Consider the following 119,823-nt stretch of genomic DNA (forward strand, 5'->3'; position numbering starts at 1 on the left):
ATGACCTAACCATCCCCAAAGGCCCCATCTCTCAATATCATTGCCTTTTGGGGTTAAGATTCAACTTATGTACTTTGGGGACAGAAACAAGTGGCACCCCAGATTTTCTGAGGCATGGTTTGCTGGCACTAGCTATAGACTTTGATCATGGCAATAGGGGATATTTAGTTGGAAAACCTAACTGTTGCATATGATGTCAACCTCAAACATTAAGCAAGACTTCCTGAATCCAAGTTCAAATTAATAATTCATTATCAGAATGAATGTACTCATAACTTAGCTGTTATATACTTATTGTACTACGTAAAGATAAAATTTAGAATTTTGCCATTTAATACACAAACTGTTAATTCTCCCATTTGTTAATCAAACCATTTTTTCTTCAACTCAAAACTTTGTTTGATTTTAGTATCCTTACTAATTACAACTAATACCTGCTTGACATTATCTTTCTAAATGACAACCTTTTAAAAATATAAAATGTGATAGGTGCCTTGTGAATATTCAAAGACCTTTCCAAGATCAATACACACATTTTACCTCCTTTTTTAAAAAAATTTTTTTAGAAATATTCACCACCCTTTTAAAAATATTTTTTAGAAATAACAGGGATATGGTAATGCTCAAGAATATTAAATCTCAATTAATTTATATGCATGCATCTTTATAACCATTCCTCAGAACAAAATTTAGAATATTTCCAGCTCTCCAAAAGACTTCCTTGTGCCCCTCTGAATCACTATGACCTGAAGGGTAACACCATTCTTCTACATGTTTTTAAAACTCCACGGAATTTCTTTCTTTCTCTTTCATTTTCTAAAAGGACTAGATAAATTGATCAGACTTAGTTTTCTCTCATTTGTCTCACTTCCAAATGTTCTGTGCAATGAAACATTTCATGAACTAACCTCTTCTGCAGAAACCCACCAGCTTACCAGGTGTGCAAACAAGGATCACTCTCTATGGTTGCCAGGGTCATTTTCCTTGGAAAGACCTCATGGTTGGAAGATATGTTGGCAGGATGCCAGTTCACAATCCAGCACATATCATCATCCCAGTGATTTCATGTTTTCTGCCAAGAGCTTCCCAATTTTGCCCTTGAACTACTGTAGCTTTTTAACAGATATGTTACTAAGAAATTTGTGCAAATTAAATTTTATATCTTCTTAAAATGAAGTATTTATAACAAAACCTGAATGTAAATTTTTTTAAAAGCAAGGAAACTGCAGTTAGAAGGCAGGAATTTAATGGCCAATCTTTACGAAAAATGAGGAAATTTTAAAGTAACTCTTTAACTACCAATATCTTCATATATCTAATTTATTTTTCAGCAAGCTGCACCTATAGTGTGGACGGTAAGAAATCATGTTCAGAATCCCCACACATCACTTTAAAAGGGCAGTAGTTTGTGTTGGGAGAAACACTTGTAATTTCACTCAATGTGGTGAAAATTAATCACTATATTAAATATTTATAATTTAACCATAAAAGTTAGTGTGGCTAATTAACTGGACAGACAAAAACTGGCCTGTCTTGGACTCCATTTCTGGCCAAGATGGAGTAATGGGGACCAGATTTGTGCTACCACCTGAAACAATCAGAAAACAGATAAGATATATAAAACATATTTCAAGAAATTGAGTATCAATCAATAAAGGATGATGATCCTCAAGAGACAAGAGACAAACAAGGTTAGCCCTATGATTGTCTCAGCTAACTACCTACATAGTTTCCAGTCCATAGTGTATTCAAGAGAGAACACAGGATGAGTCCAGTAGACTGTTTGAGTTGAAAAGACAGAGATTAGAGTCTTGGGAGACCAATGTAAATGAAGTTCACTAAACACAGGACCAGAGAAGGGAAAACTGAATATGGAGAGAACCCAAGAAATAAGAGAAGGTTCAACTTGCATTTTAGCTGAGCACTGATCGGTACAAATGCATGAAGAAACATCCAGAGATGAAAGCTACAATGCCTGAGAAGAAAATTACACTGGATGAAATTAACAACAGATTAGACATGCAGGAAAAAATAGTAAACTCGGACGTATAGCAATAGAAGTGATGCAAAGTGAAACAGAAACAAAAAGAAAACAAGGACAATAAAGCAGAACATCAGTGAGCTGTACAACATCCTCAAAGAGCCTCATGTATGTGTTGTGAGGGAAGTACCCAGAGGGAGGAGAAAGGGGAAGACAGAAAAAAAAATATTCAAGTGGTAATAGCTGAAAATTTTCCACATTTAATGAAAACTGGAAGATCTGAGTAGTTCAAAGAACCCAATCCCAATAAATAAGAGGCAAATGACACAACTATATTATAATAAATTACTCCAAATCACTGATAAACAGAAAATGTTAAAGGCAGTCAGGAAAAAAAGAAAAGACAAATTACATACAAACAGACAAAGATAAGCATGACAGATATATACATAAAAGATAACACATCCTGACCAAGTAAGGTTTATCTCAGGAATGCAAGGTTGGTTTAATATTGGAAAATCAATGTACATTACTATATTAGAAAATTAAGGGGCACTCGGGTGGCTTAGTGGTTGAACATCTGCCTTTGGCTCAGGGCGTGATCCCGGGGTCCTAGGATAGAGTCCTATCTATCAGATAGGACTGATAGATAGACAGATAGACGGATATCTGTCTGCCTGTCTCTGCCTCTCTCTGTGTGTCTCTCATGAATAAATAAATAAAGTCTTAAAAAAAAAAAGAACATGAAAAAAAATAAAAATAAATAAATAAATAAATAAAAAGAACATGAAGTGAGAAAAATCATATGCTCATCTTAATAGATGTAGAAGAAAATACTTGACAAAATCCAACATCCACACTGATAAAAACTTCTGGTGTAGTAGGAATAGAAGGGAATGTCCTTAACCTAATGAAGGGCATTTATTCAAAACCTATAGCTAATGTCATACTTAATATTAAAAGGCTAAATGCTTTTCCCCTTAGATCTGAAAAAAATCAAGGATATATACTCTCATTATTTCTATTCAACATTCCATTTAGAGAATCTGATGAAATCTTTTTAAAAGCTATGAAAGCTAATAAGTAAGTTTACAAAGACTTCAGAATACCAAATCCATATCAAAAAGGAAGGATAGGAAGGAGGAATTACCAAGAGACATGGCAAAACTTTTGGAAGTGATGAATGTGTTCATTATCTTGATGCTGGTGCTGGCTTCATGGATTTATGCATATGTCAAAACTTAACCGAATTTCAAATTGTTTAATTTATTGTATGTCAATCATACCTCGATAAAGCTGCTTTTTTTAAAATAAATTATGTTCTCTTGAGATACTTTCTATTTTCTCTTTGGGAATTTTGCCTTCAAACACACTGCCAAACAACATCTATATGAAACAAGTGATTATACTTGGAATATAAAATAATATTAATTATTTTCATATTTCAGAGAAGTACCAAGGGTACTTTTCTATGAGGAAAGTAATTACTTATACATGGTAAATAATGAAGTCCTAACTTTTCATTGTGATTGCTCACAAAATGTGTTCGTCTAAGAGAATCCATAAGGATTCACCCAACTCCACCAGTGTAATACGTTCCCTGAAAAGTTCTTGTCACTACATTCAACTGCAGAGGATGAGGATTACATGGACTTCTATGTGTGTTGTTACATGACTTCTACTTTACATGTTACTTGAGTTTAGAGTAGGCCAATCCATGTCATGAGGCCCTAAATAGTAATATGAATAAACCACTACTCAAAGAAAATATAGATTCAAAGGGTCAAAGAATTGGAAGTGTCAACTTATTTCTCTAAACAACTCAGAGTTTTATAGAGATATTTCTGGGCTTCTAAATTTCCTACTTCAAATTTTCCTTCTTGAATATTTTGAACTCCTCTTAAAATGGTTTTTAAAAACCACATCTATTAAAATATACACTGATTATACTGAGGATTACCAATGTTTTAATTTATGCTTGTGGACAACTCATTTTTGTGCAATTCTCTAAATAAAAGCCCTCCTGCTGCCTCAATTTGATTAAAGTGTGTCCTGAGTTTGCAGAGGCTCCCCATGTCTTTGAACTTGGTATAAATGTGTTGTGGAAATGAAAGATTGCTGTTCTACACTGACCTTTTGTGACTTCAGGCCCATGCACATCCATCTACTTAAAAATGTACAAGTTCAAATCTACAGAACAAGGACACTGTGCTCTATTAAATACAAGTAAGACCCAGGCAAATCAGTTTTGCATACCTTCGTGTTATGAAATCCCAGTTGGCTGTGCAATAACAAGAGAATGTATAATATGCTCCATCGGGGTAGAAATACATTATGCAAAATTTTATATTCATTATATATTTAATGTGGTTCTTATCTATTATATTTTTAATAGTTTTTTCTGTTGAGGTCAAACAATGGTTATTTAAGTGAAAAACGGATTGCTGATTAAAACCAGACTATTTGAAAATGAAAATTTGTTGATGCAAATGGCAAGATCAAGAATACTCAAGATGAAGCTACAAATCATGTTCTATTAGCACCAGGTGGATTCTTGAGCTGATGCTAATTATGCTGAAACACTATATTGAAACAAACATGTGCAAAAAAAATGCTTACATAAGTCACTTGTAAATAAAAAATAATAAAACTATAATGTGAGCAGTATGAATTTACTCCTAAACATTGCAGGAAAGGAACCATCATATTTTTAATTTTTTTCTAAGTTGAATTTCATCAGACTCCAAGCCATGCCTAGTGAGATTTGCCATTTTTCCCTCCTGCTTCTTTGGCTGCATTCTATTCTCTTAGTGCTGATCTCCATTGCTGTCTGGATGCTGGTACTGAGAAGGAGAGATGTGTCCAAGCTCATCTGCACACAGCCTTGACCAAAGAGGATGCCTAAATTTTGCTCCTAGAACTTGAAGCTTCCTGATAATAATGCAGGCACATTTTTGGCAGTCCTAGAGGTCCTGGCACTTCACAGAGCATTGTATCGCAGTGGGATGCAAGCTTCCAGCATGATCCCAGCCCCAGCCTTCATCCTCCTTAGCCCTACAGTCTCTCATCCTTTAAGACAATCTAGCTCTAGAACCCACAAGAGTCAAACTTTCAAAGACAGCTGATAATTCTCCCCTGGAGCCAGAGAAAGTCACCAGCAGGACACAAAGTCTAGCTGCTACCAGAGCCCAAGTCTCCCATACTCAGTGTGATGCCTGCGTTTGGCAAAGGGTCCTGGAGGGGCTGTGGTGACCAGTACACAGGGACAGAATATGTCTCATTCTTTTTCAGGTGCCTATGGCAGAAAGCCAGACAATTGTTCCTCCGTGTCATTCTGTGATGATAGTTATCTGTCATCACAGCTCACCTTTAGAATTTTTGCAAAATAATCCTATAGCCATTCCTATTAAGTAACAATGTAATTTTTATGCAAAATAATCTCAGCCTAAAAATAATTATTTCAGCTTCATTTACCATAAATAAAACCATTAAACACAGTCAGAAATTCTATGAAAAAAGACACAAAATAAGCTTATAATCTCATTCAATGTAAACGACTGACTGCTTTTCCATTTTTACACATTCTCATGTATTCAAAAATTGTGTACATCTATTTTTTAAATATATGAAAATATATAAAAATTGAAAGGCAATAACTTACATAGGACAACATTACATATATACATGTATATGTATATGTGTGTAATTTTCTTTGTTGTTTTAGTAGATATAAGTGTAAAATCAGCACCTTCTTCATAAATCATACCTTTTACACTTGGCACCCTATCTCTTTCTGTCCTCTTTCACCACTTCATCTCTTTTCTTAATTTTCTGGTAAAGTTTCTGCCTCCATTTTTATAGACTGCCAATAATGTAAGACTCTCTTTTGTAAATGAATTTGATCCTCTCTGTTTTTCATAGGAAAATTCAACCTGTTCTCTTTTAAGTTAACAATTAAGAGTTCATTTTATCCTGTTCACTTTTCTTTACATTTTTTAAAAAATTTTGCTCTCTCAACGCTTAATTCTTGTTTCTTTGGACATTGCAGCATACTTCCTAATTCCTATAGTGGTTATCTTCAAAATACCAGCACATATTATCAGACACATATTTCTCTATTATAGGAAACCAAGTTACCACTCATTTCCCCTTACAAAGAAATTCTCTTCTTGACATTCTAATAAAATGAGATCTTTAGACATTTTATTCTTTAAAAATTTGTTTTAGCAAGGAATATTATAGCAATATTATAGCACATATAGCAAAATACACAGCTTCTCATGTACAGTTACAGGAATTTTACCTACATATGCAGTCTCATAACCACCACCAGGTCAAGATATTTCCATATTTTAGCATCCCTGAACATTTCCTCAGGTCCCTTCTTAATCAATACCCACCATATATCTACCAGTGCAGCCACGATCCTGATGACTCCTGAACTTTTAATAAAAGGAATCATAGTGGGATCCCTGGGTGGCACAGCAGTTTGGCGCCTGCCTTTGGCCCAGGGCGCGATCCTGGAGACCCAGGATTGAATCCCACGTTGGGCTCCCGGTGCATGGAGCCTGCTTCTCCCTCTGCCTGTGTCTCTGCCTCTCTCTCTCTCTCTCTGTGACTATCATAAATAAATAAATAAAAAATAAAAAAAAAATAAAAGGAATCATAGTGTGTTCCTTTGTGCCTGGCTTCCTTTATTCAGCACAATGTTTTTGAGATTCAGAAAAGTATCTGTCAGTAAATCATTCTTTCTATTATTGAGTATATTTCATTATATGAATAAACTACAATTTATTTATCCATCTCCCACTGATGGACATTTGAGTTGTTTCCAGTTTGAAGTTATTATTAATCACACTGTCACGAATATGTGCATATATGGCTTAGGTAGATACATGTTATCATTTTTCTTGGGCACATACCTAGGTGTGGGATTGCTGGGTCATAGAATAGGTGCATATTTAACCTTATTAAAAAACTGCCAGGCGCACTTGAGTGGCTCAGTGGTTGAGTATCTGCCTTCGGCTCAGGTCATGATCCTGGATCCCGGGATCAAGTCCCATATCAGGCTCCTCTCAGGGACCCTGCTTCTCCCTCTGCCTATGTCTCTGCCTCCCTGTGTCTCTCATGAATAAATAAATAAAATATTTTTTAAAAAAAAACTGCCAAATACCATAGTTAATAATACTGTATGCAAGTTTGGAAGTACCTAGGAGAGTGTATCTGAAAGTTCTCACCATGAGAAAAAAAAAAAAATTTGTAACTATGTCTGGTAATGGATGTTAACTGGATTTACTGTGCTCATTATTTTCCAGTATACATACCTGAAACTAACATATGCTGTCAATTATACCTCAATTTAAAACACTGTCAAATGATTGTTCCAACATAGTTTTACCAATTTACATTCTTGATTAGCAATCTATTAGAATTTCTGTGATTCTTAATCTGTTCCAACACTTGCTATTGGTGATCTTTTTAATTTTAGGGATCCCCATAGGTTTATAGTGATAGCTCACTGTGTTTTATTTTGAATTTTCCTGATAACAAGTGATGATGAATACCTTTTCATGTTCTTATTAGCCATTCATGTATGTTTTTTTTTATGACATATATTCTACCCTTTTGCCATTTTTAAAAATTACTGTTTCTTTCCTACTGGTATTTAGGAGGATAAAATATTCACATCTCTAAGAATGACTAAAGAGGATAAAAGAGAAACTCATTTAAAATCAGTAGTAAAATGATTACATGCAAAATAGAAAGAGGCAAAATATTTGAATATGCAATTTGTAGAAGTATAAATATGAATAACCAATAAACATGAAAAGATGTTCCACCTCATTGAAAGTTATGAAGTGCAAATTAAAACATTAATGAACCGTCAGTAACTTTAATCAATTGTGCAAAAGACAAAAGTATGACATAACTGAGGGTTAGTGAGGAGAGTGAAAATTGGGAACCTTTATAAACTAGAACTACGTGGAAGATTCACTGAACAGTATTTAGAAAATGTGAAAGCACATATCACTAATATTTAATTGTTTTTGCTTTATGGTATATTTACACTAGTAGACATGTAGAAAAGTGCTCAGTGTTGCCTTGTTTATATAGCAAAAATTGGGGAAAACAAGAATAACTAACAATAGAGAAAGGGACATAGAACTGTTCTAGAACAGTTGATAAAATACATATAGATATGTTTCACATGGACAGACCATGGGAACACGATATTGAATTAAAACAAGTAATACATGATCACTTATGGAGTGCTTTCTAAAAATAATATAAATTGAAAAATAATTTTTAAAAATAAAAAATAATATATATAAATTATCCTAAAAATCGAGTGTTTACACTAGCAGCATCAGCATTTCCTGGGAACATGTTAGAAATGTAAATTCTTAAGGCACCTCACTGGCTCAGTCAGTGGAGCATGTGACTCTTGATCTCAGGGTTGTGAGTTCAAGCCCCACATTGGATGTGAAGATTACTTAAAAATAGAAATGTAAATTCTTGGATCCAAACTCAGACCTACTGAATCAGTATCCCTTGTGGGTGGGGCCTAGCAATCTGTTTTAACAAGTCCTTAAGTAGATTCTGATACTTGCTAAAGCTTAAGAAATATATAGCGAAATCTATAGACTGATATTATATATAGATATGTACTTACTAAAAATACAGTATAGATGGCTGGAGGAAATGAAAATTCCCTGACAGTGGCTGCCTTTGGAATTGGCTCAAATATCTGAAATGTCACATCTATAAATATAAAAATAAATCTGAAGCAAGGAGAACAAAATACTAATATTTTTTTTTTCATTCTTAGTGGAGGGTATGAAGGTCTTTGTTAAATTATTCTGCATCCTTCTGAAATTTTTGAACTTCTCAAAATACAAAGGAGCTACAGAGAGCATGGTATAAATGGTTACTGAATATTGCAGGGATTTCATGCATTAACCAAAATATCTTAGTTTTTTCTCAAGTCTTCAAGTTGAATTAAGAATATCTCGAGATTGCGGGATGCCTGAGTGGCTCAGCAGTTGAGCATCTGCCTTTGACTCAGGGCGTGATCCCAGGGTCCTGGGATCGAGTCCCACATCGGGCTCCCTGTGTGGAGCCTGCTTCTCCCTCTGCCTGTGTCTCTGCCTCTCTCTCCGTGTCTCTCATGAATAAATAAATAAAACCTTTTTTAAAAAAAAAGAATATCTCGAGATTGCAAAGCAACCTCTTTAAAAACGAACTAACAGAACCCATAATTTTGTGATGATTTATAATTGTTAAATTTACTGAGTCAAATTTTTCATGATTTTCCAGCTTAAAACAATGTAGAGAAATCAGAGAGTGGATATGAAGTTGTAACTGGCATCTATAATCTCTATTTTAGCTCTTTATAAAGAGTAAACATTACTCTATTTTACTCATCATTTACTTTGATCAGAACATTAATATCATTGATGTTGGAAAAGTTAAAAGTTGAAATTTGAAAGTATATGAAACAAAATGTTACTTGTATTTGTTTATGTATTAGGATTATATAAAATAACATATAAACAAGCCATCTCATTGTTTTACAATGTTTTGCTTTGTAAGAGAAGATTTTACTTCACTTTCTTCCCTGGTAGGGCTGCCCTTCAACCCCCAGGTATAGATAGATACAGTGTTACTTAGTACCTCCAGATTTCCCAGCTACTCTTACTCAGGATTTTTCAAGTCTCACAATTCAGATCTGAAGATATCTCCCTTAATGTTATCTTCTGATACATGATGTTCTGGGAAAAAAAAAAAAAGTCTATTTCCTGTCATTTAGAAGATATTTGCCCAAATAACTAAGTTTAGGATGAACTCTACTTCACTTATCACTACTGAAGGCTAAGCCCATACAGCCAGGATACCCTTGACCCTCTTTTATTCAACAATGATTCTGTGCATAGCACAAAAGAAATATAAAAACAGCCCTTGACCACAAAGGCTTAAATTTCTGTTAAGAATACACGAAGTATCCATTTCCAGCACTGTGCAAAAAAACACAATCCCATAAAATAGCATTCTACATGACAACCATAAAGTGCTAAGTCGTTTAGGATGATACAGAACAGAGAAGGAATTTTAAGAAGAGTCAGGCCGTGGTGGGAGGTACTGGCAGGAAGGTTTTGTGAAAGAAATGAGGCTTAAAAGTTAGACAGGGAGGGGGGTGGGGTGGGGGTGGGTGGGTTGGGCAGCCCAGGTGGCTCAGCGGTTTAGCGCCGCCTTCAGCCCAGGGCCTGATCCTGGAGACCCGGAATCGAGTCCCTCGTCAGGCTTCCTGCAGGGAGCCTGCTTCTCCCTCTGCCTGTGTCTCTGCCTCTGTGTGTGTGTGTGTGTGTGTGTGTGTGTGTGTGTGTGTGATGAATAAATGGATAAAACCTTAAAAAAAATAAATAAAAGACAACATGGAAGAAAACGGGGCAATAGGGATTGAGTGGGGAGCCAGAGAACAGCGTGGCCAAGGGATGAAGGCTGTAAGGTCAGCAGGGGCCAGTGAACAATAAGAATCGTTAAGGTTATCGTTAAGAAATTTTAAGAGGTGCATAGACTAGATGAATAGAACATCCTGTGGTCCCTGATTAATAAAAGTTTAATTTATAGGGGCACTTAACCCACATCACAAACCATCTGGGAAATCATGCGGAAAAATAAGATCCTTCACCATTTAATATAATCAATAACCAGTATTAATATTTTATTGCCTGTCTTTTATTTCACAATATCCATTTCCTTCTCATTTTTTTTGAACATAGAAAAATAATGAATGCTTATTCTAGGACATTTTCAAAAATGACCCAAAAATGTGGGACATATCAGTTGATATTTATGGAGCACCAGCCTTTACATTTTTAGCTCTAGTGAGCCTTGCAACAACCTCATTATCTGTAATTTACAAAGGGATAAATGTAGCACAGAGATTTTAAGTAACTAATCCAAGATCACACAACCTGCAGGCAGAGCTGTTGCAACCTCATCCTTGAATTATAGCGTCAGAGCCCATGTGCTTAACCATGTGGGTTCTACTGCCTATCTCTCTTCCAGAAAGATGAGTTTGGTTTCTGCATTAGAGCCTATAGTATATACATAGCACAAATCTTTAAATATGCCTTAATTATAAGATATTGTGTCTGAAATATTTTCCTCTTGTAAATAATGCAACATTGAATATTTGTATACATAAATCTTTATAGGAGTGTTCAATTATCTCTCCAAAATGCATTCTTAAAGAAGAACTGCCAAGACGGGAAAAATTTGCGGCTTTTGTGTCACTAAAATATTTCCAGAAATACTCATCTATGATAATGGTACCACTCCTAATATTTAAGCAGTAAGAAACTTCTTTATATCTCTTTTAACTCTCAGAATCATATTTTTTCTTAAACTTTTAATTTTGAGATCGTTATAGATTCACAAGCAGTTACAAGAAATAATACAGAGAAATTCCATGTACATTTTGCCCAATTTACTTCCATGATAACATCTTGCAAAACTCTAGCACAATGTCACAAAGAGGACATTACATTGACATATAGGCAAGATACAGAATGTTTCCATTACCAGAAGGAGGATTCCTCATGATGCCCTTTTATAGACACACACACTTTCTTCTTGTCCCTGCCTCCTCCTTATTTCCAGGTACCACTAAACTGTTTTCCATTTTTATAACTTTGCCATTTCAAGAATGTTATATAAATGAAATCATACAGTGTGCAACCTTTTAGACTTGCCTCTTTTCAATGAACATAATTCTTTGGAGGCATCCAGTTTGTTGCATGTATCAGTAGTTTGTTCTTTTGTATTGCTCATAATAATTCATGGTAACAATGTACCATAGTTTGTTTAGCCATTCACTTGCTTAATGGAAGGAAATTCTGGTTGCTTCCAGTTTGGGGCTATCATGAATAAAACTACTAAAAAACATTTGTGGTTATGTTTTTGTGTAAACATGCATTTTCATTTGTCTGGCATAAATGCCCCCCAAGAGAGCAATTTCTGAGTTATAGAGTAGTTATACATTTATTTTTATGAGCACCTGCCAAACAGTTGTCCAGAATGGCTGTACCATTTTACATGCTCATCAACAATGTGAGTAATCCAGTTTCTCCTCATCCTTGCCAGCATTTTTTAAACTAAGTATTTTTAATTTTAGCCATTTTGCTAGGTGTTTTTCCTCACTGTGGTCTTAGCAAATCGTGTTGTTTTTTAAAAGATTTTATTTAGGGATGCTTGGTGGCTCAGTGGTTAAACACCTGCCTTAGGTTCAGGTCATGATCATAGGGTCCAGGGATCAATCCCATGTCAGAATCCCCGCATGCACATGGGGCGAAGGGGGCAAGCAGACTCCACAAGTGAGTGCAGAGCCCAATGCAAGGTTCTCAATCTCACCACCCTGAGATCATGACCAAAGTTGGAACCAAGAGTCAGAAGCTTCACTCAGCTGCCCTAAATCATGTTATCTTTTCATCTTTACTAATGTAATGCAAAAATGTGACTTCTCACTGTAATTTGGAGGTTTTTTTCCATCTTCTCCATTTTTTCAACCATTTTGTTTTTCTACAAATTATATAGTTCATGTGCTTTTTAAATTTATTTTGTATATTTGTAAACTAATGATATTAAAACCCTTCATCTTTAACTTCTTTTCTTTTTCTGATTTCACTGAAATTACTTGAGCAAGTAAATACTTTAGTTTTCTTATAAAATTTATTCCCAAGCCTTGAATGACCGCTATAGTCCATCAGATGCTTTCTAAGTTCATTTCAACTGTCTGTCAGGTCAGGTGGTTAAATTGACCTTAAAGGATCTTAAAAATTCTGAATAAAACCTTCCCTGCATATTATACGTAAATGTACTCTATTTCTATTAGTACTACATTTGGTGTATTATTCATCTAACACATTATTTCTATCAATGGGTTATTAGTTCTCTCTGAAGCCAGGTCTGTTTTTTTTTTTTTTTCCTTTCTTTCTGATTAGTATTTTACACTCAATCCATTTCATAGTCTTGGAATGAAGTGTCATACCCGGAAATGCAACCATTTAAATCCACAAAATATGCATAGATTTCTGAAGGGAATAGAGATTATGCATAGAGTCAAAGGATCAACAGAGTTTGAGGACTGTGTACATGTGCATGTCCATTCTGGTTCAGCCATGTACTTCTCTGTGCCTTTTCCATTGCTTCTTTTTTTTTAAGTATGTATGTATGTATGTATGTATATGTATGTATTTATTTATTTATTTATTGGGGGAAGCAGAGGGAGAGGGACAAGCAGACTCCACACTGAGTGCAGAGTCCAACACAGGGCCCTAATCTCACAACCTTGAGATCATGACCTGAGCTAAAATCAAGAATTGGATGCTCAACCGAGCTACCCAGCCACCTCTCCATTTCTTCTGTAATCAGGTACCAAACAATTTTCTGCCCCCTTAGACTGACCCAAGAAAATTCACTAATGAGATAAAGGCAATGGAAAGGTCAAGACAAGAGATGGCCTTCAGTCAGGAAGAGTCATTTCATTGTCCATCCAGGAAATATTGCAGTATCAGATGGGAAGGGGTAGATGATGTCTGAAGCAGAATGCACAGCAGGGTTGTTGTTGCAAGTTGCTCACCCAAAAACTGAGTTGCATATTAACCGCCAGTTGCAGTAACTCAAAACAGCCCAAACATCATCTTCAGAAAATCTTACCAAAACCCAAGATTATTCTTAAGCATTGCTGTCCATATATGCATCTTGCTCTCTAGATTAAACCAGATTAAAGAAAGAATCCTCACCAACTTATAATGGTGAAACCATCTGAGGTAGGGCTCTGGGCTGTGAACTAAATCTACCATTTGGAGTCAGAAAAAGGCAAAGTTTGTGAGAAAAGATCCCAATTCCCTCAAGAAGGAGCAAATATTTATAGCAGGGTGAAATTCAATCAAATATTCACCTCTCTGAAATACATTTACTTGTGGAGAGCAAGAATTTATATGGAAGACAAATCCTTTTTTCTCTGCTAGAGGATGCCACCTTTCAGAGTATTCTAAGCAAGGCCAGAATCCTCACATCCCTGATTCCTTACTTTTGAGGTTCATTTAGGCCAGAGGTTGGCAAATAAAGGCCATGAACCAAGAGTAGCCTACAACCACGTTTTTGTACAGCTTGTGAGCTGAGGCTGATTTTCACATTTTTAAATAAATGGTAGGGAAATAAAATAAAATAATGAACAATATTCCATGACACATGAAAACTGTATGAAATTCAAATTTCAGTGTCCATCAATAATGTTTTATTAGAACGAAGGGATGCTTATTCATTTACATATTATCTGTGGCTGCTTGGGGGTTACAACAGAGTTGAGTAGTTGAGACAGAGACCACTTGGCCCAAAAGCCTAAAATACTTATTACCTGGCCATTTACAGAAAAAAAAAAAAAAAAAATTGCCTGACCCCTGTTCTAGGCCATCCTCCCACACAGTCTTTTTATAGACCCAATAAACCATCATCTTGCTTTTTGCTTCACGCCTGTCATGGCAGGGAGTTCATCACTTCACAAGCCAGCCTATAACTTTGACAGCACAATCATCAAAATTATCATTATTTTGAACTCAAATCTCCAACCCACTGGGCCTAATTATGCTCTATTAAAATGACCTAGAATAAGTCTATTCCCTTCATGCATGAAGGTAAAATGAAATGAGAAGAAAATTCTTTGTTAATACTACATGCATGAGGTGTTGTCAGACACTCAACATGAGGAGAATAAGAGCATGTAAGAGCTGGTTACCTCAGGGACTCACTAAGTCCCATCAAGTGTGCTCTTGGCCTTGGCTGCTTTCAGGGCCAAAGCTGTGGTTCTAAAGGAGTTGTATGCACCTCCCTTTTGACAATATCAGGTGAGCCACTGTGGAACCAACTGGCTGGCATGCTGGCCCTAATTTTCTCAATGGCACATCTTACGTAACTGAATTCCAGCCATTTAGGCTTCATTCCCAGCATTTTCACTCCTCAACCTATAAATTTGTCTAAAGGAAGCAAGGAAAATATTTTAAGTTATAAGGGAGGGGTGCCTGGGTGACTCAGTAGACTCTTGGTTTTGGCTCAGGTCCTGATCTCATGGGTCAAGAGATTGAGCCCCGTGTCAGGCTGCACACTCAGCAGGCATCTAATTGGATATTCTCTCCCTCTGCCTCTTTCCCCATGCTCACTTGCGTGCTCTCTCTCTCTCTCTCTCAAATAAATAAATCTTTTTAAAAAATAAGTTATAAGTGAATCTCAGGTATTATCTTGTCCACTGCTGATCAAAGTGAGGTGCATGCACCAGCAATGTCAGTATCACCCAAGAGCTTACTAAATTTTAATAATTTAACAGTTGGATCTCAGGCTCACCCAGACCTTCTGAATTAGAATCTGCATTTCCATAGGATCTCTAGGTGATTCATATGCATGAAAAAGTTGGGAAAGTGTATAGCTAATCTATGGCCATTCTGCAAATTGGGGGCCTGAAGTTTAAATTTAGTGCCTCAAATCCCGAGTTCACTCTGTAAAAAAAAAAAAAAAAAAGTCTATTTGAGAGAGAGAAGCAAGCACACAGTAGGAGTGAGGGGCAGAGGGAAACGGAGAAGCAGACTCCCCGTTAAGCAGGGAGCCCAATGCAGGGGTTGATCCCAAGGCCCTGAGATCATGACCTGAGCTGAAGGCAGATGCTTAACTGACTGAGCCACTCAGGCAACCTTGATTTTGCTCTTCTAAGCAGCATCCACAACATCCACAAGAAGTCATGATCATATTTTTGAGCATGAAGTAACTCAGAAGACTGTCTTATCCTGATTCTCTCTATTCAAAACCAGGACTCCTGGAAATCAAACCGTAATCCATAATCAGCTAGATCTAAACTTAATCTCTTCATGCTTAATGCTAGTAAGCCACTCAGCTAACATACATACACATAATTTTTTTAATTTTTATTTATTTATTCATGAGAGACACAGAGAGAGGCAAAGACATAGACAGAGGGAGGAATAGGTTTCCTATGGGAAGCCCAATGAAGGATTCAATCCCAGGAACCCCGGGATCACAACCTTAGCCAAAGGTAGATGCTCAACTGCTGAGCCACCAAGGCATCCCCATACAAATCAATTCTTAAATAAATATGTCTTACAACATCCTTCAGTGGGTGGATGGGTAAACAAACTGTGTTACATTCATACTAACCATACCATTCAATAATAAAAAGGCAAAAATTATTGATACATGGAAAAGACTTGGATAAACCTCAAGTAAATTATGCTGAATGAAAATAGCCAATCTCAAAAGGATATATACTTCACGATTCGATTCATGTAACATTCCTGAAATACCATTATTAGAGCAATGGAGAGCAGGTTAGTGGTTGATAGGGATGGGGTATGGGGTGGGTATGGCTATAAAAGGATACATAAGGGGCACTTGGGTGGTACAGTTGATTGAATGTCTGACCTGGTTTTAGCTCAGGTTGTGATCTCAGGGTCCTGGGATCAAGCCCTGCATTAGATTCCATGTTTAGTGAGGATCCTGCTTAAACTCTCTCTCCCTGCCTCTCTCCCTATACTCCCTCCTTCTAAAATAAATAAATAAATAAATAAATAAATAAATAAATAAATAAATAAATAAATAAATTATTTTTTATTATTTAAAATATCCTCTTTTTTAAAGGATAAATAACATGAGGGAGTCATATGGAGATAAAAGTTTTTTCTGTATTTTCATTATGGTAGTGGTTACACAGAGCTATACTAGGGAGAAAACTGCATAGAGCTAAACACACATCTTCATGTGCACACACCCACATCCAAGCAGAAATGATGAAATCTGAATAAGTTTTGTGAATTGCACCAACATTAATCTTCAGATTTTGATACATCACATAGTTATGCAAGATACAAATGTTGGGCAAGGCTAGGTGAAGAGTGCACAGAAACTTGGTGTACTTTTCTTGGCAATTTCCTGTGAATCTGTTATTTCACAATAAAAGTTTTTTTTTTTAAAGAAAATTTCCAAGGTGCATTAACATATGGTTGAATAAATGAGCAAATCAACCAGCAGAACATTATCACAATAGAAGGGGAAGAGGCAAGTCCCTTTCAAGAGAATGTGTTTTCTCTATTTTTTATTACAAAATGTTACTAAGATTCCATCAGTTATAATTCTGTCATCTAATTTGGTTCTAACTAGATGTAGTCTTGGCATTTGGATAATGAGGAGACATCTTTAGGTTTCTGATAACTGTATGTAAGATATGACTATACAATAGATCAAACGTCAAAAATCTAGAAACATTTATTAAGAATAAATCTTGTCTTTCTGTAAAGGTGCAAAAATATATCATGTCTCACACATAATACCTTTATCTAAGACATTTATGTGGAGCAGAAAGAATTAAAAACACATTCACAGGGCAGTGAGGTCAAGATCTTCATATATAGGCCCTGCCCCCAACCTCCTGCATCTCAGATTTTTTTCTTAACAGCCATCTTAACTAAAATGAAAATGGACCATGCTTTTTAACATAATTGCCATTTTTGCCCTTGACATGTAATTGCTTGAATTTTAGCTTTAATTCTCCCTCTCTCTTGCTGTAATTATGAGAACAATTAAGTGTCAAAGTTCAGAGCTTCTTGATTTTAAGAAGAGAACAGTCAGAACGAACTCTTTTTCCTCCCTTGAAATACCAACTGCTAAAACAGCTGCAACTAATATTTTCATAGTGCTTTGCAACTGATAACAACCTTCACTTAGATCCATTTAGGGGTCAGTTCAGACAGTATGGAAAATGGTGTTAAAAGCTACTAAAGTAGGAGCAGACAATCGTGTGGACATTTTGTATCAGCGAAAGCCTGTCTAGGTACAACTAAGTCCACTGACTCCAAGGAAAACTAGGACACCCCACCCCTTGCCCAAATCTCTCTTGCTGATATTTTTGAAATCCTAATCATGGCCACCATGATTCTTGGAGAGTTCCAAGAGAACTTGTCTGTGTCCCGAGCCTGGAGGAAAAGAAAGTTAAAGGTATGAAATAGGACTTGAATCTACCAAATAATCGTAAGAGCTGATGGCTTGAATTTGGGTGAGCCAGAATCCACATAGCAAGGGAAGACCTCCCACTTATTGGTCATAAAACCTACCCATGGACCAGCTCCTTGGTACTTCATGACTCCTAGTTGATAAACTGAGAGCTTATGGAAAGCAAACAGGGTAGAGTAGGTCCATGAGGTCCAAAGTACACATATTTATTGAATCCTCAATAGGTATGTGCCTTGGGAAAAGTAACTCTTACCCAAGGCTACAAGGAATATTGAAATGGGTTGAATCCAGAGCCAAACTAAAACCCAAATACAAAAGTTCAAAAGGACAAGTGGTAATGCTATTAAATTAGAAGGGGCAAGAAACAGAAAAAAAGCAAGAGTGGGACACATAACCCTGAATTCAATCAGCAAGGTGTGATGTGTCCATGAAGAATGATTGGGGCATTAATTATCTAGAGCAGACAGTTTTCTGCAGCTGTCTTTTATGGATCATGCAGAATGGAGGCAAGCAGGATGAGCTAAAAAGATCAGAAGGAGGGCAGACTGAAGAGATGTGAGAAGAGGAAAAAGTAGTCATCTTCCTCAAGCACCTTGTAGTACAGTGGAGAAGTTAGATGCATTCACTGGTAATGAAGACAAGCATACAGGCATATGGGAAATGCCTTCCCAGAGAAACAAACCACGGCCTGAGGGAATATGAGATAAAGAAAAGCTGGTTTTGATTTAGGGAATCTTAGAAGGCTTTGGTGAGGAAGAAGGATTTAAACTGCATTTTTATAGATAGCATTTCAAGAAGCCCAGTTGTGGGGAGACAAATTCTGAGAGGAGGAAAAGCAAGTTCAAAAGCAAGAATGGTAAGAATATATGAAATATCCTTGCAATGATTATTTGAATATACAGAGAGCAACTGGCCAGACAGGTCAGTGGGCCTGCAAAGAAGATGGGTAGACCAATTTAGACTACTGTGGGCCTTGCCTGATAGGGAAAATGTCCTGCATGGAGAATATTGTGGGGAATAGAGAAGGGAAAGAATGGAAGCAAAAAGATCAGTGAGGAGAATGTGTCAGAGAGGGGTCATGAGGTTCTTGGCTGGAAGTGTTCAAGAACCTGCAAAAGCGGGTGTTTGGAGGCAAGTCAGGGGATATTTTTCAGATTTCCAATCAATGTCACTGGAAGATGGTGATACTGTTAAAAAAGTATTAGTACTAGGATATTATGAGATGGTTTTAAATATTTTTTTCTTTTTTGTCAAATGATTCATGTAAAAAATATGTATTTCTGTCTACTCTGAAAATCACATATGAGATTATTTATAACTTTAAGACATTTTCCATATTAATTTTGGTTGAGTTCTTTAGGGTTGAATTCAATAGAAGCAGAGACTGAGACAAGAATTTGGGTCCCAAGACACGTGATTTATTGGGAGTGCTCTTGGAAGAAATTTGTAAGGGAGGGAAGGAGGAAAGTGGGATAGGTAACTCGTTAAATAAGACTGTGGGCTCTTCTGGTGTCCAGCCTCAGCCTTGGTCCCATGAGAATCTCTTAAACATGAACTGCATCACAGAGTTGGTATCAATTTGAGGCAAAGGGATTAACTTTTTGTACTCCTGAATCCAGGCTTCAGGGTGTCCTGGGGCCAAAGAGATCAGCCTAACTACCTGGGCTTGAAGGCTCCCATGAATTTAGGGCAATTCTCTAGAGAACAGAGGTAGTGTGAGCTTTTAGTTGCCAACATTAACAGCCACTGGGCATGGATGTACCATCCTAATATAAGGAACCTAGCTGGGGTACCATCACTGCCCATTACCAACAAGTTTGGGTATTCACCTTGGATAACCATATATATTGTAGGGTATTACAAATAAAGGATATTTTGGTAATTCATTATTTTTTAATTGCCCTTCATCTTCCCCACTGAGCTGGAAGAGAATATGTTCCAACTCATATCTCTAATGGGGACATCTGGGATCAAAGTCTTTGAGATAGCAAGAATAATGCCAAGAGAATGTTGAGCTCTCTGAAACTTCTTCCATTTTTAACCCCAGCTTCTGTCTTCCTCACAGAGTGTCATGAATCAGAATATACTCGTCTGAATATACTTGCCTGAATTTGTGAGTCATGATCTTTGTTGCCTGGTAACATTTTAGCTTAACCATCCATTGATCTCAAGTTACAGGAAACATCTGAGCCGAAGTAGACTGAGCACTGAATAAGTGCCCAGGCTTTGGTGCTAAAATTCTGAATTAACCGGACCATCTGTAAGAAGAACTTTTAGATGAGCTCTGTGTGGTTGATAAGCAAGAATGAATGATTTTCAGGAAAAGTTGGGGGTCATTGCTTAGTTGCTTTGAACAAAGAATCAATGAAGGCATTAATTTGATTTAATTACTTCATGAGCTTGTGAGTTTCTGGAACATGACCACAGAAAATAGTCTGTTCAAGGGTTGCTGGTTAAATGAGAAAGTTTTAAAAAGTATTCAAAGGAAAAAAAAATGGGATTATGTCACAAGGACACAGGAACTAGTCTGAAGGAGCTCTTGATGGCCAAATCTAGAACAATTTGAGCACCAAAATATTTAAGGAAGGTAATCTTTGAGTACCAACAAACAGCTAGACAAACTAATAAATAAACAGGAGGAAAAGATGGCTCTTATTTAAAAAAGAATGCTAATTGCTGGCTGATAGATACAATAGTTGAACTATAGTTAGAAAATCATTATTTTTTAAAAGATTTATTTATTTATTTCAGAAAGAGAGAAAATGCATGTGCATGAGAGGGGGTAGAAGCAGAGGGAGAGAATTTTCAGGAGACTTCCCACTGAGCAGGGAGTTCAATGTGGGGTTCAATCTCATGACCCATGAGATGATGACCTGAGCCAAAATCAAGAGTCAGATGCTCAACCAACTGAGCCATGCAGGCACCCCTGAAAAATCATTGTTTTGCAACCATCATAGCAAAGATAAGATCTGGCAAGAATTATCAAAGGATGCTAAATTCATGGAGAAATTTTGATGATAAGCAAGATAGGTGCATGGTCTTAAGTATCTTTCACAAACTTTTTTTTAGTTGCAAAGGAAGTGTATTAACTATACTATAAGGGAATTGAACAAACCTCAATGGGGAAAAACTCAGACAATACTTTGGTTGATCAAAATCAACATGACTAATGAGGGGCAAATGGACATAGTATGCATCCAAATGTGATATCTTGACAAGGGTCCAATATCCTCCATGCAGTATTCCAGCTGAGAATGCACAACCTCAATCTAAGGATGAAGAACCTTCAGAAATCCCTAAAAGTGTACTATTACATTAAAAGGAGGTGGTTGTATTATTCAAAATTGTCAGTGTCATAACTGAAAAGAAAGGCTGAGGAACAGTTCCAGATGAAAGAAAATTAAAGAGACATGACAATTAAATGAAATGTGTGATCCTGAACTGGATCCTGCACTAGAAGGAAAAAAATGATATAAATGTCCTGGAATTCACAAGTGACTGTGGTTATTTAAAGAATGTCCTTATACCATTATCTTATTCAGTTGATTCCTTGCCAACTGAACAAAATAGAGTCCATCCCTTCTACCTTGACTCCAGCACACCATCGATGACCTAGTCCCCATACTACTACTGATGTTTCTAACATGACTTCCCAGATCTCAAATGCTCCCCCTGGGACCACTTGGCCCACCCCATATTAAATGATATGCCTGATATAAGCACAGAGTGGTGTCCCCTCCCCGTTTTAAGGTCCCTTGTTAACTACAAATTACAAATCAAATTCATCTTCTTGACCTTCAAGACCCTCCAAATAGGACCCCAAATTGGCATTCCTTTCTACTTTCTACTAATATCTGTGACAAAATGTGGTGTAATAGAATATGAAGCTTAGGGTCAGAAAGACCCTGGGTTCTCATCTAACTCCAAACTTCTCTCAGGTGCAATTTCTTCATCTGCCCCACAAACACACATGCATGTGCGCACACACACACACACACACACACACCAATTAGTACCCCAGTTCATCAGTTCCCTAAGTCTGTAGAGTCGCCATTTTTCAATTCTCTACAGAAGCGTCTTCTGACTGGCATTCCCTCATCCTTAACTGTTTTTCTCTGTGAGAGCATTCTTTGATCCAATCTGTCCCATATATTTTGTGGAGATCTTCCATCTTCCCCACACATGTGCAATTGTTCTCCCTCCCACATTCTCATAGCCCTTTGGTCATATCTCTATCATGAATTCATCTTTTATTCCCCATCTTCATCTCAGTATTGGACCAAACGAGCTCCCAATAAGTGTGGTCTCAAAACATGTGGCCCCGCCCTCCCGTGGAGCACTGGATGAATAGTAATTACTGTACAGAACAGTAGGCACCTATATAGTATCATCTCCCATTTGGAATTAAATGTTCACTTAGTGTGGTAGCCACGTCTTCATGCATTCATCTGATTTCCCCATAGGACACTCAGCAGAGTGCAATGGGGTTCTGTGCTCTCAATTTTGGTGGAATTATCATAACAATAATGATAATAGTAGCCAATACTTATTAAGTTCCTGATCCTCTTCTAAGTACTTTTTACATATTAAGACATTTCATCCTCACATGATTTCATGAGGTACATTCACTCTATTACTAGGCCCATCTTCCAGATAGGGAAACTGAGACACAAAGAAGCCAAATAACCTGCAAAGTCCGTAAAGCAGTAGAGCCAGGAATGAAGTCCAGGTAGCTGAGCTCCAAAACTCACTCTCTGAACCATTACTCTACACTATTTATCCTCAGACTATATTGGGATCTTGCAGCTCAAGGACAGCAGGTTGCCACTGTGACAGCAAGGAGAATGTCTGCAAATAAGGAAGACTATCACTAGGAGTGTCAATGCCATAGGGTAGCCACTCACCTGGTCATTCATGAGACATTATTCTGTTCTTTTATTCGGTGTCTTTCCAGCAAGAACATTCTGCTTTTTTCCAGTGTCTTATTCCTTCACCAAAGTCAGGAGCTACTCCTTTACTATCAGTTTATCTTTGGGGGCTCCATATCTTGGATACCTTACTACCCAGCCTCCTCCCCTGTTAGAATTTTAATGTGGTGATGCTGTATAATGACTCACCAAATCTCAGTGGCTTATAACAATAAATGCCTACTTTTCTTATTTTTCTCTAAAGATCAGCTGTGGTTTGGCTACTCTTGCTTGGGCTCACCTGTTCTGGTGGGCTGGGCTTATTCAGCTTCAGATCACGTTCACCTCTGCTCCATGTGTTTTCATAATTTTCAAACTAGATAAATGCCAAAGATGAATCCTTCGTAAAACAAACCATAGAGCACAAGAGGCTAAAGTAACTATAGAGCATATTTAAGTCCTCTACACATGATACATCTGCTAATCACCATTAGCCAGAGCAAGTTATATGAACTCATAGTGAACAAGGATAGGGATTCATACTCTGCCTTCTATTGAGAGGGAAAAATCACATGACAAAGGAGCATGAAAATATAACTATATTTTAGGAAGGAGTTAAAAAGTGAGAATGGTCAATCTAATCCCTAGAACTCTCCAATGTCCCAGCACAGCAAGGCAGGGGTTCCCAACACAAATAGGAGCAGGAATAGCACAAGGCATGGCTTACCCTTGGGCTCCAATGTGGACTCAGCCCCAGTAGTCATTTGGAAGTAGATGGATGAGACCATACCATGAAGGATGGCCAGAGAGCATATTCATGTATAATGCACCTGCTTCACGTGACCCCAATCTGAATAAGTAAGGTATGATTATTCAGTCAACCAACAAATAGCTTATTAGGCATGAAACTACAGCATCGACTTGGTGTTGATGAGTCTCAAAGAAAAATGGTATGTCAAGGACCAATTCACCTCTCTGGGAAGACAGGACTAACACATCTGCAACATCTACTGAATAAGCCAGTGTGTGATTAAGTTCTCAACCACATAGGAGCTCCTAGGGAAAAGGACATTTTTTTATAAGGTGATAATTGCACAGCATGAAGCACACGCCGAGAAAGCCTTGGGGAGTTGAGAGCTTTGAAAGAGGACCTTGAATGTCCTATAGATAGAAAGAATAGATAGAAAATGTTAGATACGCATTTCCAGAGAGGATAACCAGATGAGTCAGGAGAGACGGGTGACAATAATAGTGTGGGATATTATAGGATTGGCATTTAATAGAGTTTTAGAAAATCATATTCTAGGAGCAAGAGAGGGGATAAAGGAAATTGGTCTGAACTGACAAATACCTTGGCTGCCCTGGTCTGAGAGAAATTCCTGAACTGTCTTTTGGACTTAAAGTTCTATTTTCTGTGTTATTTTTTACAGCTTCAAACCCGTTCACTTTTTGACTGTGTGGAAAGAAACGAAATTTAAATGACTCAACATATGTCACCCAGAGCTACTGGGCCCTGCGGTTCTTTTTTAAAGACTACCCCCATGAGAGTTTCTATTTTCAGTTTGAGCAGATTTCCATTTCAACCAGAGTTAGCTGGGATGATACTTTTTCCCTTTGCTCCTATTCAGCATGGGAGCCGGTTGAGATTCTTTAAAAGATCTGCTGTGTTGCTGAGTGTCCTGGAAGACTGCAGCATTGCAGTAGATCCGGCTGAACCAATAAATCATGACCTGGAAACACTAGCCCTTGTGCCCTCCTGTTTATCACAAACAAAAGGAAATGCAGTGCCTTTTCTTTCTTCCTTCATGGCAATGTAGCACCCAAGGGGTTATAGTATGAGGAAGAAGACTTAAAAGCTGAAAGCTAGATATTTTTCTAGCTTGAGTTAAAATGTTACTTTGGAGTTATAAGTGTCATTACAGAGACGTCTAGTGCTAGCCCAGATCTGGTTCTAAGAACAGAGGAAGATTAAGTATCCCTACCCTGTTGCTGCGGGGCAGTGCTGTTTGGTTCTGGGCAATGGACTGAGCCATGTATGAAGCTGTGAAAGACCCACTCACATTTCTCCAGTGCCTCTTCCCCTGCCTGTTGAACAAGGAGGCTGTTTGCTCCTGATGCTGCAACTAATATGGACCTGGACCACCAAGTTATTGTATGAAGAACAGCTGTCCCAAAGGATTTCCTGGACACTCAGAGGGCACTGCCTAAGTAAGAAAGATACCTATGCTGTATTTCCTCACTAAAATTCCAGAGCTGTTTGTTATCACAGTTTAACCTACCTGTGCTGACTAATCAATGTTCACCCGTATCTACAAGGCTCTATAAGACAGTAGCATTGATTTAGGTTAGAATAGTTAAGACCGGACAAAATAGAGCCCAGCCCAGGAGTGCATGAGCAGCATAAAGTGACCCTCCGAGCTCCAGCATGAGTTTTACTCATAGGTAAATCCCTCACAATCTCATTTAGAACCTAAATGTTCTTACTTTAGACACAATTCTAATCTAGCTTCTCCTTTCTAGTTTAACAGAGAAAGTTAGAAGGAAGAGTGTTCAGAGTCACATCACAGCAACAGAGACAGCTGACAACTCACCAGCTTGGGTATTTCTGTTGCATTCTTGGTCCTGAACTAGGTGAATTTACAAGTTTCCATAAATTTTCCTGTGACTTTCTGAAATGTCATTTAGTCTGTATCTTGGCAATGATTGCTTAATGTCTTCTCTGTGACCCACCAGCCTGTGATGCCAAACATCACCTAAAGCAAATACAGTGGAAAGAATATCAGGATATGGTGTTGTTGACAAGAAGTCATTGCAAGCTCATTAGCTAGAACATATATTCTGCTTCTTACCACTGGCCCACGGTATTGGATATGAGTGTAGACACAAAACATGTAGGGGACTACAAGGCATCAGGTTCTTATTATCAAAGAATAGTGTGATTTACAGAAGCAAATTCATTATACAAATGTGGACATATGGCAGCCTGTCTAGTATTGCAAGCTTTACTTGTGTTGGCTACAATCTCTTAAGAACTCTTTTTTAAGGCTGGTTCTACCTGCAATTATTAATGCCAGGTGTATACAACTATAGATCTTCAATTGCCACTTTTTCCCGCATACTTGACCACTGTTGACAAGTGGTGCCTGAGGGAGATTTAATGGAAGATAACAGATCACATTGTGCTATAGCCATTAGATGCTTATAACCCACATCTAGATGTTCATAACCTGCCTCTACAGGCCATATATATCCTATGGTTTATTATGCATCATCTGTCATTTTCCCATATCTGAAGCCAACTAAGTAAGGAGTGACTTATAGAGAAACTATTGTGAATTTAGTTTTCTTATCAGTTATCACCCCGAATGGATATTTTTCTTATGAAAGTGCCTTGAATTTTAAGAAGACAGGTGCTTTGTTTTCCTGGCCAGCCCATCTTCCAGAATTGCATCCGAAAATCCCTTGCCTGTGGGCACTAGCTGGTGTTTATGTTTAGCAATCAGGAGTTTGGAGTGATGTTCAGAAGAGGATACATGAGATTGATCTATGCCAGGTAACTAAGTATGACCTGCTGGAGGTCCCTACCTCTCAGTAGCACATGATGAAGAATCCTCAGTAAAGAGTCCATATTGAATTGGGAAACATTTAGAGAAAGTGTTCAATGGTGACCAATTCTTTCACAAGTTGGGTGAAGTCAAAAGCCTCTCATTCTACCTATCACTGCCACAAGAATAATCAGAGCTCTGCAGTGGTCATTTACAAAGTGGGTTGTCACACACAATCCTCTGTGAGCACAGTTAAGAGTAATGAATTTGTGGACAGGATCCTTATCTCAGTTGTATCCTCTATCATTTAGAGCAAACAGTCAGGCTGAAATGGGACTTTAAAGTGGACCTGTGGATGCCACCAGCAACTATGCTCTGATTTTCTAGAATATGATTCATCTAGCTTTAGAACAAATATCCTAATAATTTAGTACTTGCCTTGATCTAGAATTAAATAATGACTTGCAGGGCAGCCCCGGTGGCGCAGCGGTTTAGCGCCGCCTGCAGCCCGGGGCATGATCCTGGAGACCCGGGATCGAGTCCCACATCGGGCTCCCTGCATGGAGCCTGCTTCTCCCTCTGCCTGTGTCTCTGCCTCTCTCTCCCTCTGTGTCTCTCTCCTGAGTGGATAACTAAAAAAACCTTTAAAAAATAAAAAAAAATAAAATAAAATAAATAATGACTTGCAAAATTTAAAAAAATAAACAGGTTAAGATGCTATTCTCTTTAATCTACCCACTTTACTAGGGAATTACTTTTTTTTTTTTTTTGGTTTTTGTTTTTTAAAGAAACATAGAGTTAAAATCAGACCAGTTCCTTTGGTAGTAACTGAGGTCACAGTCATCTTGCAAACTCAAGAATGCCTGTATTTGATAGAGGAATCAGCATTTGCTCACTTTTGAAGAAGTTCCACCTAACATGTAATAGTTAACAAACCATTAAAAATAACCATTTTATTCTCACATGGCAGAGATTTTTCTTATATCTGAGGGACCATGAAATGAAGGATCTAATCATTGTATATTTTCCCTTTCAAAGCTTTAAAAGTAGAGTCATCTCCTATTTCTGCTCCTAAAGGTACAATATTGAGGTCTGTCATTTGCTGGTAAAAAAATGTTGGAAGAAAGAATGATATGGGGGCAGTGGGTATTATTTCAACATGGTGCTTTTCTTTTAAGAGACCAGAGCAAGGGATCCCTGGGTGGCGCAGTGGTTTGGCGCCTGCTTTTGGCCCAGGGCGCGATCCTGGAGACCCGGGATCGAATCCCGCGTCAGGCTCCCGGTGCATGGAACCTGCTTCTCCCTCTACCTGTGTCTCTGCCTCTCTCTCTCTCTCTCTCTCTCTATCATAAAAAAAAAAGAAAAGAAAAGAAACCAGAGCAATTGAGAGGCAGGTAAGCATAGAGGAGTAGTTGGTATATCAATAAAAGAATGTTGTTAAAGACCTATTGATTCCTCCCTATTTAAGTGATTCTGATATAACAACTCATGGAAGATCACTTGAGTGAGTGTAATGTGAGGGTTTTTTAAAAAGATTGTATTTACTTTCATGAAAGATACAGAGAGAGGCAGAGACACAGGCAGAGAGAGAAGCAGGCTCCATGCAGAGAGCCTGATGTGGAACTCGAACCTAGGACTCCAGGACCATGCCCTGGGCCAAAGGGAGGCGCTAAACCACTGAGCCATCCAGGGATCCCTAATGTGAGTTTTTATTTAAGACAGGGGTAGAAAAGGTGTTGGGATACTTCCCAAAATGATTCTGTGTGACTCTTTAGGTTTGTTGACTTAAAACTCATCCTTATCCACACAGCTGGCAGCGCTGCAACTTGCATCAGAATATATGAGTATTTCTAGTAGTCTAGTCTCAGAAGGTCTGTTTACAGTCTCATTGTTACCAAAAAGTCACCTTCTACATGGGATTGTTAGAAATGAGAGAACCCAGACCACTATTGTTCACAATCTAATGTCCTCATCATACTAGAGTTCTGACCTTTAATTTTCTAGTTTGGCTTTTTCCCTGAACTTGGGGCCCAAGGATGGACGTCAGGGGATCTCTGAACACTCAAAATTCCATGAAAACATGTTGGCTTGGGTGTATGTATGTGTGTGTGTGTGTCACCCAATGTTGGGTGACAAGAGGGTCCATTGCTTCCATCTAGGTCTCAGAGTAGTTCTGTAACGCTTACTTGAGGAAGGGCAAGAAACAGCTACAGAAGAAATGTCTTCTATAATGTGCACCCAGCTCAACAACAAACACATTTACCCTTTCTGTCCTCTCAAAGTCTCTGTGAGGATGCAGCCTCATCCTCATCTCACTCCATGTTCCCCTCTGTTTCTTCTCTTTTCTTTGCTTTATCTTCTCCCTTGAAGCATTCTTAGCTCCCTATGAATCATGTCTGGGTGGTTTCTGATGAAATTATTCCCTTATGGGTATTAGCTGCAGAATATATTATCTCTTCCAGCAATCTTTTGCTCTACATTTTTTTTTAAAGTGAGAGTTTATAGAAGAATGAATGTGATAGAATTTCAGACACTGTGGTCTCTAGATTGAAATTACTTAAGTGCCTCTCCTAACACTTTTTCCCATTCCACCAGCAGGTGACAATACTGTGCTGCTTACATGTGTGGCTGATTCCAAACAAGCCATTTCCTTAAGTTACAGGAAGTTGCCAAAAGGACACTTGCTAGTTCACCAGGAAAAGCAGCAGCCAAACTTGCTGAGACAATGTCTATAATAGTCAAATTGTGGAAGGAGCTGAGATGTCCTTTGACAGATAAATGGATAAAGATGTGCTACATATATTCAATGGAATATAACTCAGCCATCAGAAAGGATGAATACCTACCATTTACATCAATGTGGATAGAACTGAAGGGTATTATGCTGAGGGGAGTCAAGGTGAGAAAATGATTATCATATGGCTTCATTCATATGTAGAATATAAGAAATAGTGCAGAGGACCATAAGAGAAGGAAGAGAAAAATGAAGGAGAAAAAAATCAGAAAGGGAGACTAACCATAGGAGACTCTTAACTCTGAGAAACAAACTGAGGGCTGCTGGAGAGGAGATGGGTAGAGGGATGGTGTAACTGGGTGAGGGGCATTAAGGAGAACTCTTGATGGAATGAGCACTGGGCATTATATGCAACTGATGAATCATTGAAAACTACAACTGAAACTAATGATGTACTATATGTTGGGTAATTGAATTTAAGTTAAAAAAAACTTACTGAGAGTAAATAAGTGTGGGCCAATTTTCATGTTAATTTGTAATCTGATCACGTACTCTTATCTCTAAGTTGTACAATTATACCTCTTTAGTAACCTCAGACTGTAGAAGAACCTGTGTCAGTGCCCTTTCTACAAAGAGAAAAAGGCAGAGTATGGCCAGAATTGCTTATCTTGCTTTTCCTAAAATACAGAAAAGCATATCCAAAAGAAAGTACAGGCAAGAAGTGATGGGCGCTTTCCTTGCTCACATTTCATTTCTCTAGCACAGAGCAGCCTTTAGCCTGAGAAAAGGAAGAAGCCCCCAGACTGCCTTCCTGCTTACCCACACTGACATTCTCATGGGAATATTCGAAGCTCTCCCAGCACCCTGTCCATTCCCTTTCTTCAAACATACACCCCACATCCCAAAGGGTATTTCCAAACTTGTTTAGGCATCAGCAACTTCCTCCTGGAGAGGAGACTGTAGCCAATTATCTGTTGACAGTTCTGAGAAAAGTGTCTATGTGTAATAAAACTGCTTAAAGATGCCTGCAAAGAAGAATCACTTTAGACCCTCTCCGCAGCTTCTTTGAGTCTCCTGTGACACTCCTGAAACCTAATCATCTTCCATATTTTGCCTACATTTCTGAGCAACAGTGGGGGAGGGTGTCTCTTTTCCATTATCATTAATGGGAATTGGGAGCACTTAAGAGGAGGCAAGCCTTTCCCTAGAGATGTAATTTCATGCATTAAGATATCAAAACATGAGAGAATACACATTGATATGTGGTGGATTCATAGGATTGGCTCTATTAACACTAATGGGAATGAGGCCCGTGTCTCCCCGCCACGCTGACTGGACAGTTATCTAAAGCCTGGCGCCTCAGGAGGCCCAGGCTTGATGACTGACCTCACCCTTGCATGTAGTTTCCTTTGTTTTCAAAACCAGCTGGATAAATATGGCAGAGGCCCTTGATTGAATATAGATACCAGGTCCTCACCCTGGCAGCAGGCAGTCTGTGGTATGGCTTTAGATGAATGCATGAGACTGACTCCATAAACCACATAAACATGAGTCTAACCCATTTATGGTAACACTTTTCAGAGAACAGACAAAGCAAATTAAGGATATCTGTTTTCCTAGTGTTAAAAAGGAGACAGAGACAGCAGGCCCAAAATGGAACCATTTATGCTAAACCCCAAGACTTAATACTTAACCTGACTGCAGCCTCAGCTTCTCCCAGAAATGCGATCTTTTACCAGCCAACCTGGAGTTGCTTTGTCAATACTAGGAGGTAATCCCCGATAGATCCCTTCCATTCCCTTGCCAAAAACAGAGCTTTCTTTACTAACTACCAGTTTCCTCTCTCTCTCTCTCTCTCTCTCTCTCTCTGCCTTTAAAAGCCTTTCCTCTTCTGTAGTTCTTTGGAACTCCTTTCTATTTGCTAGATGGGATGCTGCCTGATATGTGAATCATTCAATAAAGCCAATCAGATCTTTGTAATTGAATTTTTATTATTTAACTCTAGCAAGGAGATGCAAAATCCTGAACCTCAAAGATCTACACATGCTACAGACTCAAGTTACCTAGAGGACCAGCTATCCCATGATGGGATCACTGTCTACATCATCCTCTCTCTTAGGGTAAGATTTGTAACTTAACTTGCCTTTCCTTTGATGTCTTTCCTATGTCATACTTTCTGATATTCTCTCCCCACTTAAGATTTTGTATATCTAATATTCACTTGATTACAAAATCCCAGACCCCTCACAAAAAAATTATGAGGAGGTATATCATCTTAAGGAAGATGACAATATGGTCAAAGTATTCACAGTCATTAGTCAGGAGAAATAATGATCAAGGATCTAGAAAAAAAGAAACAAAGCAGTAAAGTATAGCAATTAAAACCATGGAGTTAGACATTCCTGAGTTCCAATCGAATGTTTAGCATATAATCTTGACCAAGTCGTTTAATGTCTCCTGTTTTCATATCTGTTAAAACAACAACAAAAAATCATGTCTACCTTGTAGGATTGTTGGTAAGCTTTGGACTGTAACCTATAGCCACAATAATGCTGCATAAAAAAATATGCACAAAACCTCAGTGACTTAACAATAACATGTATTTTTGCTTAAGAATCTATGGGTTGGCTAGGAGGCTCTGAAGATCTACCTTGGGTTTGCCTGATTTGGGCTGGCTTGCTTATGCACCTTTGATGAATTGGTTGGTCAGTCAAGTCTGGCTAGTCAAGGATGACCATAGGTGGGGTGGCTCATCTGTGCTCTATGTGATCTCTCATTATCCAACTGTACCCCACATTTGTTCTCCTGGTGGCAGAGATCAAAGAGAGAGGGCACCAGTGCACATGGCCTCCTAAGGCTTGGAGTTGTTATACAATCACTTCCACTGCATTTTATTGGCCCAAGCAATAGTCACATATTTAAACTCAAACTCAAACTCAAGGGGGAAGGAAATAGATTCCTTCCCTGGATTAGCATTGCTATGACATCATTTTGCAAAGGGTATGGTAAAGAGGAATAGGAGACAGTGGCCATTTTCCAGTCAATTGTCCATAAAGCCAAATGAACCTGCTCATGTGACAGTCTTAGCACAACACCACACACACAGAAAATTTCTCTATAAAATATATCTATTGTTAAACCATTATAAGCATAATATAATTCCTAGTTATTCATGACATAGTATTTTATCTTGCACATTTTATTTGTATCTTCACATTCCTTCATGCCAACCTCTTCTAGATTCATTGTAACTTTCTCTGGTCTTAGCACACAAATGACCAATTCTGCTTGGCCTTAGTAGCCTGACTGCAAGTTGCTTTCCATAAGAATGTCAGGCCCTCTTCACAGCTGAAATGTTGGTTTGTCTCATGACATCTGGACTAATGTAAAATGCTACACTGTGAGGCGTGGGACCTGTCATCCTGAGGAGCTGCTAAATCAGTTGGATGAACAAATTGCATGTGTAGAAAAGCCAGTGCTCTATGGGGCCACCTTTGACCAGCGGAAGATAGGACACAGGAAGGAGCAAATAAATAAATGTCCACACCTTAATCTGTTATGGACTGTTCTATGAGCAGAATCTTTATAACTCCTGTCCAGAGACATCATGTGGCTCTGAGCAAACACACCTGTCAGGCAACATACTGTATCTATTCACAGATTATCATGAAGCAGTGACTAGTAAAGTATCCCTATTATCTTGTTTTCCTCCTATCCCTGCACTTTCTTTTGTCTCCTCCACCCACAATGCCCTGGGTCTGAATCTCCCAAATAAAGCTTCGGCACTCAATCCTTGCCTCACGTTCTGTTTCCAGGTAATTCTGGCTAAGTACATTTATTATATATCTTGTGCATATATTATGTTTATTTTATAAATGACTTAAAGATAGGGATCCCTGGGTGGCGCAGCTGTTTAGTGCCTGCCTTTGGCCCAGGGCGCGATCTTGGAGACACGGGATCGAATCCCACTTCGGGCTCCCGGTGCATGGAGCCTGCTTCTCCCTCTGCCTATGTCTCTGCCTCTCTCTCTCTCTCTCTCTCTGTGTGTGTGACTATCATAAATAAATAAAAATTAAATAAATAAATAAATAAATAAATGACTTAAAGATAAATAATAATGTACTGATATTTGTCTAATGATTGAAGCTTATAGGAATAACTTCTGTACAACCACTTATGCTAAACCCCACCAAGACTTCATACTTAACCTGACTGCAGCCTCAGCTTCTCTCAGAAATGTGATCTTTAACGAGCCAACCTGTAATTTCTTTGTCAATACTAGGAGGTAATCCCTGATAGACCCCTTACATGTGTCTTCAGTCCACTAATGAGGAGAACTCAGATCCTTTTTGTGGTTAAGTAATAAGGTTGCTGTGTAACAGATTGGAAAGCAGGCATTAAAGTGGGGATTTGGAGGAAATAAAAACAGCTTTAGTGCCACAGTTAGTACTGGTTTTAAGTTGGGTGAGAGTTATTCATCTGGAAATATTTGGCAGAGCAGGTTGGATGGGTGGAATGACTAAAAGGACTAGCCAGAAAAGCTCTACACTGCCCACACACAAAGCCCAGAATCCAGAGAACCAAGGGCTTTATCATAAAAGATTCTGCATTTTCCAAATAGGACTCAATTATTCTCCTTCCATCCCTTCCTTAAATTCGTATTTCTCCCTTCCCTTCACTGTGACAGAATGTCTAAAGCATTTCCCTACATGGAGAAACAAAAAATGAGAAAAACAAATCTTCTCAGACTACAGAAATGAACTAATAGGGGAGGGAGGTTTGTTCCCTCCTGTCACTACCCCCAGATCCTACAGATTCTTATAAGAGATATTCAGAGAGTTTCAATATCTTGGATATCTGAGAAGAACTAGATCTTCTTACATTGAAGGGGGTGGGGGTGGGATGGACATTATCAGAGTCATGATACTGTAAAGTTATCTGTTAAGTTATACTTTAGTTGGCGTGATCTCCTTAGTTTACTGGGAGAAATTAAAAGATAGTGTTCAGAACATGAGTTTGAGAAGGAGCCAAATCTGAGTTCAAATGTGAGTTGTCATCCTCATCACACTTGTGGCAAGGTTAAGCAAGTAGTATCATTGACCTTTTTTAGTATTATAATTGGTTAAAAAAAACACACACACAATCCTTTAGACTAGTGTCTTAGGCAAGATACCCCTGAATAAGAATTGATTTGCAAGCAATTTTTTTAAAAAATATTTATTTATTTATTTATTTGAGAAATAGTGAGAGAGTGATCATGAGTGAGGGTGGGGAGAGGCAGAGGGAGAGAATATCAAGTGGACTCTGCACTCAGCATAGAGCCTGACACAGGGCTCAATCCCATGACCCTGAGATCATGACCTGAGCTGAAACCGAGAGTTAGATATCCAACTGACTGAGCCACCAAACTACTCCAATGCAATGATTTTTTAAGGAATTGCTATCAGAAAAGACTGATGAAGGAATGAGGGAAGCTGGTCAAAAAGGAAGAAGCCAAATGATGATGGAGAGTGTTCAGGTAAATTCCCAACTTCAGCTGATCCCAAAGGAAGCTCTGGAGTATAAATTGCACTCCAGAGTTTGTGTTACCTTCAGAGAAAATGAGCTGAGCTTCCCTATTTCAGTACCAATCAGTAAGGCTCACCTCCTCATTCATAAAATCATAATCATATCTATATCATTGCTTTACTTGAATCCTAAATTCTACATGTGTAAAGCACTTAGCAAAATGCCTAGTGCAAGGTAAGAACATGACATGTGGTAGGTTGTTTCCAATAATGATTGTCACTATTATTGAAGAAACTGAGCAAGTTGCTCAGGTATCACACACCTAGCCAGAGCAGAGCCTTGAAAGAGGACATATGCTTCATTCTTTCCCTGCAACTCCCCTGAGGAGTCACAGAAACTCTTGGCTACATGCTTATACTCTGGATCATTGGGTACCCAAGTGTCTTCTTCTGGGTGGTTCTATTCTAAAGTCAATTAGAATTAAAATGAAGAGTTAGAAATGAAAGTGATTCTGTCATGTGTTGGTTAGTACTGTTCTGAAAATCTGAACAGAAAAGGTCAGATAATTCAAAATGTATTCATCCATATGGGTGCATTCACATGGAAGCAAAGTTGAGTCGGAAATATTTCACATTGACCAGTGTAATATATTCATTTGAAAGTAGAGCCTTGTCATCTCTCATTAAGTTTTTAAAATACAACTAGTACATGGTAAAAAGGATATATACCATGTAAATAAATTCATCTTCTTTCCTGAGACTATTCAGCACTTTTCCATCATTCTTCACCCTCATTCTGTGTGTTTTGCTTCTAATAAAGAAGCACCCATGTGCCTCTTATTGGATAAACATTCTTAAACTACTCAAACCATTTTGCCTGCACACTATAGCCAGAAGAGCTAAGAGTCTATATTTGCCAGAGAGAACCTTTACTGACGACTGCTTGGTGCTGAACTGTGAAATCCCAATTCCCTCATCATAGGTAGGACAAATTATGAAGCTCCTCTTGGAGTCGGGCTGAGCTGGGAATTCATGTGAGATTTCCCCATCCTCATTTAGTTTCTTTGTGTTCCCTATTAAGCTTCCCTCACTCCTTTACTGGTCTTTTCTGGGAGCAATTTCATAACAAATCACTTCTAAATACAGCTTTGTCTAAAGTCAACTTCTGGAGTTCTGACCTAAGCTGCTAATGCAAAAGGATTTTCTTAACCAATGTAAGACCAAGTTAGCCACATTGCATAATAAAAATTAACATTTTTTGCATGACTCTTATTTATCATGAAAGTGTAAAGCAATCTATAGGTTATAGCATATATGGGCTAAGTTTACAGATAAAAAATAAATTATAAGATAAATACTAATAAAAGCTAAGTAACCTATTCATAATCACACAGCTAGTTATGACATCTTGATTTAGACTAGTTTGGCAATAAAGCTTTGACTCTTAGCCAGTCACCACCTTTGAACCCTTAAACTTGAAATGGAGAAAGTGTGAAAGAAGATCCTTTAGTTCTTATTCCAAGAGGCATCCATTTCAACCTCTGGATTAATTGTCCAAAGAAATTGTCTTTGTTTTCAGATTCTCTGCTAGGTCAGCCTTGAATGTTTCTAGATTTTGCCTTATATTCCATAGAGGAAAGTGTAGACTGACATTTCACTTGCATTTTTATGCTTGTGTTACTTAGATCTTCTTAGAGACCCCGTTGAGTCCCAGTACTAGCTGCCAGTGATTCTCCACTAGGGAGTGGGTTTTAAAATTATCACTGACCATAAAGGCTCATTCACCAGAAATGTAATATCCCTGAAATCTGACCTTCTTGAAGTTCAAAAGATAGTATCACTAAAGTGAAAAGAAATCCTTCTATGTAGGGTTGATCTTACTGACTATAATGAGGATCAGAGTTTCAATCTGCTCCCCAAGTATGCTGTAGTAAGGAAGAAAGAAAGAAAAATAAGAAAGTGGAGATGAGGCTAATTCAGTGGAATTCAGTACGACAAATGTATTGAAGGTCTTTTGCCCTTATTCACTTCATTATGCTGGGGCAGCACCCCTGCCATCTCCTTTTCAAACTCTACTATAACTCTTGCAACTACATTCAGCACAGCAACAATACTTCACACTGATTCTAATGATAATACTCCCTTGATATTTCTCCACCACTAATAAAATCATTTGGAATCTATAAAGCTAATGGTCATAAAAAGTAGTGAACACAGATGCATAGCCAAAAGGAAAATATCCAGGGACTAAGAATGTTTCATTGTTTCCTTGGCTCTTTCCCTCCTACCATGTATTAACTTAACCAACAGTAGATAGTAGATCATTGGGATACCTACGTTTTTGGGTAGAGCTTCACCCATATTGAATCATGTGAAAGATACAATACTAGGTGCCGGTATCATCTCTCCTGCAAGAAGCTTAGAGTCTAGACTAGAGGTTAAGACTTTCGAATTGATTGACTTAGAGTCTAGACTAGAGGTTAAGACTTTTGAATTGATTGACTAAGCATGAAATATGTAGAATCTATTCATGATTGTATAAGTTTAGTGTATGAAAAAATCAGACTGATCAGGGTAAACATTGTGAAGGAGGTTGATTTTGTTTTTTGTTTTTTAAAATCTTTTTTTTTAAGATTTTATTTATTTATTCATGAGAGACACACAGGGAGAGACAGAGAGAGAGAGAGAGGCAGAGACACAGGCAGAGGGAGAAGCAGGCTCCATGCAGGGAGCCTGATTTGGCGCTCAATCCCTGGACCCGGGGTCACACCCTGAGCCTAAGGCAGACACTCAACCTCTGAGCCACCCAGGCGTCCACAAGGAGGTTGATTTTGAACAGCTGCTTGCTATGGGCAGGCTAAGAAACAAGAAAAGGCATCCCCATGCTCAATGTCTGCATAAACAAAGGAGTGGCAGAAAAAATTCAGAATACATATCTGACAACAATGGACCTACATTGATAAAGGGTTCATAACAAAAACTTGAGAGATTTAAACTAGAGCTAAATTGCCTTTCAAATATTTTTGAGATGTCCAAGGCTTCCCATATTAAACACTCATTAATTTCTGTTTAACAAATTATATTACTAATCTATTTTTTGTATAACAAACCCAGTGATTCAAAACAACCATTTTGTTTACTCATAATTCCGTGGATAAGCAGTTTGAGGTAGGTTGAAGTGAATGGTCTTCTGTTGGTCTAGTCTGGGGTCATTCATGCAGCGTTTGTCATTCTGGCAGCTCAGATGAGATTAGGTGGTCTTGATGGATGTGAATATATGCTCCTATTTTGGAGACAGTCTAAAACTATGGATTCATTAATGTTGAGGGAACAAGCTCCATTCACCACACTTTCTCCATCCCCCAGACTTTGCACTAGGTTGCATCTGGCTCATGGACTCTGTGGTTCCATCAGTGTCATAGTGAAGATTCTAAAAAAGATATTGAGAGAGCTAAGGGTTATGGATCTAAAGGCAAAACATTTACCATTCTTTTACTATAAAGAAGAAATTTTGAGTAAGATTTCAAACTTGGAGATAAATCTATGCTATTTATCCAACTTAAAAAAAAATCATCCAGTGCCATGAACATTCTGGAATGGTTAGGCTGAGAGATGGTCAAACTATCTTGTTCTGTGCCCTACAAGAAGACATGGAAGGAGTTGATGGTTTTAGAAGAACATAGCTATGATGAACCTGAACACTAGTGGTAACATTTTTAACTCAGTGGAGAGAAAGTAAATCTGTGTGTTTCTAGTATATGTCTGCAGGATCTGGCATAGATATGGAAAGGACATCTTTCTCCCTTTGGGCTAAAACACAAGACACATAGCATACGAGCAACACCTTTTCTCCTTAACACCTACATAGGGATTTGTCATACCTGCAAGTAATATATTTTCATTTACTTTTAATATTGAAAATCTAGCTCCTTAACCTTCTGATATTTGAAGAAAAAATGTCATTTAGTGGCCTGAAACAAAAAATGTCATTTAGTGGCCTGAAACAGAATCTCACTAAATGGTGCTGAAACAAACTGAAAATTTTCATCTGCTGTCTAAAAATATCTAAGAGAGTCTTTTATTAATTTTTATTTAAATTCAATTAGCCAACATATAATACATCATTAATTTCAGATGTAGAGTTCAATAATTCATCAGTTGCATATAACACCCAATGCTCATCACCAAGAAAACCTTTTTATACAGGGAGAATACATTTGTTGCCATAGTCTGTCTGCCTACAGCAGCTTTCCTAAAGGGTGGGGACGGTCCTCAAAGTGCTTCAGAAATGTTAATTTATTTATTCCTCAAATACATTAATTAATATATAAAGAACAAGAATTTGTTGCTATTTTTTTAAAAGAGCCACATTAGCATCTGTCCATATCCCCATTGGTCCTAACCCTGTGGTGCACATTGACCTGACATCCAAATGTCACCATTTGCATCTATTTGCCCAAGGGCTTCTCTTGCCACTGCATTTCTCTCCCTCTACACACAGCAGGCTGAAATGACTAGAGAATTAATAGTCCCCAGGAGCAGCCATCAACCAAAGACTGACAAATATTAAAAATCAGTATGCAGCACCTCCCCTTACCTTAACCTCTACCTTCTGGTGTGATAACTCTGAGCCTCATGTTCTACACCATCTCCAGCGTTCCCAGTGGGATGGAGCTCCAGTTACCCACACTGACACTGAAATACAGAGAATAACCTGAATCATCTGCCTTGCTATCCTGGTGCTTCCTGGGGTTGCCTCCTAACTAAATCACTCATACTCCAATACTTGTCTCATATTCTGCTTCTGGGGAAAACAAACCAAGACAAACAGTGATGCATAGAATAAAACTGTTTGCCTTAAATTAAATCAGATCTAATCTTCAGCTTTGGGATTCAGAACACCTTCCATAAGATCTTGTTTTCCTTTCTATATTTAGAATTGTCAGGTTTATAAATTAGAAAAGACTTTAGAAATTTTATTCCAAACCCCCCATTCTACAGATAAGGAAGCTGAAAGTCAGAGAGGTAAAGAAGTTGCTTCTTGGGGAAAAGTAGTCCATTTTTTCATTCCTAGCACAGCACTGTCCACACCAAGCCACACCATATTGATTATTTTGAGAGCATCTCTATGTCTTTCCTTTTTTTTTTTTTTAAATTTTTATTTATTTATGATAGTCACAGAGAGAGAGAGAGAGGCAGAGACACAGGCAGAGGGAGAAGCAAGCTCCATGCACTGGGAGCCTGATGTGGGATTCGATCCCGGGTCTCCAGGATCGCGCCCTGGGCCAAAGGCAGGCGCCAAACCGCTGCGCCACCCAGGGATCCCCTCTATGTCTTTCCTTATTGAGTATGATACAATCAAAATAACATGGTCCAATAAGGGAGAGAGACAAATTTGCAGATAGCAAGAAAAGCAGACTAGACTAAGGAATAGGGAGCAAAAATGGGTAAAGGGGAGTGGGAGGTACAGGTTTCCCACTACAAAATGAGTAAGTCATGAGGATAAAAGATACAGCACAGGGAATATAATCAATAGTATTGTGACAGCCTTGTATGGTGACAGCCCACTAGCTACACTTGTGATGGGCCCAGCATAACATCTAGAATTGTCAAATCACTATGTTGTACACTCAATATTAATGTAATATTGTACATTAACTATACTTCAATAAGAAGAAAATAATAAATAAAAATAAATTTTAAAACAAGGAAAAAGTAAAGGAAGAAAACAAGTTAGCTTAGCAGTCAAGGCTAAATAGAGTGAAGTGATTCTCAGTTTTGGACACACATTAGAATTACACAGGGGTGCTTTTAAAAATACTGAAGCCTGGATACCTTCCCCCAGATATCCTGATTTAATTTCTTTAGTATGCAGCCTTGCATTGGGATTTTTTTAAAAAATGCTCAGTTTACTCTAATGTGAACCAAGATTGAGAACCACCAGTCTAGTGTACCAAACTGTGCAATGCTTCCTTTATTGAGATAAGAAATCACATTGCTTCAAGTAGAAACTCTCAGAAATCAGAAGAGGCTCCAGGGATATTAAAACATGAAAAAATAACAGAAGAAACTATAAAAATATTGGTATACTTTAAAGGATTACATTTAGCATTTGTAGAGAGCACTGGGCAATATCATTACACACTAACTACAGTACATGTTATAGGCCAAATAATGGTCCTAGAGTTGTCTGCATCAAAATCCCCAGAACCTGTGAATATGTTACCTTACTGATAACTGAGATTTTTGAAAATATGATTAAGGTTCCATAAATGGGGAGATTATCCTGGATTATCTGACTCTTGTAATCACAAGAGTCCTTATGAAAGGGAGGCAAGAGGGTAGGAATCACAGAAGTGAGGTGAGAAGCAGACGCTGGAGTAATGCCATTGCTGAAGGGGGCCAGGCACCAAGGAATGCAGGTGGCCCCTTGAAGCTGGAAAAAACAAGATGGATTCTCCCCTAGAGCTCCCAGAATGGATACAGCCCTGCCAACACCCTGATTTTAGCCTTCTATGACCCATTTTTCAGACTCTGACATCCAGAACTGTAAGCTAATAAATCTGCACTGTTGTAAGTCCCTAAGTATGTAGTAGATTATTGCAATGACAGTACCAAACTAATATGGGGCTTGCAGTGTGGTCTATTCAATGAAATACAATTTTAAAGTTGTTTGATAAACATTTTTTTTCCATTCCCATTTCCATGAATAATGCAATCTAAAGATATGACTGAAAGCCTAAAACGAGAGCCCTTTCTGATGACTGTGCAGTCCAAGCCATATGACTCTCCTGGCCCCAATGATAAGCCCTGCCTCCAAGGACATATGATGATGTTGAAGCTGATAGCAAATAGGATACAGGCTAATTTTTGTCTAAATATGCCCAAAATAGAAAATTAGAGGTTCTGAATGATCATTTGTTCATTTATTTTTCTACTCTTCTATTAATCAATTTATTTATCCACTCAACCAGTACTTTTTGGCTTCTGTTACTATGTTGGGCAGGGGTGTGATCTAGTGTAGTTAGGATTCCAGATAAAACACAGTAGGCCTAGTTAAACTTGAATTTCAGAAAAACAAACAATAGTATGTGTATACCAAATAATGCATCATATTAATATTATAATATTTGATGTTCACTTGAAATTCAAGCTCAAACTGGGCATTTTATATTTCTTTTTGCTAAATCTAACAACTCCGAGTATAGTGGTTCTCGGACAGAATTCCAAGACACACCATTGTGTTACTGGTAATTAGTTACTACACTTTGTGAATGACCTATGTTTACAAAAACTTAGACCTGGTTCTCTTTAGCTGAATTTATACTAATATGGAGTTTGTGTCAAAAGAGAAGACTTGACTTCTTGTCAGAATAAGAAGGAAAAAAGCAAGGCACACAATACTTGAGCAAACCCCTGGGAGATGAAAGAGCCATGCGTTTTGAACAGTAGAAGATAAAGGAAGAGCGTGACTGATGCCATGTATATTTCAGAGGCTCGTGGACCACCTTTTGAATTCTGCCCCATCATCCACTAGCTGTGTGATTTAAGGGAAGTTATATTTTTCTCTGAACTTTTGGGGCTCTTTTCCTATAAAATTAGAACACTATCTTTCACTTTTCACAAATGACATGATACTCTAGGTTGAAAGCCTTAAAAGACTCCACCCGAAAATTGCTAGAACTGATACAGGAATTAAGCAAAGTGGCAGGATATAAAACCAGTGCACAGAAGTCAGCTGCATTTCTATACACTAACAAGGAGGCAGAAGAAAGAGAAAGCATGAAAGTGATCCCATTTACTATTTATACCAAAAACTGTAAGATACCTAGGAATAAATCTAACCAAAGAGGTAAAGGATATATACTATGAAAACTATAGAATATTTATGAAAGAAATTGAGGAAGACATAAAGAAAGGGAAAAACATTCCATGCTCATGGATTGGAAAAAAAAATATTGTTAAAATGTCTATACTACCAAAAGCAATGTACACATTCAATGTAATCCTTGTCAAAATCCAACAACATTTTTCACAGAGCTGGAACAAAGAATCCTAAAATTTGTATGGAACCAGAGAAGACTCTGAAGAGCCAAAGGAATGTTGAAAAAGAAAACCAAAGCTGGAGGTATCACAATTGCAGACTTCAAGCTGTATTACAAATGGTGATCATCAAGGCAGTGTGGTAATGGCACAAAAACAGATACATAGATCAATGTAACAGAATAGAGAACCCAGAAATGGGCCCTCAACTCTATGGTCAACCAATCTTTGACAAAGCAGGAAAGAATATCCAATGGAAAAAAGTCTCTCAACAAGTGATGTTGGGGAAAATTGGACAGCCACATTCAAAAGAATGAAACTGAACAACTTTCTTACACCATATACAGAACTAAGCTCAAAATGGATGAAAGACATAAATGTGAAACAGGAATCCATCTCCAAAATCCTAGAGGAGGACACAAGCAGCAACCTCCTTGACAATGGCCACAGCAACTTCTCGCTAGATATGTCTTCAAAGGCAAGGGAAACAAAAGCAAAAATGAACTATTGGGACTTCATCAAGATAAAAAGCTTTTGTACAGCAAAGGAAATAGTCAACAAAACTAAAAGGCAACCTACAGAATGGGAGAAGATATTTGTAAATGTCTTACCAGATAAAGGGCTAGTATCCAAAATCTATAAAGAACTTATCTCACACACCAAAATACAAAACACACCAAACTCAACACACCAAAATACAAAAAATCCAGTCAAGAAATGGGTAGAGAACCTGAACAGACATTTCTCCAAAGAAGATATACAAATGGTCAACAGACATGAAAGAATGCTAAGCATCAGAGAAATACAAATCAAAACCACAATGAGATATTACCTCACACCTGCCAGAATGGCTAAAATTAAATACTCAGGAAACAACATATGTTGGTGAGGAATAAGAAAAAAAGGCAACTCTCTTACACTGTTGGTGGGAATACAAACTGGTGTAGCCACCCTAGAAAACAATATAGAAATTCCTCAAAAAGGTAAAAATACAGCTACCCTAGAAGCCAGCAATTGTGCTACTAGATGTTTACTGAAAGGATATAAACATAGTGATTCAACGGGACACATGCACCCTAATGTTTATAGCAGCAATGTTCATAATAGCCAAAATATGGAAAGGGCCCAGATGTCCATCAACAGATGAATGAATAAAGAAGATGTCACACACACATACACACACACATACACACGCACACACACTGCACTACTCAGCCATCAAAAAGAATGAAATCTTACCATTTGCAACAATGTGGATGGATATTATGCTAAGCAAAATAAGTCAGTCAGGGAAACACAAATATCAAATGATTTCATTCATATATGGAATTTAAGAAACAGAACATATGAACATAGGGGAAGAGAGGGAAAAATAGAAGCAGAGAGGGAGACAAACCATACAGACTCCTATAGGAAACAAACTGAGGGTTGCTGGATTGGAGGTTGGTGGGGGGATGGAATAACTGGGTGATGGGCATTAATGGAATGATAACTGAGCATTATATGTAACTGATGAATCACTAAAGTCTACCTCTGAAACTAATGATACACTATATGTTAATTAAATTTAATTTAAATTTAAAAATATTTAAAAGAACATTATCTAATTCATAGGTCATTTGATCAATCAACTAATGTTTACTGCATACCTGCTATGTATCAAGCGTCATTCCAGCTATTAGATGTACTATGTTAAACAGGCCAAAGTCCTTCTTCTCAAGAATTTTATGTTTCTTCAGGTATTGTGATGATTAAAGAAACCATGACAGTGCTGAAGCACATAGTAGATGTTCAATAAATGCTATGGAATGATTGCTTTGATAACTAATGGCTTAAGACCCTGTCCTCGAGAGGCTAACTCTCAAGTAAACAGGTTGGTCCTGCCTGCCTTGTTTGCTTATGGGCCTGGGAAATTCTATTTGGCAAAAACTATTTTAAATCTGGAGTAACATAGAGTGTCATTTTCTTCTAACCTAAGAGGAAATAGCGAAGGAGATAACAGACTTCATTAGGTTCTGTACTTCCTCTGTGAGAGAAGTTTCCATGAAGCAATTCATGGTGTGAAGAAGGACAGTGGATTCTATGCTGTGCTTGCCTGTAGGTCAAAAGGCCCATGATGAGATGCTCCAACTTTTTCAGCTATGGTTACCCGTACGGAGATGGAGATAAGCAAGAGGCTTAGGCATCTATGTGTTTACATTCAATCTCACTTATGCAAGTAACATTTATTGAAGTAATTTCCATGTATGAGGGAGGTAAACTTTCACAGCTGACTGCAGTTCATATTGCTTACGCGCAAAAATCTGGCAGCAGCATGTGCTCTGAGATTATACAGGAAAGAAATATCTGATGGAATCCACAATATTTTCCTCATGTTATGATGTGCTACAATTTCCCTAATCTTTATGTGTGCCTAGGAAAATATAAATAGGAAAGACATTTATCACAGCATAGAAAGTCATCTATTTATTCAACATCTATCCATTGGGTGGCCTTTATTAAGCACAGTACTGAGAAGAACAAAAAAGTCACGTTAAAATCTTGCTACTTGAAGGGTGATAACCTGTGGTCAATTAGCATTATCAGCAGTGAGTTCTTCAGAAAGGCAGAATCTCAAGTTCTACCCAAGACCTACCAAACAAGCATCTACATTTAACAAGGTCCCAGGTGATTCAAACGTACACTAGAGTTTGAGAAGCCCTAATGGATGATACAGTCATGACTCACTGGAGAGGCTACTGCTATGGAGACAGAATTTACACACACTATTAAGAAATAATGAGAATGACCATAGAAGTTTTCTCAAATTAAAATCCAAATTTCCTGCAAATTTCCTTTCTTCTTTCTTTTCTCTCACTGTTATTTCAAACTATTTCTTACCATAAGCAACAGTGCTGAACTCATTCAAAATGATATTATTCCTGTCTGTATGTATTTATTTCCCATGTTTCATTTCTTCCTCCCGAATTCTTAGCTTTGGGCATGCAAATTCTCTATTCATCTTGTTTTTGAAAAATGCAGCCTCACTACTGTATAAATGTTTTTCACCATCAGCTTCAAATATTTATGCCAATAGTTGGTATCAGAGTAACAGAATGGTAAGAAACGACTCCAAAATCAATTATATCAGGGTTTGCAATATTCTTTATATTCACAATAAGTTTCATGTATCTCCTTTTCTGTGAACTCACATTGATTCTTTAAAAATTGAAACATGACTCGCATACAAAAAATTATGACCCTTTTAAATACAACTCAGTGGTCTCAAGCACATTGATAAGATTGTACAACCATCACCTCACTTCCAGAACATTTTCATCTCCCCACAAAGAAACCCCATGCCCAGCAACAATCACCATCTTTTTTTCCTTCCCACAGCTCCTGGTCGCCACTGATTCATCTTCTGTCTTCTATGGATTTCCCCATTCCAGATATTTCTTATAAATGGAGTCATTCAGTATATAGCCTTTTGTGTCCGGTTCCTTTCACTTATCATGTTTTCAAGGTTCATCCATTTTATAGCATGTATCAGTTCCTTATTCCTTTATATAGTTTAATAACATTCCATTGTGTAGATATACTATAGTTGTTAATCTATTAATTTGTTGATGGATATTTAGGTTGCATCTGCTTTTTGGCTATTGTGAGTAAAACTGCTATGAACATTCATTTACTAGTATTTGTGTGAATTGATGTCATTAATTCTCTTCTGCATGTACCCAGGAATGGAATGGCTGGGCCATATGGTAACTCGACATGTACCATTTGAGGAACTGCCAAACTGTTTTCCGTAGCAGCTACACCACTTTAGATTCCCAGCAGCAATGAGTGATGACTCTAATTTCTCCACATCCTTGCCAACACTTGTTCTTGTCTGTGTTTTTTATTGTAGACATCTTTTTGCTGTGAAATGGTATTTCATTGTAGTCTTCATTTGCATATCCCTAAAAACTAGTGATGTTGAAAATCTTTCATATGCTTAGAGACCATCTATATATCTTCTTTGGAGAAGAAATCTTTTGCCCATACTGGGCTTCTTACTATTGTTCTTGATATATTCCAGACACCAGACCCTTAATAGATTATTTCTTAATACTTTCTCCCATCCTGTGGGATATCTTGTCACTTTATTGATCATATTCTATCAAGCACAGGTTTCTTGTTTGCTTGCTTGCTTGTTTTAATGTAGTCTAATTCACCCACCTTTTCTTTGGTTGCTTGTGGTTTTAAAGTGTCATATTTAAGAAACTATTGCCTAATCCAAGGTCATGAAGATTTGCACTTATATTGTCCTTTAAGGGTTTTAAAAATCTTAGTTCTTATTTAAGGTCTTTGACACATTTTGACTTAAGTTTGGCATATGGTGTAAAGGTCCAGTCATATGAGCACCATTTTTTGAAAACATCAGTTTTTTAATTGCTTTGGCACCTTTAACAAAAATCAGTTGACCATAAATATATGGGTTTATTTGTAAACTCTTAGTTCTATTCCATTTATCTCTATGTCTATCTTTATGCCACAACTCACATCTTAAGTATTGTATTTTGTATTAAATTTTTAATTGGAAAGTTCGAGTCCTCCAACTTCATTCTTTTTTCAGGAGAGTTTTGAGCATTCTTTGTCCCTTGAATTGCCATATGATTTTAGGATATATTACCGTCTTGACATTGAAATCTTCCTATCTGTGACCTTGAAACATCTTTCCATTTATGTAAGTATTCTTTAATTTCCTTCAATGATGTTTTTAAGTTTTCAGTGTATGAGTTTCTTTGGTTAAGCTTATTCCTAAGTATTTCTTTCTTAATGGTGCTATTATATATGGAATTGTTTTCATAATTTAATTTCCAGGTCATTCATTGTGGGTGTATACAAATACAATTGATCTTTGAATATTGATCTTGTATCCTGGAATTTTGCTAAATTGCTTATTAGCACTAATGGATTTTTGTAGATCTCAGTATTTTCTATAAAAAGATTATGTCATCTATGAATGTAGTTTTACTTAATCCTACACATTCTATATGCCTTGTATTTCTTTTTCTTGCCTAATTGGACAAGCTAGAAACTTCAGTATTATGTTAAGTAGAAATGACAAAAGCACATGCCCTTGTCGTGTTCCTGATGTTAGGGGGGAAAGAAAGTTTCAGACTTTTATCATTAATTATAATGTTATCTGTGGGGATTTTATAGATACCCTTTATCATAATATCTTATATTTTATGTTGAATATTATCATGAAAGTCTGTTGGATTGTGTCAAATTATTTTTCTGTCTTATTAATATGACCATGTGGTTTGTATCCTGTATTCTATTAATGTGGTGCATTATACTAATTGATTTTTACATAATGACGGTATCTTGCATTGCTGGAATAAATTTTGTTTAGTCGTGGTGTATAATTCTTTTTATATGCTGTTGCATTCAGTTTGCTAGTATTTTGGGGGGGATTTTTGAATCTGTATTCATAAGGGGTATTGGTCTATAGCTGTGTTTTTTTTTATATAATGTCTTTTCGAGCATTGGGAAGTAAGTGTTATCTCCTTTTCTATATTTTGCAGGAGTTTTTATATTATTTTTGCTAATTCTCTTTTAAACATCTGGTTGATTCACCAGTGAAGCTATTTGATACTGTTTTTCTCTTTGTGAGTAGTTTTTTTTATTACTAACTGCAACTCTACTTATTATAGGTCTATTCAGATTTTGTTATTTATTCTTGAGTCAGTTTCCTAACTTAGGTCCTTCTAGAAAGTTGTCAATTTCCTCTAGATTATTTTATTGGCATATAATTTTCATGGTGTTTTCTCAGGGTCTTTATTTTTCTAAAGTTAGTAATAATGTCATCGCTTTCATTTATGATTTTAGTAATTTGAGTCTTCTATTTTTTTCTCATGGCCAATCTATCTAAAGGTATGTCAATTGTATTGAACTTTTCAAAGATAAACTTGATTTCTTTGATTTTCTCTGTTTTTCTGTTCTCTGTTTCATTAGTGTTCTCTCTAATGTTTATTATTTCTTTTCTTCTGCTCATTTTGAGTTTTGCTCTTCTTTTTCTAGTTTTCTAAGATTGAAGATTAGGTCAATTTGAGATTTTTGTTTTTTTTAAACAAAGGTGTTTATAGATATAAATTTCCTTTAAGTTCTGCTTTCAGTGCATCATGTAAATTTTGGTATGTTGTGGTTCTGTTCTCATTCATTTCAAGGTATTTTCTCATTTTCCTGGAGATTTACTCTATGTCCCATTGGTTATTTAAAAATGTATTCTTTAATTTACATATAATTGTGAATTTTCCAAATTCCTTTTGTTTTTGATCTTTAATTTTATTAAAGGTAACAACCTTTAATTGTTGTCAGGTAACAACCTACATGTGATTTCAGTCCTTTTATTTTTATTGAGATTTGTTCTATTGCCTAGAACACATGTGTATCCTCAAGAATGTACCATATGCACTTGAGAAAATGTGTGTTAAACTCTTGTTGGGTGGAGTGTTCCACATATCTATGTTAGTGCACTTCTAATTAGTGCATAGTGTTGTTCAAGTCTTCTGTGTCTTTGCTGATCTTCTGTTTACTTGTTTTATCCATTATTGAAAGTGGAGTATTGATGTTTCCAATTATTACTGCTGAATTGTGTACTGTCCTCAATTCTATCACTTTTTTTGCTTCACATATTTTAGGACTTTGTTTTTCTGTGCATATATGCTTAGAATTTTTATATCTTTTATTTTTTTTAGAATTTTTATATCTTTTAGATGTATAGATCTTATCATTATAAAATATCCTTATTTGTCCCTAGTCTGTTTTGTCCAATATTATAGCCAATACACATATCTTTTACATGTAAAAGATGCTTACTCTTTGCATGGTATGTCTTTTTATATCATTTTATTTCCAATCTATTTGTGCCTTTGAATCTAAAGTGTATCTCTTTTAGACAGCATATAGTTGGATCATGTTTTCTTTTTTCAGGACATTATGCTTCTTAATTTGAGTGTTTATCCATTTTTGTTTGTTGTAATTACAGGGTAAGGTTTATATTTGCTGCATTTTGCTTTTTGTTTTCTATGTGTCATATATCTTTTTGTTCTATTCACCCATTAATGCTACCTTGTGTTAAATTGATATTTTCTACTTTATCATTTTAATTCCATTTTCCTTTCCTTTACTATATTTTTGGGTATTATTTTCTGAGTGGTTGCCCTGGGGATTATAATTAACAATTTATAACAATCTAGTTGCTTTCACACAAATTTAATTTCAATAGTATGCCAAAACTTTGCTCTTGTATTGCTTGGTTCTCCACTTGATCTTCTGTGTCATGACTATCATATAAACTACACCTTTAGGTATCATGTGTTCATCAACACAGACTTATGGTTGTTGATGGAAGCAGGTATCCTTTGAATCAGATAGGAGAAAAAAGAGCTGTAAACCAAAATACATTATATATACATAATTATATTACATTATATATACAATATTCTTATGAATAAATAAGTAAATAAATAAATCTTTTATTTTTTTTTTTACTTTTTTAAAAGATTTTATTTATTTTTTCATGGGAGACACAGAGAGAGAAGCAGAGACACAAGCAGAGGGAGAAGTAGGCTCCCTGCAGGGAGCCCAACATGGGACTCAATCCCAGGACCCTGCGATCATGCTCTGAGCCAAAGGCAGATGCTCAACCACTGATCCACCCAGACATCCCAATAAATAAATCTTTAAAAAAAATTTTAAATTTCAGTAATTATATTTTTCAGTTCTAGAATTTCTACTTGTTCCTCTTAGTTAATTTCTGCCTCTTAAATGTTTCTTTTTTTTTTTAACTTTTATTTATTTATGATAGTCACAGAGAGAGAGAGAGAGAGAGGCAGAGACTCAGGCAGAGGGAGAAGCAGGCTCCATGCACCGGGAGCCCGACGTGGGATTCGATCCCGGGTCTCCAGGATCGCGCCCTGGGCCAAAGGCAGGCGCCAAACCGCTGCGCCACCCAGGGATCCCAATTTCTGCCTCTTTATTGATATTCTCTACTAGGTGAGACATCATCCTTATGGACTCCAAAAGAGTATATGTTCTTTGACTATAATTAAAATAACTGATTTCAAGTCTTTGTCTAGTAAGTCCAACACATGAACTTCCTCACAGTCTCTACTGACAGCTCTTTTTCCTACTTATGCATCATACTTTCCCAGGTTTTTTTCTTGTAGGTCTCATAATTTATTTGAAATTGAACATTTAAAATAATATGGCAACTCTGAAAATTAGACTTTCATCTCTTCCTGTGTTTTGCTATTACTACCAGGTTTTGTTTTGTGTCAATGTGTGTGTGGTTGTAGTTGCCATAGTGGTGGTTGATGGTTGCAGTAATGGTTTGTTAGTCTAATGGCTTCCCTGAATTAACTCTGTTAAGTCTCTATTCTTTTTCATTTGTGACCACTGAAGTCTCTGCCTAGTTAGCATCATGGTCAGTTAATGATTGGACAGATTTCCTTAAACGTTTAAAACCAGTAAGTTGGGCAGCCCTGGTGGCCCAGTGGTTTAACGGCGCCTTCAGCCAGGGGTGTGATCCTGGAGACCCGGGTTCAAGGCCCACGTTGGGTTCCCTGCATGGAGCCTCCTTCTCCCTCTGCCTGTGTCTCTGCCTCTCTCTGTGTGTGTCTGTCATGAATAAATAAATAAAATCTTAAATTAATTAATTAATTAAAATAAAATAAAAAATAAAACCAGTAAGTCTACCAGACTTTGTTAAGGGGCTCAGTGTGTCTACTGGGGAATACCCTCAGTATTCAAACAGGGATTTGACAATTCTACCTTATGCTTCACTTTATGCTTACAGTGAGGCTCAAGGTAGGCCACAGGTAAGAACTAAAGGCTTTCTCTGGACTCTCCTGAACATACACATATCACCACACATATACCTAAACTTTTAAATCCTTGTGATCATGTGTATGAGCTTTTCAAAACCCCTGTGGATATCTCTTTTCCCAGCTTTTCAGTTAGCCCATGGTTTTCTCCAGCTGTTATCTACTGCGTCAGACAGACACCAAAGTAGGCACTTTACCTCTAATTGTTTTTGACAAACATTGCCAGGCAAAAAAGGTTTTTTTTTGCTTTTTTGGTTTTGGTTTTTGGTTTTTGTTTTGTTTTGTTTTTTGTTTGTTTTTTTTTTGTTGTTTTTTTGTTTTGTTTTTTTTTTTTGCATTATATGAGGTCTAAGTCAAGGCAAATAAAGACTGTCTTGCAAGTGGCATCTTCCAGGGAACCACTAGACAGATCATATAATGATAATCTATAGGAATTAAGTTTATAGGAGTTTCAACCCTGTTTCTCTTCTAGTTGCTGCAAGGCTGCTGTATTTAACTATGAACATGAGCTGTAAGTTTTCCAGGCAACGAGTTACCACAGAGCTTAAGGGTGGGAAGATGGCAACAGGGAAAGTTAAAATACCCAAAAATAAGGCTCACTATTTTACTGTGATCCAACCATTATTATTGGAAAAACACTTCCCATATAACTGCAAGCCTTCTGTTAATTTCTAAAGTTATGAACATGTTGATTCTAACTACTTATTACCAATATTTTTGTAGATTTTATGGAAGAGAGAATTTTAAAGATCCTTCCATTCTTGCTGACATCAACAATCTTCAATATTTTAGAGTAAAAATATAGAAAATATAAAATATTGGTCTTTGGGGAAATTAGAAAGTCTTAAAATTTCATCTAGTTTTATTGTTCAATACCTCCCATGAGGAAACAATATGTTATGTGTGCGATGTTCTAATTTTATGAACACTCTGCATATTCATTTTTCTGAGAATTTTGTAAAGGTATAAAAATGGTCTATATTATTTAAACACAAACAAGAGGATGTTTTCTGAGGATGCATATTTCTCAGAATGTCAGCTATGCCTTGGAAATATGGACTAGCTATTTAGGAGAAATAAACTGCTTCAGGCCTAGACTATATTCAGGAAATATATATTCAGGAAATATAGTAAAATAAGCTTTGACTTCGGTATTTCATGTTTAAGATAAAGCCTGGAATTCGGGGAACTATTATAGGAGCTAAGAGTAGAATTTCCACTGTGGAGTGGTAGCCCCAAAGAGCAAGCTAGGTAGGGTGCAATCAGTATTTTTTATTAACCAGACTGCTTATGATACCAGTATTGATTGTGTTTATTTTCCTTGTGTTAGCATTAAAGATGGCATCCCTTTCTGAAAGCTAGATAAGAATGTGTATTCAGGAGAAATCTAGCCTCAACCTGAACCCACCTAAAACAAAATTTACCAAAATCAACATTTCTCATTTCTGATCATGTACAACATCATTATATGTCTTTAGAGTCAGAGCTTATCACCAGAGGCCAGGGGGACAATTTTGCTTAGGCACATAGTCACGTAGGGCTTCGATGTCAGACTTTCAATCTTATCTCTAGATTATATTATCTATATGGTTACTAGGTGGTGTTGTGGGGGGCGGTGGAGCACTACAGGAGCAAAAAAAATATGTAAGACATTGTTGCTTAAAGTGCAGTCTGTGGACAATTAGTATCACCATCCTATGAAAGATTTTCACATACATAGAATTGAAGGCATCACACTAGACCTACTGAACCAGAATATACATTTAAACAAGATCTCCTGGTGATTCATGTGCACATTAAAGTCTGAGAAGTACTGCCATAGATAATCTAGCCATGGATTGTTGAAATTTGATTGTATACACTCCATTAAACAAGGCCTTGGGGAATTTAAAAGGTTGGTTTTGATCTTTCTAGCTACTCCGCTCCTTTCAATTGCAAAAGCAACAGGGCAGCTAAAATATTTTAACCTCAAAGTGGCCTCTTATAAGTTATAAGCTGAGCTATATTAAATATCATTCTATATAATGTTGAAGTAAAATTTCTATGGCAAGAAACAGAGAAAAGTCATGCTTTTTTCCCCAAGAAAGTGAATTTACGAATCCTAGAGAAATTCCACGGTCAAGTCATTCCATGTACTGAACAGGTCTATACCAAAGAAGGTTACTTCTTGAAAGAGTTGCCAAACACCATTCTTAAACATTTAATAGAGAGAGGTTAAAAACAATGATAATGGGCAGTCGTACCTTGTGGCAGAGCTGAAATTTCCAAAATTTATTGAATATATGAATTGTCACATTACATGAGAAATTCAGTATCAGGTTGTCCAGGGGTCTTGGGAGGAAAAGCCCTGGAAGATAAGGAAGATCAATGGAAAGCAGAAACAGAAATGGGAATTCAGATGCATGGGATGTATTGAGGCAGAGTTCTCTGGTGAAGGGGACTAAAGGAAGAAGATGGGCAGGGATAGCAGACGAACAATGTGGTATGAGCTGACATGGTATCTAGCTCCAGCCTGATCCCACAAGGAACTCTGGAGGGCGAATTTCACCACAGAGCCCCATCTAAGGCAAGGAAACTAGCCTGTGTTACCTCCACATCAGCCCGTCATTGACTGCCTCTGGAGGAGAGACATGATCTCCTTAACCAAGGGCAATTCTCTAGAGCAGTGGCCCCTGTGAAAGCCAACATAGTAGCTCCTTTATCAAGGAGATCTAGGAAGGGCACCAAAGGGCTACAAAGGAATCATACTGGGAATGACCAGTGACTCTGAAGCTTCTCTATTATTATTAAGCATGAATACAAAGCTCAGTATGATCTGACAGCCTCATAGGAGACAGAAAATAGATCTTGATATAGGGCATATTTTCCATTCATCCATATTTATTTAATCTGTATAATTTTAGCACATATGATGTGCATAGTTCTAACCTGGACACTGCATATTTTTGAAGTATTTCAATATGTGGTATCTTATTTTGGGTTCCTTTAAATGCAAACTGTGAAACAAGGACTTGGGTGCAGGTAGTATATCTGGAAAGTAACTCCAGGAAGCACAAAAGAGGGTTAGGAAGTGAGGGAGGGAAGAAGAAAAGGTTCACTCCAAGATAGATTATGAGCTGCTTGTAGTAGAAAGCCCTTGTATGACCACTTTGGGCAAATGGGGTTCAATTTCACTGGTGACTTTTTGCGGAATGCACCCAGAATTGTGCCACCAATTCCTATTCCTTGTCTCATGAGGATTGCTTCCGGAGTTGTGAACTCCACAGCACATCCTGACTACCATGACCACAGGCTCTATAGAATGAGACTTCAGACAAAAAAAGAGCTAAGTTTAGACTAACCAAAGCTTTCATACTAGAAGTAAGATTTGAATATTGGGCTTGAAATATTGCTCCAACCGAGATACATGAAAGGCTAAGGTATATGATATTATGCCAAGTAGAAGGAAGGGAGTTTGAACTTGACCCTGAAGAAAATGAGGTGTTATGAAGATTAATATGGGCATAGTAGGCAATAAAATTACTGATTTCTTATGATCATTATGACAGAAGCATGTAACAAGAACAGCAAGCATGCAGCCATCCAACAACCATGCATTTGATACCAATTGTATACCCAGCCCTTGCAGCATCAGGGTCAGAGAGCGAGCTCTCCAGAATGCATCCAGGGTGGTCCTCCAGCCTGAGTTAACTCAAGAGGAAGCAGCATTTCCTCCCCAGCAAATATCAGCCCTCACATTCAGGAAGGCTGCTCTAGACTCAAGTTGAATCTGTGGGGTCCTGAGCATATCTGAGAGAATTTCTCCTCTATCTAGTGGGCAGGAGGGCCACTAAGCCAAAGTCAGGAGACCAAGGTTCTTTCATGCTCTGCCGATGAGCTTTACAAACTTTATCATCCCTGGGACTTCATTTCTTTTTCTCTAAAAATAAGGAGACCCAAACTAGGGATGTCTGAAGCCTTCTCCAATCCACATTCTGTTCTGGTGAAACCCCAACCCTTGTTTTATGAAACTGGTACCTGGCTAAATCCTGCCGTTCATCCTCCTCAAAATCCTGCCTTTCATCCAACATGTTCTTCCAGAAAGGTCCAGCAGTGCTTTTGATCCTGCCTTTCAACTAGCATAGCAAAGTCATTCCACATATTAAAGGTCATTTGCCCATTTGCAAGGTTCATAAAGCAACACATTCTTTTTTATTTGTTTGAAATTAGCCACCTTGTATTTCTCTTAAATAAAAATCTAGTGGAAATTCTTCACCTCATCAATTTTCATAACTCAGAGCAAACTCGGGCACTCCTTCCTTTTGTGCAGAAAGCTCCTTTGTGGCATGCCTTGGCTTTCTTTCTATGTGAACAAATATCCCTAAATAAAGTTATACAACATTTATTATTTCTGACTATATATTTTTAAGGAAAAGGAAAACATACTTGTGAGAAAATGTGCTGATTGATAATAGAATAGACCATGCCAATGCAGAAAGCCTTTCTATTCATAACATAGTGCTACTACAAAGCCAGGGAGGTGGTGGCTTACACACACCTTAGCCATAGAATCCAGGAAGAAATAAGATACCATCCCATATCTATAAAATAACAATAAATGCCAGTGCTTATAAGCATTCCCAAATCTGCATGGTCAATAGCAGAACATGCCAGGTGCTCAACCGCCCAGTCCAGACAGAGATCTAAGCTGTGCTTCTCTGAATAAACCTATCTCAGAGGATCAAGAATACCTGTTGTCCTTGAATTCTGGAATAAGTAGGCAAATGCAAGTTCAATTAAAGGCAGTAATGTAACAAGTGTTGCAAATGTAATAATAATAAATTTCCATAGTCAAATTAATAGGACATGCAAGACCTAAAACCTAAGTTGGAATTAAAGTTGCTCCTTTAAAAAAATAAATAAATAAATAAATAAATAAATAAATAAATAAATAAATAAAGTTGCTCCTTTAAATGGGGAAAAATCAAACTGTGTAGAAAGAGGCATAACATTGTTCACACATGCTGGACAGGTCTAGATTCCCAAGGACAAGGGGCATTTTTTTTTAATTTCACTAAGAAAATGAGTGTTTATGCCTAATATTGCAGTAATAATTGAAAAATTTCATTTGGTTGCTATTTTTGATAAAGAAACTATTTGTGACTGTTCAGTGAGGGCTGGACTCCAGAGGGATCAGATCAGAAATGTCATGTGTTTCGAAGAATTTGAGAGAAAGAAACAGTATATCTGTCAGCCTTGGACATGGAACTGTGAATCCTTAAATATTATGCATATAACAACTTCAGAAAACATTTTAGTTTTGCCCTCTGGGATTTGAAGGAATAGCTGCAAGGAAACAAAAAACAACAAAAGGTCCATTTTACATATTTGAATTCTCTAGCAGCCACATTATTCGAATCCAAAGTTTCATAAAAAGATGGACTTGGGAGAAAACTTTAAAGGCCACTCAGTCAAGTGCCCATCTATGCGGGAATATCTGGTGGGTGTTTATTCTAGGCTTGGATACTTCTGGGAGGAATGGTAGATGGGGTCACTTGTCCCACTCTCACTGTCCTGCAAAGCCATGATTGTCTTATCTCCTTCCTTTTTTTCTTCCTTACTTCCTCTTTCCCTTCCTCCTTCCCTCCCTTCCCTCCTCCCCCTCTTCTTCCCTTCCTCACTCCCTCCCTTCTTTGCCTTTTCCTCCATTTCCTCCTTCCTTCCTCTGTCCCTCCCTCCTTCCTTCCCTCCCCACCTCCTACCCCACTCCCTTTCCTCATTCCCTCCTTTCTCTTTCCTCTTCCACTTCCCTTCTTTCCTCCCTTCACCATCTTCTTCTCCCTCCTTCTTTCTATCATCCCTCTTTATCCTTCCCCCCCTTCTATCTCTACCTCCTTTTCTTCCTTTCTAAAAAATAGCCTTGATAGTGAGAAGTTTTACCTTCTGTTGTGCTAAAAATCCATTCCCTCTAAACCTCTTCATTTGTGTACAGTTTTTGGCCTCAGAACCCAACAAGATCAGTCTATTTGGCCCGCAGGACTCTTTTCTTCCCAATTCTCTCCTTTTCCAGCTACTAAATCTCTCCAAAAATTCACACGTATGGTTTATGAACTGGAAACCAGGACTGCAAATTAAGGAAGGAGCAAAATTGTTAATGCTATAAATTAGCTACATGTTTATGATTTTTTTTTCATGTTTATGATTTTGATACTTTACCTTAAGGATGCCAGAGGAGCTAGCCAGGTAATAATAATACAGTATCAGAACTATTGCATGTGTCCAGGTAATGTACAATGTATTTACAGGGACTATCTCACTGAATTCTCTCCTCCTGCAAGAAAGGTATTTATTAGTCTTTTAGTACAGAGTATTGAAAAAACATGCCCAGGATCAGCCAGCTAAGAAATGGCAGTATTGGGCTTTGAGCCTCTATTAATCTCCCCACCTAGCACTCTCAACCACTACCTAGTCCTGACTTTACATGTGCACAGAGTTCTATTTCCAAAAAGGCATTAGAATTAACTTTTAATTCCACCAAGTTTTTTCCTCAGGAGTTCCAGAAGCCTTGCTCCCATTTATGAGTTAGTTCTCCACCCCTTAGAGAACGGTACTCAGCAGCCACAAAACCCACTGGACTATGTCTTGCCAACGGGCTACTCCTTCGTCCTCAATTATCCTCCTCATGTTTCTCTCCATGCTATGTCTGCATCCAGCTTTTCGGACAGACCTGTGTGTGTCCAGCCTGCCCCATCATCACACCCTGGACATCACCTTCTGCCTGTCCTTGCCTCTCACTCAGCACTTTGACCAGCTCAAGAAACATCCTGGCTCTGTTCATGGTTCTTATATGAGAGATTTCTCACCACCATAAGATTATGAGGGCTTCCAGGACAGAATCCAGGCCCCAGATAGCACTTTGCACACAGCAGGCCCTCAACTCACATATATTGGACACATAAATCAAAACGTCTCCTTCCCCAGCATCTCCACCGAAGCCTAAGTGCACTTTCTCTCCCAAGTTACACACACAGCTCCAATTTCTCAAAGGAGCACAAACATACATACCTCTGCTCCCAAATTCCTTTTCAAGCTTGCTTGTCTGTTTTACAGCATCACCTAAACTTTGAGTTTCTCCCAGCAGTCTGCATAGAAAGAGGGGATTTACGAAGCAGCCAACAGTATATTTTGTGCTCAAATTCTTCATTCATATACCAGAAAAACAAAAACAAACAAACAAAAAATAGTACTGGCCCTCAGAGAGTCTCAGCTTCCAAAGGAATTGTTAGAAGAAAACTGCCCTTGGTTGAGGCCCTGGAGAAGAGCTAGTGCTTCCCTGGGCTCTTGTAACCAGGAGCAAAGAGCCCCTGAAGCATCGGGGTTTAATTTTCTCTCTTAATAAAAGATTAATTCCCACGTAAAAGGCTGTGTGGGGACCATCATTACTTGCTAGCAGGGCCATTCCATTTCCCTGTGCTGGCTCTGACCTGCTCTGGAAAGCTGGATAATGTGCTGTCAGGGGCATCATTCCAGAGATGGAGGGATGCAAATGAAACCAAGGAGGAGACTGTGCGGACTTAGAGGGAGATGCTAAAATTCTGCTCTCAGTTCTGACATTCCCATTTCTATTCATTGGTTTCCATTTCCACTTACCAGACCATCTCAAAGAGGCTGTCTCATTCTCTGTGGCAGGATTGGTGCGGTATCAGCACATCCCCCACCTGCTGGTCCTTCTACTTGCTCACTCCCTGCTTTATGGTCTGGCCAATTTCTGGTGGTGGTAGCAGCTCCTGCCACCTCCTGAACATTCTAATAGTCAGGCCCTATGCCTGGCACTTTAGTTTGAGTTATTACCTCTTAACACTCCTAAACTCTGAGACAGATGCTTGTGGTATTATTTTAAACCATAATCAATAATAATATATGTTATGTCATTATATGTAACCCAATTACTGTTTTAATCATGTACAATAGAATGTGTGATTTTAAAAAAATGATAATTCCAGGGAGCCTGGGTGGCTCAGTTGATTAAGTGGCTGACCTTTAATTTCGACTCAGGTCATGACCTCAGGACCGTGAGATCGAGCCCCACTTCTGCACTGGGCATGGAACCTGCTTAAGATTTTCTCTCTTCTTCTCCCTCTGCCCCTCCCCTCTCACTCTCTCTCCCTCTTAAAAAAAAAAAAAAAATCCCCATTTTTCAACTTAGATTGGAAAAGATTATCCTGGGTCCCTCAGCTAATAAGTAGTAAACATTGCATTTCAGTCTAGGCTTTTCTAACGTTTTTAAGTTCTTGCATCGAACTAGTCTGATATACTACCTGTGCGTTCATCTTTCAAGGCCACATTCAAATCTTACCCTCTATATCAAGAGTCTTTCTTGGTGGCAACAAAGCTGAGCAGTTTTTCCACCTCCCTATCATGTTTTTACACATATTAACTAAGTAAATCTAAGTTTCATCAAGGCCTATCTCAGCATAATGCCAAAATCTGATCAAATATCAGTCCCGGGGACACCTGGGTGGCTCAGCAGTTGAGCACCTGCCTTCGGCTCAGGGCATGATCCCAAAGTCCTGGGATTGAGTCCCTGTGAGGAGCCTGCTTCTCCCTCTGCCTGTGTCTCTGGCTCTCAGTCTCTCTCTCTGTCTCTCATGAATAAATAAATAAAATCTTAAAAAAATATATCAGTCCCATATCCAGAAATTGTTGAAAAGAAGCCAAAACCCTTTTAGCAGGCTTTAAAAAAACAAACAAACAAACAAACAAACAAAAAAACATGTGTTATTAAACCTAAAGCAAATGCCAAATATCTTAAATTTGTCCCATAGTTTCCACCTGCCTGCCCCCACCCCCACCTATTCTGTAGTAGTTGTTCCCTTGCCACTGGATAAACAAACTAGCAGGCCCTATGACTTACCTGGTCACAGTTACATCATCAAAATTCCCATACTTTATATAAGAATTAATATGTCTGGTTCTTGTATCTGTCAAAGGTCTTTGCTTAGGCCTACCAGAATGGAGGGGAGATATTCAGAAGTTTATTTTCCTGTCCAGCTCCTCTTTCCATAACTCTCTAAGCTTGGTTTCTGACTTCTCTAGGATTAGGACATCGTAAGGGGTTTACAGGGAAGTTCATACTAGGCTGAACTCTTGTAAGCTACCTCTGTACTCTCTCATAACAAAAGCAATGCATACTGTGTATACTATATAAAACAGTCATTATATTATATAAATAGCAACACATAATATAGAATATGTAATATTGGGATATCTAGGTGGCTCCATAGGTTAAGTATCCAATTCTTAATTTTGGTTCAGGTCATGATCTCAGGGTTGTGAGATCAAGTCCTGCATCGGACTCTCTGCTGAGTGTGGAGCCTGCTTAAGATTCTCTCTCTCCGTCTCCCTCTACCCCTCCCCACTAAAAAAAGAAAAAGAAATTTATAATATTAAATGTCACAAATATTTTTAAAAATTCAAAACAGCACAAATAAGGAAACAACAGGCATCCCTAGTCCCACCACCCCAAATGACCTCTGTCAACATTTTAGCGTACACCGTTGATACTTCACCTTCATCTATAGATTTACATGTTACATATGTATGTTTAAGGAAGATACTTTCTCTAGATGGTCTTTTGAAATCTTAGCAATGATCTTTCTCTGCCATATGATTCTTGAGTGCAATAGATACAAAGAAATCATAAATCACATGCTGATAACAGCTATAATGTCTTTGCTTTTTTCAACTATGTCAGAAAATAGCCAAGTGTGCAGGTTAAGAGCCTAGACCTCAGAGCTAGATTCCTTGGGATTCCACTCCCCAACTTAGTGGAGTACCCGTCAGTAAATGAAATCAACTAGTGTTTCCATGTCTTGGTTTACAGATCTGTAAAATGGGGATAATTACAATAACTGTCCTCATAGGCTTATTATAAAGCATACAATATATAAATAATCATGCATGTTTAACTGTTTGAAGATGTCCAGCAAATGGTAAGTTCTATATAACTGTTAATTATGAGGAAGATGAGGATGATGCCAACATCGTTATACAGTGGGAAATATAGTCCCAAGAAGCTTGCAATTTACTTGGTGAGATGAAACAAGTATAACCATTAAGTGCTAATTAATTATTTTCATTCTTAAAAAAAGTCATAATAGGTTTTAATATATAAGGTAGAACTTGGGAGAGTTTAAGTTCTTTGGAGTCTGATGCTTGATATATGTACATTATTTTTCCCTGCAGTGGTTTTCCATTTGTCAGCTTTTTCTTGGTTTTCTTCATGTCCCCTAAAATCCAAATAGTTTTTAGAATATAGGATGAAAGTACCCTGCCCTTATCCTAATAACTCAACAAACTGCACCCTCCCAGGAAGGTGAATCTCACTGAATCTCACATGAATCTCACTGCTGCTACCAGCACTGCAGCCCATGGCACATTCTCACTGAATTCCTCTCTGATTAGACCATCATCAAAGAGGGTGAGGCTGAAACAGCAGTATCATTCCTTCTTCCCCAATCACCTGCAAGTGGATACCCAAGAACTGGTAAGATTGGAACATCTCTTCTAAAATTGAGAGGCCTGGGCAGCCCCGATGGCCCAGCAGTTTGGCGCTGCCTTCAGCCCAGGGTATGATCCTGGAGACCCGGGATCGAGTCCCATGTCAGGCTCCCTGCATGGAGCCTGCTTCTCCCTATGCCTGTGTCTCTGCCTCTCTGTGTGTGTGTGTCTCTCATGAATAAATAAATAAAACCTTTAAAAATAAATAATAAAATAAAATAAAGTAAAGTAAAGTAAAATAAAATAAAATAAAATAAAATAAAATAAAATAGGCCCCAGAAGGACTGGGGCAGACAGTAGAGGCTAAGAATTAAAAATTGAGACTTCTTCAGATGTAAGCTGTCAGGATATGGAGGGGAGTGTACCAGGAAACCCTAAGAGGCAGTTAATAATCACGAGCCCAGACATTTATATAATGCTGGTCTGAATGTTTGCATGATTTTTCTTTCCCTTGGTTACTTCCTTTTGTTTACTGGGTTTGGGTTTTGAAGTATGATTAGGAGTTTTTAAGAACTAAAAAAGTAAGAACATTCCATACAGGAGTATTATCTGCAAGGCCATGGAACAGTCAGGGTCCTGCAAGTGGCTTCCAGAGGCATGGACATATAGGTGATCCCTCTAAATTAGTGGTTCTCAATCTTGGCTGCATAGTAAAAACTAGCTGGGAAGCTTTCAAGAAGCCCAGTGCTCAGGTTTCACCAAAGCCAATGTCTATCAGGAATAAAGAAGGTGAGACCCAGGTGTTAGCATTTGTTTAAAGCTCCCTGGTTTATTTCAATATGCAGCCAAGGTTGAGAGCCCAAGTAGTAGGCGATAGCTAAAGAGTTCAGGTCTGTCCAGACAGGTGTGTTGCTTTCTATGCACTAAACCCCTGCATCTTAGGGTTAGGTTCTCGATCACAAAAATAATGGGTGAAGTATGAGAGGACTGCAAAACTGGTTTTGTGGCCTAAAGGTTCTGGGTTCATATCCCAGCTATGTCACTAGCTCAGCTGCATGGATTTAGATCATCTACCAGCCTCAGGATCCTTCTTTGTTCATTCAATGGGAATAATAATAATGCCAATTTTGTAAGGGTTTTGTAAAGATTAACGGGATGAGATGAAATGTGTTTGCATGGTGCCCAGAACATGATAAGTGTTCAATAATTAATACCTGCTGAAGTTATTATATGCTAAATACCTGAAATTTTAGAAATAAAATAGACAGCATGTGCTATTGACAGGGAAACAGTAATACCACAGTCACATACACAGGATAGCACATTTCAAATGAATATATGTTCACACTACTGATTTATTTAATGTTAACACCTGCCTTTAAATTCATAAGTGCTCATAATTATGGATATTAGTATTCTGAATGGAGGAGGTATTTCCTATGCAGGATGTGATGCAGAAAAGGAATTGAAATTCAGGGGATGTCTTCAGTGTGTCTGCTGAAGACCTCTAAGCGACGTGGAGACATCATTGCATCCATCTTGGCAGGTAGCCAGGAGAATAGATAAGAGTATGTGCTATCATCCAAGGACAGCTCAACTCAGTGGCTCAAGAACTCCTGGAGTCATAAAATCATAAAATGTTTAACTTTCAAGAGCTTATATAGTCCAATGACTTTAAAATACATATACTCTTCACAGTGGAACACTTTTCTCAGTAGAAATCTTAACTGTTAATGCCCAATATTAGTGAGTGGAATTTTTGTTAAGTGAGGCTTCTCTACTTCACCCTGAAGGGTTGTTTGGAGTTCTAGTGATTCCACTTTGAGTTAGAACCACCACTGACAGACTGTTAATTCAGCAGCATTCAATGAAACTCACCTCCTGGTGCTTTTGCTGTTGTGCATTCTTCACTAGCATGGGGTATGGACTTGGCCATGTGACTAGCCAGTAAGACATGAGCAAGCATGATGCAAGCAGATATGCTCCTGCTTTATGGTACTGTCATTCTTTGAACTAGTTGTCATGTGGTAATAAAGCTTGAGCTAGGCTACTGTATGATCAGACTATATGAAAAGAAGACCTGAAGAAGAGCATGAACCAGATTTGTGATTGGAGTTCTCCAGATCCTACAACCCCAGGGTAACCTCTAAACAACCACAGCCACCAGAGACTCTAAGTGAGACCAGCAGAAGAACCACCAAGCCAAGCCCAGATTACAGAATCACAAGGAAATAAAATACAGCAGCTTTTACCTACTAAGTTTTGGGGTGAACGATTATCTAGCAACAGGAAACTGATTATATCTGTAATGTCTATCCCTGTGCCTTGTATTTAAAAAGTGCTTTAATAAAAGTGCTGAACTAATCTGATTAACCAGTAAGTGGAAGAACCAGAAAGATAATCAGTCTTCTCATTCTGAATTCAGCACTTGCCCTAATTCACCTGATCCCATACTAGTGGAAAAGAACCCCTAAACTCTAGATACCCAAACTAGATTCCTTATTGTTCACAATATTTTTAGGTAGAAAGGGCAGTTTGGTCCCTAAGACCAGAAGTCTCAGTTCAGAGCAGCTAAGAACAAGATGTTTCTAAGCAATGAAATAAAATGTCACAATATCCATGGACTTTTCTTAGAGAAGAGAATCTCTCTCAAAACTGACATGCTCTTATTTTACACAAAGTTCTATTTTAACATGCTTTTCTGAATTGTTGACCTATAGTAGATTGTATGGAAGAGGCACTTGAAGCAAGTGTATTAAAACTTCAATAACAGGCAAGAAGAGAATAAAAACTACATACAAATACAGACATAATCATTCAACAATATTTTAAGAGTCTGAGGCAATTTGGTGTATATATTAACAACCTTACTCACCATATGAAGTATGACAGTAATATACCAGAAAGGTTGATTAGTTATCAATGGTCTTAAGATATCAATAAAAGTTTAATATATTCTGCTTGATGATTATTATACCTTCTAACTTACATAATACTGTAGTGTATATATGGTTGTCAATCTGATCTCTGTCTTTTGGGAAAATTATCACTTTCACATTCCACAGCATTCCTATTTGTTCTATATGGCTCTGGTGGAGCTGAACTCCATGACCCTCAAAAAAAAGTCATAAAGCCCATTTCTGTCTAAATTGTGTATTTCTTTCCATTGGTCCCAGTAATTGGCTCAGGGATGGGCATGTGCCCAAGCCTGCTTCTTTAGCTCTCCCCATGATTTTTTACCAGAGTTATACAGAAAACTGTCCTCTTTTCCCTTGGAGCATAAGCTCTGAGGATGCCCTAAGACCTGGATAGGCTGTAAGAATGGAGATATGCTAAGTGAAGTCAACTTTTTTCCACATGCAGAGAGCCTTTCTTAGAACAAAGCTAAAAAGAAGTAAGAATTGCCAAGAAGTTAGAGGAAAGACAAAATTCCAGTGATGACTGAGCTCCTAAATCTAATTACAGCCTCATACTGTGGACTTCCTAGAGAGATGAGCTTTTACAGTTGCCTTTTTGCTTAAGTCAATTGCAATTTTCTCTTGCATACAAGAGACTCTGGAATAATAAACCCATTTGACAGTTTCTAAAATGTTTTCACATTCGTTACCCATGGGTCCCTTATGGTAATCTGCAAAGTGATCAGGGCAGTTGGATGATTGTACTGGTAATAAAAATGCACCTCCCCTGAATGACTTTGCTGCATCTACACAGCAAGTTATATGTAGAGCCTGGCTGAAAAATAAGGTCCTCTGGTTTGGAGTCCAGGGAATTCCCCTATTTTATTGATGTCACAAAATTATTTTCCACAAGCCTCTATTGATTAGATAGTTTCAGGGCGTAAAGTGGTAGAAATTCAGTTAGGTGGAATATATCATTTCCCTTTTTCTTTGGGCATCTCTCCTAGGGCGTGTATTTGAGAGGCTGCACTGTCTTTGGTACAGAGGCAACATTCAGTGATGACTCATAGTAGGAAAAGAGGCTCAGAAAGTTTTAGGTTGGGCTTCTTGAATGCAGAGCCCAAGAGGGGGATTCTTGTGCAAGTGACTTTCTTGGGGTGTGCTCACAGAAGACCAGAATGGGATACAGGATGGGGTCAGGTTTGGAGTTGAGAAAAGAAGTGATGTCAGCTGGAATTTGGCCTCAGCCTGATCCTGCTAGGAGTCTGGAGCGAAAATGCCACCACAGGGTTACCCATCTGCCACTGACGCATGGGGAACCAGCTATGCGCCCTGATGTCAGTCAGTTATTGGCTCTGGGCTGTCCCCACTTTAGGGTAAGGGGCAAAATCTCCACACATTTCTGGGCAAAGCAGTCCTGTTGCTTGAGCTTATTCTCTTGGTAAGAAGCCTAGGGGCAGCTCTGTGCTCGAACTGATCAACACCTCTAATAATAGCTAAGCCCTGAGGTAAGCAGACAGTCTCCTGTGTGGGGCACCACAGTATCTACTAAGAAGCCTATGCAGGGCTCAGCCTGAAACAACACTTCTTTCCATAACTTGCATGTGAAACATCTTATGCCACACAGACCAAGGATTTGGGAAGTAGCCATCTAACACCAGGCTTGGCAACAGGTACAGTGGTGTCATATCTCATCCAAGCATTATGTTCTAAAGGAAATGTGAAAAATAAAAAAATAAAAATAAATAAAAATAAATTTAAAAAAATAAAGTAAATGTGAAGATGCAAGTAGCATGAAGTCAAAATTATCATAACATATGCATATATATGTATGTATGTACACACATACACACATACCTGCATGTGTCTATGCATTTATATATAATGGCTAAAATATCAACTATACATAATAAAGGGCATATATATTTATAGATAAATTTACTAGATTAAATTTCTATTTAATTGGATTACACTGTATATATCAAGAACTAGACTAAATCACACTTGAGCAACTGGAGGATTTTGTTGGAATTCCATCATATCCGAGTGCGCAATTCAAGATGCTTCTCAGCAGAGCATTTGTGATGGGGGCTTTGACCTGTATGCTTTGCCCTCACAATGGATCTTTGACTCACTGCTACTATCAGTACCATATCTGGTAGTTAAGTACTATGCTCTCAAATCTGCAGACCACAGATCAGGCATTTATAAGTGCACAGAAAGAAGTTAGGTGGCTATGGGTGGATTTATTTCCTCCTTCCCCCCCAAAAAAAAGTGTGGCAAGGAAATTAATTTCTTCCCGTAATTTGAGAGGATTGCCAAGGCTGTGAATTGTACCCCACAATATTGGGTTAAAAAATTCACTTTTCTTTATTTGTTACAATTAAACAAACTCTATTCTCCTATCTGCTTGATGAAAAATTCCATCCCATTGTTAGATTTTCAAAAACTGACACAAGAATGCTTAGGCAAATATAAGATGAACACGTCAAAGATTTATTCGACTCATTAATTACTGAGAGAAATAGTAAGGTGTTAAAACCAGTCCAAAGAACATTTGGAAAGATAGGTTTTCATAGCCAAGTTAATATAGGCAGGTTAGGATAGGCTACCTACAAAGATGGTTAACGTCCAAAAGGGTGATAAGCCATAATCTTTGAGATGATCCATTCCACTGATTGAAAGTAATTTGCATTTTTTTACTGAAAAAAAGTCTGCATGATAGCATGTAGCTTCAATGATTCTGGGACCTCTAATCAGTAGCAAACTGTGAGTTAAAGAACATGCGTTTGCCTAATCCTTAGGTGGGCCTGCACCTCTGTATGACACTGAAAAAGCAAGCCACCCACCTTTTATCTAAATTTTGAGTAATTTTTATCAATAATCATCATCACTGAGTCTCTCTCTCTCTCTACTGATGGGCTCATGCAAAAATCATAGATCTTTTATAAGCCAGGAAACAGAAAAAAACACCAGGTCTTTGACCCACTAGGACATCATTTTTACCAGTGTCTTACTGTGACCTAATCTTGATGTTGTGTTCAGGCCTCTGCCTTGGATTTCCTCAGTGTGAGGGACAGACCCTAGGATCATCCCTAATGACCACCACCTTCTAGCACCCCTGTCTGTGCATAATTTCCTCCCCTTGAGTGTGGGTGGAATCCATACCATTCTTCTAGCCAACAGAATATTGCAAAGCTGAACTGATTCTACAGATGCCATTAAAGTTGCAAGCCAATAGTTGATTCTGACTAAAGAGAAGTTTTCTGGATGGGCCTTAATTAATCAGGTGAGTTTTAATTAATCAAAGCCCTTAAAGGGGAGACTGTCTTTCACTTAAGCTACTTCTTGAGACGTGGAAGCAGCAGACCTGTCACTAGTCAAGGGAACTGGTGAGTATACAAATAGCATTATATCTGGGACCAGCACATAACTTTAATTTTATCACTTTGGAAGCCCTCTGCCATGGACTGGGCTCTCAGTCCACTAAACTGTTTTCTAGAAAATGGGAAAACATACAAATCAATCAAAACCTGCTTTGTTTACCCTGTTTTCACAAGTGTAATCAATGTTACCCCTGGTATATCAGAAGGCTGAAGGTGAGGCTGAAGGTGTATGTTACATTATTTTATTAGGATATATAACACCAGAAAAGAGGAGCAAGAAGCAGAAAGAGTTGAGTAGGGAAAGAGGGAGAGACAATAGGAGGACTCTGCCACTAGGGAAACTACGTAACCAATCATGGACTGGAGCCTTTGGGAATCCATATCCATTACATCTCAAAGCTGAGATATGATGGTGGCTGAGTGCAGTGAGAAAGGAGAAATCATATAACCAGAGGCTCCCCTCTCCAATGGTCCAAAGGCCAGTCTCCAGGGGAATATTGGTGGGGCAGGACAGCATCAATCCTCCCATAGTGGCACCACTTCCAACACCCAACAATGGAGAAAATGTAGAGATCGTAACCCTCACTCTTTGTCCTTCCTTTCAACTGGTTGAATGTCCTAACTTCCCACGGATTGTGAGGTATTTCATGTATGCCCTAATTCTATGTAAGAACTTAGCAGCAATCTTATCTTTAAAAAGAAAGAAACGGGAAAAATTAGGAAAGTCAGCTCTTTCCTTACCTTTTCAAAATAACAGAACTGAGCTGAGTTTCTCTGTCCCTCATCTTCCAGAACATTTCAGCCTCCATGAAACTCTACTCCAGGATCTAGGGTCAGAACCATTTCCTGTGAATCTGTGCAGCTGAGATTTGCCCCAACACAATGTGAAGAGAAGCATAATCTTTGCAGAAAGAAGTTCTATACAGACAAGGAATACAAGGCAGTTCAATTACATTATAATTGACTCTAATTGGCCCTCCCACGGGCTGTTAAATTCTTATCTGCAGCCTGGTAACACATTAGAATGCTGTAACACCTCTATCCTGCCCTGAAGAGCACAATAGAAATGTTAAAATACACACACACACACACACACACACACACAACCACAGCTAAGTAGCTGAGCTTGGAAAAAGAGAGCTCCAGTGAGGTCAATAAAATGGCAGCCATTTTAGGATTGGTTTCAGAGCTCTCAGGAGGGAATGTGACACTTCTGACTGCTTTCTAACTGCAGAGAAGGGGGGAAAAGAGTTCTTGAGGGATTATTATCAAACACTAAGAGAGCTTCTTAAATTAACATATCTTCCCAGAAACTTCTCTACTTTCCTTCATTTGTTTATTATACATTGACTCCAGCCAGGTGACAGGCACTGAGTTAGGACTGGAGACCTGGAATGTAGATGGCATATGTAGAGCCCAGCATAGGAGAGGAGATTCAGTTAAGATGACACCAGGACCCAATAAATGTGGAAGGGTAGGGAGAGAGTAGGTGCAGAGAACCGGGCAGGTGGGCTCTGGATGGTAGGAAGAACATGGGTGAAGGGCAACATTCAGTGTGGACACAGCTGGAATGAGCTCGTGGAAAACAGCAAGCAATCCCCCCAACACACACTTTTGTCTTCCAGAATGGCCTACTGCAAAGAAGCACCTTCTCCATAAAACTCAGAGAAAACTCGAAATAACCTCCTTGTTTACCTAGACAAGGCCAGGCACAGACCCTCCAAATTTCCTGTTCTGAGAATAATTATCTTCAAGGTAAAACACCCCCAGTTCTATCGTCCTGTCATGTCCCTGCCTTTCATCCCACTTCCCCATACCCAGCTCTTCCTAGCTTTGTTCACTCTTCTCTATAAAGGTCCTTTTTGCTTAACCCTGGAGATGCTGGCAGATCTTATGGACAGAACCTTCTCCCCGTTGCGATAGCCCTTCTCCCCTTGCCCCCCAACATTGCAATAATCCTTTGGAATAAAGTCTCCCCTTACTAAGTCCTGATTTGTTTTCTATTTGACATGACTGAGGATCTCTACTAGTGGTTCTTAATATTGATAGCAGTTCTTAAACTGGAGTTCAATCACAGTCTCCTGGAAGCAAACCATCTTGTGACACAGGATGCTGAGCCAGAGCTTCTGGTTCAGTAGGTGTTAGGTGGGCCCTAGAATCTGCATTCCTAACAAGTTTCTAGGGGATGCTGATGTTGCTCACCCAGCATCTCACTTTAACAACCACTGATATAGAACCAGACATCGAGAGGCACCTGACAGCGCTGCCAGAGAATTAGGGAGAGGCCACAACATGAAGGACCATAGGGTTTACACTCTGATGTCAGGCACTGGCAAAGGATGGAAATAGTAAGGCACCTAATCATATCTGTCCCTTTGGAAAATCCCTCTGTCTAAAGCTTAGAGAACAAATTGGAAGGGGTGAGAATCAGGGCAGATGGCCTATAATGAGGCTGTTGCATGATCCTAGTGAAAAATGAGGATGGCCTGGGTGGAGGTGGGGTGGGGAGCTGGCGACTCGAGAGAACCAGATTCAAGTGGTATTTAGGCAATGGCATGCACAAGGCACAGTGGCTGACAGAGGTGGGGCATGAGAAAGAGGAGGGAGTCCCTCATGATCCCTGGCTTCCCAGAAGTAAATGGGCCCCATTACTAAGAAAGGAAAGCAGGAAGGAGGAAAAGCTTGGGAAGGTGTACTATGCAACTGGATAGAAGTTTCTAGAATGTCAAAGGCTGGTCCAGGAACAGAGAAAGTTTCAGGAATCTTCAGGTGAAATCAGTACACATGGTAAGTGAAGCCTTGGAAATGAGTGAGAGCATGCCAAAGAGAAGATACAGAGTACGAAGAAAAAAGGAGCATGGATGGAAGCCTGAGGAAAAGGAGGTAGACAGAGGAATGCATATAGCCAGCCCTCCAGGGGGCCCCATCAGGGCTTGTCTCAGACATTCCTCAACACAGTCTTATAATGCTCACATTCCTCTCACAATCACATGGGACTCAACTGTCTTTCCTCCACTAGACTACAACTGGAGAACCTTGCTATTAATGAGTAGTTTTGCTAGTTGCCCTATATTGATTGCGATACCAATTCCAGTGGGGGAGAGGCTGCACAGGGTGGAGGGGTCCCCACACCACCCTGTGATTCTCCACAAGCTGTGTGTCCTCCCATTCAATTCAATTCTGACTACCCAGAGATAGCATCAGATTGACAGGTTAAGGGCTCTGTCTCACAAGACTGTCACCTCCTCTAACTTCACATACCAATTGCAAGTCTACGGTGTTTCCTGGACTTCTGACCAACTGGCTATTTAGTTGGAATCCCTTCTGGGTTTGATTAACATGCTAGAGAAGCTCACAGCATTCAGGAAACCTATTTACTCACAGGGCTATCAGTTTACTCAAAGCATATTAAAGGCTAGGAATCACTAGCTGGAAGAAGAGATACAAAGGGCAAGGTCTTGAACAAAGGAACTTCTGTCCTTGTGCAGTTGGGGCCTGGCTCAGGGGCATATGGCAGTGTTCTGGTTCCCCAACCTGGAAGCTCTCCAAACCCTCTCCTTTTGGGTTTTTACACAGGCTTCATTCTATACAAAAGATGATTAAATCATTGACCATGGGTGATTGTTTCCAACCTCTAGCCTCTCTCCCTTCCCCAGAGGTCAGGGGATGAGACTGGAAGTTCCAGCCCTCTATTCACAGGGTTGGCTCCACTGATAACCAGCCACCATCTTTAGGTATTTTCCAGAAATCACCTTATTAACATGACAAAAGACACATTTATTGTTCTCCTCATTTAGGAAATTCCAAGAGTTTTAAGAGCTCTGAGCCAGAAATGGATACAAAGACCATATATTTCTTATTACAAATCATATATCACATCTCATCTAGTGTTTCTTTCTCTTGGAGAAAGTATTTGACATAATCAACCATATTAACTTGTCAGTGTTTGTTTTTAAGATATAGAAAGAAAGCAGATGACAAATATCAGAAATGGGTTCTCCCATCACTCCTTTCTTCTGGCATCTTTAAACAAATTAAAAAGTGACAGATGATGGGTTGACCCAAGGATGAAGACACTGCCCAGCAGGTTCAAAGTAGGCATGCAAATGGAGAATTCACACTTGCGAATGGTGCTCAAGATCCACCATACTGACTTCTTTAAAGGAAATAGAATGTAGCACTGTGCCCCAGAAATTGTTTGTCATATGGTTGTGCATATTTATAGAGACTGTTATATTTTTAGTTGGAGGGAGGTGGGTTTTTTCTCAGTTTCTATGGTAAATCACTTATAAAGTCTGCATTTGTATGATTAAAGTAATAATGTTGAATTGGCCAATTTGCCCAAGTAGGAAACACACCAAATTGCCAAGACTTAAAATACATACACCGTTTATAAGCAGAACCACACTACTGGGGAAAAAAAAAAATGGAAGAGCTTTTTTGTTTTTTCTTAATTACCATCTTCAGACATCAAGTTAAACTCCCCAAATTCCATTTGCCTCCCAATTGTATAGCTCCTTGGAGTGGTAGGTCTGTGTTCACTCAGCTTGGGGGAGTGGGGAACAGGATCCTTCCCCTCAGGACTCAGTTCATCTTAGACCCATGCTGTCCGCTACGGGATCCACAAGCCACACATGGTTACTGAACCCTTGAAGTGTGGTGAATCCAAACTGAGAGGTGCTCTGTCAAATACACACTGAATTAGGAAAAATGTTTTTGATATATGGGGTTGAATAAAATATATAATTTTTAAAAATGTTTTCACTGCATGTAAGTTTGCTACAGCTGCTGGTAACAATATACCACTGAGTGGTTTAAACAACGGAGATTCAGTGTTTCACAGTCCTGGAGGCTAGAAGTCCACTATCAAGGTATTGGCTAGATTGGTTCCTTCAGGGGGCTGTGAAGGAAGAAAGATCTGCCTAGGCCTTCCTCGTTGGCTTGCAGATGGCTGACATCTCACTGAGGTCCCTTCACATCATCTACTTTCCATACCTGTGTCCAAATTTGTGATTTTTATAAGGACAACTATCATATTGGATTAGTGCCCACTCTAATGTCCAAGGTCTAGACTCTAATGTCTAATGCCCCCAAATCAGGTCACATTCTGAGGTACTGCGGCTAGGATTCCAAGATGCCTTTTTTGGAGAAGACACACTTCAACCCATAGCACAGTTTATTCTTCCTTTTGTTAAAAAGTGGCTATTAGAAAACATAAAATTGGGGCACCTGGGTGGCTCAGTGGTTGATCATCTGCCTTTGGCTCAGGTTATGACCCCAGGGTCCTGGGATAGAATCCCACATCAAGCTCCCCAAAGGGAGCCTGCTTCTTCCTCTGCCGATATCTCTGCCTCTCTCGGTCTCTCATGAATAAATAAATAAAATCTTTTTTTATGTAAAATTACATACACAGCCCCCATTATTTTTCTAGTGGACATCACTGCTCCAGAATGACTTCTGTCCCTCAGTGGAGAGGGTGGTACAGAGAGACTGTGGAGGAAAGGCAATTATGAGCTTCCCTGAGATGCCAATCATCTGAAAGCTTACCAGCCCATGAACGACATGATCATGGTTCCCGTAATTCTATGGGAAGTCTGAACCCAAGTTAACTTTGGAATGCCATCATGCTGAGGACAACAGAAGTTTCTTCATTCCTTTCATTCTGTTGGAGTTGGCTATAGAGAGTGGAGCCCACTTCATTTGTGCATTCATCCACTGATTTACTCACTCATCCATTCATTCATTTATTTACTCATTTACTTATTTATTACATTTCATTCGTTGTAGGAGGCCTACAACGGGTGCCTGCAGAATATCTTAAAGAACTTCTTGACTAAAGTAGAGTTTAATCATGGCAGCTGAGAAAGACATTTTCATATAGGACTGTAGACAGCAATTGGAGCTATGGAGAAAAAATAGAAAAGAGGTCAGGAAATGGAGAGCCATATGAGAGCAAGAGACAGAAGCCAATAATCAGGATCTATCCGAGGGTTTCCTCTTCCTTATTTCTTATGGAACAGTAAGGTATTTTTTCAAGGAAAGTCTGTTCAGAAGTTAGATGTGAACTCTTCTCACTATGCATTGTTCCTGTCAGCACTCCTTGGCACCTCATTAACATTCAAGGCCTGTGGGAATTTCTGCTTTGCCACCAGTGTAAAAAAAAAAAAAAAAAAAAGAAGGAAAGAAAAATATAACAGCATCGAATTAATGGTTAGGAGGGAGTTGTACCAATTCTTGCTCGTTTTCACCAAGTCAGGGAACAAAATTATTCTAATTTAGCAAAGGCATGGGAGATGAGCATGATAGTGATTGGGTTCAGGTCATGCCACCCCAAAATATGGCACCTTGGCATACTGAATATTTTCAGCTGAAAGAGTTTGAGAAAATAGCAGAAGCAGGAAGGCCACTCTGACCTTTTTCCAACTTGTGTCCTAAAATTGGCCATTAAAACCCTCATAGGAGGGGTGCCCTACCTACAACTGGAGGAAAGGAGCATCTTTATTGCCTCAGACAAAGAAACTCGGAGAAGAATCTGGTCAAACCAGCCTTGCTAAATCTCTCCCAGTTTACTATGCTATTTCTACGTGACTGTCTACTCTTCATCAAACCTAACATAAAAATGCTCTGGTTTTACTATTTCTTCGGCTCTTCATTTCCTCCAGAATCCTCCCTTGTCACGTGAAATTTATATTAAGTAAGTTTGTATGCTTCTCCTCTGCTAATCAGTCTTTGTCAGTTTAATTTTCAGACCTAGTCAGGAATCCTAAGAGGGTTAGGGAAAACTTTTTCCTCCCCTACAATAGACTCTTGAAAAGTTATGGAAGTCTGATTTTCTTTTTGGCTCAATTGATACTAAGTTGTCTCCTGTGAAAAAATCACATGTGGGCTCTCTCCCTGGATGCACAGAATAAAGTCTTTTTAACAAGGTTCTGTTGAGTCATTTGCATCTCCGAAAAGAACCCCATAGAGACTGAGTTACTCAGAACTAAAATTAACTGAACCCCTCACTTCCCAGATTTATAATAACCCTGTGCAGCATGGGGAGCAGTTGGTAGGCATCCTAATCTCTCTGAATTGACCTCTTTGCCATTCTCCTTATCACTATGGCAGAGCACATTTCCTTCCCAGGGAGGAAACGCAAAACTATTCCAAGTTGGCAGAATTGCCCAGAGGAGATAAGACTGCACTGTATTAACCTTCCCACCCAATATGCTCCCAGCTCCAAGAGGAGGGAAAACAAGACTCAAATTAATTTGTGTTATTACTGTTGTACTTAGCGTGGCTCACAGATTTTGGGCTGATTCTTCTCTCTCAGGTCTGGACATCTCCAGCAAAGCTTTCTCTGGGACAAAGGGGCAGGTAGGTCATGCAGATTATTTCTCACTGTCAAAGAGTCAGGAGACAATTGCATCCTGCAGTAACTGTTAACCACATGACTTTCTCAAATGTTTACATGAAAGGTAGAACACAACAGGAGGTCCTAAGTAGACCATGGAGGAAGGGGTTGGCAGAGATAATTGGTCACACATAAATGCCACACTGGTACTTAGTAAAGCTGAATTAACCATAAATAATTTGGGTATAATATATTTAGCTTTTATTTGGTGAATTAATAAAAGAGAAAGGACACAGTATCTCCCAAACCAGAAATAGGAAAAAAATAGAACAAATGCCTTATGCTTTTCTCTATATTATCATAACGTAACTAGCATATTGAAAAGTCATCAATCTAGCCTCTTTGTGCTAGTGCTTATCATTTCTTGCTGTGGTTCACTGAGATCCACCTTTCTAGCATATTTTTGTTCCAGGGCTCCTTTTGTAAGTGAGAATTGTACTTCTTACAGTTGGATTCCTGCCAAATTCCTGTTTAAGATCATGTGTGGTAGCTTCATATTTCATTTAATTGATTTAAATAGAATTTAATTAATGACCTCTGTGCATCTACACCCTTTATCCTGTAATTTTCTTCTCTCTGTCTCTCTTTCTCTCTCAGCTTGGCCATATGACTTGTATAGGCCAATGGGAAGTTAGCGAATGGAAGACAGAAGCATGAAGAACACTTGCCCATTTCTACTTCCTCCCTGCTCCTCTGCAATTTCCTGTGATAACAGGCACACACAGGCTGGCCTAGCAGAGAGATGTGAGAGACTCAAGTCACCTTTGGGGTGGAGACCTGACTCATCTCAGTAGAGGCCCCCCTCAGACCAGCCAGCCCCCGTTGGACACGGGCCAATACACCTCAGAAAATGAGCAAGTCCTACTCAGGCCAGTGACTCTCCCAGTCAACCTACAGATTTGTGAGAATTATTCATAAAAGATTAATTTTTTAAGACACTGAGTTTGGGATGATTGTAATACAGTATTATTGTGGCATTGCTGAGAGGAAGGGGAGACGATAAATGAATACTTGATTTTTTTTTTTTTTGCCAGTTAAGAATCAATAATACATTTTGCTAAAGGAGTAAAAATACACCCTGCCATTGCAGAAATAATTTACCCTGTGACATTCTATGACTTATGCCAAAATCTGACATTTCCAAAACCTTGGCTTGGAGGCTGGGAATACTAGGGGAACTATCCTGCTCCTACCTTGAGTTCTGTAGGTGTCCAGGCAAGAGGCTGTCCTCTGGGCCTAAGGGGTGTGACAGGATCAATTTCTTCCCCCTTGCAAAAAGCAGGGTCTCCTCTCCTGTGTTTCTGACAGCCGTATCTCAAACTAATCCCATGTGGGCTCCAAGAAATCAAGTTTGTATGCTTGATATTGTATTAATTGTTTTCCTCCAAAGCTATAATAAATTTGCCTTTCTCTTGTCTTTGAAAGAAAGTGTAGGCGTGAAACTTTTAAGCTAAAAGAATGTTGATGATCATCTAATCATACAATTTTCTTATTTGCAGAAGGATCTATCTTTCCTAAAAGAAAATACCTGGGCACTGGTAATTAAATTTCTTTAAAGGGAAGAAGCAGAGCTTCCCTGGTTGTGGCCAGTTAAAGGGAGCAGAGTGAAGAAAACAGTCTCTCCTAAATCTCTTCTCTTTCCTTCTCCTGCATTCCGAGAGGAGCCCCGATGGCACCACAGACACCTCCTGGATCAGAGCTTCTCAAACTTTCACAAGTACAGGAATAACCTGGAGTCTTGTTAAAATTCAGATTCAGTATCTTTGGATTGGAGCCCTAGAACATTGCCGAACAACTCAGAAAACACTGACTTTCTGAGTACCTCCTTTTGCAGAGAGGGAATGCGACTCCAGGAAGGTCACATTTAACGTCAGGACTGGGATTCCACACACACAGATCAGTGTTCTCTTTACCATCTCTCTATATGACCCCAAGTCCCCACAGGTCCATATCAGACAATAAAAGTACTAGTTAATAAAAATGCTGATCTAAACTTCATACATGCTTTTTCTTTCTGCTAAAATGTTTTAACTCACCAAAAGAATCTCTGGCTTTAAAAATCAAATAGTTCCAAGAAATTTGGCAGACTAAAAATATATCCAAAGGCTTCTACTTTAAAATAGCATCTGTCACAACTTCTTACATACCACTAAATACATATAAATACACAGAAGATAAAATAACCAAAACAAAACAAAATGATCAGATGACCCCAAAATAAAGAGTGCTGAATGACCTTGATCCAGAATTTGAAAGGAATGTCTTCTGTCTATAACGTCATTGAGAGTGGGTTGTTCCTGCTTTGCTACATGACACAGAGCAGCTCTACTTGCTGGAGAAAAAAGAGAAGGAGAATGTCTCCATCCAGGCTGACCCTGACTCATCGAGCCTTGGCACCTAACTCCCAAACAAAGCTGGCAGCCCATTTCAGTTAGACAGCCACGTCAAGCAATTTGAGTGGGAAACACCATCTAGTCCAGAAAGATCATGTTATATGGGACAACTGGAGTCAGAGATAAACACATTAGCATTAGCTCATGATTGAACTTTGCCATGAGAAAAGATTTCCACCACCACCAAAATGGACAGAATTCTGAACTTAGGCCTATTTGTAGGCTCTGTGCCCTGATCAAGGTCCAGAGAAAAATTTCCCTCAGTCAAGAACAAACAGAATATGCCAACACATGATCTTTAAGAAATCCTGCAGATCAAAGAAAAGAGATTTTATCCAGAACTCAGAAAAATTGCACCATGGAAAGAAATAGAATTTTTTTACCTGTTTCCTGGCTGCGCACTTTAGCTGGAAGGCTCTCACCTAATTTCTCTTTTAACTAGCTCACTGCTACTCTTTATTTGGATTTTACCTTCTCAAAGAGTCCTTCCTCTACCCTCTAGATTAAAGTAGACCTCTATTCCATACTCTCAGGGCACCCTGTGATTTTTGTCAGTATATAATTATTTGTGTAATTATTTCGTTTAATGTCTGTGACTAATAAAGGTGCTACTGAGCATGAAAAAGGTGTTCAGCAAATAAATGTTGAATGAATGATTGAATCTCTATTGACACAGAAGCTGTGCCTTAGTCTATATAAAATAGAAACCGAAAGCCATAATAACAGCAACAAAATATGGAGATGAATATAGAACTTCAGAGTAAGGTACAAAGCAGTGAGTTAAGACAAGGTGAGTGTGGAGACAGAGCAGGATTTTAAGGACACTGACATTGGAAAATCAAGTTAAAATTCTCATTAGACGTAAGAAAGCAGATCCAACATTGTTGAAAATTGAAATGCTGGGAAGGACAGAATTGAGAGATTTTTCTCAGAATTTAAAAAGATGAAAACAATGTGGTAGGAATCTGTATATGGAGCTAGAGAATAAAAGTCTAATTTAAGAGTTATAGGCATATCTGCTGATATAAAACAAAGGAACATCAGAGCCAAATGCAATAAAGACCTAGTTTAAAAGAAAAAGAGTTCAAGAAAGTACTCAAGTATGGTTAAAAAAAGCTCACATTTGGGGGATCCCTGGGTGACGCAGCGGTTTGGAGCCTGCCTTTGGCCCAGGGCGCGATCCTGGAGACCCGGGATCGAATCCCACATCAGGCTCCCAGTGCGTGGAGCCTGCTTCTCCCTCTGCCTATGTCTCTGCCTCTCTCTCTCTCTCTCTCTCTCTCTGACTATCATAAATAAATAAAAATTAAAAAAAAAAGCTCACATTTTTCAACAAAAACAGACAAAAAAAAAAAACTGTAAGAAAGGAACCCACAACTAGGCACCTGCTGGAGGCATTTTTGAATGAGTAGAATACAATAACAAAAACAAAAAATCCAACAAAACAAGGTAAGAAACACAAGCTAAGGAGAAACATTATATGGTCTCATTTATTTGGGGAATATAAATAATAGTGAAAGGGAATAGAGGGGAAGGGAGAAGAAATGGGTAGGAAATATCAGAAAGGGAGACAGAACATGGAAGACTCCTAACTCTGGGAAACGAACTAGGGGAAGTGGAAGGGGAGGAGGGCGGGGGGTGGGGGTGAATGGGTGACGGGCACTGAGGGGGGCACTTGACGGGATGAGCACCGGGTGTTATTCTGTAGTTGGCAAATTGAACACCAATAAAAATAAATTTATTATTATAAAAAAAAAAGAAACACAAGCTACCTCAAAATGAAGAAAATTAAGTGCCAGCAGATAATGGAGGGAAGACTAGAACAGACAAGGCTTACGAACCAGTAATTTTATACACAGTCAAGCCATTATTCGTGAGAAGGAAGAAAAATAAGGTCTTAAGCATGCAAGTCTTCAGAAATTATATCAACCCTGTACCCTTTCTGAATAATATTAATAATAAATTACCAAAAGTTTACATCCTGCTGAATGAAAGATGATTCAAATTAAACTGTCATGTTTTATTGTTCAAATATATACTTGCAATGTAAATTTAGCAGTCATAAAGTGGTATGCATAAAATAACAGCTCACCAAATGCATAAATTAAAAACTTTAAGATGAAATGGACAGAATTACAACCAATGGAGAAGATTTTAAACAAGATTTTTAAATTTTTGGTAGATAAAGGACACAAGAGGTAAATAAATGCATAAAGAATTTAAATAATATAAAATAAAATTTGTAGGGGAGTACTGCAATACACAATCTATAAGCAAAAATTCACCTCTTTTCCAAGTTTCCTTGATATCCTTATAAAAACTGATCAGGTATTAAACAACATCCACAAAACTTTGGAACTTGTAATTAAGAAAAATTACATTTGCCACATTTTCTAACACAGATGTTTTAAAACTAGAAATTGCTAGTGAAACTTTAAACAAGACAAAAATAAACCAGCCTTTTGAAAAACATAAATTCTGTTATAATCTTAGTTGAGAACTCGATATGAGAGTACAAGTTTTCACCTTAAACCATGTGGTCTCACATTTATTTTGTGATACTTCAGTAAAAATAGAAAATATATGTGTGTGTGTTCATTTTAATCTAGACCACTGGATATTCAGTCGCCCCAAATCCTCCAAGGTAATGTGTTAGCACTCCATCAAAGACCACACTTTCAGGGCAATTATTCCAAATTCTGCAGCAATATTGATCTCAGAACAAAATCTAAGGTTTGGTGAATTAGCATAATTTATGTCAGAAATGAAGTTTGTTTAGTGCGTCTAGCAAGTTTTTTTTTAATTGCCACAATGGATTTTAGAAATGAGTTTATACTGGTGACTTTAATAGTGCTCAGGGTATTCAGGTTAATTAGGAATATGCAAGAGCCATTCAGACCCTTGTAGGCACTAGGTATAAAATTCAAGGTATCCTAGATTCTTCTTGGTTAGGGATGGTACCCTAAACTTGATGCATAAACAATTCAGCATTCAGCAGATAATGAAGAGGATTCTCGGTTGTTGGAGTCCATTGTATGCTTAGCAGCAACCTGCTGCCTTTGTCTTGGGTGAATAGTTTATGGAATATTCCAATATTCCAACATTTATGGAAGGTACTATTAAATCACCTAAAAATAGAGATGGAGTCTTTATTGAGCCTGCAGAGCACAGTGTGTGGACTCTCAATTTTACTTGCTAATAAATATCTGTAAGTGAGGCAGAGATAGCTAGATCTGAGATTCAGCTTCATTGCAACTTTTTAGTAGGTCTGTGGAGAGGAAACTTATCACCTTCTCCATTATGTTAGGCTGCTGAAAGTTCTCCCAAAGAATAAACTGGCTGAGTTTGACCTAATCAATTTAAATCAGTTCCCAATAGGGCACAGCAATGCCTCTAATATACCAAGTTAATGGCCCATTTTGACCTATTATAGGGACTTCTAAGTACAATAGCACATTTTCTCAACTCACTGATTCACGGTTAAATATTAGGAACAATGATTAGTATACTGCTAGCTATTAAGATAAGAAGTACAGCTATTATGATTAAGGAACTCATTTTCTAATTTTATTTCATTTGTATTAAACAAATTTAAATAGCTACATATGGCTAGTTGACTATCTTATGGGACATCATAGCTATAGAACATTTCCATTATCACAGACAGTTCTATGGGGGTGACATCAGAATCAAGAAGGTGATTGCATGACTCTCCTGATACACTGCATCTCTTAAGTCATAGCCTCAATTAATAGGATCCCTGAGTTCTCCTTGTCCTGTAATTGAGTATTCCCTTCCCACTCTGGTTCTGGACTTGATTATATGACTTGCTTTGGCCAATGGAACAAAAGAAAATGTAACACAAGCAGGCTTTCTTGCCCTTGATTTTGTGCAACAATCATGAGAACATACCCACGCTAGCCTGCTGGAGAGACTTGAGATACATATGGAAAAGACACATAGTATTCCATCTGAGGCCAGCCTAGACCATCCAGCCTCTGAATAAGCCACCAGCGGACTATAATTGGATGAGAGAGCTCAGTCAGCCAAGATCAGTGGAACCACCCAACTGACCTAATAGACTTAGGTCAATTGTCCTAAGAAATGGTTATGATTTTAAACTAAGTGTTGGCCTGGCTTGTTGTAATTGTTCTGAAGTATCAGTCGTGATCAAGCTCAACTATTGACCCAGTTGCTAAACTCAATTGAATAAAAATAAATAAATGTCTAGGGAAGACTGGACAGATGAAGGGCTATATGTTTATGTCCTCCTAAAATTTGTATCTTGAAACCCTAATTCCCAATGAGATGATGATATTTGTTGGTGAGGTCTTTGGAAGGTGATGTGGTCATGAGGGTCATGAACATTCAGGATGGGATTAGTGCCCTTCCTTATATTAAGAGACACTATACAGCTTCCTTTCTTTCTCTCTCTCCCTCCTCCTCTCACCTCTCTGATCTCCCACCATGTGAGGAAACCAGGAAGATGCACTCACCAAGAACTCAACCATACTGGCACCCTGATCTCAGACTTCCACCCCCAAAGCTGTGAGAAATGAATGTTTATTACCTTTTTTTTATTGGAGTTGAATTTGCCAACATATAACACCCAGTGCTCATCCCACCAAGTGCCCCCCTCAGTGCCCGTCACCCAGTCACCCAAACACCCCACCACCTCCCTTTCCACTGCCCCTTGTTCGTTTCCCAGAGTTAGGTGATTCTAGCGTTTTGTCACCGTCACTGATATTTTCACTCATTTTCTCTCCTTTCCCCTTTCACTATTTTTTATATTCCCCAAATGAATGAGACCATATAATGTTTGTCCTTCTCTGATTGACTTACTTCACTCAGCATAATACCCTCCAGTTCCATCCACGTTGAAGCAAATGGTGGGTATTTGTCATTTCTAATGGCTGAGTAATATTCCATTGTATACATAAACCACATATTCTTTATCCGTTCATCTTTCGATGGACACCGAGGCTCCTTCCACAGTTTCGCTATTGTGGACATTGCTGCTAGAAACATTGGGGTGCAGGTGTTCTGGTGTTTCACTGCATCTGTATCTTTGTATCCCAGTACAATTGCTGGGTCATAGGGCAGATGTATTTTTAACTCTTTGAGGAACCTCCACACAGTTTTCCAGAGTGGCTACACCAGTTCACATTCCCACCAGCAGTGCAAGAGGGTTCCCCCTTCTCCACATCCTCTCCAACATTTGTTGTTTCCTGTCTTGTTAATTTTCCCCATTCTCACTGGTGTGAGGTGGGATCTCATTGTGGTTTTGATTTGTATTTCCCTGATGGCCAGTGATGTGGAGCATTATCTCATGTGCTTGTTGGCCATGTCTGTCTTCCTCTGTGAGATTTCTGTTCATGTCCTTTGCCCATTTCATGATCGGATTGTTTGTTTCTTTGCTGTTGAGTTTAATAAGTTCTTTCTAGATCTTGGAAACTAGCCCTTTATCTGATCTGTCATTTGCAAATATCTTCTCCCATTCTGTAGGTTGTCTTTTAGTTTGTTGACTGTTTCTTTGCTGTGCAGAAGCTTGTTATCTTGATGAAGTCCCAATAATTCATTTTTGTTTTTGTTTCCCTTGCCTTTGTGGATGTATCTTGCAAGAAGTTGCTGTGGCCAAGTTCAAAAAGGGTGCTGCCTATGTTCTCCTCTAGGATTTTGATGGATTCTTGTATCACATTTAGATCCTTCATCCATTTTGAGTGTATCTTTGTGTATGGTGCAAGAGAGTGGTCTAGTTTCATTCTTCTGCATGTGGATGTCCAATTTTCCCAGCATCATTTATTGAAGAGACTATCTTTTTTCCAGTGAATAGTCTTTCCTCCTTTGTCGAATATTAATTACCATAAAGTTGAGGGTCCACTTCTGGATTCTCTATTCTGTTCTATTGATCTATGTGTCTGTTTTTGTGCCAGTACCACACTATCTTGATGACCACAGCTTTGTAGTACAACCTGAAATCTGGCATTATGATGCCCCTGACTCTGGTTTTCTTTTTTAATATTCCCCTGGCTATTCGCTGTCTTTTCTGATTTCACACAAATCCTAAGATGATTTGTTCCAACTCTTTGAATAAAGTCCATGGTATTTTGATTGTTTAAGCCACTCAGTCTGTTGTATTTGTTACAGCAGCCAGAACCAACTAAGGTAGATGGTATGTCCTATTCTTCTGGTAGGTATATTGTCCTAATCAAGGTAATCTTCTCTTCTTTTCTCCACTTAGGAGGATACCTACAAAGGAGTTTATGATCCCTCTCTACTCAATTATTTAGTACTCTCATGGAAGGAGGAGTTGATAATCAGATATATGAAAGTATAAAATATTTGTTGGATCAGGTGTTATAAATGTGGGAATTATATCTATAAAAGGCAGTGTCTAAGGTCCTACTCATTTCCTTTTACTTCCTATTTTCTACCAGGAAGCTCACTTTACTTGTCTTGTCTCTCTGTCACCACGCTAAAAGCTACCATGAAAGGCTACAGGCCTACTTTCCAGAGGTAAGCACCATCCTTGCCCATGTGATTAATAGGAAAGGAGGGATTAGAATCACCTCATTGCAAATATATGTCAAAATACCCAACAACATTATTTAGATTCTGAGCAGAATTGATTAGCAACCCGCTTGGGCCCCAGAATTAAAACCAATACAGCTATCATGTGAATATAGGATGAAGCTGTCTCACACTTGAATGTGATAAATTAACAACATTGTTCTCTGTTTCTCTTTTGGCTACTGATCTTTGTATACATTTTTACATAGATTCCATAGGGAAAGGAAGCACAAGAGAAAGTCAACCACTCATAGCTTGTTAAAAAATAATCTTGAGTTAATTTAATCAAGTATGGCTATTTTCCCTTATTCTATATGCCACACTCCTTAAATAAGTGTCTAACAGGCAAAATTTCAAACACTGTAATTAAATAAGTTTAGAGAATGGTTACAAAGAGAGGTGTTGGGGAAAGAAGACATTAATAAATTGTCTATTCTTGGAAAGGACACACTTAAAAGATTAGTAGTTCAGGTTGAGAAAGTGATTAATATGAGCAAAATCATTTTAAAATATTGGTGTTATGACAGCAAGAGAAGCAAAGGCATAGAGGTGGAGGAAATATCTTTTTAAATGAAAAACTTCAGACAGAGTTTATACCTTTAACTACACTCAGGCTGCCTACAATCAAAAAAAGGCAAAAAGAAATCAATCAAAACCCCATATAAAATGTTGGAGATCCAAAGGGTACAATATATTGGATACTGGTAGAGTAAATGAAATAGTTTGGGTTTGGTTTTTTTCTCACTCAAATATGAGAATGTAAATTTGGAACAAAGATACGAGAGTAACATTTTTCCTTCGAGCTCAAAAGCTTTTAGAGAAAAAATCCTAGAGGAGAACACAGGCAACACCCTTTTTGAACTTGGCCACAGTAACTTCTTGCAAGATTCATCCATGAAGGCAAGAGAAACAAAAGCAAAAATGAACTATTGGGACTTCATCAAGATAAGAAGCTTTTGCACAGCAAAGGATACAGTCAACAAAACTAAAAGACAACCTACAGAATGGGAGAAGATACTTGCAAATGACAGATCAGATAAAGGGCTAGTTTCCAAGATCTAGAAAGAACTTATTAAACTCAACAGCAAAGAAACAAACAATCCGATCATGAAATGGGCAAAAGACATGAACAGAAATCTCACAGAGGAAGACATCGACATGGCCAACAAACACATGAGGAAATGCTCCACATCACTGGCCATCAGGGAAATACAAATCAAAACCACAATGAGATACCACCTCACACCAGTGAGAATGGGGAAAATTAGCAAAGCAGGAAACCACAAATGTTGGAGAGGATGTGGAGAAAGGGGAACCCTCTTGCACTGCTGGTGGGAATGTGAACTGGTGCAGCCACTCTGGAAAACTGTGTGGAAGTTCCTCAAAGAGTTAAAAATACAACTGCCCTACGACCCAGCAATTGTACTACTGGGGATTTACCCCAAAGATTCAGATGCAATGAAACGCCGGGACACCTGCACCCCGATGTTTATAGCAGCAATGTCCACAATAGCCAAGCTGTGGAAGGAGCCTTGGTGTCCATCGAAAGATGAATGGATAAAGAAGCTGTGGTATATGTATACAATGGAATATTACTCAGCCATTAGAAATGACAAATACCCACCATTTGCTTCAACGTGGATGGAACTGGAGGGTATTATGCTGAGTGAAGTAAGTCAATCAGAGAAGGACAAACATTATATGGTCTCGTTCATTTGGGGAATATAAAAATAGTGAAAGGTAATAAAGGGGAAAGGAGAAAAAATGAGTGGGAAATATCAGAAAGGGAGGCAGAACATGAAAGACTCCTAACTCTGGGAAATGAACTAGGGGTGGTAGAAGGGGAGGTGGGCGGGGGGTTGGGGAGGCTGGGTGACGGGCACTGAGTTGGGCACTTGACGGGATGAGCACTGGGTGTTATTCTGTATGTTGGCAAATTGAACACCAATACAAAATAAATTTATTAAAAAGAAACTTTTAATCCAAAAATATATCCCATAGAATGCTATAGTAATAGTCTTTATTTAAATGTCACATACCTTCATTGTAATATTCACAGTCAAGTGCTACAAAATAAAAGAATAAATATTTAACCCCCCCCCCCCCCCCCAGAAAAGTGAGTAGTATGTGGCCTTCTTATTTGCAAATCAGAAGTAAGCGAGGAGGGATGCCTGGGTGGCTCAGTGGTTGAGCGGCTACCTTTGTCTCAGGTCATGATCCCGGAGTCCCAGGATAGAGTTCCACATTAGGCTTCCTGCTTAGAGCCTGATTCTCCCTCTGCCTATGTCTCTGCCTCTGTGTGTGTGTGTCTCTCATGAATAAATAAATAAAATCTTTAAAAAAAAAAAAAGAAGTAAGTAAGGAGCAGGGCCACAGTGGGGGCAGAGGAGCATGGAGAGATTGAATGAACAAATGGAGTTTGTATTAGCAGAAGTTCAAAACTGTGCAAAAGCAATTGTTTCTTCAAATTTCCCTCAAATAAATGAGAAGAATGGCCAGCCAGTATAAGTAAAATAGTGAATCAGAACCAATCTCTATTCTTGCCCCAACCTTCCAAAGTTTGTTTTCTAGTCAAATCATTCTGTTTCAAATCACTTTTGCCATTCTAGTTTATTTCAAACAGTCTTCTATTTTGAAGATTTACTACTCAGCAATAAGTAGTTGAAACTTCCCACAGAAGTTATTAGCATCTCTCCTGACCTTGAGTACTTCTCATATGTAACACCCAAGCCCTGAGTCAATAGAACAGACTGCTCCCAGAACAGGATTTTAACCACATACACTCAACAACATGGTAGGTGTTAGTCACCTATTGCTGTGTAACAGATGATTCTAAAAGTTAATGGCCTAAAACATGATCATCATTTATTACCTCTTGTGGTTCCTATGGGTAAAAAAATTGGGGCTGGTCAGCTAGGCAGTTCTGACCTTGGGTCTTGTGACCTATCTTAGTGTTGTGGTCAGATGGCAACTGAGACTAATGTCATCTTCAAACCTTTTTCATTCACATGTCTGGTGACAGGGCTGAAAGACTTAAACAACTGGAGTCCTGAATATCTGCAGTTTCTCAGATTTCATTCTCTATCTCTTTGTGGTCTTTTTATGTGGTTTCTCCAGAATGGTGGCCTTAGTGTAACTGAACATATATGTCAGTTCAGGATCCCAAGGATGTCTCAAGAAAGAAAAAAACAGGTAATAGCAGCATTACCATCTCTAGGTTAGCTTGAGAAGAAGTCACATAGAGTTACTTCTACCATACTTGATTCATTGAGGCAATTGCAAGAACTGTCCAGGCTCAAGGGAAGGGAACTTAGACCCCAATCTCTCCATGGAAGAGTGTCACAGTCACGTATAAGAAGAGCCCGCGCATGTAATGGTACACTGGTTTCTGGAAAAATGCAGCGTGTTATAACTCCTCTTTTGGTAGCCCTGTGGCTCTTCAATTTCTCCTGTCTTATTAGACATTATAATGAATATAAATGAAGTCAAATAAAAGAGTTTATCAAAGCTAGAAGAGAATGTTAATGTAAGATGTATCAAAATCAATATCCAGAATTATCTCTTGGCAGACTAGGACTGCTGAGTTTAAAAATAACAAGATGATGTTTATAAAGGGCCATGTGTGGGAATTTAAAAATAATTCTATGAATGCACAATAGGAAACTCCTGGCTTGGCAGGAGTTCTTATGAAAAAGAGCTGGGAATTGTGGTTGATCATAAACATGAAATGTATCAAGAGTGGGATGTGATTGCTTAAACAAATGAGAAGCTGATCCACATTTAGGTTGTATTTGTAGTATATAGTGTTCATATTATGGGAAGTAAAGACCCAACTCCCCTTGCATTCAATTAGCCATTCATTCACTTAATAAATGTTATTGCACTACTACTACCTGCTAGGCACTGTTGTAAGTGCTGGCAATATACCAATGAACAATACACACACAAAACCCTACCCTCATAAAACCTGCATTCTAGTGGAAAAACAAAAGATGAACCAAACAAAAATACTGGAGAAAAAATGATGAAAAAGAAAACAAGAAAGGGAACCTAAATGTTGGCAATGAGAGGGTAACAATTTTAAATAAGGTGGATAGGGAAGTCTTCATTGAGAGGGGCTATTTAAGAAAAGATGAAAAGGACAAAAGAAAATAAGTCATGCATATCTCAGGAAGGACAGAGAGAAGGAATATCTAGGGCAAAGGCTCTTGGGAGGCCAAGCAGCAAAAAGCCCAGTGTGGATGAAGCAAAGTGAGTAAGACTGAGCAGTAGGAGATGCAATCAGAGAGATGACACAGAGCTGATTATCTAGGCCCTTGTGGGTCACTCTTGAGTACTGGATCTCACTCTAAGGAGAGAAGCCAGAGAAAGGCTTGAACAGGGGAGGGACATAAGTTGACTGGGAATTTCAGTAGATCAACAAGAGTGGCCACTGCATTGAAGCATGCAGGGAGACTAATTAGGAGATATTGTTAATAATACAGGCAAAAGATGACAGTAGCTTAAGTCAAGATGGTATATCAATCAGGAAGGTGGCTATAAGAATCTATAGTTCAGAGAAGAAGTCCAGATTGACAATATAAATTTGGCAGGCATCAATAAACAAATATTTAAATCCATCAGTTTGGTTGAAATAACCAAGAGTGAGAATAAAAAGTTTCAAGGGCTAAGCCTCTATAAATACACCCTGAACTTTAGAGACTGGGAAGATGAGGAGGAACAAGCACAGTAGACTAAAAAAATGATCCTACAAGTAGGAAAACCAGACAAATATGGTACCCAGAAAGTCAAACAGAGAAGGTACTTCAAGTAGAAGAGGAGTTTATTATCTGCTACTGAAAGCTCAAATGAAATGAAGAATTAGAATGAATTCAGGACAAGATTTTTCAATGCAAGTCACTGGTGACCTCAATAAAAGCAGTTTTAATAGTGTAATGGGGTAAAACTTTATTGGAGTTCAAGGGAGAATGGAAGGAGGGAAATAGAAGACTGGACAACTGATAGCCCTTTGAGTTTTGCTGTAAAGGGAAGGATACAAGCAAGGTAATGGCTAGATATAAGTATAGTTAAGAAAAGAAAAATAACAACCTGCTTCCATGCTGTTGTGAAGACTCCAGGAAAGGAAAAAAATTTAGGAAAGGGAAAGAAGAATTATTGGATTGATGACTTGAAAAGGTAAGAAAAGGATAAAATCTAGTGGACAAATGGAGGGATGCCCTTACCAAGTGGGAATGGGTAGTTCAGGCTTGCTAATAGGATAGGAGCCAAATATAGGAGCACAGATTCAGATAAGTGAGCACAAGTGGTGGTGGGAGATTGTAGGAGTGTTCCTATGAGTATTCCTATGATTGTAGGAATATTCCATTTCCATTTTCTTTATGAAATGGAAAGCAAGACCATCATGTGAGCATCAGGATGAGGAGGGAGGTGTGGAAGGTCAGAACACAGATGAGAGGGTATGAAATGGTCTTGTAGGAAACTGGAAGAATGCATGAGTGGGGGAAATATGAGTGCTGTGTAGACCAAGACACACTTAAGGTTGATGACTGTGAATGAATTTGAGACCAATCAGCATGGCTACATATTGCAGAAAGGTGTGGCAAAAGGCTGTGACTTAGTTAAGCAAGTGTTTCAATAAGGGTATTGTGTTTACAGGCAAGAGAGTAATATAATGGTTGGCCCTGGGATTTGAGCCGGATAAAGATGAAAGTGAGGATATTAGGTGACAGACTGAGAGGAGGTGGTTGTATCTGTCTAGAGTTCTCAGAACTAGGAACTACTAGAAGGAGTGAGATGGAAGGGTAGGAGGTGGTAGCAGTAGTGTGACATGTCAGCGCTGAGATAATAGACACTAGCAATGACGATGTCTAGAGTATGAAGGCTCAATGAGTGAGGTAGGGTGCAGGACAAGAGCATGGCAAGAGAGAACAAGGAACTAAGCTACCAATGAATTCATGCTAGAGAACCTAACAATTATCCAAGGGCTAAAATGTTCAAGGAATATGGGCAGTGAACAGATAAATGTACAGATAATTACATCAAGGAAGGAGTAGCAGGTGGAATATGGTAATGACATGAAAGTCAAGCTGAGGGGTAGTATTTAGAGAAGAATTAGGGAGATGATTTAGAATGGCAATAAGGAGCAAACAGAACATCCATACATCATCAAACCCAGTGGCACCAACAGTGTTAAAAAGGAAACAACCGTCAATTGAGTTGCAAGGGAAGCAAGGTGATAAGGTTTCCATTTAGAACAAAAAGTTAAGGGAATGGTCCCAGGAGAGGGTGAGATTATGGGGTATTTTACTCATGACTGTGAGTCCTGGGGGCACCATGGCAGGTTTTTAAGAGATAGAGAGGGTGGGCTATGAGATCAAAAAAGGTGATGGACAAAGTCATGTGAGAAATAAGGCATTACCTCAGAGACATGGGCTTCTTAAGGTGACTGACATATACAGGGGATAAAGGATATAGTAAATCCAAGACAGAGAGTTGTCTCCAAACTGCGAAGGGGAAAGCAGCTGAGAGCATTTGCAAGGAAGGTATAGACTTCCACATCTGAGATTCTGTGTTCAACTCGTAATGCTGTTTTAAGAAAATATAGATGAAGTGAAGTCCATTGAGATGAACAGGCTTGAATAAGGCAAATACAATGGAAAGTCATTTTTGGAAAATCAATAGTAGAAAAAAACTGAGAAGGATTTACTAGGTCTTTGGGAGACAATGAAACTCTCTTAAATTATCAAGAGTATTTAATGTAAGAGAGGACCTTCCTTGGGCCTTATTGCTCCAGAACAGAACTTGAACCTGTTGGCTAGAAGATGGGGGAAAGAAATACCTGTTCCAAAGAGTGAGTTAACCAATGATGGACCAAGGGACAGCTACCGAACAGTCTTGTCCAAAGACCAGTGCTGATCAATAAACTATTTGTTACCAGTCTGTGATAAGGGAAGTATAAAACTTGAGAGTGATCATTTAAAAACTATTGTTAGCAATTTTTCTGTAATGTGTACGCATTTTTTTGAAATGCAACTTTAGGTTTGTTTAGTCAATAAAAATGTGGATTAGTGTTTTACGTGTCTTATTTCATTTTCTTAGTATTTTATTTTTATCATACTTTGTAAAAAGGTTGGCCCTCAATGGATATGGAGATTTTTTTTTAAAGTAGATTTGTTACAATAAATAGCTAGAGAGTTTGAACTAACTTAGAATATCACAGGAGTCATTTACTGGTCCATTCAGCACTCAGATCTTGATTTCTAATACTAAAGGAATCAGGGCTCCTTAGAGAAATGGCTGATGTTAACACTGAGTCAGGAAATAAACAAGAGGAGCCTTGAAGCATCTTGTAGTGCCAAAAAAAAGCAAGTGTTCTCTCTTAGATACACATACATGCACACATCTCGGTATGTCAAAGAGACACAAGAGCCAACTGAAAGAGTTTGCAATGGCCAAAGTGGGAAAAATTTGAACAGCATAAATAAGGTAGCATTGGACTATAACCCAAAGTATCAAATAAATATCCATGTGTATAAATAAATTAATACCCACACCGAAGTAAATAAGTGATCACATAAATAAATAGGCAGTAACAAAAAGAATCTAGAGCTTAAAATAATTCATTTACTCTGTCTTTAAGGAGGGGAGTATAACTCCCCACTACTTAAGTGTGGGCTGCAAATAGTGACTTTCTTCCAAAGAGCAGAGTGTGGAATGAGGGAAAAAGAATAACTTTACACTGAAGAAACTTCAAGCCAGGCAATCAAGGTAAGCATCAACAGTGATAATTCATACTGATAGCATCTACCCTTGATAATGATGCGGTGAGAATGGCACTTAACCTCTGTGGTCTTCCTTCCCCAAAGCATATTACCTCAACCTACCATAATAAAAACATCAGAAGGACATTCTGCAAAATGCCTGAACAGTACTCCTCAAAACTATCAGGGTCATCAAAAACAAGGAAAATCTGAGAACCTCTCAGAACCAAGAGAAACCTAAGGAGACATGTATGTGTTATCCTGGAACAGAAAAAAAAAAAAAAAAAAAAGTGACATTAGGCAAAAGCTAAGGAAATCTGAACAAAGTATGGTCTTTAGTTAATAGAAAGTATCAATATTGGTTCATTAATTGTGTGTGATAAATATATCATATTAATGTTAAATGTTAACAGGAGGAGGAACTGAGAATGGAGTATATAGGAACTTTATACTAATTTCACTATTTTTCTGTAAATCTAAAATTGTTCTAAAATAAAAGTTTATTTTAAAGAAAAAAAGAAAATCTTCAAGAGGCTGGACAGGGCTTTCCATTCATAGTGAGAGAGTAAAAACAGGTCTGGAATAGAAGACCTGACTATCCTTACTGAGAAGGGGAAGTCACTTAATTTCACTGAGTTTTGATTTCCTCATCTGCAAAAGAAAAAAAAAAAAAAAGATACCATTTTTACCTAGTCAGATGACACGATCTATGGAAAGGATCTCTAGAAACATCATAATCTATATACAAGGAAATCTGAAGGTTGCTATCATCATAACACACAGAGAAATTCCCGCATGGTAGATCATTTGGACTAATTGCAATTACAAATGTCATATACCCTGAGCACCCTACTACCAGAGGTTCTGACTCAGTAGGTCTAAGATACAACCTACAAATCTATATTTTGAAGCTTCCCAGGTGATTCTGATACACAGGCAGATTTGAGAACCACTAAACTACCTGAATTCTAAAATCCCTTCTTATTTTATGATCAAATGTTAATGATACATGATTACTTTTTTCCAGATATGTGGCACCCTTTGAGAAAGATTTGAACTTTGCAATAAAAGTATAATTTTGGAATCAGCCAGCCTGTGGGTGATGTGGGTGAACAAAAGGTGCTAGTCACCTAATCTGTTCTGCCTATTTGTTAATTCAACTCAATAGGGAAGGCCTTCAAAGTAGCATGAAAAGGCCTAGCTGCTTAGTCTTCTCTAACTAGGGTCCCTCGGTGTGTGTGTGATTCAATTGGAAAATGCTATATATACTATAAAGCTTATATAAAGTGGAAATCTTAAGTATACAGTACCTTGATTTTTTGTGTGTATATATACAGCCCACATGATCATGACCCATATCAAGATATATTTTCCAACACCCCATAAGGCTCCCTAAACTCCTTCCCAGTGTACAGTTATAACAAAACTAAAGTGAGTCCACTCCTTGGTGAGTTGGAGATTGCACCAGATGGAGTTGTCACACTAAGGAAATTTTATTTGCAGCAAATGAGGAGATCATGGGCATAAACTCCAAAGCCAGGACTCTCTGAGCAGGGGTGAGTGTGTTTATTTTATTTGGGCTTATGATGAGTAATCAGAAAGGGGAGTTTTATCATAACATTATAAGAAGGCAGAGGTAACTTTCAGACAGGGGGGAGGGTTATGGATGTGCTCCAAGAGCTGAGAGCCAGGATAAACTAGATGGATCTTGGGCTCCTTATCTCAGGTAATGAATGAATGCAAGGCCTTGCTTACCTTTGAAACAGCACTGGGAGTTTTACCACTGATTTATTGTCTCTGATAAGGTTAGGCTATTTTCTGGCCTGGTAGAGACTGATAGTATTTGCATTCCCTTTGTTCCCTTAAAATCCTTACCTAGGGAGGTTTTTGCATTTCTTTGTAATTCTGACACCTCCTAGGAAGTTCTGCAGGAAGTGTGCTGGGGCTAGTGGAGTGCTAAGGCAAAGATCACTGAAAATAGCTGGGGGCCTGAAATTATTTTTTTCTTTTTCTGGGGACCCCTAAATCTTTCTGCTTACTCAGTCACCCAGCCAGAGGCAGCCACTCTTAAGCCTTCCTTCACCATCAATTAATTTCATGACCTTCATATAAACGGCTCTTGACCTTCATATAAATGGAATCATGTAGCATGAGCTCTTATGTGACTGTGTCCTTTCACTCAACAAATTATCTGTGAGATTCATCCATCCTGGTGAATGTACCAATAGCATGGACTCTTTATTGCTGGTCTTTCAGTTCTTAGCAAGAGCTCTAAATGATCAAGTTCAGATTGTCTATGTACACATTAAATAATTATACAAGTACAGGAACAGAATGACAAGTCAAAGATGGAAAATTCCAAAGATTTTTCTAGGGTGACCTTTGCCATGAGAAAAGAAGGCATCCTTCAAAGTCAGGTGATTCTCCAGAAGGGAATCAGAATGCAGGCTCCATACCACCATTACCTCCCAGAAACCTGCATTTTTGTCACAATATTCTTGACTTGTACATATGCTAATATTTAGGAACCATTCCTATGAACTCTACAGAGAATCTGGAAAAGGGGTTTTTACTAATGGAGTTGCCCAGAGACTGCTGAACAAAAGGTACAGGTTTTGAAATTTGACTTCAGGGATTATCACCTGGAAGGTCTCCTGGAATGTCTGAGTTTGAGGGAACTGAGTTTCACTCTGGTCTTTTATCTCCCTTCTTTGAAATCGGTCTGCCCTGAAGCAAAGGTTTTTTTTGTTTGCTTGTTTTTGTTTTTGTTTTTTGCATAAGACTTGATAGAGCATTTTTAACCAGAAAGAATAAAGAAAAAAGAAAAATGATGGGCCAAACAAGAACAGGGCTGATTTCCTTGCAAGCACAATGTCAAAGCTGATTATCAAAGCCATTATCAGGGGTTCCAGAAAATAAAGCCTTCAGCAAAGCCACAGGAGTTCTTCCTTATTCTCTGGGGTCTGCTGTACAGCCAACCATAAAAGTATACACATATACCCAGGGCAAAACCACTGGGCTCTGCAGAGCACTCTGAATCGGTGAACATTAATCCAAAATACCGTATCAGACATCTTTATGAAAAACCACAATTGCCCTTCCCTGGGTTAATCTGCATTCGTTTGCTAATGTAATTTCCATGCGCTGAATTCCAATGGATAAATAAAACAGTCAATCAACATATCATTCCATTGGTGGTCAATTTTTGTGGGTTTCCAATTGCTGCCCTTTACCTTTATTGCACATCTCCATGGTCCATATCCATGGTCTTCTTCTGAGCTATGTCTATGCCCAGGAAAACAAGCATGCAGACTCACAGGTTCATAGATCCTTCAAAAAAAAAAAAAAAATCCCACTTGGGAAATGTTTTACTAGTACTTTTAATAGTATTGATTACTGACATTAGTAGCTATGACTCACACAGTTCTTAACCTAGTGGATCTTATGTGCACCACAGCAGAGTCCTTGAGAGATAGAAAATGCTATCCTCATTCCACAGGTGAAGAAACTAAATTTAAGGACTTTCTTTGCCTGAAATTTCTTAGTGAACAGGTACAATTCCCAGTACCCAAACGCATGATCTCGAGTTCCAAATAACATGTTGCTTTATTTTTCTACAATGAAATGCTTCTGTTAAGATTAAGTCAAGAAAAATTCAAAAGTGATAGAGCAGGGCACCTAGGTGGCTCAGTGGTTGAGCATCTGCCTTTGGCTCAGGTCATGATCCCAGGGTCCTGGGATTGAGTCCCACACTGGGCTCTCTGCAGGGAGCCCGCTTCTCCTTCTGCCTGTGTCTCTGCCTCTCTCTCTCTGTCACTCACGAATAAATAAATAAAAAAAACAACTAGGTGGAGAAGGGGATCTTTTCACATTGCATATGCATACCAAATCACTAAGACATGCACTTCAGATATTTTATAATTTTATGTGCAAATTATACCTGGATAAAGCTGATTTTTTTTAAAGGCAGACAAGGAAAAAGACATTTTTAAAGACAAATAATTTTGAAAGTGTAAAAGGACAGTAATTTTGCTTCCTCCTCATATTCTCATCAAAATCACATTTACAATGGTCTCATATTTTACTCACTCATTCTGTGTGGACAGGTGTGCCCTGGAATGAACTTTAGGAATCTCGGCATCTAATCCTGCACAACCAAGAATGCATGCATGTGCAGTTCTGAATCACTCCTTTACCTGTCTCAGCCTTTATTGGTCATCACTAAATAAGCCCATTGGTCCTACACCATCTTTAAGGGTCTTTCTCAGCTTACAGTAGATTTCTCTAGGGTGACGGAGGGAACATATACAGACAGCAATGTAGGATGCTGAAGCCAAGGTTTCTATTGCATTGTTGTACTCCATCGCCTCAGCCCACCTGATTCCTCCCTGCTGGTGTGTAGAAGATGAGCAGTGACCTCCAGCACCTCAGCTGTGAAAGACTGCCAAAGTGTAAAATCCCAAAGCATAGCTTTCAACCAGCAGTTGGAAGGAGACACAGGATAAATATTCCAGTGTGGGACAAGTCTGGGGCAATGTCTACATTTTTCCTGCAAATCTCAGTGTGATTGAGCCCATTCACTACAGGAGTAACCAGCTCACGACACACTCCTTTTGGCTTTTCTCTCTTCTCCATTTCATGCTCCCTGTGCCCCTACCTGTGCTTCCTGGATTCATTTCCAAACAATCTATCTTCATCTCAGGCTCAGCTTTTGAGAGAACTCAAAGTAAGACTTAGGCTTTAGAGAATGGTTACTGTCTGAATACAGAATTGGGTGGTATGCAACACATTACCAATTAACCCCTTTAAGCTGTTTCTTTACAATTACAAATTCTTTACAATTTACTGTGATACTTTCTGAATAGTTCTTTTTTTTTTTAAAGATTTTATCTATTTATTCACGAGACACACACACACACACAGAGGCAGAGACATAGGCAGAGGGAGAAACAGGTTCCATGCAGGGAGCCGGACATGGGACTCCATCCCGGGACTCCAGGATCACGCCCTGGGCTGAAGGCAGGTGCTAAACTGCTGAGCCACCCAGGGATCCCCCTGAATAGTTCTTTATATGTACCTGCAAAGTTTAGATAGAGAGGTAAGGATATGGCATAATTAGTGTGTGATGTAGCCTTTTCTAAATAGGAGAACCTCCATGAAGCTTTATTTAATAGAGACAATTGGACACTTTCCCTCCATATTTTGTAAAATTATAATTCTTCAGTTAGCACCCCAAATCATACTTTATTGAATTGGTCTGAGGGTGAGGTGTTAAGGCAAAAATCTCTACCAAATCTCTCATTAGGCGATCTTCATTTGGAAGCTGATCACAATTGTCACCTGTCTTTATTGGTAAGAATAGTGTTGGGTGTGAATTACAGAAATCCTCAAATTCTAATGTGACCAACCGTCTCATTTTCTCTGGGGCCATCCTGGTTTTAGCATTGAAAATCATGGGAAAATCATTAGTCATGGGCAAACCAGACGAGATGGTCAACCCCCCAAGTCCTACCTATCTTTATATCATTTAACCATCACTCTCATCTTTGGTAGTACATCTAACTCATCCAGGAGATTTAGGTCATATATTTGCCCCTCTCCGCTGGAAACACCTGATGGGAAACCGGGGAAAGAAGAGTTATCCAAAAAAAGGAGGGGTACTGATTTTTCAAAAAAAAGTGATGGTAGGGAGGCTTAGATGGAGATTGATATACATATACATATACATATACTATGTAGATACAGATATAAATAGACATCGATATCCACCCTATTCTTTAAGGAATCATTCTCTTTCACTCTGCAGATCTCATCATCAATATTATTTTTCCTCCTCTTTTTTTTCCTTTACCTCCCACATAGGTCTTTCCTTTTCATTATATATTCCAGCCCCAACACTCTCATTTTCACAGCACCTCAAGGGACTCACACTTCCCTCCACCATCTGCACCACCAGATCCAAATAAAAGTAAGCTCCAAGAAATATGCTATTCTGAGAAAGAAATGAATAGATACATTAAAAACTAAACGTAAAAATATGTTATAGAAATTTAGAATGCATATCTGTTTTCCTTCGGCTCACTGTTTTGATTAATGCCATTTTCTCTAAAAATATTAAATGCCCATCTCTTGATTCATGCAAAACTTTTTCTTTAGGCATCCATGGTCAGGAAGTAGGCATTTTAAATAGTCACTAGGGCCCTATTTAGTGTCTAAAGTAGTAACTCATTGCAGGCTTAAAATTCCACCAGAAATATTATTAAATAAAAAGCTGGCCGACTCCTGAACTTGAGTGTGAATTCCTATGCTTAAGGTGGAAAAGATAAAGAACATAGAAACTCGAAAGGATTATCTTCACCAAGAAGTCCTTAATGTTCCCTTCAGCTTGACTGAACCTTGGACAGGCTTCTTCCTGACTTTAGTAGTACCTATTAGCAAATCTGTCTCTCTCTCTCCCTCTCTTCCCGTCTCTGTCCTTCTCTCTCCCTCTCTCTCTCCTTCCTCACCCCCTTCTTCTCTCCCTCTCCCTTCCCCTGCCTTCCTCCATGCTTCACATCTCATCATCTGGAGATGAGATGTGATTTTACATTTTTTTCCTCTTTCTCTCTTTCATTTTTAATGACTTTTGAAAACCTGTGACCCTGAAAACCTTAACTTCTCAAAATGAAATCCTTCATTTTCAAGAGATGCTGGAAAAGGTATTCTTTTAATAGATGGATGTCATCAAAATTATTCTTCCCTTGGACTTTGTCTCCAGAGATTTTTGAAGATTTGGTAATCTTACCATTTGGTAAGTCATTCTCTAAAATTCTCAAAAGTTTTCTAGAATAAAAGCTCTGGGATTCTCCAAGTGTTTGTGGGTTTCTAGTGCTTAAAATTACTAAAAAAGTGATTTTAGTATATAAAGAGATTAACTCATAAAATTATAGCCCTGTTTGTCTCTACTTAACATGCAGAATTATTTAATAATATCTACCATGATGCTGATAGTGATTTCAAGTACCTGCCACCTTTTCCTCTAGTGGTCTCTGTTGCTGAAGATTTTTTTCTCTCCTAAACTCCCATAGTATTTCATGTTTATCTTTTAACACACATCCTTTTGCATCCTGATTTGGAGTTCTATTTTTACATTTGTTCCCTTATTAGATCACAAGATTTCACCAAAGTCTAGCACTGAGTCTTGGGTATTACAGGAGCTTTAAAATATTTGCTGGATGAATAAAAATGGTCACGAGGTGCCTGTGTAAAAATAAATCAGCGAAATAATCTGGATGATACATCCTTCATAGTCACAAAATAACATATAGATTCATTTTATATTAATGACAATATTATAATGATTAATATTGACAATATTAATGACCAAAGCCATTAAGTTGCCTTATTCCAGATAGATGCAATTTGTTTTTCAAAAGAACTTTATAAAAAGATTTTATTTATTTATTCATGAGAGACGCAGAGAGAGGCAGAAACACAGGCAGAGGGAGAAGCAGGCTCCATGCAGGGAGCCCGATGCGAGACTCATCCCAGTACTCCAGGATCATGCCCTGAGCCAAAGGCAGACATGCTTAACCGCTGAGCCACCCAGGTGTCCTGTATTTTTCAAAAGAACTTAACATCAGTAACCAATTTTCTCCACATATCTATTGCCCCATGAACTTAGACAATATAAAGAAGCGAGAGTATGGGTAATGCCACACAAAACACATTTAAACTCAACTCATATCCGTAGCTCTCCCCTAGCTGATGGAACAAAACCAACTTTGACTACAATACGCAAAGCAAATGAATGGAAACTTTACCCTTCAGTCAGATCCTTAGGGGAGTATATTCATTTCCTTTCTTCTCATTTCCTAATTAGAATCTCTTACCCAGTCACTCTGCCAGCAGAAATCTTGTCTGACTCCGTTTTAGGGGCCTGGTTATGCTTTCAATATCTACATATTAATTTCCTCTGGGCACCTGGTTGATATTACAGAGAACTTTTCCTGCTACTTCATACCCCTGTTGAGCCTAAAATCAATTTTATGACAATCCCAAACCACTTTCCCATCTATGGTTCCTCAATTCTATTCATTGGAGTAGCTGTAAAATCAATCTTAGGGCAAAGATATTTATTTAGTTTGAGTATTCTATTTCCAAGTGGTCTGAATGTTAAGTGGAAGGGAGATCAGTGCAACTCAAGAGTCTACAGAATTTGGCACAGGTCTTATTTTCACACAATGAGTAGCCTCCTGCTCCCTGTATAAGGATTAGCTTTATGAACTCTCCAGGAGAAAACACATGTTTTACCAATTCATTTAAAGAATTGCCAACTATTCAGAGATACTGTTAAAAATTGATGTGATGTCACTAATCAGTCATGTAACTTTTCCCCACAAATTAAGAAACTAGAACAGAGTGCTAATTTCCTTTAAAATGTGTCTTAAGTCAACATTCCCTAGAAGAAGAGCTTGAGATATGGATTCTTGTGCATGTGGCTTATTGAGTGAGGGCTGTCTGGAAAAAGGGAATGAGGGAAAGAGAAAATGGTAAGAGAAGGAACCAAGCAATGATATGGTCTTACCTGTAGTCTAGAGCCACAGCAGAATGATTTCACAGGGGTTCTGGAGCATACATAATAAATACCACAGAGTTGGTCCTCCATGAGGCAAGAGAACTATCCTTCTGTCCCTCTTTTCAGTCTTTAGCTGTGGGCCACCCCCAGGAGAAGGACATAGAATCTCCTAGACATTTCTGTGTGAGGTCACTCTCATGGGCTGAGGGAAGTTCTCTGAAGAAAGGGGCAGCTCTAAGCTATTAAAAGTTTCTGCTTGCAGCATCTGGGGGATGGATGTACTACTCCTATAAATATAGATTTGGACAGGATAGTAAACTGTTAGTTTCTATTACAAATTGTTTCAGGACTATCCTCATCCTTGATTTTTTTCACACATGGAGTAAACACAAAAGGAATTAATTGTTCCTAGAAAGAAAAGTCATACACTTGAGTGGAGGTAATCAGTAAACTGCCCCTCCAGTGGTAAATGAAGACCATTTTATAAGATTAAAACTCCTTCAAATGCCTTCAATAAATCCACATTCAAAGCCAGACTGGGAACTGAAGGATGGTGAGTGTAACTAGAAAATGTCAGTCTGGCTCTCCACCCTTCAGAGAACATTTATCTGCATGTAACAGAAACTTCAAGTGTAGAGTTAAACAAATAGAATCTTACTAAGAATGGACACCTGGGTGGCTCAGCAGTTGAGCATCTGCCTTTGGCTCAGGGCCTGATTCTGGAGTCCCAGGATTGAGTCCCACATCGGGCTCCCTGCAGAGATCTGCTTCTTCCTCTGCCTCTGTTTCTGCCTCTCTCTCATGAATAAATAAATAAAATAAAGAATCTTACAAAGAAGACAGGAGAATCACAGTCTAAAATAATCCACAATTGTCATCCAAAATCTAATATCTTTCACACTGAATTATTTACATTTATTCTTTAAACATGGTGGCTTATTTGTTGCCTCACAGTCACAACAGAGCTGCCAGACTACCAGGCATCTTACTTGTGTTCCAGAAAAAAGAGGAAGAAAAGAGATTAAAAAAGCAAAGGACATGCTAATGAAGACTATTCCTTATATCAGGAAAGCAAACACTTTCCCAGAATCTACATACTACACACTACACACTTACTCTTAGATCCTGATAGAGTTGGGTCATATTGCCACCCTTAGACCAATTACTGTCCATGGGAGATAATCATAATTCATTTAGATCAACACTATTCTACAAAAATATCATATAAGTCACAAATATAATTTTAAATTGCCTGAAAGCCATATTAAAAAGTAAAAAGAGATTAAAGAAATATCAATAATACATTTTATTTAATCCAATACATCCAAAGTATTATTGTTTAAGAATATAATCAATATAAAATAATAAACTATTTTACATTTTTTAATTAAATATTTGAAATCCAGTGTGTATTTTACACTTATGGCACATCTCAATTTGGACTTGTCACATGGCAAGTGCTCTAAGATGAGTGGCTAGTACTGAACAAGTGAAAATCTAGACCAATCATGATTTGTCTCTGGAAGCTCGGGTAGGAACCTGCCTTTCCTGAGATCCTGCTAATCTCTGCTTCTATCTGAAGAAATCTTGACTCTTAACATGGAAGACAGGGGAGAGAGAGATGATAATGAGTAGGAAAGAAACAATGTCTATTCCAGGCCCCCCCAATCAGTGTCTCTGCTAACTTGTCCCAAGGGAGGAAATATGCCATTTACAAATCTTTCTATGTTTGGATTATTTGAGTTAAAGTTCATCTTTTTTAAGCATATAATTGGTTAATTGACTATGGGTGATTTTAGTCGTATCATGACTTTTCTCACATCTAAGATGGATGTCTTTCGACAGATGAACGGATAAAGAAGATTGTGTGTGTGTGTATATATATATATATATATACACACAGACACACACATATGTATATGTATACACACAATGGAATATTATTCAGCCATCAGAAAAGATGAATACTTACCATTTATCGTCATGGAAGGAACTGGAGGGTATTATGCTGAGTGAAATAAGTCAATTGGAGAAAGATAACTATCATATGGTTTCACTCATATGTGGAATATAAGAAATAGTGAAAGGGACCAAAAGGGAAAGGAGGGAATTTGAGTGGGGGAAAATTAGAGAGGAATACAAACCATGAGAGACTCCTAACTCTGGGAAACAAACGGTTGCAGATGGGGAGGTGGGGCAATGGGGTAACTGGATGACTGGCATTAAGGAGGGCACATGATGAGATGAGCACTGGTGTTACACCATATGTTGGCAAATTGAATTTAAATAAAATATTTTAAAAATAAGATCAGAATCCCACAATAACAAGATCCAGAAAGCAGGCATTTTGATGGGACAAGGGAGACTGAGCAAGGCCATTCAGGAAGAGCAGATGTAAATGAGGCACCATGCCCTGCAAGCCAGGGGAACTGAGGTGGTTGAAGAAATCCCAGGGCAACCTAAAGACACTGCATCTCTCTTAGGAAGAGAATAGGAAACTTTGAGGCTAACTGGACATTGAGACCTTGAAATAATTAGGAAAACAAAGCTTTACATCTTGTATTTTGCTCCAGTTCTGTTAAATATCTATGCATAATGCAGACCAGATTCTGCAACAGGACCAAGGAAGAGTTTTATGATATTCTTGAACATTTAAGCAGATACTTTGGTGCACTGACGGTATTCCCTTAGCTCACCCTGGAGATCAAGTGCAGCTCTGGAGGAAGACTTGACCATGCAGGGAACTTCCCACTCAAGCCTCTTTTTCTCCTTCTCACTAAGTTTCTTTTTCTGGGATAGGAGCAACTCCAGCTAAAGGAATTGGAAACTGGAATGCTCACAACCCTCTGCAGGACCAACCCTCAATCAGGAATGAGAGTAGGTTAATAAATACTTCTGTGTCCTTAACTCTTGGTGAACAATTACAAAGTATACTTGGTACAGTCTCCCAGAAGGTCTCAAGAGGATTAGCTCCAGTTGCCTACAGAAAGGGTTCACTAATTAAAATACTCTTTATTGGCTATCTCTCTTCCCTTTCTCACTTCTCTGCTTCTCTACTGTGCTCACCTATCAAACAAGGCCCTTCCACTCAAATGTTCGTCTTAGTGTTTGCTTTGAGGTCAAACTTCAAATCAAGACATTTTGTATAGGGGATTATGTCTTAATATTATAGAATATATATTTAATAATCATCATTTTTACTAATTTTTTTTTGCTAAATTATCTTTTGAAGCATAAAATTACTGATCAAATTTTCCTCACCCTACAGTCTCAAGAAATCCAAGAGCTAGGCCATGCCCACAAGAATCATGTTATAAATATTTAATTTTAAACAATAAATATTAAAGGGTGGAAGTACTGCTGAAACATCCTCTTCGGGTTCCAGAAATTCTTGGTTTTTCCAGTCTAAGTCCAGAATATGCTTGCAAAGAGTATGGACCACAGTTGTGCTGTCCACACATAGTTTAATTAAGATTACATAAAATTAAACTTCAGTTTCTTAATTGCACTAGCCACCTTTCAAGTGCTGAATAGTACATGTAGCTAGCAGCGACCATATGGGACAGTGCAGACACAACATTTCCATCCTTACCAGAAGTTATATAGGATAGCACTAGGCCAGGATCTCACAGTTGGCAGATACATGGAGGACACTCTTCCCTCTTGTTCAATGTAGACACCAGACTGATCATGTACTCTTTCCTTTGAGCTTGTTTTTAGTTTCACAGGCTTTCCAAAAACAAAACTCTGGACTGTTGTATACAAACAATTAGAAATGGCACATGTATAGGCCAGGGTAATGCTAAGCTATGCTGAAGTAAAATATTAACCATGAAAATCACTAATCAGGTACCCTCCAGAAGAGCCATCCTCTATGCTCGGTGTAATCCAGGCTAGCTCCATCAAAGATAAAATAGTTTCTGATAAAAATAGTTTCTCATGAGAGCAGACCTTGTTAAAAAGAACAGAATGCACTGGCATATTTCAAAATAGTTACTTTTCCCCTCCCCTTGTCAGAAGCACAGGGGATTTTTCTCACATCTTCATTGTGAAAACCTGGTAAGGGTCCTGGAGATAAAATTCATCCCCCTATGACTGGGTCCCCCTGGAGTTTTCAACTCACAGACTTGCCCACACTTAGCCTCCAGCAATTCAATTATAGTTTTGGTTTATTTTTTAAGAGCTTATTTATTTATTCATGAGAGATACAGAGAGAGGCCGAGACATAGGCAGAGGGAGGAAAAACAGGCTCCATGGAGCCCGATGTGGGTCTTGATCCCGGAACTCTGGGATCAGGCCCTGAGCCAAGAGCAGACGCTCAACTGCTGAGCTACCCAGGCTTCCCTAGTTTTGGTTTTTCTACCCCAACCCTGGTTCTTACAGAGGATTTTGCTCATGGGTTAATAGTCTGGTAAGTTGTGATTCTCTGTATCCACCTATCTGTCTCTCCAGTTTGGGAGGCTCTGGTTTGCCATGTGATCTTAATTTTCTGATAGATCAAAAATTGTTGTTGATTTTCCATTTGATCAGATTTTTACCAATTATTAGGATGGAGTGATTACTTCCAGGCTCCTTATATGCTGTACCAGACACCAAGAGTGTACTCTCTCTTTCTCTTTTTTAAATCAGTTATATGTTTCTACTGTGAGGTAGGTGGGCTGCTCCTCTTTCTCTCCTGCCCCTTCATTTTTCTTTTCCCACTCTAGATGTTCTGAGCTGCAGCCCTCTTTACTGTTCTGATTAAAAGTGTCTTCTTTGGGATCCCTGGGTGGTGCAGCGGTTTGGCGCCTGCCTTTGGCCCAGGGCACGATCCTGGAGACCCGGGATCGAATCCCACATCGGGCTTCCGGTGCATGGAGCCTGCTTCTCCCTCTCCTTCTGCCTATGTCTCTGCCTCTCTCTCTTTCTCTCTCTGTGACTATCATAAATAAATAAAAATAAATAAATAAATAAATAAATAAATAAATAAATAAATAAATAAATAAAAGTGTCTTCTTTCTGGCAGCCTGGGTGGCTCAGTGGTTTAGCACTGCCTTCAGCCCAGGTTGGGATCCTGGAGACCCTGGATTGAGTCCCGCATCGGGCTCCCTGCATGGAGCCTGCTTCTTCCTCTGCCTGTGTCTCTGTGTCTCTTATGAATAAATAAATAAAATCTTAAAAAAAAAAAACAGTGACTTCTTTCACTAATGTTTTCTTCCCTGTGTTTATTAATTCCTCTACCCCAAGTGCTTTGGCCTAAAACTCCTTGTTACCTGTCAAGTGTTCTTTTTACCCTATTTATAAAGAAATCTGTCCAAGTGACTCAGTCATTAGGAATTCTTTCTCTACACAGTGAAACAATACACAGTATCTTTCCAAGACTTATGAGCCATATGCTGCAATTATGAGACAAAAAAGCATTGTGCACATTGCCATGGCCATTCGAACCCCAATACCTTCTGTTGGTATGTCCCAAGTTGGCCCCTCTCTCACAGCAAATTTTTAGGACTTTGACCTAAAAAACAAACATTGATTGGCTTGCCACCCAATGAGCTCAATGTTCCATTTGGTTATCTGGACAGCCTAGGGCAATGTCAATCTGTTTGTTCTCTTCTTCCAAACTCTCTTCTTCCAAGCTGAGGGTCTTTTGAAGAATTATCTCTGTTAATTCACCAGAAGAAATAAAACCCAGGTAGAGGTATTCCTTGGTAGCAGATCACTGAGTCTTTGTTATCTGCAATTTCATAACCTGGTACTGGATAGCATAAGACCAGTCTGCTATTTTTTTTTTTTTTTTAGTCTCAGTTTTCCATATAATTGGCTTTTATATCAATCCATGAATAGCTAAAATATATTTGCCTCTTCCTCCCTCTTAGATATTCTTACAGACTTACTGGCTTTGAGAAATCATATTGCAGTAAACTCACTATTACCTCACTAGGCCAAGGAATAACCTTCTCTAGTTAATCACATTGCCTGATTAATTGAGATGTACAGATTTTCAAATAATTAAGAAATACATCTAACACAGGTTCTGTGTTAAATCTAACTTTCTTTGAAGACTTACAGGGCACTTTTATTCTTGTGTTACTTAATCATAATTATTAGGAAAATCAATTGCCAGTTAAGCAAAATTTCCAATTGATACACTCAGATAAAATAGTTTTTAGAACCTAATATACTAAGCTTTGTTCCTTTCAGACATTTTTCATATTCTCTACAATCTGAATTAAAGAACACATTCTAAAGCTACATGTTTTCCTTCCATATCCCCAGGTGACACAGCTTTATCTACAAAGCTTTGTTTTCTTCTGGAAACCAAGGGCCTAGAACAATGTCATATAACACACTACAAGCTCAGTAAGTATGTGTTGAATAAAGGAATGAACGGATATGTTCATAAAATATTTTTTGAGGCATCCATCTTACTCTAGGGAAAATGATTTACTCTGCTGAAGAGCCTGCCAGTTTTGAGTGCCTCCATTCCTATTGAACTATCCAGGAAGCTCTTGGAAAACACCCATTGCTTGTTTTCCTCAGGCTTTGAAAACAAACCTCAGAAGTGGTAGTGAATGACCACATTTCTTCTCTATAAAGGTTCCTTGTGCCAGTTTATGAAGTATCATCTCAATATCAAATATTATCTCATGTAAGTAGTCCTTTTTGCTTCACCAATGCTCCCAAGGGCAGCTTTTGCAGAAGCAAAGTAGGTGTAGTGAGATCTCCCCCACTTGCCCTGATGCTCAATAGTCACAACCACCTCAGAGAGGCCTGAAATCCACTATTCAGAGAAAAAAGCTTTTCATCCTTTCACTCCCACAGCAAAATAAGGTTTAAATGCAAGGCCTCGGGCAGAGGAGCGCAAAAGCTTCCATTCTTAAGAAGGCGGTATCTTTCTGAGAGCAGATCTGAGCAAAGATGAAGGTGATTCAGACATCAGCAGGATGGTACGCTGGGATGTTACAGGCCCTTCCTCTCCCACAGAGACACAAAGTTAACAACAATATATGAATACCATGCAGGTACACACAAAGACATCTGAAGAGAGAGGAGGCCTAGAGGCCTAACAGCTGAAGGAGGATTAAAGACAGAAAATTTAGCCTTATCCCCCCATTTAGGGACAATTTAAACACACAATAGCTTTTACACAGAGTTGAAATTTTACTCTTTACGTCTTTAGTAACCACCTGTCTTCAAATTGTCTTGCAAAATGGTAGATGCTCTTTGCAAAAGAAAAGATGCTTTTGGTTTCAAAATTTGCATTCTCCCTTTGGAGTGAAAAAGTACAAAGACAAAAAAAAAAAATTTCTCCATTCTCTGACTCTTTTGTCTAAGATGTGCTTCCTTCTTGCTTATCTCCTAACCATATGCTGTCTGCACATATTAAGCAAGACAAAGTATACCCCTGGGGTTATTTCAGTAAATGCATCTTTTTTCTCTACCCTCTCTACCTTTGCACTCTAGCCCCCATCACAATTGTTTTGAACATCATGATTACATCTGTTCTGGTTTCAAGTAGTTGGGACCAGCTTAACATGAGACTCAATTAGTGACAACTAAGTCCCACGTAACTTTCCCTCCTTGCATTGAACATTCATTCCCTATAACCTGTCTGTGGTCTCAGAATTTTACCTTAAAAATAAAATGAACATTTTGATGCTGTCTTTATTTAAAATTTTAAGTATTTTCTGCATTGATTTTAATGTTTAAATTATTGTTCATTCTTTCCCACACAGCCATCCATAGATAAATGCATAAAGATGTGGTATATACATATATACAATGGAATGTTATTCAGTCATAAAAAAGAATGAAATCTTACCACTTGCAACAACATGGATAGAGCTAGAGAGTATAATGCTAAGTGAAATAAATCAGTCAGAGAAAGACAAATGATTTCACTCCTATGTGGAATTTAACAAAACAAACAAAGAAAGAAAAAAGAGACTAAAAAAAAAACAAAAAACAAAACAACAACACCAAAAATCCCCCAGACTCTTAACTACAGATAACAACTGATGGTTACCAGAAGGGAGATTAATGGGAGGAAATAGGTGAAGAGGATTAAGAGTACACTTATTATGATGAGCACTGACTAATGTATAGAATTGTTGAATCACTATTTTGTATACCTAAAACTAATATAACAGGATATGTTAACTATAGTGGAATTAAAATTTAAAAATAAATATATTGTTCATTCTTTCACTCTTACAGTAAAATAAGGTGTAAATGCAAGGCCCCAGGCAGAGGAGAACAATAGCTTACATTCTTATTAAGATGAAGTCTTTCTGAAAGTAGATCAGAGCAAAGATGAAGGTGATTCAGACATCAGCAGGAGGACATACCAGGAAGTTGCAGTCCCTTTCACTTTCACCGAGACACCAAGTTAATACAATATATGAATACCTCTGTGAGTACTCAATTACAAAGCAACACAAAGCCATACTAAAATATAAGGTTCTCCAGGAAAGGTAAATATGTAAACAAATATAATACCCTGTACTATTGGTGCATACAATTTAGGTTACAAAAGCATCTCAAAACTATAAATCTGTGTTATAGGCATACCATATATAAAGATGTAATTTATGCTATCAGCAACATAAAGTGGGGAATAGGGCTGTAAAGGACTAGAATTTTTATATGTTAGTGAAATTAAGTTCTTATCAGCTTAAAACAGAATGCTCTAAGATATGTTATGTAATTGCAATGGTAACTACAAAAATAAATATCTGTAGAATTTACATAAAATAAGATGGTCAAGAAATCAAAGCATATCACTACAGAATATCAGGAAAACACAAAGAAAGGCAGAAAGAGAGGAAGATAGGGACAAAAAAAAAACACCATTTTTTTTTTTTTACAAGATATTCTTTACAAGATATTCGGAAAACAATTAATAAAATGACAATAGTAAGTCCTTCCCCAGCAGGAATTACTTCTAGTTTAAGTGGATTAAATTCCTTAATCAAAATATATAGGTTGACAGAATGGGTTAAAAAACAGGACCCAACTATAGGAAGTATAAAAGAGACTCACTTTTGATTTAAGAACACACATAGACTGAAAGAGAAATGATGGAAAAAGATAGCCCATGCAAATGGTAACCAAAACAGAACAAGAGTGGATCTTCTAATAAAATAGGCTTTAAATTAAAAATTACTACAAGAGACAAATCATATTATGTAATGATAAAAGGTCAATTGCCCAAGAAGATAACAATGATAAATATTTGTGAACCAAACTTCAGAGCTCCTAAATATATGAAGCAAACTTTGGCCAAATTGAAGGGAAAAATAGAAAAATAGAAACACAATAATAGTAAGAGATTTCAATAATCCCACTTTCAATAATGAACAGAATGAGATAGAAAATCAATAAGGAGGGCAGCCCTGGTGGCGCAGCAGTTTGGTGCCGCCTGCAGCCTGGGGTTTGATCCTGGAGACCGGGGATCGAGTCCCACATCTGGCTTCCTGCATGGAGCCTGCTTCTCCCTCTCCCTCTGCCTGTGTCTCTGCCTCTCTCTCTGTGTCTATGAATAAATAAATAAAATCTTTAAAAAAAAGAAAATCAATAAGGAAATAGAGAATGTGAACACTACACAGTAATTGTAACAGGCAGACACACACAGCACACTCAACCCCAAAATAGCAGAATATATATATTTTTGTCAAGTGTACATGGAACATTTTCCAGGACAGATCATGTAGTATGCTAAAAAAAAGTCTAAACAAATTCAAGAAGATTAAAATCATACAAAGTGTCTTTTCTGATCTCAGTGTAATGAAACCAGAAACAAACTGTATAAGGAAAACTGGAAAATCTACAAATATGTGGAAATTAAACAAGACTTAAAAAACAAATGGCTCAAAGAAGAAGTCACAGAGAAATTAGAAAATATATTGAGGTAAATAAAAATGAAAACACAACAGACCAAAACTTATGGGATTCAGCAAAAGTGGTGCTTAGAAGGAAGTTTATAGTAGTAAATGCCCATATTAAAAAAGAAAAAAAAAATCTTAACTCAACAATGTAACTTTACAACTTAAGAAACTAGGAAAAGGGCAAATTAACCCAAATCTAGGGAAAGGAAGGAAAAAATAAAGATTAGAGCAGAGATTAATGAAATAGGAAACAGAAAAACAACAGAAAAAAAAATCAATGAAAGTAAAAGTTGCTTTTTTTTAAATATTGAGAAAATTGGCAAGCCCTTAACTAGATTAAGAAAAAGGAAGAGAAGACTCAAATAACTAGTATCAGAAAGGAAAGAAGGCACATTACAACCAATGCCACAGAAATAAAAACGATTATAAGAAAATGCTAATTCTTGGGCAGCTGGGTGGCTCAGCAGTTTAGCACCGCCTTGGGCCCAGAGTGATCCTAGAGACCCAGGATAGAGTCCCACGTCAGACTCCGTGCATAGGGCCTGCTTCTCCCTCTGCCTGTGTCTCTGCCTCTGTCTCTGTGTCTCTCATGAATAAATAAATAAAATCTTAAAAAAAAAAAAAGAAAATGCTAATTCTTAAAACTTAACACAAATAGTTTCCAAGGGTTCAGATGGGGAGGAGATAAATGGACATAAAAGCCCACAGCTAGCATCACACTCAATGATGAAAACCAAAAGCTTTCCATCTAAAATTAAGAACAAGATAAGGAAGCCCACTTTTGCCACTTCTATTTAACATAATATTGGAAGTTCTAGCCAGAGCAATTGCACAAGAAAAAGAAATAAAAGTCAACCAAATCAGATAGGAAGGAGTAAAATTACTCTGTTCACAGACAACATGGTCTTATATGAAGAAAACCCTAAAGACTCCACATACAAAAAGAAAACTGTTAAAACTAATCGTTGAATTCACAAAGTTGTAGGTGCAAACTTGATCCACAAAAATCAATTGTGTCTCCATTCATGAACAATGAACAATCAATTAAGAAATTAAGAAAAACAATTCCATTTACAACAGCCTTGGTTATTATTATAAAATACATAAAAACACACCTGACCAAAGAATACTATACTGAAAACTATAAAACATTGATGAAAGCAAATACAAAAGATACAAATAAATGGAAACACACCCTATGTTCATAGACTGCAAAGATTCACATTGTTAAGATGTCCATACTATCCAAAGTGATCCACAGATTCAATGCAATCCTTGTCACAATCTCAATGGCATTTTTTGCAAAAATTGAAATGCTCATCCTAAAACTCATATGGAATTTGAAGGGACACCAAATAGCCAAAACAATTTTGAAAAAGAAGAACAAAATTGGGAAACTCACATTTCCTGATATCAAAACATATTGTAAAGTTGCAGGAATCAAAATCATGTGGTATTGGTGTAAAGACACATTGACTAATGGAATACAATAGACAGTCCAGAAATAAACCTTCATATATATAGTCAAATGATCTTCCACAAGGTGTCAAGACCACTCAAGGGAGAAAGGATGCTCTTTTCAAATGGTGTGGGGAAACAAGTTGTCCACCTGTGTAAGATGAAGTTAGATCCTTATCTTTCAACATGTATACAAATGAGCTCAAAAGAGATTAAAAACCTAAATATAAGACCTAAAATGATGAAACTCCTAGAAGAAAACACATGGGAAAAGCTTTATGACATTAGACTTGGCATGATTTCTTGGATATAACACCAAAATAATAGGCAACATAAAAGCAAAAATAGACAAGTGGGACTACATCAAACTTAAAAACTTCTGTGCATCAAAATACACAAAATGAAAAGGCAACATCTAGCATGACAGAAAACATTTGCAAATTGTAGATCAGATGAGGAATTAACATACAAAATATAAAAAGAACTCTAACAACTCAATGAGAAAATACATCAAATAACCTGATTTATAAAATGGACAAAGAACTTAAATAGGCATCTCTCCAAAAATGATAGACAAATGGAAATGCAAATCTAACCTTCATGTGATATCTCCTCACTCCTATTAGGACTGCTATTATCCAAAATCAAAACAAACAACAAAAAACAAAACAAAAAAAAAAACACATAAAACAAATAATAAGTGTTGTCAAGGATGTGGAGAAATTAGAACACTTGCACATTATTAGTGTAACTATAAAAACTCTGTGGACAAAAATATGAAGTTTCCTCAAAAAATAAAAAATAGAATTACCACATTATCCAGCATAATTCAGCAGTCCCGCTTCTGGTTATATATCCAAAAGAATTGGAAATAGGCTTTCACAGAGATATTTGCTCACTTATGTTCATAGCAGCACTGTTCACAATAAACAAGAGGTAGAAACAACCCAGATGTCTATCAATGGATGAATGATAAAGAACATGTGGTATATGCATGCAGTAGAATATTATTTAGCCTTATAAAAAAAAGAAGGAAATACTGTCACATCCTACAACATGGATGGACTGTGAAGACATTATGCTAAGTGAAATAAGCTAGTCACAAAAGTACAAATACTGCATGATTCTAATTATCTGTGGTCCCTAAAGTATTTAAATTCACTGAAACAGAAAGTAGAATTTTCGTTACTAAGGACCAGGGATAGGGGAAAAAGGAGACTTGTTTTTCAGTGGGTTTAGATTTTCGTATTTGCAAGATGAGAAAAATTTTAAATCTGTTTCACAGCAATGAGAATAAACTTAACACTAATCAATTGTAGAGTTAAAAATGGTTAAGATGCTAAATTTTGCCATGATAAAAAAAAACAAAAAACAAACAAACAAACAAAAAAACACTGTACTGGGGCACCTGGCTCAGTTGGTTAAGCCTCTGATTCCTGATTTTGACTTGGGTCATGATCTCAGGGTCCTGGGATTGAGCCTGGAGCCAGGCTCTGACATCAGTGGGGAGTCTGCTTGAGGATTCTCTTTCTCTCCCTCTCTCCCTCCCTCCACTCTTGCATTCTCTCCCTCTCAAATAAATAAACAAATCTTTTTTCAAAAAATACTGCATTAAAATATTATGTACTGAATTTTTTGACACCCACTAAAATTTTGCGCTTCAGTTAGATGCCTCACTCCAGTCCCAGTTCTGTACTCCCCTACCAGTCAAGTGTTATAACTGAAGTGGTGGAAAGGAAATTACAGATTCTGGGGAGGGGAGTTAAAGGGGATGTCTCCAGATTTCTCTCCTTTCTCTCTATATTGATCAAGATATATGCATACTTGGTCCTTGACAAAGAAAGATTCCAGCAAATATGTTGCCAGATTTAATTCCACTGAATGTCTCAAAGATCCTGATACCACATCCTGCTCCATAAAACCCTCAAAGGCTACAAAATTCATATTAGACATTCAGCCTCAGACACTGTCTCCCCAGAGGACTGGAGACCTCAGATGGTTTAAATAAATGTCAAAACTGGCTTTTTAAATGGCATTTAGAGTTGAGTAATAGTGCAGTCCATAAGAATTGTAGTTTGAGCCCAGATACAATAGGTATCTGAATACGGGATTCTGAAAAAAAAAAAAAAGTTATTTTCTCTATAAGAAGCATACTCTCTAAAAGAACAAAACAATCAGAATGCAAAAGAATGGAGAAGATAATTAGTATTTAATAAGACTCATTCCACTTCATTGAAAAGAAGCAGAGTTAATAAACCTAAAAGTAGGTTAATCTTCTATCTTGTCCCTTAAGCCTACCATTTCTTATGTCTTTATTGTATTCCAAATGCACTCAGAAATAGAAAAGTCCATCAACAAAGTATTTTGCAATATCTGTTAAAATACATTCAACAGGTATTTGAGCACCCGGATATAAACACTGAGGCTAGCGCTGTGGAAAACAAAACAAAACAAAACCCCTCCAATTCCTTGAATAAGAAAACAAACACAAATCTTACTTTCTCTATTTTCCCACGTTGAAGGAAATCTCAGGAAATCTGAAAAGGGAATAAAACACAAGCTTTTCTAAATCAAGGGCTTCCAAATTGTTCTCTGTGGACCTTGATTTTATCAGCTGGTGCTTAATCCCTGGCCAAATCTCATTCTCTGTGGCCCTGAACCATCTGAATTATTAGTATGTCAAATTCTCCAGCCACAAAGCCTTAGCTAGGAGTTGTCTGGCCAATGATTTGTTGAGGGAGTGCTGTCAAGAGAACCCAATAAGGGAGAACAGGAAGCAGGATGGAGCAGACAAAGGGGCTGACAACAACGTGGGCTCAGGTGACCCTGAGTGGAGCTCTGGAGTGTGAATTACACCAGAGTGGTCTCACCTAGAAGCAGCTGGCCAAGGCTACCTCTGACCTATAGTATTATGGAGACTAAGGGATAAACTCGTAGGCATCTCCGGCTGAGATAGCTCTCATTAGTAAAGCCACCTAGAAGATAGTTGCCCAAGTTCAGTAAAGGATCTAGGTGAGGCAACAACAGCATCCACTCTGGCAGCACAGATCTGAGTTTCTCAGGGAAGCAGCCACAAAGTGGCAGATTTTGAAAAGCTAAAGGACGATAATGTCTCTTCTCCTAGAGAAATGGTCTGAAGAATTTCTTCGTGATCCCCAAGGCCTCCTCTAGCCAACCATGTTTTGCTTTGTTTTGTTTTGTTTTGTTTTTAATACATGGTCCTCCCCCTTTCATTTTCAAGCCCCAGTAAATCTAGAGCACTCTCATTCAGTGAGGAGTAGAAAGAGCTCTGTTGAGCTAGACCCAACTTTTAGAGCTCTTCTGGTCCAACAGCTTTCAGACATCAGTATCCAAGAGCTCTCATTCACCAGAAATCTTCTGGAAATCCAATGTGTAGATCCAACGAAAGGGGATTCATGCTGGTTGGAGGGTGGAGGATGGATGTCAGTCCCTTACAGACTTTGGTGGACCCCCTTGGGCTACAAGGGATGCATTTTCCCTCCAAATACTAGCATATGTCTGAGGTTAGATTCGCTAAAAGCAAAGCCTCAGTTGGAGTTCTTGCAAGTGATCTATTTGTGGAGTGATCTCAGAAGAAACCTTCAAGGAAATGAGGGAAACAGAGCAGAAGAAGCTGGGCAAGGAAATAAATGGTCTCTTCTGGTGGCTGGCTTAAGGCTGATCCCAGAGGGAATCTTGAAGAGTAGCACAGTTATGTCCTAAACGGTGGCAAGGAGCCAAGATTTTATACCCCAGGATCTATCAGTCATTGATTTGGGGCTGTAGGGAAGGCATGGCTTCCCAGGCATTTTCTGGAGAGGCAGTGCCTGTTGCCCAGGGTGGTTCTCTGAACAGGAGGCGGCTGTGAGTCATTCACTTTCACTATTCACAGCAGCTGGTAGAGGGAGTGAACAGAGGGGCACCGGACAGGCAACGATAACTTTTACGACAACAGCCCATGGGCTTCTTTGCAGTTTCAGTCATTTAATGTGACCATCCACACAATAAGAGCCCAAATCCAGAGCAGTGTCTGAGGAACTGCTTCAAAAGGCATAATCATAACTACCGCCCACAGTTTCCATTTGGACTTCTGGATTTTTTTTTTTGGGGGGGGGGTGTTTTTTTTCCATAGTGTGAGTTTCATCAAAGATTTTTTAAAATATGCTTTCATTTAAGTTATCCCTAAAGAAGCCAACTTTTGATTCCAAAGGGAAGTTGCCAAAAATATAGATAAACCTCTATGTTCGTTCAGGAGATTCACAGCTTCTGTTAAGGCTGTTCCTTTCCAGTCTCAGTGGTGAATCTGTGCCAGGAGAGCCCCCTGCCCATCAGGCCCCTGCTCCACACCCCCATCCCTCCTTCTCCAGCTTGCAGTCATGCCCAGGGGACGATATGCCTGGGTGTGTTACTATGGCTACCCTATTCTCTGTAGTTTCTGGGGGTTTTAAATAGCCATCCAATGAGCTGCACATTTTGTTGTGTTTTCCATCCTTGAGTTGTTTTTTTTTTTTTTTTTTTTGCTATTATCGCCTCACTGTACAATTGGAAAGATCTTGTTGTGTTGGTTTTGTCTTAAGGAAGAGAGGAGGCAGAGAAGGTAATAACAGAAGGCCGTTCAGTGCAAAGATGTCAATCAGAGGTGGCTCTGGATTGGTTTTCAGAGCCATAGGGAAAGAGAACACTGGAGCCAAGCACCTACTAACCACTGCAGAAGTAGCTCTGTTGTTTGTTTGCTTGCTCTTTTTTTATTAATTTTATATGTTGTTTTATATTCCATTAAATGATTTGAGAAGCTAGTTAAAAAAACAAAGGTTTGAAAAACAGGATCTACTCTGGAACAGACACTTTAAGTCCCAATCTATATTCCCTCAGCACTTCTCATTTCCATGCACATCACTTGTATATCTTTACCTGAAGACCTTCTCTGGTGGCAGGAGCCTGCTCTGCCACACAACCTGGCTGGACATGCCAGGCAAATGATACCTACTGGGAGCAGCCCTCAACCACAGACTAGATGGCAGTGAGTGTATAAATGCCCCAGCTCCCTCACTTCACAGGTGAGACATCTGTGAAGCCCCTGATGCCCACAATGGTAACCAGCATGATCATACACCTCCTATTAGCTGCCTTTCCTTCCCTGCCTCACTTCCCCACAAATGTTCCCTGGGCTCCCCTCCTAAATAAACTACTTACATTCAAATCCTATCTCAGGGCCAACTTCTAGGCAACCCAAACAAAAACATAGCCCAGTCTATTCACTGCACAAATGAAAATTAGATATTTGGGAAAAAAGTAATATACCTTTTTTTCTGTGGATTTTACATTTACCTTCCATTTAAAGAGAAAATTAAACTAAATTATTTCTAAAGATTTAATAATGAAAAAATGACTTCTTGCTGGAGGCATAGTAAACTCTGGGCAATGTGCTAAAAGCAGCAATCCAGTGATAGAAATACCTCCATGTAACAAGAGTGCAAATTGTCATTCAAAGGGTTGAGTGAAGCAAGGGACCCAGGCAAGGCTTGGATGACCTGGGTGCAAAACTTAATTTTGGTTCATTTCAATATCCATTTAACATTTTTTATTAATCTGTGATCTTCAATGATTCTTTTCTCACAGGGTAGCGGTCCTCAATAAAATATATATGCCCTATATCTACTCAAGAGGTTATATGAAAATTAACAATGCATATAAATTATATCAAACATATGTGGATTAATACATAGTTCAAATATTATAACTTTGTGGGATCCCTGGGTGGCGCAGCGGTTTGGCACCTGCCTTTGGCCCAGGGCAGATCCTGGAGACCCGGGATCGAATCCCACGTCGGGCTCCCGGTGCATGGAGCCTGCTTCTCTCTCTGCCTTTCTCTCTCTCTGTGTGATTATCATAAAAAATTAAAAAAATATTAAAAAAAAAACTTTGTACTTTCTGACATTTAGTCAACATTGTCTACTTTATCTCTTTAGTTCTGGAAATTGGGAGATTTTATTAATTCTCTAACTTTCTGAATAAAGAGTTAAAGGTAGAGTAGAAAGTCCTGCCTAAATGTTTTTTTAAAAAAACCTGCTTTTACAATGTCCACAATAGCCACTGTGGAAGGAGCCCCTTGTCCATCGAAAGATGAATGGATAAAGAAGATGTGGTTTATGTATACAATGGAATATTACTCAGCCATTAAAAATGACAAATACCCACCATTTGCTTCAACGTGGATGGAACTGGAGGGTATTATGCTGAGTGAAGTAAGCCAATTGGAGAAGGACAAACAGTGTATGTTCTCATTCATTTGGGGAATATAAATAATAGTGAAAGGGAATAGAAGGGAAGGGAGAAGAAATGGGTAGGAAATATCAGAAAGGGAGGCAGAACATGAAGACTCCTAACTCTGGGAAATGAACTAGGGGTGGTGGAAGGGGAAGAGGGCAGGGGGTGGGGGTGAATGGGTGAAGGGCACTGAGGGGGGGCACTTGACGGGATGAGCAGTGGGTGTTATTCTGTATGTTGGCAAATTGAACACCAATAAAAAATAAATTTATTATTAAAAAAATTCTGCTTTTATATATTAAAAGGTCCCTTTCTTTTCAATAATGGGTTCTCTTTGCCTCAATATCATGTGCCTCTTTCTACATCATATGTGGAATTGTAAGGTCCCTCTACCCTTCATGATGCAGGTGTCTCCCCAACCAGATCTCTTCCCAGCAACAACTACCAACTTTTGAAATGTATAGAATAGAGAGGCTAGGGCACAAAAGGAGAGATGGCAAGGCCAAGGTGACTCACTTCTTTGGAATGTTTAAAGCTATTCCTTCTCAGGACCTTACAAACATCGATTACTCTGAAAAAGATAGCAGTGCTATAGGTGCTGCCTTCACTCATGCTCATGAATTAAAGAAAAGTGTTAATTGGAGAATATGCTAGATTGTTTTCACTGTTGGTCCCAATTAATGACTTTCCTGTATCTATGCTTATTTCCCTATAACTTTGTAAGCCCAACTACTCAGACTCTGGGCTCTACCTTATGACTCACTTTAGCCAAGAAAATTCATCAGAAGTGATGTTGCACAGTTGAGAGTATAGGCCTCAAGAGCTATTGTGCACTGTTTATTGGAACCCTGACTCTGACATAAGAATAAGGTCTGTCAGGGAGAGACCCTGTGGAGGAGAACCAACGTGCCCCAAACCAACACCTGGTCAACCCCTTGAACCATAGCTGACTATCTGATCAGAAAACAAACACAGAATCACAAAGAGACCTGAAGACACAAAATCTACCTGAGACCTGAAGAATCTCTCAGTCCAAATTGATCCCAGTCCAAATTGCCAACCTATATAACCCTAAATTAAATGAATAGTTGTTGTCTTGAGACACTAAGTTATGGGATCACTTGTTATGCACCAGTAGCTAA

The 119,823-nt window shown here is 38.4% G+C and overlaps 2 long non-coding RNA genes across 3 annotated transcripts; one reads left to right on the plus strand and one right to left on the minus strand.

Annotated features, from left to right (window-relative positions):
• Nucleotides 1–34,490: 34,490 nt before the first annotated feature.
• On the minus strand, nucleotides 34,491–115,025 carry LOC140617845 (uncharacterized). Of its 2 annotated transcripts, XR_012017991.1 has the most exons (5): nucleotides 114,913–115,025; nucleotides 95,767–95,863; nucleotides 58,697–58,773; nucleotides 57,848–57,962; nucleotides 34,491–38,178 (listed from the first exon to the last, which is right to left on the minus strand). It is a non-coding gene; the product is annotated as an uncharacterized lncRNA (long non-coding RNA). The 2 variants fall into 2 exon arrangements; XR_012017990.1 differs by lacking the exons at nucleotides 57,848–57,962; nucleotides 58,697–58,773.
• Nucleotides 75,651–77,803, plus strand: LOC140617844 (uncharacterized). The gene is made up of 3 exons (XR_012017989.1): nucleotides 75,651–75,773; nucleotides 76,408–76,554; nucleotides 77,310–77,803. It is a non-coding gene; the product is annotated as an uncharacterized lncRNA (long non-coding RNA).
• Nucleotides 115,026–119,823: the final 4,798 nt, after the last annotated feature.

The sequence above is a fragment of the Canis lupus genome, chromosome 26, assembly GCF_048164855.1.
Source record: "Canis lupus baileyi chromosome 26, mCanLup2.hap1, whole genome shotgun sequence".
Classification (NCBI taxonomy): Eukaryota; Metazoa; Chordata; class Mammalia; order Carnivora; family Canidae; genus Canis; species Canis lupus.